Below are 113,229 nucleotides of genomic sequence, written 5' to 3' on the forward strand. Positions count from 1 at the left end.
TCTCTGTTAGTAATTCCCTCATTACAAATCATTTATTCAAGGAGGGATACGATCTTTTCTGTTACAGCTCCTCAAGTTTGGAACTTGCTTCCATCCAATATAAGAGAAGAAAAATTACTTAATAAGTTTAAAGGCCTACTAAAAGTTGGTTGTTTAAGGACGCCTATAACTGACCCCTTTAATATCATATGACTTCATTCTGGAATTTATCTGGACAAGGAACACTGTTAAGTAGAAATTAAGCAGGGAACATTCCCCAACCTTTTGTCTCCTTACCCACCCTTTTTCATTTGTTTTGGAATTGTATTTAATCCAAATTTTTTTTTAGCCGCCCCTCTCCATTGCATTTTTACGTCATAATTGTTTTAATGTTCTGTTTGTTGGATTTTTTATTTTTTCCACTTTTAATTTTTGTAAATTGCATTGGATTTGGATATTGCGATCATATCAAATATTTTAAATAAACTTGAAACTTGAAGAAACTGTCAAAAGCACACCAACAGTGAACACTCCTGTTTACATTCCCCTCCCTCAAAGGATTCCTCAACAGGACTCTCACCTTCCAAACAGGGATATGGAACAACATCCTAAGCGACCTAATCCTGAATTCACTAATATACCACATATTCAGAAAACACACTTATTCAACAAATTTGTCTGAACTTCCAAAATAGTTTAACACCTTCCTCTTCTTACACATTCCCCCTCCTACCTCCTATGCTGCCCAACCACATAACCACCATTTACCCCTTCCCAATTCCAACCGATGTTAACTCTATTATCAGCACCTCTTATTGTACACCGTCTTGAACTGAGAGGTATGATAGGATATAAATAAAGCTCTTATTATTAATAAAATAAGAACTTTATTTTTCTTTTCTATCTCATTTTTATATATTCTTAAGTAAAATACTGCAAACAAGTAGACCATTTTAATAGGAGGAAAAGACCTTAGATGCCCAGGGTCTTAATACTGTTTTATTTGACCACTTACAGACTGACTATAATCATTGTTCAAAAATCCTCCCTCCTACCTTGTTCGATTGTACTATTTATTTACCTTTTAAGTACTAAATCCTGAAAATAATAACTTATCTTAATGTAGTAGCATTGGCAAAATACAGGCATATCTCTGATGTCACTTCCAGGACCCATGTCTAGGAAGTGACATCAAAGGGTGAGCTGACACTGATGTGAGAATGCTGCAGAAGTTAAAAGGGTATGGGGAAAGGGAAGGGGGCGCGTGGGGCAGGGGGGACGATTAAGAGGGTGGGGGAGGGGCACCACCACCCCCTTACTGCTCCTAAATGCAAATTTTTGAGCTGCCTGTATTTGCCTACATTAAGGTAAGTGTTACTATTTTGTCAGGATTTAGTACTTAAAAAGATACATACAAGTAAATAGCACAATTGAACATGGTAGGAGGGAGGATTTTTGACCAATGATTATAGTCAGCCTGTAAATGGTTAAATGAAATAGTATTATGACCCTGGGTGTCTGAGGTCTTTTCCTCCTATTAAAGTAATCTACTTGTTTGCAGTATTGTATTTAAGAATTTATAAAAATGAGATAAAAAAGAAAAACAAACTTCTTGTTAGATGTGATTTTTTGGGGGGCGGGGCGGGGGAGGGGGGCCATTGTTGATGTGTTTTTGCCCCAAGATTACACAGATCTGGTGGCAGAGGAGGGCTCTCAGCTGAGACACAGGGGAGAGAATGTGGTTTCTCTCTTACACACACACGGGGAGGAAAACAAAGAAACCGAAATGGAGAAGGGAAACCTGAAAAGTCCAATAATACTGAGAAAGGAGATGAGCTACAAAGCACTGACGCCAAAGGTTCTGCCCCCCACGTCAAGGGAAGGTCCCTAGAAAGTGACTCTCAGTCTGGCTTCTCCTGATATGGAGGTTTTGCCGGAGCCTCACATCAGAGCAATCGTACATGATGTATGCCCTTTATTTGCATCAGTGGTCTGGGTGAGCTCAGGAGATCCAGCTCCTTCCTGCAGAGCCCTGGGGAATGTCAGTCGTGTACAAGTCACTACTACTGCTATTACTACTATTAATTATTTCTATAGTGCTACCAGATGTACACAGCACTGTACAATCACAAAGAAGAAAATAGTCTCTGCTTGAAAGAGCTTACAATCTAAACCAGCGTGTCGCAAATTTTCCGGTCTGTGGCACACTAAATCCAGTGCCCCTGCCAGAAGGCACCCAGAAGTTGACGTGATGACATCATGCGTGTGCATGACATCATCATGTCGATGTCCGCACATGCGTGGAGGCTCGTCTGGCCGCGACCCCGCCAGTGGAGGGATCCATGAGGTGCGGGAAGAGGAGAGATGCCGGCCAGGAGGAGAAGCATGTCCTGTAGGCAGGCAGCCGGCATGGGCAACTCTCCTCCTTGCCAGTGTGTCACGGCACACCAGAAATCTCAGGAGGTACACTGGTGTGCCGTGGCACACAGTTTGCCAAAGACAGATCTAAATAGACAAGACAGACAAACAGAATATCATGGATACAGTTAAGGGGAACAGTTAATCTGCTGACTGGCTTGGTGGACAGTACAGGACAATCAAGTCATTGTGACATTACTGTTGAGGTTGGCTCTTATTGGTGGAATTAGTCATTATGACATCACAATCTCAGCTCTGCTTTCTCAGAGATTGAAACTCTTCACATTACTACTACTGCTATTAATTATTTCTATAGCGCTACCAGATGTACACAGCACTGTACAGAGTCACAAAGAAGAAAACAGTCCCTACTCAAAGAGTTTACAATCTAAACAGACAACAAGGCTCAATTCTTTCTCCCCTTCTTTTTAATATATTTTTGACACCATTACTTACTTTGGTCCAATCTATAGGTTTCACTGTATTTACATATGCCGATGATATCCAACTTCTCCACCCCTTAAATCCCACATCACCTGATGAAATAACATAACAAACTTTCACTGAACATCCTTAAAACTACTAGTGCCTTTTCTCGCTCTCTCCAGATGAACATTTATGTTTACCTATCTGTATCGATTCCTCCTCAATTCAAATGGATAGTAAAGTCAAACTTCTCAGAGTCATTTTAGACAAGGACCTCACCTTTCATCAACAAACTAGTGCAATTATGCAGAAATGTTTTCATAAGCTTAGGCTCATCCACTCTATTTCTTCTTTTCTTGATCCCCTCTATCTCAATATTCTGATTTACTCTCTTGTAATTTCAACCATAGATTACTGCAATGCCCTTTATCAAGGTATAACCCAGAAAGAACTCCACCGTCTACAATTATTGCAAAACACAGCTGTTAAATTAATCTATCATGCAAACAAATTTGACCATATTACTCCCCTCGTCCGTAAAGCACATTGGCTACCTATCACTCATCGTCTCACCTATAAAATACTCCTCCTCACTTTTAAAACAAAAAACTCTAACCAACCAGCATTTATAAATAAACTTTTGATCTCATATTCATCATCCAGGGCCCTCCGATCTAACAATCAAAACCTACTTTCCATACCGTCAATACGCAAACTGTTTTACGATACTACTCGTAAATCAGTTTTTTCAGTTACTGCCCCCTCTCTGTGGAATGCCCTCCCATTAGATTTTCGATTAGAGAATTCTCTTGAAAATTTTAAAACCAAGCTCAAAACTTTTCTCTTTAAAGATGCCTTTACTCTTTAGTACCAGCTTCCGCTTCTCAAACCTCTAATTTCTGAGAAGCCCTGAAACATCAAATGCTTCTTCTGAAGCGATCCCCTTCCTAATGTTTTGCCACTCCCCTTTTACCTTCCTTTTTAAATTAATTTTACTTCAATGTATTTTAAACTTCTCCCTCCCCAACTTCCCTTTTGTTTCATGTACGTTAATGTGAATTTGTCTAGTATTTTTTAATATACGATAAAATATTGTTTTTATTTACCCATTTTAATTGTTTTCTACAATCTTTTTATATTGTACACCGTTTAGACCAGGAGTGTCCAACCTGCGGCCCGAGGGCCGCATGCGGCCCAGTGAAGTATTTTGTGCGGTCCCGGTCGAGGACGATGCAGTATTTTCCTCTGCTGCCCCCGGGTGTTTACCATTTTGCCAGCTCCCTCCTCTGTCTTGCTGCAGAGTTTGCACGTTTGTGTAGCCCCAGAAACATTTTTTCCGACCAATGCGGCCCAGTGAAGCCAAAAGGTTGGGCACCCCTGGTTTAGACACTTGTTTTGATAGACGATATATCAAAAATAAACAAACTTGAAATATAACTATATGGCTAGCCAGTGGAATATTGCTATTATCTATACAGGTGGCAGCACTGGCAGAGTAAAGGGGGAGTGCAGTCCACCATGGGTGCAGTCTTTGTAAAGGGCGCAGGCACCTGTCCTCCTCAACGCGCCCCCTCCTTCCCAAACCCCCGCCTGCTGTGCACGTGCGCCACTTCCCTTCCCTCCTACCTCTTTAAATTTTCCTGCGCAAGCAGCAATACGACCTTGCTGCCCACATTGGTGTTGCTTCTCTTGGATGACATTTCTGGGCCCCGCGCCTAGGGAAGTGACATCAGAGGGATAGCTGACACGACGCAGGCAGCAAATTCGTGCTTTTGCTCTCGCCTGGAAAATTAAAAAGGTACAGGGGAAGGGAAGAGGGGCATGTGCACGGTAGGGGGGTACTGCCCCGGGTGCCACTTACCCTTGCTATGCCACTGGATGGCAGCATGCCTATGCTTAGGGTTGCTAGATTTCCTCTTTAAAAAAAAAAGAGGACACCTGGCCTTGCCCCATTCAGCCTCCTGTTCTTTCCCAAACCCCGTCCACACTCAAACCTCCCCGAGCTTGGGGCCGTGTGTAGAGGGCCTCCGAGCATGCATGGGCATTGATGTGATGACATCATGTGCATGTGATGTCATCGTGTCAACATCCATGCATATGCAGAAGCCCTCTAGATGCGGACCCGAGCTCAGGTAATTCCAAATCCTGCACAAACTACTGGGTTTTGGAAATCCCTCTGGGTACCTGGACAATCCTCTGAAAAAACAGGACATGTCTGAGTTTTCCTGGATGTCTGGTAACCCTACCTAGGCTCCACCCCAGAGCTATCGAGTTAATGCATCTCCCCCAGAAGGCCTGCCTGCCCACCCCACCCCGAAGGACCGCTTGCTCCCCCCACCCACCCTGACATCCGGTTCTTCCCCTCTGGCCTCCCCGCACCATTTAGAATAGGGAAGCAGCCTGCAGCAAGATTGCGATGTCAGCGATCTTGAGCTGCTTGTGCTGTCCTCCACCGCGGACCCGCCCCCCTCCTCTGACGTCAGTGGAGGGGGTGGGACCGCGGCGGAGGACAACACGAAGTAGCGCAAGATCGCTGACATCGCAATCTTGCTGCAGGCTGCTTCCCTATTCTAAATGGTGTGGGGAGGCCAGAGGGGAAGAACCAGACGTGGAGGGGGGGGGGGGGGAATGGACGCCGGAGCACCCTCTCAGGGCTTGCAACTGGGGAGGACCTCCCCCCCTCTTTGTACGCCAGTGGTGCGTCTGAAAATTCCCAGCTAAAGGGGTTTTTTTATTTATTTTTTTTTATTTATTCATTTTCAAGATTACATTAAGTGTTAAAATATATTCAATCACATAAATAATGAATACATCACTTAGAAATAATCATTGGCATATCTCACATATTCTTATACCCAACCCAATCTCATCCCTCCCCTTCATAAATTTAATTCTCATAAAAACATGTGATAATAAAATACCCCCCTCCCTACACTTTAAATTAACAATTAATATAAGGGAACCAGTTTTTAAATTAATCTTTACAATATTTCATTAATGGTTTCCACACATCCTGAAACTTTTTAAGATAACCCCGCTGTACTGCAATAAACCTTTCCATTTTATATATATGGCATAAAGAGTTCCACCAGAAGTTGTAGTTCAATCTCTTCCAATCTTTCCAGTTAAATGTGATTTGTTGAATGGCAACTCCAGTCATTATAAGTAATAATTTGTTGTTATTTGCAGAAATCTGACTTTTGGCTCTCATTTCCATCCCAAATATCACAGTATCATAAGTCAATGCCACTGGGTTCTCTAATAAATTATTAATTTGGTCCCAAATTGATTTCCAGAAATTCATAATGTATGGGCAATGAAACAATAAATGATCTAAAGTTCCTGTTTCTAAATGACAATGCCAGCATTTATTAGGCAAAGAACTATCTAGTTTTTGCAACCTAACAGGGGTCCATAACGCTCTATGCAATAGAAAAAACCAAGTTTGTCTCATAGATGCTGAAACCGTACATTTCATCCTCCAAGACCAAATTCGTGGCCATTGAGATGCAGTAATTTCATGCTTAATCTCAATGCTCCAAATATCTTTTAATCCAGTTTTTAATTTCTTCTTAGTAAATCCATTTAATAATTTATACCACTGGGCGGCTTGGGTTATAGATTTAATGGTTCCCAGTAATCCTATAAGCCCTTCTTAATATCAGATCCTTAGTTTTTGCTTAATAGAATTCATAGTTACAGCTTCTATTTATTTTAGCATTCTAAATGAAGTTCTATGACGATGCTGTGCCCCAAAGAGTTTGAAGCTAAGTGGGCCCCTGGGAAGATAGGAAATAAAGTGAATTTTCTCAAAGTACAGTACAAGGGGATGTTGGAAAGTTCTCATCCCAACCACTCTTTTCTTGACACTTTTCATTTCATTTCATATCATTGAAACGAAAAGTGTCAAGAAAAGTGTGGAATAACTTGTAAGTTTCATGGCTCCACATCATTCTCTTCTTGGTTGGGCTGAGAATTTTTCAGCGGCCTCTCATACCTGTCAGTGGCAGAATTTGAACTCTAATCACTAAACTAAATGGGACTACTGCAACATACTCTATCTCCCCTGCCCCGCAACCATGATAAAACAACTACAAACAGTTCAAAACACAGCGCTAAGACTTATCTATTCACTGAGGAAACATGACCTTATCACGGCGGCATACCTTGGCTCCCAATACAAGCAAGAGTACAATTCAAATTCTACTGCCTACTATTTAAAACCATACACAGAGACAGCCCAGCCTACCTAAACAATCACCTAATCCAAACTACCTCAACCAGACATAGGAGAACCCACAAACCGTTCACGCATCCCCCAATCAGATATGTCAAATGAAAAAAACGATGGCCTTCTAGCCACACAAGCAGCAAAACTAGACTACCAACTCTCCAATTTACTGATAACAACCCCAGACTGCAGATCATTCAGAAAAGAAATAAAAACCCTGCTATTCAAGAAATCCTTGAAGACTAACTAACACCGCAAGACTCATCTCAATTCTCTTGAAGCAACTTGCTCTACTCTTCAATTCCTCTGGAAATGGCCAGATAACTCCTTTTGTAATCCGCTTTGAACTGCAAGGTAATGGTGGAATAGAAATCACTAATGCGGAGGAGTTAATCCGTAAAGCCATTTCTTGTGATTTGATTTATGTGTTAATTATTGAAGTCCTATAGCTTTAGACCAGTGGTCTCAAACTCGCGACCCGGGGGCCACAAGCGGCCCGCCAGGTACTCGATATGTTTATCATAATCACAAAAGTAAAATAAAACAGTTTCTTGATCATTTGTCTCTTTAGCTATAAATTACAATATTATTATTAATACTTTTCCAAAAGGAAAGAGTTTTTACCTCATGCAAAATTGTCATTTCTTTAATAAGACATTTTTTCTGAGGCCCTCCAAGTACCTATAAATCCAAAATGTGGCCCTGTAAAGGGTTTGAGTTGGAGACCACTGCTTTAGACCGTCACTCATTGGTTTCTGATCTTGGGGTCTAAGAAGATGTGTTATTATTAACACTTCTTTATGGGTGTACTGATAGATAGGACCCTGAAGCCGTCGGCGCAATGCGCGGCAGCGGCAAAGAAGGCAAATAGAATGTTGGGCATGATAAAGAAAGGAATCTCGAGTAGATCGGAGAAAGTTATAATGCCGCTTTATAGGGCAATGGTCAGACCACACTTGGAATACTGCATCCAACATTGGTCTCCCTACCTAAAGAAGGATATAAAACTGCTGGAGAGGGTGCAGAGACGAGCAACAAAACTGGTGAAGGGTATGGAGAAACTGGAATACGAGGACAGACTTATAACACTAGGATTGTTCTCCCTTGAGAAAAGGAGACTGCGTGGGGATATGATCGAGACCTTCAAAATACTGAAAGGAATCGACAAAATAGAGCAGAGAAGATTATTTACATTGTCCAATTTGACACGGACTAGAGGACATGTAATGAAGCTAAGGGGGGACAGGTTCAGGACTAATGTCAGGAAGTTCTGCTTCACTCAGAGAGTGGTTGACACCTGGAATGCCCTCCCAGAGGAGATTATGGCGGAATCAACCGTCCTAGGCTTCAAGAGCAAACTAGATGCATATCTCCTTAAGAGAGGCATATAAGGATATGGTGGACTATAAATTAAGCCAGGTGTACACCTGGCAGGGCCTCCGCGTGTGTGGATCGCCGGACTTGATGGACCGAAGGTCTGATCCGGAGAAGGCAGTTCTTATGTTCTTATGTAAATGATATTATTTTGTAATTTTTTTCATGTTTCCTAAACAAGTGTAAACTGCTTGATATTATTTTCTAAAATAAAGAAATGAGGAAAAAAAAAGAAATCACTAATGTAATGTGAGTTGCTGTACAGTTACTGCTCAAGATTCAGAAGAACTGAATCGCTTAGAATTTATTGTCCTCTATGTCTGTTACGATTGGTATATTACTAGATATAGCTTCTTTTAAATGGATTAGATTCAATGACTCCAGAGCCAAGAGATTTTATGTAAAAGGAACAAGGCTGTGAAACTTTTTTTCAGTGGGACTGTGATGCATGCAGAACTGTTCATAATTTTATAAATCACTACAAGCACATTCATTTCAAGAAGCCTTTTTATTTGGGGCTGCTCCACTATAATGTTTTAATTGCTGCTGGCAGCAGAGTGATTTATGGAGTAGATCTATGCACATTGTATTAATATTGTTATATTTTGCTTGATCTTGTTTTGTTATTACTCATATGTGCACTTATGAATGCTTCTTTGTAAATTGTTTGGTACGCAGGATAGAGCGGTATATAATCTGTGCAATAAATAAACACATTACAAGGATTCTTTCAATGTGCTCAGCTGCTACGAATGGGGATTTCACGTGGCCCCGAAGCAGCAAGTGATCCGGGAGGTCCAAAGCATTGAGAAGCACTGAAATGACAGGGGAATGTGCAGAACTTTGTATTGCTGTTTTTTTGGGTTTGTTGTTGTTTTTTTTTTTTCACATCATGCACCTCGCATTAGCAACAAAGGAATAGCAATGAAAACCACATTTAAAAAAACAGATTGAAGAAGTTTGATAATCAAGCAAGTCTGTGATCAGAAGATGCGACACATCTGCAGGAAGTGGATAGAAATCATAGAAAATAGTGAGCTGTGCTATAGGGTCTTGGGGAAGGCTGGGATCACCAGTGAAAGACATTGTTGGACTGGGAGTGACTTCTGGCTACTAAGGATCCCTTCTGCCTATACCAAACCACCGCTTACTACCTTTTATCATGTCTATAGTGCCACTAGACATATGCAGCGCTGTACATCAAAACACAGAAAAGAGAGTCCCTGCTCAAAAGAGCTTACAATCTAGTCAAGACAGGTACATCTGTCTGTGCTCAGCTGGGGGAACCATATATCTTGTACAGCTGCATTATGATATCAAGAATTTTGGGTATGACCCAGATGCATTGTGATGTCAATGAGTGTTCATTCAGCTTCTACTACTGCTACTATTAATCATTTCTATAGTGCAACTAGACATACACAGCACTGTACATCGGCAGTCCTTGCTCTGTCAGAGGAAGGGGGCGGGTCCGCGGCGTAGGACAGCACAAGCAGCGCAAGATCGCTGGCATCGCAATCTTGCTGCAGGCTGCTTCACTACTGTAAATGGTGCGGGGAGGCCAGAGGGGAAGAACTGGGCGTCGGGGGGGGACCAGATAAAGATAGGGTTACCAGTCTCGGGTCCAGATAAAGATAGGGTTACCAGTCTCGGGGTGGGGCGGGCAGGCAGGCCTTTAAGGGGGGGACAGGCCTTCAAGGGGGGACAGGCAGGCAGGCAGGCCTTCAAGGGGGGGACAGGCCTACAAGGGGGTGGGACAGAACTTCAAGGGGGGGACAGGCCTTCAAGGGGGTGCGGGCCTTTGGGGGGGGTGCAGGCCTTCAAGGGAGGGACAGGCCTTCAGGGGTGGGATGCAGACCTTTAAGGGTGGACAGGCCTTTAGGGGGGTACCTGGTGTAGAAGTACACGGAGGGTAGGGGGTGTTCAAAGAGACATGCATATGCCAGACTTTGGGGGGGAAGAAATAATGGGTCTGAAAATAAAGGAGAGGGAGAGAGATGATGGACCATGGGATTTAGGGAGCAAAGGAACAGAAAGGGAGAGAAATTGGACACAAGGGATGGTGTGGAGGAGGAATAGAGATACTGGATAGGAGGGTAGTTGGGAAAAGAAAGGGAGAGATGGTGGGGAAGGAGGGAGAGATGCCGGATGCCTGGGGTGGAGATGCCTGGGGTGGTGGGGAAGGAGGGAGAGATGCCGGATGAAAAGGTAGTTAAGAAAAGGTGGATCTTTAGAGGAAGATGAAAAAAAGAAAGATGCCAGACTTCCTGGGGAGGGGAGGGAAGGGAAATGGAAGGGGAGGACAGAGATGGCAGATGGATGGTTAGCATGCAGAAAGAAGAATGAAGGAGACCATTGCAAGCAAGTTATCAGAAAAATAAACCAGAGCCTTGTACCAACAAGATCTAAAAAATAACCAGACAACAAAAGGTGGAAAAATTAATTTTATTTTCTGTTTTGTGATTACAATATGTCAGATTTGAAATGTGTATTCTGCCAGAGCTGGAGTTAGACCGCAAACGTGAGCTAGGATTTAACAGAGAGAGGAAAAGTCCTTTTTGTTTCTTTTTTATTTACACCACAGCGCCAGTGTGGTTAGGAGAAGCCAAAGGGGGTGAAAAAGCTATAAAACCCACTAGGATTTTTGTAAAAAAACACCCAAATGGGCAGGAAAATCCAATCAAAAAACCAATTAAATAGGCTGAATCAAAATTTTTTTTCCTGAATAGGGCAGCACTACTGTCTCAGACTTTAGGACCTGGGATTGGGGAGAGATGGCATCCTCAGTACTTTATAATGCAAGTGAAACGAGGATTTGGTCAGACTTTTGAAGGGTCTGCAGAAGAAAAATATTGTATAGGCCGGGGACATGAGACAGCAGGAAACGGGAACTTTTCTTCCTTCTATTTTTGTGAATGGCAAGGCTGAGGATATCAGAGAGTTCAGTTAAAATATGTGCTTTATAAGAAAATATAATAATGTGTTTTATAAAGTTTATAAGCATTGCTGGCCTACCCGGTGAGGTGTTCCTAGTGGTGGTGGTGGTGGTGGCGGCAGTGTGTCAATGTGTCGAGAGGAAGAGGTGGTCTGGGAAATTCTCCTGAGCAAACTCCGGGCCCATTTCCACATCCCAGTTAGTCCACTCCACTCAACTGGTTCACACACTGAGTGGGTCTTTGGGTATTGTGCCTAGGTAGTTGTTTTGGGATCTCTTCCAGTGGTTTGTCAGTATCTCCTTGTGGTCCAAGGAAGGAAACTTTGTTAACCTTAGTATTGACCTTTTGTGCTGCTTGTGTGGCATTAGGCTATGTAGTGATCGAAAGACCTTTGCACATTTTTGCACTATATAGTGAGTGTATGAGGAGATTCACATTTCCTGAACAGCTAAGTCCGTGTGAAGTTCCCTTGTGCTGTATTTGACATCTAGCAAGGGCTCTGTTTGGAAGGAAAGATCTAAGCTTAAAAATGACATGGCCAGAAGTTATGGTAAAAGCAGATAGCTTAGCTGGTTTTAAGAAAGATTTGGACAAATTCCTGGAGGAAAAGTCCATAGTCTGTTATTAAGACATGGGGGAAGTGTCTGCTTGCCCTGGATCGGTAGCATGGAATGTTGCGACTCTTTGGGTTTTGACCAGGTGCTAGTGACCTGGATTGGCTACCATGAGAATGGGCTACTGGGCATGATGGACCATTGGTCTGACCCAGTTAGGCTATTCTTATGTTATGTTCTCATCTGTAGGGGCCTTTGTTTTCACTTCTTATTTCAATGGTTTTTTTTTTCTGGGAACTTATCAGTGTTTTTTAATAATGGGAACAAAAATGGAAGAGAATTAATGTCTGTGGAATTGTGTGGGGGGGGAGGAGTAACTAATTTCTTCAGCTAAATAATTCAATCCACCTCAATCAGACATAGGAGAACTCACACACCATTCACACACCCAACAACCAAAAACGTCAAAAGAAAAAAAACTGTTCGACAACCTCCTAGCCATTCGAGCTGCAACACCCGACCCCCAACTCTACAACCTATTGACCTCGACCACAAACTACAAAACCTCCAAAAAAAAAAAAATAAAATAAAAACCCTTCTATTCAAAAAACATATAAAACCGAACTAACACAATCAGAACTATCCCAAGCATCACTTTCAACTACTCCATATGTACTTATGATGTCATGACAATTCAGACATAATTTATGTTATGTTATGTTTGGAATAATGGTTACATTTATGAGGTTCAATAAAAGAAAATTTTCACTGCCTGTTTCTATTCTGACCATTTATACCGTTTCATGGTTATTACAAAAAATATTTTTTACATGGGGGGGTGTCAAAAAATGATGGGCCCCGGGTGCCACATACCCTAGGTACGCCACTGTGCACGGATGCCCTCTTGATGTGATCTGCTTTTCAAACCCAAAGTGCCAGGTTTTGAAAAGCCGTCCATATGCCCGGACATGCCCTTTAAAAAGAGGACATGCCCAGGTAAATGCGGATGACTGGTAACCCTATCTGTGGATGCAACTTTCACAGAAATGTACAAGAAAGTCGAGGATTTAATTTTGTCACACAGATGAATTAAGGTATCCTCAAATAGTTGAAGAAATGGGCATCTCAGCTGTTTGGAAAATAATTCATAAAAAGTTGGGCATGTCCAAGGTTAGTGGGAGATGGGTTCCAAGATTGCCAACACTATGTCAGAAAGTCACGAGGCTCCAATCCTGTTAGAAGAACTTGGAGATGCTCCATAAAGACCAAGTGAATTTTTTCTATCATTTGATGACTGATGATGAGACTTTGGTCTGTCACAGAGATCCTGAGTCCAAAATGGAGTCATGTTCAAGACAGAAAAATCTGCAGGTAAAGTCATGGGATGATTAAGAACTTTTACTTCTGGAGTTCATACCACACAAGACATAATGATCATTTTCTGAGAGTCAATCAAGGAGAAAAAACAAGGAAAACTCACAGCAGGTGTTCTGCTTCTTTACGACAATGTGCCAGTGCACATATCACCACAATCACAGGCTGTCATCTGAGAATGTGGGTTTCAGAAGCTGAACCATCCGACCTACAGTCCTGACCTGGCTCCCTCGGATTATTTCCTGTTGAGTTTGAAGATTCTCTCTGTGGACAGCAGTTTTCAAGTGATGAAGACAGTAAGGAAGCTGTGATGTCCTGGTTTGAAGGTCAAACAGAAGAGTTCTTTTCAAATGGGTTAAAGTCATTGGAGGAGCATCAGAGCATTTAGTGCTCTGGGCCACAATAGAAACCTCTACCATGGCCTAGTAAAAGAGGGCCTAAATTTATTATGTATGAAGCCATTTTAAAGGTACAGATGAAAGTAATTCTATCTCTCAAAGAATTAAATAAATTTGATAAAAAGTCACAAACATTTTTAGAGACTCCAAAGATTCTGAACATTTATGAGGCCCCTGCAGATTGTAAGGCCCTAAGCTGTAGCTTATTTAGCTTATAGGTAAATCTAGCACTGTTTATAAACCACACATTGCTTGTGTAAGATTATTTTAGGTTAACTTATAAGTTACTTCCCTCTTACCAGCACTAGTTAATTTTTCATATTCACTATGTCCTCACTGCGGTTAAAGGGCTCATTTTCAAAGCACTTAGTAGACACACGTGAAAGTGTTTCTATAGTACTTTGTGTGTTTAAGCCAGGAGTCCCCAAAGTCCCTCCTTGAGGGCTGAATCTAGTCGGGTTTTCAGGATTTCCCCAATGAATATGCATTGAAAGCAGTGCATGCACATAGATTTCATGCATATTCATTGGGGATTTCCTGAAAACCCGACTGGATTCGGCCCTCAAGGAGGGACTTTGGGGACCCCTGGTCTAAGTGCTTGATTTAAAGTCACACAGCAAGTGATGGAGGTAGGATTCAAACCTCAGTTTAAAGATGCACGATGTTATTATCATCAGTGCATTTTCACAGTAGGCTCACATGACTAGAAAACAGCTTCTATAGATTTTGATATTGACAGCACCCCCCCCCCCCCCCGCCTCACAAGAGCAAACAAGTTTGTACTATAATTTTAATGAACAGAATGGATATCGGTCAATTGCATACCTCTATAACCCTGAATATGATCAACTTAAACAAGGTACATAGTTAAAAATCCCTGTAAACATCAAATCAGCACATTTATTTACCTTGGGAAATTGAGATTGCAACTGGAACCCTAAGGCTCGAGATGTGGTGGGATGACTGTTTTGACTGTCACAAATGCTGCTTACATGACAAGATCACTAGGTGGCACCAAATCTTTAACAAATAGACTTCATAGCTTATCCTGCCTTCTGGCTGAAGAGCAGGTGCTAAGCTAGCTAGCCCTTTTAATTTCAAACACTTATTCACAATGATATAGAGAAATTAAAAGTTTTACAGACAGCACCTTCTAAGATTGTCATCTGAAATGCATGTGTTAAGAAGCTGTTCTTTTATAACTACAACTCAGAAGGATATGCACAAGACTCTGGGCAACCCAGCAAAGATAGCTGGGTTGAGAGCGGTTGTTGGGTTGTTTTTTGTTTTTTTTTTTTTGCTGGGCTAAGCTCAGCAGAAAAGTATACAAATCATATGCATGCTAATTGTGCAGAGTAGCCCAGTAAAAGAGAGCAGGAACTGTGCTTGGCGAATGTTCAGAAGAGCAAAGCATTAGACAGAGCTCCTCCAACCATCCTTATAAATCAAAGTTCTGGCTGCTTAACTGGAGAAAGAGATGTTTAGCTGGCAGGGCTTTGTTTATAAAATGGTAAAACCAGAGGACATAATTTGAGGTTGAGGGGTGGTAGATTCAAAGGCAATGTTAGGAAGTTCTACTTTACGGAGAGGGTGGTGGATGCCTGGAATGCGCTCCCGAGAGAAGTGGTGGAGAGTAAAACTGTGACTGAGTTCAAAGAAGCGTGGGATGAACACAGAGGATCTAGAATCAGAAAATAATATTAAATATTGAACTAAGGCCAGTACTGGGCAGACTTACACGATCTGTGTTTGTGTAGGGCCGTTTGGTGGGGGATGGGCTGGGGAGGGCTTCAGTGGCTGGGAGGGTGTAGATGGGCTGAAGTAGGTTTTAACGGAGATTTTGGCAGTTGGAACCCAAGCACAGTACCGGCTAGAGCTTTGGATTCTTGCCCAGAAATAGCTAAGAAAAAAATTAAAAAATTTAAATTGAATCAGGTTGGGCAGACTGGATGGACCATTCAGGTCTTTATCTGCTGTCATCTACTATGTTACTATGTTTTATCAACACAACTAATATACTACTTTATCCTAAAGCACAAAAAAATAAATAATTTTTTTTTCTACCTTTGTTGTCTGGTTTCTGCTTTCCTCATCTTCTCATTCAATTCCTTCCATCCACTCTCTCTTCTCTCTGCATTTTCCATTTGCTCTATTACTGTGCCTCTCCCTTTCTACCCCCCTCCAAATTGATCTGGCAACCATCTTCTTCCCTCCGCTCCCCCCATAGTCTGGCATCTCTGTCTTCTTCCCTGCCAGCATCTTCTCCCCACTCTCTCTTCCCCATGTTCCTTCAGCGCCTTCTCCCCACTCTGTCTTCCCCATGTCCTTTCAGCGTCCTCTCCCCACTCTGTCTTCCTCATGTCCTTTCAGCGTCTGTTCTTCTCCACCCCACCTTTCCTCCCTTTCTCCCTCCCTGCCCCTTACCTTTGTGATGCTTTCACCCCCCCTGCAGTGAGAACACCTCTTAGCCGCTTCCGCCATGCACCCGTGCCCCCCCTCCTCCTCGGACAACAGGTCCAGTCCGACAACTGTGCCAACAAACCTCCCTGCCAGCAGCTGGAGCATTAAAGTTGCATATGGTTGCCAGAAAGGTCGTCTCTGATGCAACTTCCGGTTGCTTCAATGCTCCGGCTGCTGTAAGAAGGCAGTTTAGAAATCGTGGCCATGAAGCTAAGGGGCAGGGAGGGAGTTGGGAGATGTTTAGACTTGGCAACAGTAAGGAGGGAGGGAGCGCGATAAATGACCGCGCATGTTCCCTCCCTTAACTGAGGGGACAAGGCCATTCACCGCTCCACAGGGTGGTGAATGGCCTTGTCCCCGTAGCAACGGTGAACATTTTTTTCCCCACCGTTTTGACGGGTTACCCGCAGGTAACAGCCACCGTGTCATTCTCTAGTAAGCATTCCCTGCTGAGCATGACAAGGAGTGCTCATTTAAATATTAATGAGCTCCTTGTAATGCAATTGCATAAGGTTCACAGTAGTTTCTACAGCTATCAGTAAAAGCTCTGGAGAACCCTTTTGAGAATTGGAAGTGGAGCTTCAATGCAAGTAAGAAGGGTTTTAACCACTCTTATTTGCAAGGAAAACTTTTAAGCATCACCCTCTCAGAGTCACTAGATACCTCTAATTCCCAGGGTGAATCACACCCTCATTTTAACTCAGAAAAACACAGTTAACTGTTTGCCTTATAAAAATCCTTCCACTTTAATGTTTCTGCAGTAGAAAGAAAGGCAGTTGAAGGGTATTTCTCCTTGTACAAGCTCAGAAGCTGCTCTCAAATAGATAGGGTTACCAGATGTCCAGGTTTCCCTGGACATGTCCTCTTTCTGAGGACTTTGTTAGGAGCTTGAGCGGCTTTTTTATCTTACAACTTTTCTTCAGGAAAACCGGACATCTAATAATCTTACAGTAGTAAGCGCACCAATCGGGAGTCCTGCCCCCCCCCCCAAACCCAAGGGATCCAGGTTGCCCTCCCCCACCCATGGGTGCTTGCTCACCTGGCACTGCTGTAACTCTTCAGGCCATCAACAGCGTGACTGAAGTAAACATGCTGCTTTTGGTGACCTGGAAGCTTTCTTTCTATTACTTTCCACCTATGCGGGGATAGGAAGCAGCAGCAGAAATGGAGCTTCCAGGTTGCCAAAGGCAGCGTGCTTACTTCAGTCACACTGCTGATGGCCCAAAGTTACAGCAGTGCCAAGTGAGCAAGCACCAGATCTCAGGGGGGGGGGGGGGAGAGGAAATAGCATGGGGAGGGTAAGAGAGATGCTGGACCGTGGGGATGGAGAGAAATGGGAAGGAACTTTAAGAAAGCAATATAAACATACCTTTTCACCAAACTCCCCTGCCCTTGACTGATGGATTACAAAGAAATGTACATTGGGACCAGATCCCGGTATGTTACGTAGGAAAACTTGTATTGAGAAATCTTGCACTATAACTAAGGCAAATCTAACCTGTAAACTGTCTGTGTGTCAAGTTAGGATAAAATTTGCACTGTAAGGATAATTAGAGTAAATTATAACCAGTAGACTGTATGCTATGTATATTAGTATTAGACCCCTAGTATGCGTCACATTAGGAAAAAACTTGTATCGTAAACGTGTATTGAAATTATGGCAAATCCAATGCAAATTGTAACCTGTTAACTGTTAATGTTCAACCTGTAACCCATTCTGAGCTCTTTGGGGACAAGGGGATAGAAAATTAAATAAATGTGTCAGATCTCCAGGGGAGGGAAGGGGCAGATAAAGATGCAAGACCACAGGAGGGGGGGGGGGGAAGGGAGGGAGAAAGGTGTCAGACCACTGGATGGGGAAGGGGGGAGGAGAAGAGAGAGAGATGTCAGACCAGGGAAAGGAAGGATTCCAGATTAAGGCAAGAAGAGGGGAAGGGAAAGACCACAAAGACCACGCCAGACCACAAAGTTTGTATGTGTGTATGGGGGTGGGGGGGGGGGAGGAAGGAGAGAGATGACATACTGTGGGAAGGAGATTGATAAATATCTAGACCATAGGAGGGGGGAATAGGGGGAAGACAGATGTCAGACTATAGGAGAAAGAGAGGGAGTTGATGGTAACCAGGAATAGAGATGGAGGACATAGTGCACAGGGATGGGGAAGGGAAGAGAGACGGAAGAAATGCTGTTTACGGATAGATGGAAATAGGGGAGAAGAGGAGAAGGCACACATGGATTGTGAGGAAGGGCAGAGAGAGGGAGGAGATAGTGCACATGGATAGAAGGGAAGACATGGAAAAGTAGATAAGATTTGAGAAGGAAGCAGTGAAATGGGAGAAAGTTGAATATTAAAAGTTAATGCCAAAGATGGATGTAGACTAAAGTCAAACATAGAAACATGACGACAGATAAAGGCCAAATGGCCCATCTAGTCTGCCCATCCGCAGTAACTATTAACTCTTTCTCGAGAGATCCCATGTGCCCATCCCAGGCCCTTTTGAATTCAGACAGCCTCTGTCTCCACCACCTCTTTTGAGAGACTGTGTCATGCATCTACCACCCTTTCTGTAAAAAAAGTATTTCCTTAGATTAGTCCGGAGCCTCTTAACTTCATCCTATGCCCTCTCATTGCAGTTTCCTTTCAAATTAAAGAGACTTAACTTTTGCGCATTACATTACGTAGGTATTTAAACATCTCTATCATGTTTCCCTTCTCCTGCCTTTCCTCCAAAGTATACAGATTGAGATCTTTAAGTCTGTCCCCATATTCCTTATGATGAAGACCACATACCATTTTATTAGCCTTCTTCTGGACTGACTCCATCCTTTTTTTAAATATCTTTTTGAAGGTGTGGCCTCCAGAATTATGCACAATATTCTACATGAGTGTTTAGGGAACCAACTTCAAAGATAAGGGAATATTATCCAATGGTTGCAAAATAAATAATCCCTATGTATTGCTCCAACCTTGTGTTGTTAATCAAATTCATACCCTTTAAACATTTATCAAGATAAGTGCTATTTTTGACAACTTTGGGTTATTAACGAGACACTTCATAAATACAAGTACAAGCATATTCTATGCGTGGTCATATTGAATGATTGGATGGCAAGCTCTTTAATGGGGACTTATGTCCCAGGAACTTTGTCTCTGAGCATATGATGAAGATAATAATAATAATTACGTATGAATTTGATTAACATGACAAAAAGTTGGAGTTACATAGGGATTATTTATTTATTTTGCAAAGGTGGATGTAGGGCAGAAAGTAAAGGAGAGAAAACAGCATATGGATAAGAAAGCCTTGGAAAAAAAGAGCACAGACATAAGGAAGTGCAACCAGAGACTGGGAAAAGATGAGTAGAAAAATAAAATCACCCAACAAAGGTAGGAAAAGTGATTTTATTTTCAATTTAGTGATTGAAGTGTGTCAGTTTTCAGAATTTACATCTGTTGTCTATATTTTGCACTGCTCAGGAAGAAATGTACTGTATTTCTGTTTTCTGTACTGCATACAGAGCCTAGCATCTTAGGGTTTCGTTTGTATATATTAGGACTTTTAGTTTGTGGTCCTGTATTTGCATAGGGTTACATAACATAACAAGCCATTTATACACCGCAAAACCTCTCAGTTCAATGTACAGGCACAGAGAATTACAAACTTAAATTGCAAAATACTTATCTATAAAATTTAGCAAATAAGTGAGTTTTCAGCATCCTAAAGGTTAGGTATGAGCAAAGCTTAGTCATCAAATTGCACATGTGACCAAAGCCATGTGTTCTGGTAGGAATAAATATCATGGCCCCAAGTAGGAAGATATTTGTCAGTAGTTTGTCTGGGTTTTGGAAGGCTCGGGGCCGCATCTGCATGTGTAGATGTCAACATGGTGACATTGATGTCCATGCATGCACAGAGGTCCTCTAGAGCTCGGGGAGAGACATGAGGTTCATATGGGGGCGAAGCTAGGGCACAATGGGGTGGGGCAGAGCCCCATGTCCTCTTTTTTTTTTTTAGATAAAATCTGGTAACCCTACACAAAGTCTCATCCAACTTTAGAAATATGTACATCATACACACTCTTTACAAGCTATAGTAAATGCATCCTGAGTAAATGTAATTTTGCCTATGATGTAACTGAGTATATCCAGGGTAGTATTGGCCCTGCACGAAGAAATCAAAAATGTGATTATACTCAACTAGAAGATTTACATACACCATCAGTGCTGAACAAGAATTATACTGGAAATTGCAGAGATGCCAAGGGTGAACCATCTCAGTGAGATTTACCACACCAAGGAATGAGATTTTTCAGATAAGACATCGAATGTTTTAAGTTTAGCAATGCTTTGCAAATGAATCAAGGCAGTATTGGTATTTACACTCTGAGGAAAAACCCCCCACCCCTTTCAAATGAGTGCGACACACACCTAAAGAGTGAGACTTGGCATCTCTGAAATTAAATTCTAAAATTAGATTAAACATTAGTACCATGTTTCCCCGAAAATAAGACACTGTCTTATATAAGTTTTGGGCCCAAAAAGGCACTAGGTCTTATTTTTGGGGAGGTATTATTTTATTTCATGTACAATGATCATCTCTCCCTTCCTCTCCTCCACCCCAATTCTTCCTATTTCCTTTCTCTCCCCACATGTGCAGACTCTTTCCTCCCCTCACTCATCTCCTTGTGCAGTATCTTTCTAGCCCTCTCTCCCATCCCTTGTGCAGAACAATTGAAGCTTCTATCCCTCCCTTTCTCCCATGCACCTGTGCAGCATCTTTCTAGCCCTCCCTCGTGCAGAACAATTGAAGCTTTTATCCCTCCCTTCCCTCCCATCCCCGTGTAGCATCTTTCTATCCCTCCTATCGCACCTGTTGACCCTTTCATCTCTCCCTCCCATCCGAACACTGACTGCGAGCTGAAATACCTGGAAACAAATGGCATCGGCAGCACAGGCTGCATCACGGTCTGCCCTTCTCCTGTCCAGGCATTCCTCTGCTGCCTCACTGATAATGTCATCAGCAACGTGGCATGGAAATGCCGTGTGGGAGAAGGGCAGGCCGCGATGCAGCCTGTGATGCTGACACTGCCATTTGTTACCAGGTATTTCGGTCTCGCAGTCAGGGTTTGGATGGGAGGGAGAGATGGAAGGGTCAGCGAGGGGGGGGGTAAGAAGACAGGGGAAGCCGGTGACTAGGGCTTATTTTCAGGGTAGGTCTTATTTTTGGGGAAACATGGTATAAGTGGAGTATATCGATTAATTTCAGGAGGGACTCAGGCAGACTGTATCAGTGCAACTTCAGTATAAAGTAATGAAGAGATTTTAAATGAACCCTGGGTGCACCCATGAGGCGTGGCTGCAGATATCAGCTTGCTGTCCAAAATGTGGAAGCAAAAATGGCATATTAGTTCATTGTCTTCGGAATTCTTATTGGAGAGCAATCCATGCTCAATGCTGAGCAGTGTTGGGCCAGTTAATATTAAAAGCATTAAAACTTTGTATTGTGGATTAAACTGATAAAGCACAGTTACTTACCATAACAGGTGTTATCCAGGGACAGCAGGCAGATATTCTCTACATGTGGGGTGACGTCACCGAAGGAGCCCCCTAGCAGATGTTTTCACAAGCAGACTTGCTCAAAGACCTTCAGGCTTGCGCTTGGTCCGCGCGTGCCATTCCCACCCTGCCTAGGGCATGCATCTCCTCAGTTCAGATAGCTAGCAAAGAAGCCAACCACGGGGAGGTGGGTGGGTTGCGAGAATATCTGCCTGCTGGCCCTGGATAACACCTGTTAGGGTAACTGTGCTTTATCCCAGGACAAGTAGGCAGCATATTCTCTAGATGTGGGAGACCTCCAAGCTAAACAGAATGGGATGGAGGGAGAGTTGGCAATTCAGGAGAACAGATTTCGCAACACTGACTGGCCAAAATGGCCATCATGCCTGGAGAAAGCATCCAGACAGTAATGCAAGGTGAACATATGAACCGAGGACCAAGTGGCAGCTTTACAGATTTCCTTGATGAGAGTCGAGCGGAGGAAAGCAACAGACATAAGAACATAAGAATTTGCCTCCGCTGGGTCAGACCAGAGGTCCATCGCGCCCAGCAGTCCGCACCCGCAGCGGCCCATCAGGTCCATGACCTGTCAGGTTATCTTGATTTAGCCCTAAAGCCCCCTTGTTTTTATTTATACTCTTATCTACCCCTATCTGTATCCCTCAATCCCCATATCCTTCAGGAATCCATCCAATCCCTCTTTGAATCCCCGTAGCGTACTCTGCCCGACCACTTCCTCCGGGAGCGTGTTCCATGTGTCCACAACCCTCTGTGTGAAGAAGAACCTCCTGGCATTGGTTCTAAACTTGTCCCCTTCCAGTTTCTCCGAGTGCCCTCTTGTGCTTGTGGTTCCCCGTAGTTTGAAGAATCTATCCTTGTCTACCTTCTCCATGCCCTTTATGATCTTGAAAGTTTCTATCATGTCTCCCCTAAGCCTCCTCTTTTAAAGGGAGAAGAGCCCCAGCTTGTCCAGCCTGTCAGTGTATGAACAGTCCTCCATACCATTTATCATTTTCGTAGCTCTTCTCCGGACCTTCTCAAGTATCACCATGTCTTTCTTGAGGTACGGCGACCAATATTGGACGCAGTACTCTAGATGCGGGCGCACCATTGCACGATACAGTGGCATGATGACTTCCTTCGTTCTGGTAGTTTTTGAGATAGAGTTAGCAAATGGGATGATGAGCGTAAAGTCATCTGCGTAACTGAATAGTTTTATCCCTAGCTGGGTCAATTGCATGCCCAGTGAGGACATGTAGACATTGAAAAGCAATGGGGATAGCGGTGACCCTTGTGGCACACCAGAAGAATTGCTCCAGGTATTGGAGAGATCGTAGTTGAAACGTACCTGATAGGTACGAGATGTAATGAAGCCACGAAACCAGTTTAACACCTCATCCCTGATGCCAATGGCATCCAGGCATTGAAAGAATTTCTCATGGTCTACCAGATCGAAAGCAGAGCTCATATCGAATTGCATGATCAGGGCATTGAGGCCCTTGCTAAACAATAGTCGCAGATAGTCTAAGATAGCCGTGATTACTGTCTCCGTACTGAATAAAGGTCTAAAACCGGATTGAGTTTCATGGAGGAGAGAGAACTGGTTGAGATATTCCATCAGTTGGGTGTGAATCAATCCCTCCATGATTTTTACAATAAGTGGGATGGATGTTATGGGTCTATAGTTGGTTATTAGCGCTGATGATTCCTTTCTATTTTTTAGGATTGGGGTTATTATTATGTGACCGTTGTTAGTGAGGAACTTCCCATTTTTTAGGTTATGGGCTAAGTAGTGTAGCAATAATTTAAATTCTAATGGCGCCGCTTTCATAATTTCCGGGGGGCATGAGTCCAGGGCGCAGTAAGATTTAGAGTATTTGTTGTATAGTTTGGTGTAGTTATTCCAATCTAAGTCTTGAAAGGAACTCCAGATCATGTCTGCTGGTATTTCGTTTCCTTGAGCGTTAGCTATTTGGTGGTCACTGGGGACGTTTTTTAAATAGTTGTTTCTTAGGTTTTTAATTTTTGAATCAAAATGCAGCGCTAGGTCATTTGCAGAGGGTAGTTTAGAGTTGTGCACGGGTATGGTGTAACGAGTGGTGTCAAATAGATTTGTGATCAGGTTGAACAGCTCTTTTGTATTGATTCCTTGCGAACTATTGCAAGATAAGTTGATTTTAGTAGAGTAGAATGCTTTACGTTTGTCTTTTATTAGTTGTTTGTAGGTTTTTATGGTGGCTCTCCATTTGTTACGGTCTGCCAATTCTCCTGTTTTTTTCCAGGTTCTTTCTAGTCGTCTAGCTAGTTGTTTTGATTTTAGGAGTTCGGTGTCAAACCATTTGTTATATTTATTTGCATTGCTTTTGCTATTACGTTTAGGGGCTATTTTATCTAAGATTGATGTGCTGGTTGTTGTCCAGTGGTCCCAGAAATCGACTCCTTCTACTATCTCTGTTTTCAGTTCGTATTGAGACCAGTATTCTTCTGGATTAATGTATCCTCTTGTGTGATGCTCTCTTTTTATCATCGGACGTGTTTTAGATTTTCGGTGAGACCAGATTAATTTGAAATAGTAAGTGAAATGGTCAGACCAGATGTCATGACACCAGGAGCCTACAGGTAGAGAGATGGCAGGGTCAAGGATTTGTGGACATGGCTACCACATCTAAATGATGACCTTTTACGTGTTTGTGTGGGTACAGGGAGGTTGTAGTTGAGTAGGGAAAGAAAGTTTTTAAACTCGTGTCTGCTTTGTTCTCTTCATCTAGGTGTATGTTTACTTCTCCTGCGATGATATTGTAGGAAGGCCCAATTGAATTGTGTAGGACAAATTCACAGAAGTCCTCTTTGGCTTTAGGCCAGCTTTTTGGTGGAACATAGAATAGTATGCAAGATAGGGATTCTTCTAGTTGATTGTTACTGATTTTACAGGCTAAGATCTCTAGTTTGTCGGTCGTTTTGGAATCCACTAGTTCGAATTCAAATCCCTCTTTAAGAATAATTGCTAATCCTCCACCTTTTTTATCTGCACGGTTTAGCGTAAGGATTTTAAAATTGTCAGGTAGGAGATCAATTATTATTGGATCATCTTCAGACAATAGCCATGTTTCGGTTAGGAAGAGGCTATTTGCTTGCTTATGATCCCATCTTTAATTAGGAAGGCCTTATTCCGGACAGATCTTAAATTAAGATATGCACAGGGAATAGATGTGGTTGTGATAGTTTCGGTGGAGATGGTGGTTCTGATGGGTTTTACTTCCCTTGTTCTTTTTTTAAAGGTTAATTGGTGTCTTTTTTATTTGAGATAACATTAATGTGATTTATTGTGTCTACCTGAGGGTTAATGATGTGCGTGTTTGATAGGTCGGGGTAGTAGACTGATTGTAGTTGTGGGTAGAGTGAGTTAACATTTTTGATGCTACCATTTATTAGAAAGATTAATAAGATTAGTGGGAGATTCATGATTATAGGATAGTGTGTTTCTTCCTGACGAAACAGTTTGGTATCCCTAAGATTTTTGGATTATAGTTTGTAAGGCTGTTGGGCGGATTGATGTGGTTCTTTAAGATGACCGAGGTGTATACCCGGGTGGATATAGTTCTTGTGAAGTCCTAATTACAAGCATCAATAATTGTACATCAATAAATAATTGTGCAATCATCTAACATTACACATGCAGACAGTTAATCATGCTTTTATCGCTTGCACAAGCTTCAATAATTGTACATTCGTCTAATAATTATACATGCAACTAACAGTTACACATGCATCTATCGATTGCGCATGCCCCTAAACAGTTATGCATGCATCTAACAGTTACGCATGCCTCTACATACCTCTAAACAGATATTCATGCCTCAAACAGTAACGCATGCCTGTATATTACTTAATGGTGTCTCTAGTGCGTGCACATATATCTAATAGTTACACTTGCATCTAATGATAGCGCATGTATCTAACCGTTACACATGCCTCTAATAATTAACTATGTCTACCGGTTGTCTAACGATTCCGCATGCATCTAATAATTACACATGCCTCTAGCAGTTATACATGCCTCTGACAGCTGCATGTGCCTCTAGTGGTTACACGTGCCTCTAGCTATTGCGCAAGCATCTAAAGAACTGGCTATTTTAGCGTGAGTGTCTGAGTTTGGCAGAGAACTTGATGGGTGAACCTTAGTGAAGAGTTTAGCTGGCTGTCGGTGTTGGAGGTAGAAGGGCTGTAGCAGGCGGTCAGTTTTAGCTGCTGTGGGAACGCTAAAAGAAGACAAAGCAATTGCCAACAAACTGAACACATTTTTTGCCTCTGTATTTACCGAAGATGTACACAGCATACCGGAACCCATCAGGCTATATGCTGGAAACGAAGACGGAAAGCTGACAGTCAGTCTAGAGGAGGTTTGTAGGCAGATTGATAGGCTTAAGAATGATAAATCCCCAGGACTGGATGGCATCCATCCGAGGGTCATCAAGGAACTGAAAGGGATCATACTTAAACTGCTTCAAGTAATAGCCAATCTGTCGATCAAATCGGGAAAGATTCCGGAAGACTGGAAGGTGACGAATGTTACGCTGATCTTCAAGAAAGGTTTGAGGGGAGATCCAGGAAACTACAGACCTGCTTGTCTGACCTCGATACCAGGAAAGATGGTAGTGTCACTGATAAAGGACAGCATCATTGATCACCTTGACGGACACGGACTGATGAGGACCAGTCAGCATGGTTTTAGCAAAGGCAGATCGTGTTGAGGAACTTGCTGCACTTCTTTGAGGGAGTAAACACACAGATAAGACAAGGGCAATCTGGTCAACATTGTATATCTGGATTTTCAGAAGGCGTTCGACAAGGTTCCGCATGAACGACTACTTCAGAAAATTGCTAGCCATGGAATCGAGGGTGAAGGATTAAAAACTGGCTGGAGCATAGGAAACAGAGAGTGGGGGTAAATGGACAGTACTCGGACTGGAAGAGCATTACCAGTGGGGTGCCACAGGGCTCGGTGCTTGGACCCGTGCTCTTTAACATCTTTATAAACAATCTGGACATAGATATGACGAGTGAGGTGATTAAATTTGCAAACGATACAAAGTTATTCAGAGTAGTGAAGACGCAGGGGGATTGCGAAAATCTGCAACGTGACATAATCAGGCTCGAGGAATGGGCATCGACATGGCAGATGAGGTTCAACGTGGATAAGTGTAAAGTGATGCATGTCGGTAACAAAAATCTCATGCACGAATACAGGATATCTGGGGCGGTACTTGGAGAGACCTCTCAGGAAAGGGACTTGGAAGTTCTGATCGATAAGTCAATGAAGCCGTCCACGCAATGTGCGGCGGCAGCCAAAAGGGCAAACAGAATGCTAGGAATGATAAAGAAGTGGATCCCGAACAGATCAGAGAAGGTTATCATGCCGCTGTACTGGGCCATGGTGCGCCCTCACCTGGAGTACTGCGTCTAGCACTGGTCACCGTACATGAAGGACATGGTACTACTCGAAAGGGTGGTTATGGAGGTTGGAGGAGCTTCCGTACAGCGAAAGATTAGAGAAACTAGGCCTCTTCTCCCTCGAAAAGAGGAGATTGAGAGGGGACCAGTGTTCCCGCTAAGCTGCGCTGGCGTGCGCTGGCGCACAAAATATTACATCGCAGCACACAAGTTTCTCGTTACAGCGCACACACGTGCTTGCAGGCAGGCGAGCTGGCAGTCCATGTAACGCGTCGCAAAGGTAAGGGGAGGCTGGGGGAGGAATCGGACGTCGGGGTGGGGGTGTTTTAATGTATTTATACTTTTGTGTAGAAGCTGGAATTGATAGATTGTCTAGAAATTGAAAGCATCAAACGTATTGTCTTCTGGACTGTTTTTAATTTACAGTTTACACATATGGATGTAACAGACATAACTACATTTGTTGTAAAACATTTATTAAGATATCATTTCATCCCTACAATTTCTGTAGACTGTTTTAAAATAAATTTGAGTTTTTCTGGTAAAAAAAAAAAAAAAAATAAAGAATTTTGTACTTTCAAGAATTAATGCGTTGTTTTGTGTTCTTAAAAATATTATTTAACGTTATTTAATTTAGCGTGTAGGCCTAAAATTCCTTTGAATACCTCGTCCTCATGTATCAGCAACTTTGACAACATATTTATTTGGCTCATAACTTGCTGGCGCCCGATATTTTTAGCTCACAGTGAAAAAAGTTTGCTCACAACACCCGCCCGCTTAGAGGGAATACTGGAGGGGACATGATCGAAACATTCAAGATACTGAAGGGGATAGACTTAGTAGATAAGGACAGGTTGTTCACCCTCTCCAAGGTAGGGAGAACGAGAAGGCACTCTCAAAAGTTGAAAGGGGATAGATTCCGTACAAACATAAGGAAGTTCTTTTTCACCCAGAGAGTGGTAGAAAGCTGGAACGCTCTTCCGGAGGCTGTTATAGGGGAAAACACCTTCCAGGGATTCAAGACAAAGTTAGACAAGTTCCTGCTGAACAGGAACGTGCGCTGTTAGGGCTAGTCTCGGTTAGGGTGCTGGTCTTTGACTAGAGGGCTGCCGTGTGAGAAGACTGCTGGGCATGATGGACCCAGCAGCGGCAATTCTTATGTTCTTGTTCACAGTTTTCTCAGTGGCCCACCCACTGGTTATACATCTCATAAAGCCTGTAAAGTGGAAGCTTCTAATGTGCCAGCTGCTACCCTCAAAATAAGGCTAGAAGTGGGAAGGGAAGCAGTACTTCCAGAAAGCAGAACCAAGAGAAGCAAAATAAAAATGTGACTACTATGAGTAGTATTACAGAGTGGTGGCAGCATCTGAAGTTTAATCATTCCACCAGGTTGAAGCATTATGGGCCATTTAGGTCAGCACTAGAAACCTCACACAGCTCAGATCTACCTAGTAAGCAATTTCCCATAACAGCATCAACTTCACCTTCCCCACTGTTAAAAAGAAAGCTCTAACAATGAAGTCATTCAGACAAATATCCTTGAAGACCAATGTTAGTATTCACAGCAGTGGTAGAGTCACTTTGGGTTTAGGCTCAACCAGTAGCGGTGTACTTCTTTGGTATTGCTAGTAGAGGTTCCCCAAGCCCTACGTACTCAAACACCTGGACAAACCTCTCGGGAGTACCACAAGGTTCACCACTATCACCTACTTTATTCAACATCTACATATCATCCCTAGGACACTTCCTAAAAAAGCTAAACCTAAACTACTACATATATGCAGATGACATCTCCATTTTAATCCCAATGAACAGCATAACAAACAAGACCTCAGAATTCATTTCTCATATTATAACCGAAATAGAACAGTGGACGATAAATTTCAAGCTGAAGCTAAACACAGAAAAAAAAAAAAAGTCTTCCTTGCAAGCCCAACAGACAAAATTACCGAAACAACGTTACATGTAAAAGATCTTGACTACCCGATTACTAAAACAATAAAAATATTGGGAGTCACATTAGACACACATTTGACAATGGTTGAACACACGAACATAGTGGTAAAAAAGTGTTTCCTGACACTATGGAAGTTAAGGACCATCAAAAAATACTTCGACTCATTATCATTTAGATTACTAGTGCAATCGCTAGTGCTTTCTACACTGGACTACTGCAATATTGTTTGAGGAAACTTAGAATTGTCCAAAACACAGCGGTCCGCTTGATATTTGGACTGAAAAAGAACGACCATATTAGCCCCTACTACAGACTGCTTCACTGACTGCCAATGGAGGCGCGAATAATATTCAAGTTCTCTTGCATATGTTTCAAGCTAGTTTGGGAACTAGCTCCTATCTACCTGTTACCTCAATTCATACTATACAACCCTACAAGACTAACCAGAAACTGCAATCTATTTGCATACCAAGCATTACTGGCTGCAAATACAAAACCTTTCTGGATAGAAGTTTTATGTACCAAACAAACAAACTGTTGTTAGATAACTATATCAATGGAGCAAGACTGACCTATGACGCCTTTAGAAAAGCCATAAAAACAGCCTTATTCGACAGAAATATCACCTAAAAAGTACCTACCGTATTTTCGCGGATATAACGCGCACCATTGTAAAACGCGCACAGGGGTATAGCGCGCAGAAATCACGATGATATGTACAAAAACTTTTCTATACCGCGCTCAGGCATATAACGCGCATGCTGCCCGACTCTCCTCTGGCCACCCCGACTCTCCTTTCGCTCTCCCCGACTCTCATCTGGTTGCCCCGACTCACCCTGACTTTCGGTGCACTGCCCCGACTCTCCTCTGGTTGCCCCGACTCACCCTGACTTTCGGTGCACTGCCCCGACTCTCCTCTGGTTGCCCCGACTCACCGTTCACCCGCCCTGACTTTCGGTGCACTGCCCCGCCTCTCCGTGCCTGTCCCCCTTGAAGTCCTGTCCCCCCTTGAAGGTCTGCCTGTCCCCCCTTGAAGGTCTGCCTGTCCCCCCTTGAAGTCCTGTCCCCATCCTGAAAGCCTGATGCCCCCCCTCGACGTTCGATTCTTCTCCCCCCTCGGCAGGACCACTCGCACCCCCACCCCGAAGGACCGCCGACTCCCCGACAATATTGGGCCCGGAGGGAGCCCAAATCCTCCTGGCCACGGCGACCCCCTAACCCCACCCCGCACTACATTACGGGCAGGAGGGATCCCAGGCCCTCCTGCCCTCGACGCAAACCCCCTCCCCCCAACGACCGCCCCCCCCCAAGAACCTCCGCCCGTCCCCCAGCCGACCCGCGACCCCCCTGGCCGACCCCCACGACACCCCCACCCGCCTTCCCCGTACTTTGTGTAGTTGGGCCAGAAGGGAGCCCAAACCCTCCTGGCCACGGCGACCCCCTAACCCCACCCCGCACTACATTACGGGCAGGAGGGATCCCAGGCCCTCCTGCCCTCGACGCAAACCCCCCTCCCTCCAACGACCGCCCCCCCCCCAAGAACCTCCGACCGACCCGCGACCCCCCTGGCCGACCCCCCCACCCCCCTTCCCCGTACCTTTGGAAGTTGGCCGGACAGACGGGAGCCAAACCCGCCTGTCCGGCAGGCAGCCAACGAAGGAATGAGGCCGGATTGGCCCATCCGTCCTAAAGCTCCGCCTACTGGTGGGGCCTAAGGCGCGTGGGCCAATCAGAATAGGCCCTGGAGCCTTAGGTCCCACCTGGGGGCGCGGCCTGAGACACATGGTCGGGTTTGGCCCATGTGCCTCAGGCCGCGCCCCCAGGTGGGACCTAAGGCTCCAGGGCCTATTCTGATTGGCCCACGCGCCTTAGGCCCCACCAGTAGGCGGAGCTTTAGGACGGATGGGCCAATCCGGCCTCATTCCTTCGTTGGCTGCCTGCCGGACAGGCGGGTTTGGCTCCCGTCTGTCCGGCCAACTTCCAAAGGTACGGGGAAGGGGGGTGGGGGGGTCGGCCAGGGGGGTCGCGGGTCGGTCGGAGGTTCTTGGGGGGGGGGGGCGGTCGTTGGGGGGAGGGGGGTTTGCGTCGGGGGCAGGAGGGCCTGGGATCCCTCCTGCCCGTAATGTAGTGCGGGGTGGGGTTAGGGGGTCGCCGTGGCCAGGAGGGTTTGGGCTCCCTTCTGGCCCAACTACACAAAGTACGGGGAAGGCGGGTGGGGGTGTCGTGGGGGTCGGCCAGGGGGGTCGCGGGTCGGCTGGGGGACGGGCGGAGGTTCTTGGGGGGGGCGGTCGTTGGGGGGAGGGGGTTTGCGTCGAGGGCAGGAGGGCCTGGGATCCCTCCTGCCCGTAATGTAGTGCGGGGTGGGGTTAGGGGGTCGCCGTGGCCAGGAGGGTTTGGGCTCCCTCCTGGCCCGATATTGTTGGGGAGTCGGCGGTCCTTCGGGGTGAGGGTGCGAGTGGTCCTGCCGGGGGGGGGATGTATCGGACGTCGGGGAGTCGGCCGGGCAAGAGGGATTGGGCTCCCTCTTGCTCCGATCGTGGATGCGGGTGCGGGTGGGAGCGCGTGCGAGCGGTCGTTCGGGGTGGGGGTGCGAGCGGTCCTGCTGGGGGGGTGAATCGGGCGTCGGGCGGGGTGGGAACTATGTTTAAAAACTTTTGTATACCGCGCTCAGGCATATAACGCGCGAGGGGTATGCGCGGTACGTAAAATCACGTATAACGCGCGCGTTATATCCGCGAAAATACGGTACACCAAACACTAAATATGTCCTCTCCTGCATATAAATATGAAACATCTGAAACTTCTAACATTTGCTAACAATCTATATATTGTATTTCGCTGCCTTCTAAGCTTCTGTATGCTGTATATATTGTATTTCAACTGCCTATTTTAAGATTCTGTATGCTGTAATTCTCTGACTTCTGCATATTGTAACTCGCTGACTGTCCAGCTCTCTTCAATGTGAACCGCCTAGAAGTCTCACGACTATGGCGGTATAGAAGAATAAAGTTATTATTATTATTACTACCAGCTGAAGATGTCCTTGCTGGAGCCCCTCCCCCAACAGCTTTTGACCCTGGCACTCCCAGTGCATTTGCCAGGGGGCTGGAATTTGCCAGCATCAGCAGCTGGAAGCATATTGCTGACTTCCCCTGCTATTCAGACCGGTAGGGAGGTGGGGGGGGGGGGCCCCAAAGAGAACATCTTCAGCTGGTGTGGCTTGGGGATTACTGCTAGTCAAGTTTTAACAATCCAGGGGTGTGGAAGGGAAGATATGCATAGACCTACCAATCAAGAAAAACACTTCTAACTATGCTACTGGATCACAGTGAAAATACTAACTTTTTAATGTAATTTTATTTTTAAGTCTTGTTCTCTCATTTAAAAATGAGCTTATTACCCATGCTGAAGTAAGAAATTCCAACATATCTCCACTGTAAATTGAGAGCTTGTCATACAATACACATTTTTAGCATTTTCCAAGAAGATCTGCATAACCTTTTACCAAGGCCCCTTGTGGTATTCTGCAAACCACAGCTAGAGGAAGAAGAACTAGTTAAAAAAAAACAGAACAAAAAAATCCCACCAGCATCTTGTCTTGATTAACCTGGTAGTGGTTTGGCCCTAAATGATGTGTTCAGCCTCAATGTCCGGGACAGAATCTAGCACAAAGTTTGAGATTTAATAACAAAATTTATTTGCCTACAGATATCGAAAAAAAGCATCTGGGCCTCAACATGACAACTTAAAGACAAATCCTGACCTGACACACAGCACAGTAGGGAATTTTTTTGGGTGGGAAGAGTGTTTTTATTGCTATCAACATTAAAACAGCTTTTAAAATCTCTTGAAAAATAGCAGTGACATATTTAGAGAAAACCCTGCTGTAACAATTCTCCCTAGCACCAATTAATGATTCACATTGTGGCGAAACACAGAGTACAATTGTAAATGTTGTTATAACAGCAGCAGGAATATCTTTAATGCCATATATCCTCCTTGGACAAAACAGAAACTTGTCAACACTTATTTTAAACCCTGAACCCCCCATGGAATGGCTGAACCTATTCTTTTTTCTCAGTGTCCTCAGTGGTGGGCTCCGTTGGCAGCTCTTCTGCTGTTGCGCTGTTACTCTCTGAACTAGTGCTGCTATCACTTGTTCCTTCCTCCACAGTGCTGTCCACAGCCTCCTGACCACTTTCTTTATCTTCTGGGGTGGATGTGCCTTCCTCACCATTCTGTCGGCTTTCTGTTGCTTCCTCTTCAAGGGGTGGAGGAGGAAGATTGGGGGGTGGTGGTGGCGGCCGGGGTGGCTCTTCTGGAATAAAGGAACATGAGGAAAAGGGAATAAATTTACCAATCCACTAAAGATTATGAACAGAATGGTTTATTTATCTAAAGGTCAGATGCCCAGATCAAATATGAATCACACATGCACTCTATGTTAAAACACAGAACTTGGAAATATATGAAGGCCTGCAGCACAGACAGTTTTACAAATTTGTTTTATTTAGATTTAGCTCATTCAAGTTACACTCAGATACAATAGGCATTTATTTCTCTGTTCTGAGAAAGATCAGAAGCTGAGGTTGTACCTGAGGTAAGGAGAAATTAGGTTCTTACCTGCTAATTTTCTATCTGTTAGCCTGTAGACCGGTATAGTTCTTTACTGATGAGTTATATCTCACTGTGACCAGCAGGTGGAGACAGAGACCAAAAATTTATATATTAGCTGAGGCTCCCCCCTCCCCATTCAGTCTGCCGAGTAGCCAAGCAGAACCTAGTAAAACTAATTGAGAAAAGTAAAAACACTCCGAACAGGAAGGTAAAACAAACAACACACATTGTAACAACTGTTGGAACATGTATAGAAATGACATCTTGCAGAGAAAATGTCCCCACAGCTCACGGAGGGAGAAGTGTATAGTTCTTTACTGATGAGATGTACCAAAGCAATACCCATCAAGGGTGGGACCCCCGAAGGGCCGACACCAGAACACGCTCACCGAATACCGCATCCCAACGTGCTTGAACATCCACACGATAGTGTCTTACAAAAGAATACAGAGAAGACCAAACTGCAGCCTTACAAATATGCACTGGAGGCACTAGAGAAGATTCTGCCCAAGAAACTGCCTGACCCCGAGTGGAATGAGCCTTGATGAATTCTGGAACCACCTTTTTCTGAAGAAGATAAGCAGAAGCAATAGTCTCCTTGATCCAGCATGCAATAGAAGCCTTGGAAACGCCCTCCCCCCTTACGAGGGCCCGCTAGAAGAACAAAGAGATAATCAGATTTCCTGAACCCCTGGGTCTGCACATATGAGTGAAGGACCCGACTGACATCCAACTTGCGCAACTGTTTCTGCTTAGAAGATCTCTCCCGACTACCCAACACCGGGAGGACCACTGCCTGATTTACATGAAAAGGAGAAACTACCTTTGGAAGAAAGGAACTGGCCGCAACACAACCCGCTCCCTAGAGAACTCTGGGAAGGGAGACTTACAAGAGAAAGCCTGCAGCTCAGAAACACGCCAAGCAGAAGTAATTGCCACCAAGAAGACCGCTTTAAGGGTAAGGTCCTTCAACGAGCAGGCACCCAAAAGCTCAAAAGGTAAGCACCCCAGCATGGACTAGACCAGATTAAGATCCCAAGATGGAACAGACGGTGGTACGGGAGGCTTGAGCAATTTAGCTGCTCGCAAGAAGCGAACAACATCAGAAATGACAAACGCTGACCTCGTAACAACCTAAGAAAGGCTGACAAGGCCGCAAGCTGAACCAGAGAGAAGACCAAGCTAGGCCATCCTGCAAATGGTAGGCAGGGAAGCGGGGAAAAAAAGAGACCATTCCACGCACAGCACACCAATCCTCAAATATACGCCAAACCTGCACATAAGCTTGCGAAGTGGAAAGTCTCTGGGACCCCAAAAGGGTTGGGATCACCTTATCTGAGTACCCCTTCTTACCAAGGCAGTTCCTTTCAAGAGCCAAGCCATAAGACAAAAGGGACCCGGATCGAACATGGGAATGGGGCCCTGAGACAGAAGGTCAGTCGAGAGAGGCAAAGGAAAAGGATCTGCTACCAGATGCCTCACCAGGTCTGCATACCACGGACGCCTGGGCCAATCCGGAGACACCAGAATCAAGAGGCATGGATGTCGAACAATGCGGAGAACTCTACCCACTAATGGCCACGGAGAGAACACATACAACAGACCCTCCATTGGCCACGGTTGAACCAGAGCATCCAGCCCCTTGGCCTGACCGTCCCTGCGACAACTGAAGAAGTGGGGTGCTTTGGCGTTGACACTCGTACTGCACTATTAGCTGGAAAGCTTCGTGGCTGAGACTCCACTCTCCAGGGTCTAGGGCATGATGACTCAAAAAGTCTGCCTGTACATTCTCCACGCCCGCTATGTGAGAGGCCGAGATGTCCTGAAGATAAAACTCTGCCCAAACCATAAGCAGAGCCGCCTCCTACGCCACCACAAGTGCTCTTGGTGCCCCCCCCCCCCACCGTGGCATTGTCTGAAAGAACTCCGACAGACTTGCCCATCAGAAAGGACCAGAAAGCTAACTGCGCTAGACAGATAGCTCTGGTATCTAGAACATTGATCGATCAGGACGCCTCCTCCATGGACCAGGTGCCCTGAGCTGAGTGACCTAGACACTATGCTCCCCAACCAAGGAGACTGGCATCCGTGAGCAGCACCGTCCACTGTGGCTGATCCAGATTCACCCCCTGCACTAGATGGGAGGTCTGGAGTTACCAACGAAGACTGCAGCGAGCCAAGCCCCAAAGAGGAACAGGATGATCCAAACTGTGTCTCTGAGGCAACCACCTCTGAAGAGCATACTGAAGAGGACACATGTGGGTATGAGGCCACCTCACCACATCTAGGGAAGCCGCCATTGACCCCAGGATTTGGAGGAAATCCTGCGTCCGAGGTCACCGGGATGCCATATGCAGGCGAATCTGAGATTGCAATTTGTTTACCCGGGCCTCTGGGAGGAAGACCTTTCCCAAGGAAGTGTTGAACAGAACTCCATGGTACTCCAGGCGCTGAGATGGTTCCAACCGACTCTTGGATAGGATAGCAACTGTAAGGACTCCACCACCTGAGCCGTGACCTGGGTGCTCTCCTGCAATGACTTTGCTTGAATCAACCAGTCATCCAGGTAGGGATGAACTAGAATGCTCTCTTTGCCTAATGCCGCCGCTATGACCACCATAATCTTGGTGAACATCCCCTGAGCCGTGGCCAGACCAAAGGGAAGCGCACAGAACTGAAAGTGCTGACCCAAAAATCGCAAAGTGAAGGAAGCGCTGATGGGAGGCCCGAATTGAAACATGCAGAGTTTCCATGCGAAAGGAAGGAATTTTGAGAGCCCTGTTGACCCTCTTCAGATCTAAGATGGGCCAAAAACTCCCCTCTTTGTTGGGCACCACAAAGTAAATCAAGTACCAGCTGGTGCAACACTCCTGAGGGGGCACAGAAACCATCACTTTGAGAGCTAGCAATCATTGGAGGGTCTGGCGAAAGGCATTCTTCATCCACGCCACCTGTGAAGGAGAAGCGAGAAAATGATCTGGCAATGAACGAGCAAACTCCAGAGCATAAATATCCTGAATCACCTCCAGGACGCACTGATCGGATGTGATCTCTGTCCACTTTGGATAAAAGTCACCCAGCTGGGCGCCCACCGGAACCAGAGCAGGCGCCGGCAAGGAATCATTGGGTAGGATGGGCAGCGGGGAAACCGGCGGGGGAATTTCCAGCTCCCCAGCAGGCCCCTTAAAAGGATTGCATACGCTGAAAGAAGTAGCCTCGGGGAAACCCAGAGGCCTGAAAAGAAGGGGCCCCTCGATCAGGGTGGAGCCAGCGGAAATCACGCCCGCGCCCACAAGCAGTGCCATCCCGTGCCAGCGGCCTAGCCCTATCTTCAGGCAAACGAGGCACTTAAGAATCAGATCTGAACCAACTTGTCCAACTCCTCACTAAATAAGAAAGACCCCCTAAAGGGGAATTTCGTCAGCTTAGCCTTGAATGCAGCATCTGCCAACCATGCTCGAAGCCACAAGGTATGACGTACTGCCACTCCAAAAGCCATAGACTTGGCAGAAGCTCGCAAAAGGTCATATATGGCATCTGAGAAATAAGCAGCACCCATCTCAATTTTGGCAACTTCCTGCTCCACTAAGTCCCAATTGTCAGACTCACAGTCAAGAACACGCTCATCCCAGTAAAAACACGTCCGAGCAACCAACCTGCTACACATCGCCACCTGTACCGCCAGAGCTGTCACATCAAAACCTCCTTAAGCAGAGGACTCAAACTTGCGTTACTCAGTGTCCTTTAAGGCAGAACTGCCCTCCATAGGGACGGTATGCTGCTTCTAGATGGCTGAGACCACCGCGTCCTCCACTGGCGACTTCAGAGTGCCCTAATCCCCTTCCGGAATGGGATAAAGGCGGGCCATGGAACGCGTAAAATGAAAGGGAGTCTCTGGTATCTGCCACTGTTCAAACATAATTTCCGGATTATCCTGAGCAAGGGGTCCATTTTACGCGGGGGATCCGACATGGTGTACTCAAAATTTAAAGCAGAGATATGAAGAATTAGCTCATGAAGCTCGTCCTGCTGAAAAATGTGCACCACGGATGCATCTTCACCAGGTACTCAAACCCACCCCAAAGGTCCAGATCCTCCTCAAAAAAATCCTCATCCCAAGAGACACGAGGCCACTTGGCGAGAGAGGAGCAAATCCGACGCTGTCTGGAGCTGAACAGATGAGGAACCCCCCCCCCCCCCCCCCCCCAGATTGGAAACAAGACCTCCAGCCACCAGCACATAAGCCTTGCAAAGTGTCAATAAAAATTCAGGGGGAAAACCCCCCGGCAGCCCTCAAGGGACGCCCTGTCACACAGTAGGGGACCCAGAACTACCATGCCCCTGCTTCTCCAAAACAGGGGGACGGTCACCTGAGGCTACAGAAATGGAGGTGTTTCCCGCCAAAATCAGGGCTGAAACGTCACAATCAGAGCTCCATAGGCCTGTAGCATCTGAAAAGCCTGGGCTTTTCCTGACACTAAGGCTGATGAGCCTGCCGCCGCGGTAGTCGCTCAATGGTAAGGGAATCCTTTGCACCCTGATTGTTGGCAGCTGGGGAACCCCCCGCGTGGGAGTCGGGGGAAGCCCAGTCATCCTAGGGATCCAAGGGCGACTCGCAGCAGGGTTCCCTGGCTGCTGACACCCAATGCCGACGAGGATTCCCCACCGCCCCGGTCTATGCACCGCTTGCACAGGCCGGCCACGAATATCTCACATCTGGAGCACAACGAGCATTTTTTCCCTTTCAAAGTGCTCATTGTGCTGAAAACTGCCCTAGCTGCCAAAAAGTAACGGTTAGATAAGAAAACAGCAATTTAAAGGGAAAGGAGCCCTTTAGACTAGCACAGCCTCAAGTTAAATTTTTTTTTTTTCCCCCAGAACAGACTCCATTGGCTCTCAAAGCCAAAGGCCTGACCAACCACGGGGGTCACGCTGCCAGCTGAGGCACCTCTACAAAAATGCGGGGAGGTGGAGGAAGATGGGGGGGAGGAACCTAGCATGCGACCCGCCAGGTTTAACACCCTCGAGGTTGGACGGATCCCCAAACAGGACCCGTCCAAGCTCCGTCCATCAGTAAATGGGACCCAGGAGTCCTAAAACAAATTTCAACAGCCCTAAGAGGGGGAGCCAAATTAGTCTTACAACACTGCTTGGAAACTGAGAACTGGATGGAGAGGGGGAGCCTCAGCTAATATACAAGCTTTTGGTCTCAGTCTCCACCTGCTGGTCACAGTGAGATATAACTCATCAGTAAAGAACTATACCGGTCTATCAGGCGACACAGAATGGAGAGTTAAGTGACTTGCTCTAGGTCACAAGGAGTTTCAGTAGAATTTGAACCCTTGTTTCTCTGGTTCTCAGCCCACTGTTCTAACCATTAGTGCCTCCTCCATGACAGTTAAGCTGGTGCTTTCTTAAGTATTGTCCCTGAAATTGTGTTCTATCAAAAACTGCAGGACCTGAATAGCTTTATTAAACTATACACGCCAAAGGAAAGCTTCTTTATCAGACCAAAAAAACTCATGAGTTCTTTATATAGCTAGATGTTCATCTATCATCCTAAATTATAGTGGAAGAGAAACAAAACAGCTATCAAATTCAAAGATGAAGATTACCCTATATTCTAGGTCTTTGAATGGTGGTTTTATTTCTGGTAGAAGCAGATGCTTCAGGCAGGGCTAGTAATAGCTAAGAGCCTTGGACCTTCTGATGACATGTTCACACTGTAGGGATGTGCCATTCTATTAGGCACATTTGGATTGCTGATGTTTTAAATATGCATTATCTATGAACCAATGTGTTAAAGGATTTCTATTGGAATGAATCTTGTGAATCAAGTCAAAATACACACTGAAAAACTGGGGGAGGGAAAAACCACCACCACCTCATGATGACAAAAGGCCTGTCTCAAATCTACTTTGGTTTTGCCAAGGCTTGAAGACATTTCAACCTGCACCTGGCTCTATAGGAGTGCTTTCCTCTTCACTCTTTTCCTCAGTCTTGCAGGCCACCTGCTCCTCTTCAACAGCTGCTGCTGTATTCTGACTCCGCTCAACTTGTTCAGTTGCTTCTTTTTCCCTTTCCTCTTGTCGCTTGCGAGCTTGTTCCTCAGCCTGGGCGATCTCAGATGCTATCTTCTCCATGTCCACCTCCACTTTCAAGCTGCAGAGCTGCCGAGTATGAGAAAAGGTCAGATAGGAACTTACTATGTAGTTTCCTTTTATCAGCGAAAAAAAAAGAAGAAAACTACAACTCTCAAATTGCAACTAGCCTCAAAACAATTGCTTCTTGGTTTTCAGCTAAGATCCAAGCATAGAATCTGAGTTAAGGATAAATCTTCTCTTAGTAAGATTCAGAACTTGTAAAATACTTGGGATGGGGTGGGGGGTGGGGAGGGGTTGGTGTTATTGCCCTACTGTTCGATCCCACTGGGGACAAGATTACATATGATTGCTGCTGAAACAGGAAGGACTAAACCTCCTATAATAAAGAGGAAAATAATAATACCAGTTATACAGCACAATGCGTGGGGCATCAGTACTTACCCGTTTCAATTCATTGTTAAATGATTCAGTGCTCTCTAAGAACTTTCGCTTCTTCTCCTGGTGACGCTCTTCTATCTGCAAAAGCTCAGCTTCTAACTTTCGCTGGTAAAAAAACCAAGCAGCACACACCAAGTTTTTATAAAAATTTTGAAAAGTAGTTTGTATTTATCAACACAGAAACTATTTTAGCTTGGCTAGATATACGTATGCTAACACTGTATAAATAACAGGGATTTTGTACAACATCCTTGTTCCTACACTATTCTCTAGACCTACCGGCAGGCCGGGTTTTCAGGAATATGCATGAGAGAGATTTGCCTGCACTGCCTTCTTGATATGCAAATCTCTCATATGCATGTTCATTGTGGATATCCTGAAAACCTGGCCTGCCAGTAGATCTCAAAGACTGGACTTGGCCAGCCCTGCTCTTGATCAAGAAAAAAAAAAAAAAGATTATGTTCTTACCTTGCTAATAACTTTTCTAATAGTTAAGTGTGTTATTCTGGACAGGTTATTCTCCCCACATTTGTGAGCCAATCAGAATGAATCCATTCCATGTTTTCAACTCCTCTTCCTTCTCCAGAGGGCTCTGCTGCACCCTTCAGTTTGTACCAAAGCAGGCAATAGCCCTATATGGGAACATATAAGAAGGAGGGGTATTGGGAGACTCCCTGGATTATAAATCTGTTCTGAAAGTATAACAAACCATGTTAAACATTTTAACTGAATAATTGAACACTAAAATAACCATACAAATCAAAAACATTTATGGAGCTCAAACATTCACCCATTGCAATGGCCTCTTCACAGGCTGACATCTGTTGTGAGAATCACCCACAAAGTTATTATGAGGGACTTGCCCTGTAATATTGACCGAGGATGGAGCCACCAACTCATACTGTGGTGGGATTCCAGGGTCCATGGGAGAGTCATTTGAAGAGAGTCTGTTTGTGGGGACCACTGAGATAGTAGTGGATTCTGAAGGATTCATGCGAGCCTTCACCCAGGGGACCATGTCTATAGTGGCTGCCATGGAGCCTAGTACTTGGAGATAGAGACAGAGTTGGCTTGTCCATTATCTGAGTGCAGAGCTTCTGTCAGCATGCCTCTGGAAGACTGACCCAGCCTTTGCCGTGTTGAATAGTACTCCCAGGTATTTCCAGGATTGGGTCAGAACCAGTTGGAGCTTACGAAAATTCATTATCCAGCTCAGGATCTGCAAGACCTGGACCACATGAGCCCCTTCCAATAACGACAGAGCTCTGATCAGTTAGTCATCCTGAAATGAAAGCAATTGCAATCCTGCCCTGCGGAGATGCGTTGCTACTACCACCATCACCTTGGTGAATGTGTAGGGTGTTGTTGCCAACCCAAAGGGAAGTGTCGAGAACTGAAAATGTCTCTGCAGCAGATAGAATCTAAGGAATCTCCTGTGTTCCGGAAATATGGGAATGTGCAGGTAGTTTCTGTCAAATCTAAGGAAGCTAGAAACTCCCCTAGAACCACTGTTGCAATGACCAACCACACGATTTCCAGGTGAAAGCATGGAACCTTTAGAGCCTTGTTGACATGTGTAAGATCCAAAATGGGTCTCCAGTCCTCCAAGTCTCTTAGGCACTATGAAGTATCTGCCCAAGCCCGATTCTTCTGGCGGCACTGGCTCTATGGCCTGAATTTCTACAAGTCTCTGTACTGTTGCTAAGACTCTGCATGACTTTTCTGGGTGCCCCCACTGCCTGATCCAAAGCGTGGCTCACCATAGCGGTGAAGGAAGCGATCAGAGACAAGAAGATTTTATTTAAGGAGTGGAAAAGGTAAAAAAGGGACGAAAAATGGAAAAAGCACAAACACCACCAAAGCAGGTGCCATAAGGTGGTAAGAAGGGCCAAAAGAGACTACGAGGAAAAAATAGCCAAGGAGGCGAAAAACTTCAAGCCGGTCTTTCGATATATTAAGGGGAATAAAGGGAGGGCTAAAAGGAAGACAAAGCCATCACCGACAAACTGAACACATTTTTGGCGTCTGTATTTACAAAAGAGGATATACACAACATACCGGAAGCTGACCGGCTATACGCAGGAAACGAAGACGGGAAAGCTGAATGGGTTGACGGTCAGTCTAGAAGAGGTATGCAGGCAGATTGATAGGCTTAAAAATGATAAATCCCCAGGACCGGATGTCATCCATCAGAGGGTTATCAAGGAACTGAAAGGGGCTATAGTTGAACTGCTTCAATAGCCATTGCAAACCGCATAGAACTTCACGGTCCTGCAGTATTTAAAAAATTGTTATTATTATTATTATTAATCTATCGATCAAATCGAGAAGTATTCCGGAAGACTGGAAAGTGGCGAATGTTATGCCGATCTTCAAGAAAGGTTCGCGGGGATATCCGGGAAACTACAGACCAGTGAGTCTGACCTCGCTACCGGGAAAGATGGTAGAGGCGCTGATAAAGGACCGCATCATTGATCACCTTGACGGACATGATCTGATGAGGACCAGCCAGCATGGCTTCAGCAAAGGAAGATCTTGCTTGACGAACTTGCTGTACTTCTTCGAGGGAGTAAACAGGCAGATAGACAAGGGTGGCCTGGTCGACGTTGTATATCTGGATTTTCAGAAGGCGTTCAACAAGGTTCCCATTGTATATCTGGATTTTCAGAAGGCGTTCAAACAAGGTTCCGCATGAACGACTACTTCGTTTTTTGTTTTTTAATTTCTTTATTCATTTTTAAACTTACATCAAACTTACTACTTTGAAAAATTGTGAGTCATGGAATCGAGGGTGAAATACTCCTGTGGATTAAAAACTGGCTGGCGGATAGGAAACAGAGTGGGGTTAAATGGACAATACTCGGACTGGAAAAGTGTCACGAATGGAGTGCCGCAAGGTTTGGTGCTTGGACCTATGCTCTTCAACATATTTATAAAAGACCTGGAAATTGGTACGATGAGTGAGGTGAAGTTATTCAGAGTAGTGAAGACTCACGAGGATTGCGAAGACCTGCAACGTGACAAACATGCTGGAGAAATGGGTTACGACATGGCAAATGAGGTTTAACGTGGATAAGTGTAAGGTGTTGCATGTCGGGAACAAAAATCTTATACATGAATACAGGATGTCCGGTGCAGTACTTGAAGAGACCCCCCAAGAAAGAGACTTGGGAGTACTGGTCGACAAGTCGATGAAGCTGTCCACGCAATGCGTGGCGGGGGCGAAAAGGGCAAACAGAATACAAGGAATGATTAAGAAGGGGATCACGAACAGATCGGAGAAGCTTATCATGCTGCTGTACCGGGCCATGGTACGCCCTCACCTGGAATACTGCGTAGGACACGGTATTACTCGAAAGGGTCCAGAGAAGCGCGACTAAAATGGTTAAGGAGTTGGCGTACACTGAGAGATTAGAGAAACTAGGCCTCTTCTCCTTTGAAAAGAGGAGACAGAGGGGACATGATCGAAACATTCATGATAATGAAGGGAATAGACTTAGTAGATAGAGACAGGTTGTTCACTCTCTCCAAGGTAGAGAGAACGAGAGGGCACTCTCTAAAATTAAAAGGGAATACAGTGGTACCTCGGTTTATGAGTGCACCAGTTTGCGAGTGTTTTGCAAGACGAGCAAAACATTTGCAAAATCGGTGCCTCGGAAACCGAGCATGGCTCGATTTACGAGCACCCCCTCCCCCCGCAATCCGGCACCCCCTCCTGCGATCCGTCACCCCCCCTGCCTAGAACCGGCACCCCCCCGCCACGATCCGACTCCCCCCGACACAATTGGGCACCCCCCCGCCACGAACCGACCCCCCCGCCACGATTGGGCACCCCTCCCCGACACAACTGGGCATCCCCCGCCGCTTCTTACCCTCATCTGGGCACTCTTGAAGATTGGCCCTCGTCTGCTGGGCCTTGAACATCTGAGCATGCTCAAGGCCTGCGAGTTCACGTTCTGAACGTGAACGTGATCTCGCAGGCTTTGAGCATGCTCAGATGCTCAAGGCCCAGCAGACAAGGAGTCCGATCTTCTAGAGTGCCCAGATGAGGGTAAGAAGCGGCCGGGGAGGGGGGTGCCCAATTGTGTCAGGGGGGATGTCGAATTGGGTCGGGGGGGGGGTTCCCAATCGTGTCGGGGGGGGGGGGGCAATCATGTCGAGGAGGGTGTCGGATCGTGGCGGGGGGGGGGGGTGCCGGTTCGAGGCAGGGGGGGTGCCTGATCGCAGGGGGGGGGGCCCTTCGAGGGGAGCAATACCGGTTCTCGGGGGGGGGGGGGGGGGAACGCATCAAAGCAAGTTTCCATTATTTCCTATGGGGAAACTCGCTTTGATAAACAAGCATTTTGGATTACGAGCATGCTCCTGGAACGGATTATACTCGTAATCCAAGGTACTACTGTAGATTCCGTACAAATGTAAGGAAGTTCTTCTTCACCCAGAAAATGGCAGAAAAAGAATGCTCTTCCGGAGGCTGTTTTAGGGGAAAACATCCTCCAGGGATTCAAGAAAGTTAGACAAGTTCCTGCTAAACCAGAATGTACGCAGGTAAGGCTAGTCTCAGTTAGGGCATTGATCTTTGACCTAAGGGCCCTGCGTGAGCGGACTGCTGGGCACGATGGACCACTGGTCTGACCCAGTAGCAGCAACTGTTATGTTTTTATGTTCTGCAGGCTGAAATGGAATAAGCCGACACTTTGCTCATGACTCTGATGATGTCGTAGAAAGCACTGGCTACATACACCCCTGATAACATAAGCTGAGGCAAAGACTCATTTTCTGAAAGGGTGAACCCATGCTTCTTGGTATGACAAGCATATGCCAGAAATGAAGCAGCTGCTTTGATTCCTAAGACCAAAGCTTCAAACTGCCTTTTTAGGACCACATGCATTCTGCAATCCTTTAATATTACACCTCCCTCACTTGGCAGGCAGGGAAGTGTGTTTGGTTACCTGAGTAACCAAGGAATCCACTTTAGGATGAACAAACATTTATTAACACTCCTGCACCACAGGATACAACCTAGGCACAACCCCTGGCTTTCTGCCAGACCTCATATGAGGATCCCGGCTATTTAAATCAGCTCTCCACCTCAAATTAACGAATTCAGGAGAAAAGGCTTTATTAGGCATCACCGAGTTTCCTTTAAGTAACTCCTCCTTATGCCTCTTGGGCTCCATGGCTTCCATGATCTTACACTTAGGTACGTTGTTGTTTCAGGGCACCATGAAGAATTTTCTCTTGGTAGACAGGCCCCCCTCAGAGATTCCTCAGCCCTAGAGATCAAAGGGAAGGCTAAGCCCAATGCTCCTGCCTCCCCTTCATGTGCTGTGCAGCACTTGGTGCTAGCTCACTCTTCTGGTGTCCATCCAGTGAAAAACTGGTATGAATTAGGGGTAAAAGAGCCTGAGGACTCCATCCCTGCCAGTTTTGAGGCAAAATAAGATGATTTGAAGGCTCTGGAGTACTTTGAAAGATTGGGAAATCCAAGATGGTCATGGTGGCATTGTTTTGGCACCAGAAAAACAGCTAAAAATGCATTAAAGTAAAAAAAACTATGAAAACAGGATTTTAGAGGTGGGGAAGCCTAGAGGATATGGCATAAACCTTTAAAATAGTTTTTTCACCCTCCCCCCACCAATTTTGCCCAGACACTGAAAAAGCCTTACTCACTGTGACATATGTACAGCCTGCCTCAGCCCTAAGAAGTAGCTAGATCTGGGAGAAGAATCCCTGCCTCGATGAACCAGTCCTCCAAACACTGAGATCTTTGGGTTGCTAGTCAGACCGAAGTCGAATTGATCCTCAACATCCACAGAAGCACGCACGTGAAGGGGGGTGAGAGGCAGATGCCTAACAGCCTGCAATCAAGCCCTTGTGATTCAGTAGATGAGCTAAGCTACTAGGGATACAGATCCTGAGCTCCACAAAGTTTTCTACAGGCTGGCCAAATAGATCCTCAAGGGATTAACCTGCCAGCTGCAGATTCAAGTCTGATTCTTCTCCACATAGGAATAACCTTCCCCTGCACTGGGGAGCTCTGTTGTACCAACAATCACAAAAGACAAGAAAAATACTGAAAATAATAAAGAAATATACAGAGCAGATCAGAAAGACACCTTCTGGTTCGCAATCAAAAGGAAAAACTGAAGGGGGCAGTGAAACTCTCTGGAGGAGTTGAAAACATGGGGAGAATACTCTACTGTCCAGAATGACACACAGTAAAAATAATATAAAACACTGGAAAAAAAAAGTAAAATAAATCAATCCAGCAGCAACCAAAACAAATTTTGAGGGGGGAGGGGGGGGAACAATTAGCAATGTATAGAATATCACAATGTATAGAATATATATAAAAAAGCAAAACATATACCCATTTGATTTTCTCAATACACTTGCAATAAAAAGCAACTTAATGAGAAGCTGGTGGAGTTAACAGGTTGTCTATTACAGTGCAAGCCTATTTACAGCAGTGTTTAAAGTGCACAGGGAATACAGATATGTATGAAGGGAAAATGAAATGGATGTCACAACTCAGCAGAAATGAAGGCAAGCATGATTGTCTAGGCCAATGTCCTGCAAGCTTTTTTACTCGGTGTAAACTCCGGACTGCGGATGGAGGGCACCTGGAAATGCACAGACTCCATATGGGGCACTGAGTCGCCAGTGGGGTGTGCTGAGTAGGAGAGGCACATCCTGTAGGCAGTCAGCTGGCACCTCTCCTCCTTGCAGACGTCTCGCAGCACACCCAGAATCTCATCATGGCACACAGTTTGCGATATACTGATGTAGGCTCTGGACCTTTATAATTTAGAAAAGTTTTGTGGATATTCCATTCAATAAGGGAAAGATGATGTCAAGCCATATCAAAGATGTGTGCATTTTATCCCTCATACCCTCCATGTGGAACATTTCAGTTAAATTGATGACAATAATTGAACATAAAGAAAAAAATGTATTTATATACCGCAAAATCCTGAAGTTCTATGCGGTTAACAAGAGAAACTGAACAATCTCAGCGAAATACAGAGCATTGTGCTTCTAAAAATTTAACAAATAAGTAAGCTTTCAACAATTTTCTAAAATGCTGATAAGAGGAGGACGAAACTATCAAGTGACTAGAATCTTTATCCCAGGTCGCAGCCTGAAATGACAATAGCCAATGGAAATGTCTTTGTGATCAACCTTTGGCAGATGGAAAAAAATTAATGACACCATCAAGTGCAGTCAAGTTTTATATTCTTATTTCCTACCCCCATGCATCTAGTCCCTACTCTCATTTTCACAGCACAAACTGTATGCCTATCCAAACCACTTGCTGCCATTCCTCTAACTTTATTGTCAGTGTCTTATCTATTATTTTTTGAAGAAGTAGTTTTACGCAGTTCTGGTTAAATACCACCATTGAATTGTAATATGCTACAGGAAATCAACAAAGCACAGCCACAGTGGCAGTACAAATTTCTGTTCTGGTGAATACATAACTTTATCTAATCTTAAAACAAGGCTACCAACTCCTCAGCAAAGCTTCAGGATTCAGAACAGCACCCTGCCCAACAGCCTCTCCCAAATGCTGGGGTGAGGTTAGTTTCAGTGTGGAGAACAAAAAAAACACGTTTCTACAAGCACATGTGTTTAATTGTTTCATGACAATCTTCAGCTTAGCCCATTTAGGGCTCCTTTAACAGTCATAGTGGCGATTCCCCTATGGCAAATGCACCCAAGCTCATTCGGTTTCTATGGGCTTCAGAGTCTTTGCTACGAGAGAATTGCTACCACAACTTTGTAAAAGGGGCACTTAGTGCTGAAGACAATCTAGCAGAATTTACCTGGTGCACCATTAGAGACTGAACCTGGCGTTTAAGGACCTGCATTCTGGCAGTTGTGACAACCGAGCGGACATCTGGTACCACGCTTTCGCTCAGTATCTCGCTGATTAGTCGGTGATTTCTGTGGAAACGGGCAGTAGCCGTGTGTTTCATCGAAAACCCATCATCATAATCTGTGGCAAAAACAAAAAGGCCAACCACAGAACATGAAGCATGAGTTGCAAACAGGACTAAGTTGGCATAAGTCTAAAATTAAATCAAAGCCTCAATGCTTAATTCATTCCCTGCAAACTGATCGTCCCATTAGAATGGGCGCACACTTACAGTGATATGAAAAGCTATCTACTTTCTGCTGCTTGCTCCATATTATTGAATGTGTGTCACATGAATGGTTTCTGATCTTTAAACAAAATGTAGTATTCAAGGGAACCCAAGTAAATGGTTTTTAATTTATTATTTCATTAAAAGAAAAAAAGGGGTCCTTTTGCTAAAGCCACGGCAAAAGTGGCCTTAGCATGCTGCTTATGCGTGTCTTTCCCACACGCTAAGGCCACTTGTGCCACAGCTGGAAAATGGCTTATTTGCCCATTTTCTGAATTAATGGCCACAAGCTAATTTTTTTTAAAATTCTTTATTCATTTTTAGAACTTATAATAAGTGTATAAGCAAATAAAAACATTTTTAACTTAAATACAACACTTAATAATCTGCAACAAATCAATTTAGAACTTATCTCCCCCTTTCCCCCCTAATCAATAATAATCTTTGAACACATAAAAACATATTATAGTCCCCATTCTTACATTTATACAAAGTCCAAAATCTACCTTCCGTCCCCCAACCTTAGACATGCATAATTCTGCCATTGGCATGTGGCCATTAAAAAAAAAAAAAAAAAAGTTACCTTGTCAGCCCTATTCTGTAGGTGGTAAGAGCCCATGCGCTAATGCCATACTAATCAATTAGCGCATGACAATGCCTCATGTGCTGATTAGTGCTATCACGCCAAGAAGCCCCCTTAATGAAAATATTTTTAGCACATGGTGTACACACACAAACGGGCAAATTTATCACAGGATGCCAGCACTCATCCCGCAGTAAGCCCTTTTAATATGTGGTAATGCAGTTTAGTAAAATGACGCCAAAGTTATCCAACACCCACGTAAAAAGTAACTGCCCCTTTAGTTACTTAACCTAATGACAAAATTTAATTGATAATTACTGTAGATTCAGCTGACTGAAAACAGCTAGGCTTGATTGCAGTCAGCCATACAACCTCACTATACTGAATCTTACTGTGAAATTAAAGTACTTACCACAAAATTTCTACAAGAATGTTGTGTCATCATCAAAGGAAATTCCAGAAGAGGTGAGTAAAAGTTGTTGAAATGTATATCAGTCTGAAAAGGGTTAAACACTGTAGAGAATGACATGGGGACAAATTTGTCTACATCCCCACGGAATCCGTCTCCATTCCTGCCAATCCCCCAAGAGCTGTCCCTGTGAGCTCTGTCCTCATCTGCACAAGGCTTGAACACTTATGATTTTAAAGGGTTCGAGGCTTGTGCAGATGAGAACGGAGCTTGTGGGGATGGGGGAGGGAACAGGGACAGAGCTCGTAGGGACAGGACTGGGATGGAGACAGACCCCACGGGAATCAATTTGTCATTCTCTATTATAAAGTCACCTATAAAGCTCTGGAACTCCACCATACCAGTGACAGCCATTATCTCCAAACAGATAAGACTTGGCACATTGGGGAATCTTCTCAGGAGTGGATGGCTTACCAAATTTACTCTTAAGGGTGCAGTGACAACTTATCCAAGAAGTCACAAAACATCTCAGCATCTAAAGAACTGCAAGTCTTTCTGGCCTCAGCTATAATAAGGAAGACTGGGCAAAAAATTAGATTCTTGAAGAGAAGCAAGATTGAAATGCTACTATCCAAGAATAGCATTAATGCTCATCTCACTGATGAGAATATAAACCTGGATGATCCCCAAGACCTTTGAGATAATGTTCTATGGACAGATGAGGCAAAGGTAAGGTTCCATGTATGTTGTAGACAAATACAGCATTCCACAGTGGGATCATATCAATAGTGAAACAAAGGAGGTGGTAGAGTGAGGGCTATGGATGCTTTGCTGTCTCAGGACCTGGAAAACTTGCCATTATTTAAGGAACCATGAATTCTGCACTGTATCAAAAAATTCTTGAGAAGAATGTCTAATCATCCGTCCATGAGCTGAAGTTGAAGTGTAATTGGAATATGCAGCAAGACAGTGATCTAAAACACAAAACCAAATCTACATCTGAATGGCTGAGGAGAAACAAAAAAGGTTTTGGATTAGCTTAGTCAAGGTCCTGACTTGTACCTAATAAGAGATGCTGTGGCAGGACCTGAAACGAGCAGCTCATGAACAAAAAACTCTACAAATGTATCTGAATTGAGCAGTTTGCCAACCAAGAGTGGGCTAAGATTCCTCAACAGCAGGGATATCAAAGTCCCTCCTTGAGGGCCTTAATCCAGTTGGGTTTTAAGGATTTCCCCAATGAATATGCATTGAAAGCAGTGCATGCACATAGATCTCATGTATATTCATTGGGGAAATCCTGAAAACCCAACTGGATTGTGGCCCTCAAGGAGGGACTTTGAGCCCCCTGCTCAACAGTGATATGAAAAACTGATATCAAATTATAGGAAGTATCTGGTTGCAACAAAAGGTGCTGCAACCAGTTAAGTAAGTTAGTTTTTCATATGGGCGAGATGGATATTTGATACCTTTGTTCCTTAAATAAATGGAAGTAACATTAAAAAAAAAAGTTGAAAAACAAAAACTGTATTATGGTTCACTCAGGTTTCCCTTGTTTAATACTACATTTTTTTTTAAAGATCATTCTTTGTGACTTAAGTGCAATAATAGAGAGCAATCTAGACGGGGCAAATACTTTTTCACATCACTGTACATTAGATATTTCTGTAGCTATGCACGAGAATGGCGATGTTAAATGTAGCCTCAGAAAGCAGTGGCATTCATCCTCAGTATCTTGCTTTTCCCTTGCTGAAGAATGGGATTCCAAGTTAGTTGCTCACCACACACTAACTCTCCAAATACTAACTCTATGGTCTTTTTAGCCGCACCCTACCATCCCCACATATGACAGCAGTCTGCTGAGCTCTCAGATAGAACATTATGGCACATCCCTACTGCACTGTTTCTCTTCGGTAAGAGACTTAACTCACTGCTTCTGAAGGAGAGCAAAGGAAATATAAGAAACATATATAAAAGCACTGTTATTGTAAGAAATTATGCTAGTTTATACCATCATATTCATGTCTGTAGAAATCAGAAATGCTGAACATGAATAAAAGCCTCACTACTTATTTTTTTTAAAAATGTCACTTGTATAATTTGCTATGCTGCTGTACCCAAAATCAAAGAAGGTATAGATACACTTCATAAATGCAGTTCTACCTAAATATGTTCTGGAACATTAAGACTGATCATATCTTTCAAAAGACATTCCTTTACTATGTTCCAAGAGCATAAGGAATCTGACTGATTTCAAGCCAATTCTCTAAGCCTTAATTAAACCCACTCTTTGATGTAATTTTTTTCTATCCTGTATTTTTTTTATTTCAAAGACAGGATAAACCTTGCAGTCTGCAACCGAGTACTGTTAAATGTTGGAATAAAATGCTTGAAGGTTTGTCGTGCATGTCAGGACAAGCTGTGGGCTACAAGTCTATTACAGACACTTATCTTCATTTTGCTTGTGAAAATTTACCCTAAAGGAAAGGGATTGGCAGATTAAACAAATTCTCTTAATTGGGGTCAGATTTCAACTGGCAGAGTACAACTCCCTAACCTAGGCCCAGATTCACTAAGGGCATGGATCGGATTGGATGCAAATGAGGGCAATTGGAATCACGCCCCCAACCGAGTGCCCGGATCGCTCTATAGCAATCCTGATGCATGCACAAACCATCTGTAGATGCTTAATGAGCAGCAATTTTTTTTTTTTTTTTTACCTTTTTAAACTTTTGCGAGCCTGTGGTTTTAACTCGCTTTAAACCCACAGGTTAAAACCACGGGCTCACACTGCAGGGGAAGGCTGGGACATAAGCAGGACAGCGCACAGGGCAGAAAGTGCAGGAGAGTCACGGCAGAAGCAGAGCAGCGCTCGGGGCAGAGAAAAGTTTCAAGTTTATTTAAAATTTCTTATACCGCCCAATCAACCTTCTAGGTGGTGTACAAATTTGTAAAAACAGAGGACAAACTTAATTAAAATACACGTTTGAGGTGACCATACGTCACCAAACTATAACTATAAAAACTTTTAAAAACTATTAAAAACAAAGACAAACGAGAACAAAAGGTAAAAGGCAAGAACTACATTAGGCAAAGTAAAAGAGAACAATTAAGGAAAAAACAAGAGGGAGGGCTACTGATTTAACTCAATACAATTTACTCTCGATTGCCATTAAAAGAACAATTAGGCATCAAGGAAGAGAAATGTCTTTAGCTTCGTCTTAAAGTTATTAAGGTTTGATTCTTCGCGTAAATAGTTTGGAATCCTATTCCAAAGAGAGGGGGCAGTGACAGAGAAGATAGTAGACCTCATTGTATATATAAACTTCAGTGACTGTATAGAGAAAAAGTTATTAGCTGTTGATCTTAGGGACCTAGAAGGACTATATGGCACCTCATCCTCCCCCTGGAAACCGAATTGTGGAGTCCCGCAAGGCTCTCCACTATCCCCTATCCTTTTCAACATCTATATGTCCTCCCTAAAACTCCTCCACCTATCCCCCCTTGAAACAATTTACACTTATGCAGACGACATCCTCGTCCTCCTCGAGACCGATTCGAACCTCACCAACCTGTCCAAGAACATATCCTCTTGTATAATGAACCTACAATCCTGGGCCCACACTGTGCAAATGAAATTGAATGAGTCCAAAACAAGACTTCTTTGGCTCGGTCCAAAACTAGATCACCTACCCACCTCCATCCCACTACCCTCTGGCTCCTCTCTGCAGCTTGAGTTCTCGAGCAAGGTCTTGGGCATCATCATTGATTCCACATTGTCCTTCAATGACCACCTCCAATCCTTGGTAAAAAAAAGCTTTTTCAGCCTTCACATGCTGAGGAAAATTAGATCCTGCTTCCATCAAAAACATTTTACCCTCCTTGTCCAATCCATCATCCTCTCCAGATTGGACTATTGCAACTCTATCTACTTAAGCCTAACTAAGAAAAACCTCCACAGACTCCAATGGATTCAGAATGCTGCGGCCAAGCTCATCTTCGCTAAAAGTAAATTTGACCATGTCTCCCCGCTCCTGGCCAAGCTCCACTGGCTTCCGATAATCGCCAGGGTCCACTATAAATGCGCCTGTTTAACTTTCAAAATCCTATATGGTATCCTCCCTCCCTTTATCCCTTTCTTGGAATTCCTCAAACCCTAATACCACCAGATCCTCCCACAAATTAAAACTATCCTTCCCCTCGCTAAAAGGCATTTCCCACACAGGAAAGCTAGGGACCTCCCTTCACTTCAAAATCACTGAGCTCTGGAACAACCTTACCTCCCTTCTTCGGAACTTGAGCTCTCTCCAAGTTTTCCGCAAACATCTGAAAACCTGGCTTTTCTCAAAAAATGTAAGTCTCCCTCCAACTTAGGAATCAAGGAAACTCTTATATCTTGGCATCCCAAGTCCTCTAAATTTTCTTCACACTTCTACCTCTAACCCTCTGTTGTAGTTCCTTCCTATTTCTTCTACTGCAAACCGCGTTACTACTACTTTAAGCAGCTTACAGCAGTATTTAAAAAGGTGGACTAAAAATTCAAAAATTAAAGCTATTCTCTCTCCTCTCCCATAATCTTGCATGAACTTTTGAAAATAATCTCATCTGTGGTTGGGCTATTTTGGGAGAAGATGCTACTCCCTTCCATAATGTTCATCATAATCGGCCCTCTTTCTGTATCTTTTCCCAGCCTTAGTTTTGATATAAGAAGCATAGCGGCTATGATACAGAGCCCAATTTGGGTAGTAATCAGACATCCAGTCCTGAAATTGTTCTGCCTGGTTCCATGTACTCCGAGACCGCTTTGCCAATTATTTTGGAAAGGAGTGGTCAGTGGTTAGAGCAGCAGCCTGAGAAACAGGAAAAGCAAGGCTCAAATCTTGCTTCTCTTACCATCAAATCATGATCTCCTGTAGTCTCAGGTACCCACCTAGATTATAAACTCTTTAATGAGATAGGATTTACTATATCTGAGTTACTACTACTTTAAGCAGCTTACAGCAGTATTTAAAAAGGTGGACTAAAAATTCAAAAATTAAAGCTATTCTCTCTCCTCTCCCATAATCTTGCATGAACTTTTGAAAATAATCTCATCTGTGGTTGGGCTATTTTGGGAGAAGATGCTACTCCCTTCCATAATGTTTTGGCAAATGAGCCTCTGGATAATGATACATCCACATAGAAAGGAAGTACCATATATACTCTAATATAAACCAAGATTTTGGGGCCAAACAAAATGGTCCAAAAATGGGGGTCTCAGTTTATATTCGAGTCAGTGCTGACCCACCCCCTCCTGAACCTGTTGCAGGCCTCTGACGGGCTTATCGTAAGACCTGGTGGTCCAGTGGTGGGCCGGGATAATAGGGATCCCTCCTGCCTCCTTGTCCCAGCCAACTCTTAAGATGTTTCACCTCCCTCCTTCGCGTACCTTTCAAATCCCTGTGATCCAGCGGTGAACCTCGAAAAGAGCGACCTTCCTTCGCTCCTGCTTGTTCAGAGCCGCTAGTCGATTGTTTTTTTCTGCTTCCCCTTTCTAAGGTGGAGACATCCCCCCCCCACACAATATTTTTCTTCCCCAACACCCTATCAAGACTTTGCAGTTCTCGCTCCCTGGGCATACATTTCCTCATTGTTCTATTAACCCCCCTCCCTAGAGACACACCCATAGCTCTTCTCACACCTTCCCCATCCCATATATTCCACTGCTTTTTCAATAATCCTTCTTGCCACCCCCCAACGTGTACACACACCCTAGCTATATTTCTGAAATCCTACTTGCATGCCACCCTAGGTCTGAGTCCATTCCATCCTCCTACCTCACTGTAGCTAGTTCTCATTAAATTCTTACCCTTCCCCCACCAGACGTATATCCTGCCTTAGCTCTTTCTCAAACCACACCCCATACACTCACCCCATAGCTTTCTGTAAATCCTCCAAATACACCACTTCAGCTCCCCCCCTGGTATCTTCAGGGCATGCATTCACAACTCACCTACAGCACCCACCCTTCAGTTTCTCGGACCTCTTCTTCCCCTTCCCTGTGGTACTCCCCCAGCAAACACATTCACAAACATGTAGTTCACCCCTACCCCCAAACATGGTACCCCCAGCTGACCCTCCATCTTTCATCTGTTTCCTGTGCTGTACATTTCAGCACAAACAAGAGACTGGCTGCATGCTGGGCCCCATCCTTCTCTGCTACACCAGCAGACTGCAGAATTTGAACCATGTGGGACACTGTAGTACAGCCTCAGAGCCTAAATTCCTCAGTCAGAGCTGGCATAACAGAGGAAGATGTTGCCTGATATGCAGCTGCTCTTCTCCTGTTTGTAAGGGTGAAAGGATGTGGATTTCATATACAGACATTCTGTGGTACAATCAAAGTGGTTAAATTTATATATATGAAGGTACTTTTTTGTGCCTTGGGCAATGGATGGTTAAGCGACTTGTCCAGGACCACAAGGAGCTGCATGGGAATCAAACCCATTTCCCCAAGTGTACATTCTGTAGAATGGATATTTTTCTGTCTCCTGAGGGCTCACAATCTGATTTTGTACCTGAAATAGTTAGTGGAGGGTAAAATGAGTTGGCAAAGGTTAGCAGGATCTGCAGTGGGTTTTGAACCCTGGTTTCCTTGGTTCTTAGCCTGATGCCCTAACCATCGGGGGAGAGAGGAAAGTGAAGCTGGAAGATGTTACAAGAGTGGGTGTGCTCGGGGGGGGGGGGGGGGGAGGAGAGAAAACTGCTTGTATGTTGTTTGTAGGGGGTGGGGATAACATGTAAGAGTACTAGTCACCACTGCCTGCTTTTGTTTCTTGTGCACAGGATGGGAATACTGCACAATTCTACATTGGACAGTTGTTCAGAATTCTTCCAGGTAGTCACAACACACTGTGGCACTGTTTTCCACATACAAAGCATATAATTTTGCCCTTTAATTTGTCTTGCTACAAACATATAACATATATGTTTGTAGCAAGACAGATTGAGGGGCATAATTATCAACATGGGCTAGAGTTAAAACATGTTAGTTTACCTCTATTTTGTGCTATTTTAGTCAATGAAACCTAACTACTAATAAATGGGGTTAACAGTAAAAATAACACATCTTAACCGTAACCCACATTGATAACTTCCCCCTTAATTTACTAGATAACGTTTCTCTTTATACTAACCATCAGGATCTTCTGCTGGCTGTATGCTCATGTATGGCTCTCCCTTCTCCATGCGGGACTGTCTCTGCCGGCTTTCTTCCTCTAGCGCAGCCTCTGCTCTGCTTTTAGCATTGATGTAGGCGAGGTAGGCAGGAGAGTTGTGGTAGGCTTTCATGGATTCATTATACTCTATCTGAAAATGCACATGTTAAAGACACCTTCACGTGATCCACTTGTTAGAAATCTATGCAACTATTCCTCATATTTACTGTTCAAATGGAATTTAATCATGTCTATGTTGCCTTTACTCCAGTTTTGAGTAAGCATTCTCCATTAAAATATTCAAACAAATCTTTCATTATACCTTTTCAGCTTCATATTCATTCAAATACTCCTGTTTCTCCTCATCAGTGAGGTCTCTCCACATCCCACCAATAATCTTGCCAATTTCCCACAACTTTAGGTCAGGGTTGGAGGCCTTCACTTGGTCCCAGACCTGAAAAGAAACGACTTGATCTTTAGTTTTGCTACTGTGAAATTTAATCCCGTATTTGTATTTAACAAATGTTTCAATCTGATGTCCCAAGACTGTAAGAGCAGTCCCCATGTTGATACATCAGGCTGATACTATCGAGCTGTGACCTCAACAAGTGGTCTTGGCATGATCCATAAACATAGGATGGGAGTCAAGCACATTTCTCTTCATTTTCCACAGAAAAAAAGTGAAGTAGCCTTAGTGGCTCATTTTAGGCTGTGCTAATAACTAGTTAGACAACAATGTAATCCACATTCCATTCTTCTGAAGAGACAATTTTGTCTAAAACAAAATGCTACAATGTTGTTCAGTGTTAAAAGCTGTGGCTCCATGTGCTATCCTGGGGCAATTTTACACGAGAATTTGTTTCATTGATGTTAAGATTTCTGATTTAGAAACAAAGGGCCAGATTCTGTAACCGGCGCTGATATCAGCAGCTGCTGATCGCGTGTCAATCACGTATTGGCATCGGTTTCAGAATCGTGCCTACGGGAAAGATAGGTGCCTTAAATAAAGGCCTGGGTTTTCCGGGCCTACATTTTCAGCACCTATCTTTGCATGAATCGTGCCTACGTAGGCAATTTAAGCCACCTAATACCACGTCCGATGTTGGCCACGCCTACTCTGGCATTAGGCGATTAAGTCGCCAACGCAGATGCAATTCCAGTGTCAGTGGGTGCTTCAATCTCACCATTTTTTGCCGTTTCTAACAATGTTCTTCAATTAACTGAGGTACTGGTAGGGTGCCTAAGTTTAGGCACTGGTTTTAGAATTTCCCCAAAAATGTATTAACATGCTAACAGTAGAAACTGTGTAGCCTCACAAGAAATGAAATAGTGTAGAGAAAGAAAGTCAGCATTTATTTACTTTCTTTAGCTTTCCCTAAAATGCAGTTACGGGGTTGATATTCAAGACTAGCCGGAAACAGCTCCTGGCTGATTACATCGCCACCTAACCAGCGAGTGCTGCTGAATATCCGGCTATTTTGTGAGTGGTCCAGGGATGGAGTTGGCACTTCTGCAGTGAAATGCCAATATTCAACACTTAATCAACGTAAATTAAACAGCCAAATCAGACCACATAAAACTCAGTCCTATCTTTATGTGGTTAAGTACTGAATATCGCACTTAACTGCATAAGAGATAGCTAGCCACATAAACCTGGATAATTGATGCCGGTGCCCGGATATGGCCCAGCATTGACTAGCTAGGAAAATGCAACCAGCAGCTGAACACATGTTCATTGTTGCTGGTTGAATACCTATCCCTATATTTTTATTCCTGGTGCACAGAATTTCTAGTGTGAACAGAAGTTTTTTCCAGTAAAAATAAAACCACTGTACCTTCCTGCTGTACCTCATGTAGGGCATCAGAGGCTTATCTGGAGGCTTGGGTGGCTTTGGAATTGTGATGCCGGAAGAAGCCTGTAAAGGAAGCAGAGAGATGGTCCAGTGCTAGTGACCAGTGACAAAGTGCCTGTTTGCACCACCATGGCAGTGATTATTGGAATTTGTGTGCATTTGTCATGCGATTCAGTTTATTGCACATTTGATGGAGCCTACTGAAAACTGGCATTTCATTTAGGCATTACAGATCTCTGCTTATGACGAGTAGGCTAAAGACCTTTGGCAAAACCTTACAGGTCTTCATGCCACTGATCTCGAGCATAGAGGGACAAAGGAGATTTGAAACTAGCTTTTAAACCAGAACACTAATATGTACTTAATAAAAGCTTGCCACCTAAGTAGATCACTGTGTGGGTCATTCTCTTTCCCATGTGGGCTTCTCTCAGACAAGTGTGCTCAAGAGCCTGAGCCAGGCTATTTTAAAGTCTATGATGTACCTTTTTCTTTCAGATATACAACACTTTAAAAGATGGCTTTAAAAGGCTGTTGGGAGATGATCAGGACACCACCACCAACAAAGATATACTACATCCCCCCCCCTCAAAAAATGTCTCATTTCCTTTCCAGTCTTTTTTTTTTTTTTAAGTATATTTATTTTAAATAGCTTGGGTTATAGAACAAAACCAAAAATTGCATTCAAATGATTTGGCCTTTTATTAGTAACACCAAAAATATACCAGATACAACAGCCAGTCTTAGCTTGGCCTTTACGCTCACATTATGTTACAACATACAGATGAGACAATGCATGCATACTTGTGTGAATATGTAATATGCTGTACATATAGTCTGTATGTATTATAGAACATACGTTGTTATATGCACACAGACTTGGAACATAGTGACTAATGCACTGCTGGATGGATCATGTCAGTGATTTGTATAAGTGCATATAAAAGGTACTCTGTATGTGTGTGCATCTGGCTGCTTGAAGAGTACAACTCCTAAATAATGTTCTTTTAGCAGCACAGTAGCCATCATGTTTGTGTACTTCAGATGTAAATCTAAACTCTTATGTCTTCATGCTTTCATTTCAGCATTTAAAATCAACCATTATACACAACTAATGTATTTTGGGGAGGGGAATCTGTGGGGTAATTTGCTCCCAATCTGATCTAAAATAACCCCACCTGCTCTCAACACAAACTTAAAGAAAGAAATTCTAAGGCTCGTATATATCTGGCGACACAAGGTCAGAGAGAATATTTCTCTCTCAAACTGGCAAAAAAATAAAATAAAATAAAGGGCTGAAAATACAACAGTTTCGCACAGAAATGCAAGAATATAAGTGCACGATTCATTACACCAAATAATGGAGTGCTCTCTTTGATAGCAACATTAAAAAAAAAAGAGAGTGCGCACCATGGTGAATCATGCTACTAGTCAATTTTGGTTTTCTTTGCAGGTCTGGGAGTGAGATTTCCAATCTTCAGTGTAATATACTGTATACACTCCATGAAACTGAACAAATATAACAGGCCTGCTACTCAAATAAAAAATATCTTATATGCATGGCTTGTTAGGCGATGGAGGAAATCTATGCTTTGCCCAAACACTTTTTTAGCAACAAGATCCCATAGCAGAAGGGCTCACCTAAGATTTTTTTTTTGACAAATGTGAAAGTAACTAATATGAAGGAAACCTATAACCTGCTTCAGCCAGGTAATGCCTGATGATGTAATTAGTTGATTTGCCTACCGTGACCCGGCTGTTGCTGCCTGAGTTCCCTCCCAGCCTGTAGTTGTTGTAGGCCAGATGGCTGTATGGATTGTATCCCACAAACCCTGGGGTGCTGGGCATTTGCTGATGGAAACAAATGAGACAAAAACACAAATGAGAAATGAACTCAAACGAGGAAAAGAAATGAAAAATGGTTTGCATATGTGGCATGCGGAAGCAGCGAGGATACACATGAGTAGCTGTGGATCGTAGCGTATAATCCCTCGCAATGAGCCCTTTGAGCCATTCAGCTTTCCCATGTATGTAATAACCACCTCACGTCAAATGCAGAATGCACATGTTGGGTTCTTTAACCATCAAACATGGCTACGTGACGCTATGCAAGTGTGGCTGAAAGACATTTTAGGACAGAAGAAAATGAGAATGTATATACTGTATAGAGAAAACAAAGGTTGCTTTCTATCTTGGCTTCCCCATAGCTATTGCTTTGCTGCCCCCCATTTTATCAGTTTGGGGCTAGTTTTGGCACTTCAACTTGTGATAACCTCCAGTACCAGTAAACAATAAGCACAGTTCTTTGTAGGCGTATGTTTATGACATTTTCTGCCATCAGCTGGCTATATTACTAAAGTCTCCTGACATGTGTGGGCAAAATGCAAACATCTTAAGATTAAAAATGTTAACAGTAGTTAAATTATAGTAACGGAGAATAAACAATTCTGTGCAATCTGCAAGATACAGCAATTTTTGCAAGGAGAAATTAGGTTCTTACCTGCTAATTTTCTTTCTGATAGCTTGTAGACTGGTATAATCCTATGTGGGCTGCTGAGATCTCTTGAAAGTGCGACTCCGCCCAGACCATGAGCAGAGTCACCTCCTGTGCCACCAAAGTGCTCCTGGTGCCCCCTTGATGATTTGACATAGGCCACCGCCGTGGCATTGTCCAACAGAACCCCGACTGACTTGCTCATCAGAAAGGACTGGAAGGCTAGCAACGCCAGACGGATGGCTCTGGTCTCCAAAACAGTGATCGACCAAGAAGCCTCCTCCGTGGAACAGATGCCCTGAGCTGAGTGACCTAGACACTGAGCCCCCCAACCGAGAAGACTGGCATCCGTGAGCTGATCCAGATTTGCCCCTTGTACAAGATTGGGGGTCTGAAGCCACCAGCGAAGACTGCCTTGAGCTAAGCCCGGAAGCGGAACAGGGTGATCCAGACTGTGCCTCTGAGGCGACCACCTCCGAAGAAGAGCATACTGAAGAGGACGCATGTAGGCCCGCGACCACCTCACTACATCGAGGAAAGGCTGCCATCGACCCTAGGAGGAAATCCTATGCCTGAGGACGCCATAAGCAAGTAAATTTGAGATTGCAATTTGCTCACCTGGGCCTCCGGAAGGAAGACCTTCCTCAAGGAGGTGTCTAACAGGACCCCAAGATATTCCAGGCACTGAGATGGAGACAACCAGCTTTTTGCTAAGTTGACTACCCATCCCAGCGACTGCAGAAACTCCACCATCCGAGCCATGACCCAAATGCTCTCCTGGAACAACTTGGCTCGAATCAACCAATCGTCCAGATAAGGATGAACAAGAATGCCCTCTTTGCGCAATGCCGCCACGATGACCACCATCACCTTGTTTAATGTCTGCGGAGCCGTGGCCAGACCAAAGGGAAATGCACAGAACTGAAAGTGTTGCCCCAAGATCGCAAAGCGCAGGAAGCGATGATGGGAGGCCCAAATAGGAATGTGTAAGTAGGCCTTGGTCAGATCGAGAGAGGTCAGAAACTCTCCAGGTTGAACTGCCAGAATCACAGACTGCAAAGTTTCCATATGGAAGGAAGGCACGTGAAGAGCCCTGTTGACCCCCTTCAAATCCAGGATGGGTTGAAACGTCCTTCTTTCTTTGGCACCACAAAGTAAATCGAGTACCAACCTGTGCGGGGGAACTGGAACCACCGCGTGAAGATCCAACAATCTCTGAAGGGTCCGGCGAAAAGCCTGCTGCTTCCACGCCACCTGCGAGGGAGAAGCAAGAAAACAGTCTGGCAAGGACCAGGCAAACTCCAGAGCATAGTCTTCCTGGATCACTTCTAGAATCCACTGATCGGACATGATCAGCATACCTCAGGATTAAAATTTTTTTTTTTTTTTTTTTTTAAACTTAGTCAGAACAGACTACACGGCTCTCAAAGCTGAAGGGCTGACCAATCAGGGGGCCAGGCCAGCTGCTGAGGCCCACTACAAAAATTTTGGGAGGTGAAGGAAGGTTTAACACCCCTAAGGTCAGACGGATCCCCAAACAGAACCCACCCAAGCTCTATCTGGCACAAAAAGGGGAACCAGGAGTCCACAAAGTTCCAACAGTGCTAAGAGGGGAGCTGAAAAGCCTTACCACCTGCTACCAGAGACTGAGGAAAACTGGAATAGCAAGAAGCGTGCTATACTGATATACAAGCTTGATCTCAGTCTCTACCTGCTGGTAGCAGTGAGGCACATTACCCATTAGTAAGGACTATACCAGTCTACCAAGTGATATAGAATCTGAGTTCACATTAATTTTAATTCAGTGTTAAAAATATTTCAAGAAAGAGGACAAAAATTCTACCTCGGACTGAACTGAAATTGATGAACTAGGAAAAAATAATGAAGTGACTCAAGACCTGAGGGGGCATAATGGTGGCTTTCAAGGGAACTACAGCAACTGGTTAAACGTGCTGGAAAGCTGAGAGATAACAAAAAGAATCCACTAGACTCAATATGTCAGCAGATCGCTCAGCTGCTCTTCTGGCCTTCCTCCCCACTTGAACTACCAAACTATTTCCCGACAATAGTTTACTCCTATTATAGCCAGAGTACCTTATACATAGCACTGCACAGCAAAGGCTAAGATATAAAAGATAAAACAGTCAATGCCAACAAATGGCAGGTGCATAAAATCTTCTCCCCCCCAAATCAAGGCATTCTTACCTCTAAACGGGTTACAGTCACACAGTTTTAGCAAGGAGATTTCCAGACCTTTCTTTAACGGTTAGAAGTGAACCAGGGTCATTATAAGGATACATGCAATTAGAATAGTCAAACACGAAGATGGGGTCTTTCTTTGGTGAAAGGTTTCTAAATTTTTTTAACCAATGTAATGAGGTTCCAATCTCTGTATCTTTGTTACATAAGTGGTGGTGGATTTTAATTCCAAATAGAACATATAATAGTATTATACAAAAATGGAGTGATGAGTTGGGAACTCAAATTTCACTTCAAGATTTTAGTCAAGCTATTCATCGATTGCCTAAAATTATTAAGGATTTTGTTTGGAGGGAAAGTACGTATAGAATTTTACTTAGGGCATATTTCTCACAAGTGCAAGCATTCCATGCAGGCTTAGTTAATTCTTCCATTTGTATTAAATGTGAGAAAGCTCAGAATACGTTATCTCATGCGTTGTGGCAATGTCCTCTTATTGTCATTCTGATCTGCCATCCTATTATTTCTAGGTTCATTGTGGGAGAGTCAATTAATGGAATCCCCAAGGGGGATGTTATTTGGTAAAGCTGCTGTTTGTGGGGTATATGGACAAGGTTGATGCATTTTATTTCAAATGCATGATTGGTCACAAATGTATTTTGCAATATTGGTTACAGGAAAGAAAGATCCTCCTAGTTTTTGGCATTGAAGAACCAACTCCATCGTTTAATTTTATTTGAAGTTAGGGATGTTTGTAAGTTTCCAAGACGTACACGTTTCTTTTTGAAAATTTGGGATCCATATTCAAAATCTTTCCTCTAGAGCACGAAGTTTGATTATCAATATTTTACACTGAAGCTTTGGAAACATTTGTAACATTGCAATACCAGGTAATATGTGTCATCTTCCATTTGGGGGGGGGGGGGAAATTAGGGGTGCAGGGGTTGGATAATAATAGGTCATATAGAAAGGTATATTGAAGGAATGATAAATTTCATATTTTATTTAATTTGATTAAGAACATAAGAAGTTGCCTCCGCTGGGTCAGACCAGAGGTCCATCCTGCCCAGCGGTCCGCTCCCGCGGCGGTCCATCAGGCCTAATTGCCTGAACAGTGTCCCTGACTAATTTTGTAACTGCCTCTAATCCTCTAATCCTATCCCTATTACCTACCTCTACTCCTATCTGTACCCCTCAATCCCTTTGTCCTCCAGGTATCTGTCCAGACCCTCTTTGAAGCCCTGTAGCGTGCTCCTGCTTATCACATCCTCCGGTAGCGCGTTCCATGTATCCACCACCCTCTGAGTGAAAAAAAAAACTTCCTGGCGTTTGTTCTAAACCTTTCCCCTTTCAATTTCTCTGAGTGCCCCCTTGTACTTGTGGTTCAATACAATGTGAATAGGAGGGGGGAAGGGTAGGGGTTGAGGGGGGAAGTAGGGGATGGGGAAAGAGAGGTGGGGTAGTAGAGGGGTTGATATGGGTTATATGGAAATATATTTTGGAGGAATGTTAGAAATATGTATGAAAATATAATTGAATCTATTTGAAATTAAAATCTATTTGTATTATATTATGTTTACTTATTTCCTTCAATAAAATGTTAAAGTAAAAAAACTGCTTAGGCAACACAAAAACGCTTCTTATGATCCATTTTGCACACTTAATTTTCTGAAAAGAAAAATACATCACTTCATGAATTTCAGGGCAGTGTCATTCAATTCTTTCCACACGAACACAGGTTGCCAAGATGTGTTTTAAGAAGCTGGTGTAGGGCCCATTTACTATCTGTTCCTTAATGCAGAGCAGTACTCGCTTTACTTTCACAGATCACAAGCAAATAAACTGCCTCAAGTCTCCATCTTTTGCATATAGAATTTGGAACATTGTAGATGATAGTGTGAAGGCAATATAAGTTTTTATAGTAAGGCAAGATGAAGTCAAATTTATGTATTCTTTTATTTTTGCCTCTACTTCTGGTTGGTGAAGGAGGTCAATATCTGTAGAGAGAATAGTTGGAGGCATTGATCCTTGCAGAAAGAGGTGGCCTTCTGTTTGCAGAATGGTTAGAACATGAAGGTCTCCTCTTGGGGGCAGATGAGAGTCTGGTGAAAATCCAGAAAGATCAGCATGGGGGGTTCTACAGAGTATGCTTTTATAAATTCTTGTTGGGCTTCTTCTTTAGCTGCCATTGACTTGTGCTCGAGTCCTTGCGACTTGATGAATTACAGATCTAAACTTAAACTGGTTTTGTGCTAGTCCGATAAGGTCCTCCAGCGTCATCCCCTTGGTTGTTTTCAACGTGTCCAGCCATCTGATTGCAGGTCGCCCTCTTCATCTGGTTCCTTCGATCTTTCCAAACATGATGTCCTCCTTCGGTGATCTTTCTCTTCTGACAGTATGACCAAAATAAGACAATTCATAACTTCATCATTTGGGCTTCTAGTGTGTGGGGAGTGTGTGGCACAGTGGTTAAAAGCTATAGCCTCAGCACCCCAAGGATGTGGGTTCAAAACTCATGCTGCTCCTTCTGACTCTGGGCAAGTCACTTAATCCCCCATTGCCCCAGGTACATTAGATAAGAGTGTGAGCCCACTGGGACTGATGGGGAAAAAAGCTCGAGTATCTGAATATTCATAACTTATACCCTAAGTGAAATAAACAGTATTTTTCGTACTATAAGACACACCTGACCATGAGATGCACCTAGGTTTAGAGGAGGAAAACAAGAAAAAAAAATATATTCTGAACCAAATGGTGTGCTAATATATTTAATAAAATATAGCAGAATACTTCAACCATGTAAAGTCAACAGCAGTATTAAGAACCATCATCACCGTCATTAACAAATGAGAAGAGACTTTAAGGTTCAAGCATTCTTCTAGTTTTCTAGGCTCTGCACCCTGTCCCCCCCACCTCCCTGCTAGGCTCTGTACCTGTCCCCACTCTGGTGGTCTAGTAGTAGGCCGGAACAGGAGGGAGCTGTCCTAGCTGACTAACAATTCCCCCCACCCCCCCCGGGTATCTTTTTTCACCTTTTAAAATCCTGGTGGTCCAGTGGTGTATTGGCAGGAGTGAGCTCCCTTACTGGACAGCTGCCTCAGATCTCGCGGCCGGCGGTGCACAAGGCAGAAGTGAACTTTTCGTGCTCCAGCCTGGGCCTGCACCGCTCCCTGAATGGCTGGGACTTTTCTTGTGTTGCAAACAAAAACAGAGTTATGTGGTCCTGGCTCGATATTCAGCCAGGGCCACATAATTCATGTAGCCTTGGCTCAATATTTGCCAGGCCCACAAAAGCCCTGGAAAGTCAGGGCACACTTATGTCTTAATATTCAGTGCCGGTGCTTGGTCATGGCCTGGCAATGAATATTAGGGCATATGTAAGCTGGTGACCATCAGTGTTAAAAAAAAAATACTGTAACTAGCTGAATATCTGAGAGAGGGAAAGGGATGTTTTTGCAAGCCATTTGTACAATTAATAACCTTATATATTCATCATATATATTACATTTGCATTTCTTTGTGTCATGCAATTTCAATTAATGCCATGAGTTTTGGCTTTTGACTCTGGCTATGATCTTGCATAGTAATTTATGTGGCACAGAGTGTTCTATTTTGATGAACACTTTAGCAGGAACTTGCATCTGTAAATTCAGAATAAGCTCCTTAGGATTTAGCGCTTCTGTGGAGATATGGCACCAGTTGTCACTTCAAATGTGGTGCAGTCCGCCATTGTAAAAACACTTGTGGCTTTTAGTTTCGGTTTTCATTAACCAAGGTCCATGTGTGCAGAGGCTATTTTACTTGGAGGTAAAATATGGCCCTTCATTATTTACATTTAATATATAGACTGCATTTTTTTGTGTGTTTTTAATACGTTAATCACTTTAAGAATGTCACTCAATCCCACCCCTAGGCACTTGCATGAACAGGAGGCGGCCCAGCGCACTATCACTGAACAGGTACGAATTACACGGGTGTTGCTTGGTGGTGAGCACCCATACCTATCTCTCCAAGTCCCAAATCTCAACTACTTACCAGCAAGCTACAATCACTGATCTGCTTATCCAACTTGGAGTGCAGATTCTTCCTGCTGAGTGAATCAGTTATGGTCTTAAGAGATTCCAACATTTCACTAAGGCAAAAGATGCAACAAGCACTTACTGGAAATGGGCTTCCCAGTAAATGCATTGTATAACAGCGTCATCTCTGGGGAGGAAGTCCCCAGAAGTGTGAAGACTCCAGTAAAGGTAGCTATGCTTGCGAGTACGACAGGGCTAGTACATGTGAAAGGAATTTTGGTGCAGTTTGAAAGGCCTCAACCAGAAATTTTCCAGGAGACTCAATCTTAACCAAGTCTACCTATTTGTTTCCAGACAAATAATGTTCTCTTTTACTGAATGGCTTCCTTAACAGGGAGTAATAAAAATAAAAATGGTGCAGAAGGCTGCACAGCCAAGCATTAAAATCTCAATTGCTTTAGAGAAAAGTATCTCTCAAACTGTGTGCCATGGCACAAATGGTGTACCCTGAACAGATTCCAGGTGTGCAATGAGAGATTCCAGAATTTTATTTTTAAAAATTCCTTTCTTAAGTATACACTAGATGGCATGCACATTCCATATGCAAGATCCTCAATGTTATGAGCATTTGTGTGTGTAAGAATACTACTGCCCAGACAAGCATGCAAGTAATTTTTTTTTAAAATTCTTTATTCATTTTATAACTCTCAAACAAGTGCGCAGTAAATATCAAACAATTAGCATACAATGTCACTTGAAAATCCACCATATCTTACAACAAAAAGATATAACCCCCACCCCCTCCCATTTCCATATACAACAACAAAAAATATATCACATGAATATAATATCTTTTCATATATATTATTACTATTATAAATCCAACCCCCCCCCCATCCACATGTAAGAATTAAAATTGGGAAAAGTATAAATTATTCATTATAATAATCTAAAAATGGCCCCCACTCCTGGCCAAGCTTCACTGGCTCCCAGGGATTTCCAGAATCCAATTCAAATGCTCTTGCCTGGCTTTTATTATTCACGGCATCCTTCCTTCCCTAATCCCACTTTCCTTTAACTCCTCGCGCCCTGACTCCGCCAGGACCGCCCAAAGATTAAAACTATCCTTCCCCTCCCTACATGGTATTCTTCACGCAGGTAAACTGGGAAAATCACTTCTACTCAAAATCACAGGTCTCTGGAACGACCTTACTATCCCTCTGCGGAACCTGAGCGCCCTCCATTTATTCCACAAACAACTAAAAACCTGGCTCTTCTCTAACATGTACTTTCTTTTCCCTTACTTTCCACTCTATTTATAAACTTATGTAAACCTTTTCCCTTCCTTTCTCATTTTTTAAGTTCTTGTAAACCGTGCTGAGCTCTACTTCCGTGGAGATGCGGTATATAAACTTAAGGTTTAGTTTAGTTTATTATAATACCCTTTTTGAACTGCCAACGCTCTTTCCATTCTAAACACTTGACACACTGAATTCCACCAAAAACAGTAATTCAGCCTTGTACAATCCTTCCAGTTATATGTTATTTGTTGAATGGCAACCCCTGTCAATATCATCAAAAGTTTATTATTTTTAGCAGATATTTGAGGCTTAGCTCTCTCTCATTAGCATGCCAAATAAGATTGTGTCGTATGATAATGCTATATAATTTTCCATTAACTGATTTATTTGATCTCATATAGAAGTCCAAAAGCTTTTAATAAATGGACAATAAAATAACAAATGATCTAAAGTTCCAGCCTCAAGGTTACAATGCCAACTTCTATTAGACCTAGAGCAATCCAATTTTTGTAAACGAACAGGGGTCCAGAGTGCTCTATGCAACAGGAAGAACCATGTTTGCCTCATAGAAGCAGACATTGTACACTTCAACCTCCAGGACCAAATACGTGGCCACTGAGATGCATTAATTTGATGCTTAATCTCAATGCTCCAAATATCTCCGAGTCCAGTTTTTGGTTTCTTATTTACAAATCCAGATAATTTATACCACTGCGCAGCTTGGTGACCCAAAAAAAGTCTGCCTGAAAGCATAGGAAATCTAAACTAAATTGATTATTAAGAGATTTCCATTCAGGGAACCCTGCCTGAATAGCCTGCTTCAGTTGCAACCATTTATAGTTTTGTTTTTTATCAAGACCAAATTTTAATTGCAACTGTGTAAAATCCAGCAGTTTACCATCAGATATAACATCATTTAAGGTACATATACCTACTTTAATCCAATCCTTCCAGACAATCTTAAAACCGCCAATTTGAATCCTAGAGTTTAGCCAGATATTTTGATATGTAGATTTTTGAATTGGAATAGGTGTTAAATTATTAACATATCTTAAAGTTTTCCATGTGTCCATTAATATCTTATTGTTTTTCCGCAATCTAGGAATTTTAATACTGAGAAGATGACGAAGCCTAATAGGAAACATGAGTTGTCATTCTAACCACAACCAATCGGGTAGCTTTTCCATGAGTTCTGGAAGGACCTAATATATACCTTGGCGCAAGATATAGGACTGATGATACTTATAGAAATTTGGAAAATTTACCCCACCCTCCGCAATTGGCTTTTGTAAAGTTACTAAAGCAATTCTTACTTTTTTACCCAGCCAAACAAATTTAGACACAATACTATTTAACTTTTTATAAAAAGACCCCTGAAAAAAAACTGGTATCATACCCATTTGGTAACAAACAACAGGCAATATCATCATCTTTACCGTTTGGACTCTTCCCCACCAAGACAGATGCAACGGATTCCATTGTTCACACAATTCTGTAACTTTTTGTAATAAAGTTTTTTCATTCACTCTCATTGTCTCTTCAAATGTGTTTTTTATCCATATACCTAAATATTTTATTCCTTTCTCCTTCCAAATAAAAGGAAAAGTGTCAAATAAACCTTTTATGCAATGCACATTTAAAGGAAGAATTTCTGACTTATTCCAATTTATTTTATATCCTGAGAATTTCCCAAACTTCTCTATCAGATCAAGCAAATATGGAATGGTTGTTTCAGGATTCCTCAAATGAAGCAGATACCTTATATTCTTTTCCAGAATATGGAATACCCTGTATCTCCCCTGCCTGCTGAATAGCTAATAACAAGGGTTCAAATACTATATCAAAAATCAAAGGAGACAGAGGGCAACCTTGTCTAACCCCCCTTTGCAACTTAAAAGATTCTGAAAAATTATTATTAATATATAATCTAGCAACAGGGGAGCTATACAATCATTTGTATAAATCCTGAACCCATACCAAACCACTCCATAGCTTGATACATAAAGACCCATTCTACTCGATCAAAAGCCTTCTCTGCATCTAAAGTCACAGAGAAGGCCGGATCTTTTAGGTCCTTTGTTAAATAAAGCATCTGAAGAGCCAGTCTGGTATTATTCGAGGAGTGTCTCTGAGCAACAAAACCCGTTTGGTGCATTCCAATTATGTAAAGAAGAGCCTTTTTCAAACGTAAGGCTAAAAGCTTAGCCAATAATTTCCCATCAACATTAATTAAAGAAATAGGCCTGTAATTTGAAACCAATGTAGGATCTTTATTTGGCTTCGGCAAAACAATAGTTAATGATTCTGCCATAGTACCTGTAATGCAATCTTTATTCAGTTGGGTCAAATATAAATTTAATAAATGGGGCAACAAGGTAATTTGAAAATACTTATAGAACTCTACAGTATATCCATCACCACCTGGAGGGGTCCCAACTCTAAGAGACTTCAATGCTGCTTGTAATTCTGTTAGTGATATAGGTTCTTCTAAACTTCTTTTTATATGATCAGGAACTTTTGGACCCTCAATTAAATTTAAAAATTCCAAACCATCTTTTTCTCTATCCAAATAAGGCTCAGAAGAGTACAGGGCTTTATAGAAATTTAAAAATTGCTTTAAAATAGGACCAATTTGAGAATGAGTAACCCCTTTTTCATCTTTAATTATACTAATTTTTGTTCTCCTTTTTTCATTTTAAGATAATTAGCCAATAATCTTTCCGCCTTATTAGAGCTTCCATAATACAGAGCTTGCTGCGAGAAAATATCATTTCTTATTAACTTAGAAGAAATCTCATTGTACTTACATTTATTTTTTAAAAGAGCTTACAATGTGAAATGTTCCCATTTCTCCACCAATTTTGATTCTAAAAGTTTTATTTCTTGTTCTAAGCTAAAAAATTGTTTTTTTATTTGTTTCTTTACATATGCTGAATATAAAATGATTTGCCCTCTCATCGTTCCCTTAAAAGCATCCCATAAAGTTTCCAATGAGACTTCCTCTGTATTATTAATTTGAAAATACTTTTCCATCCTTAATTGAAATTCCTCACAAAACTTTTGATCTGCAAGCAAAGCATTATCAAATCTCCATATTGGTCTACTATTATCTTGATCAATACCATTAAATTCCACCCACACCTCCCCATGATCAGACAAAATGATAGGATCAATGGAGGCTTGTGTTACTTGATGCACTAAATTATCTGAAATAAAAACATAATCAATTCTTGAAAATGATTTATGAACATGGGAACAAAAAGAAAATTCTCGATCATTAAAATGAAGAATACGCCATATATCTTTTAAATTAGAAGATTGCACAAAATTATCCAAACCTAATGTCTTTATAATTTTGCTAGGTTTTTTATCCATTAAAGGATCCATAACAGCATTAAAATCTTCCGCCACTACTAAATTAGAAGCGGCCAGTGGCAGGACCAACTGTTGTAGAGACTTTAAAAATTCTATTTGATTCGAATTAGGGGCATATATGTTAAAAAACGCCCTGGTAATATTACCCAGACTCATGTCAACATGCAACCATCTTCCTAAAGGATCTGAAGCTACTTTATTGAATACTGCATTACATTTTCTGCTAACCAGAATAGCAACTCCAGCTTTTTTCCCCACAGCAGGGGCAAAAAACAATGTTTTACCCAATTACCCATCAGTTTTTTAGACTCCTCAGCAGACAGATGAGTCTTTTGGATAAAACAAATATCCGCATTCTAATTTTTTAAAAATAAGAGCGTTTTTTTCCTCTTAATCGGATGGTTTAGCCATTTACATTTAGGGAAAATATTTTAAGATTCATTGTAAAATTGTATAAATTACATTTCCATAAATCTTCCAAGAAATATAATTATACTGAAAACATTCTAAATTATTACCTTTCCCAAAATCAGATTTTAGAGAAACAATATCCCTCCCCCCATAACCCACTTCCCCTCTCCCCACCCAACCCCCCCTAAATAAAGTGAAAAATTGGAAACACACATGTGGTATCGGGTGACAACAAACTCCTGCAGGTTAACATTTATATCATATATTCCAAATATAATAAGCTATCTAAAATAATCAGCCCAAATTATAACTAATTAATCTGATATATCCAAATATTAAATTTTTGATAAATTAATTCATTTACCCCATGAAACTCAAATTATCCTATGTAAATACTTTTCTCCCATATTAAACCAAAAACAAAAACATTCTCAGATAGACCTATTTGAAATTCCCAAGTTAATCCAAAATTATTTAATTAACCATACCCATTCATTACTTTCCATTACCCTTATATTATAGAACTTTTCAGATACTAATATTTATTTATTTTATTATTTTATTTCTTATATACCGCTATACCGTGAGGTTCAAAGCGGTTTACAATGAAGATAGATTAAAAATACATTAAAATAAAATAAATAAAAATGGTACCATTAACCTTGTTTACCGAGAATAAATTTCCCCTAATTTCATAGTTATACTCAAATTTATAAAGAATACACATCACTTTCTAGTATCTATGACAATAAAATAGCATCAGTTCATATTCATCCTCTTATCTACTAATAAAATATGAACATAAATAGCTATAAGATTAACTAAATTACATTCATTTATATATTTGATAAACCAAAAAATCATAATGTGCCCTAGTAAAATAAAATTTATAACATTAATAAAATGCATATCAGTTTCTTATTAAAAATCTTTAAAATAAAATTTTTTTAAAAAAAACAAAAAACCTATATGAAGTAATTCATGAAAATTAAAACAAAATAAAATTAAGAATCTCATAGGAAGCAATCAGTACATATTGTAAAAGTTTTTCCATCATATTAAGATTTGATCGTGGAAATCTTAATATTTAATAGTCTATCCATCCTTCTATTTCCATCTCGATGTCACCATTCTTTAATGTTTACTGCATGAGATAATATGTCACTTTCATTTCCAAACTAACCCTGTCAGTCTCAATCCATATTCAAATTATACTAATCATTGCACAAAAATGATTTGGCCCAAAAATATGCTTAGTATAATTTTATAATAATGACATATGCAAATTCTCATTGCTACATATTCTTTTCCAGCCACTTCAGAATAGGCCAGAAGCATTAGAATGATGCCAGTTATCTAATATAATAAAATGCTAGGCCGCGCATGTGCACTCTAAAGTCGTGTTCCCTGATCTGTCGTGGACATGAGAGTGCGCATGCGCGCTTAGTACGTCACCACAGCCTCCCTGCTCTCCACCTCACGCCGCTGCAGGCCCCACACTCACAACTTGCCTTCGTTCAGGAGCCGTAAAAGAAGAGCGGCGGCCTTCCTTTCCTGCCTCTCCAACGGTGTGGCCCAGCGCTCGTGCAACCCCGGCTTCCCCACCTGGGGAAGCCGCAAGGCTGCGGCGGCCTTCCTCACCCGGCTCTCACGGTGCGGCTGAGCGATGGCGGCTGGTGATCCCCTTAACGACTCCCCACCCTCAACTAAAAAAATGAAGTTACACAGCTGGGGGGAAGCCGCGAGGCTGAGGCGGCCTTCCTCACCCGGCTCTCACGGTAAGCGCCGCCACGGCTCCTCTCTTGAACCGCACCAGGCGGGGATAGAGAGGAGCTGCTGCGGCGGCTTTCAACTAAAACATGAAATTACACAGCTGGGGCAAGCCCGAGGCTGCGGCGGCCTTCCTCACCCGGCTCTCACGAGTGCGCAGGCGCTAGGGAGAGCGAAGGAAGCCTCACTGACCCGCGAGGGAGAAGGGGGAGCAGCGGAGAGGGGGGCCGGCCAAATTGCTGCTACCGCTACTGGGAAGCAAGTTAACCTGCCAACCAACACACACAAACACACACAGAAAACAAACACACATACAGCAGGCAAAGAGACAAATACCAAAACAAACACAGACAGAGAGACCACAGGGAAGTGTGTGTGTGTGGGGGGGGGGAGGAAAATGCTGCACAGGGTGGGAGGGAAATGCTGCAGCACAGGGAAATGAAGAGGGAAGGAATGCTGATGTAGCTACTGCACAGGGAAGTGGAGGGGGGAGAGAAATGCTGCTACATATGGGGCAGGGAGAGAGACAGATAGTGGGAGGGAGGGAAACAGAAAGAAAAGAAGGAGACTGGGGCAGGGAGAGAGACAGAAATAAAGAAAGACAGACAAATATATATTTCTAGCACCCGTTAATGTAAGGGAGAAGGGCTGGACAGTCAAGGAAAGAGACACAGAAAGAAAGACAGAGCAGGAGGAAGAGAGACAGAAAGAAAGAAAGATACACAGAAAGCAGCCAAGGAGAGAAAATGAAAAAAATAAACACAAAGACACACATCTATTCTAGCACCCGTTAATGTAACGGGCCTAAAGACTAGTATAAAATAAAAATCCAAGAGCACCATACTATGCTTAATCATTTCAGTCAAACCTTCAAGATCATAAGAAATCCAACAACATTCATAAATATGATCCGCTTATATCTCCACGCAGTATCTCAACCAAACAGGAAAGCAGAGATCAGTCTAAAGAAGGATTTTGTGACCATTGTTTCAGTCAAGAAAGAAACATTCTCTCATAGCAATTCCATAAATGTCTTCATAACCATCCCTCCAATTTATACATCAGCAACTCCTTCACATCTATTGCAGTATACTCTTTGCATGATGTGCATAATTATCCACGAAGCAATCTTTATAAGTTATGCATAAACCAAACAGGCAAATAAAAGAGAATGCTGACATCTGCAGCTAATATCCATGACCGTTTAGATTGTTAGTTTGAAAAGATTCCATCCATCCAAACCTTTATATTTCCATTAATAAAAGTAATTTATGAAGACATGGGACATTCACAATTATCCAAAAATTCCTGTAATTTGCAGGGTCCTCAAAACTGAAAGTTTTATTATCATGAGTGACTCATTATGGCTGGATATATCAGCCCATACCTAGCCCCAATACTTTTCAATTTTGGCCTCAGCTCCAGCAATTTTTTCCTTTTTTGTGCAGTAGTCTTTGCAAAGTCAGGCACAATAAAGATTTTTGAATCCTGACACTTTAAATTTCGGTTTTCTTTTGCCAATCTGAGGATTTCAATCACTTGCTGGTGTCTCAATAACCTGAAAATTAAAGGACGCGGTCTCAGCTGCTTGTTTAACCTCCGAGTCGGTATTCTATGAGCTCTTTCAAACTCCATTGGGTATTCAAATTTAAGCGGCAAGATCTTGGGTAAAAACTTCTCTAAAAATGCCACCGGATCGTTTTTTTCCACTCCTTCCGGGATCCCTATTACTCTCAAGTTATTTCTTTTCCCCCGGTTAATGCAGTCTTCAAGATCTTTTGACAAGTTTTCAATTGTTTTTTTTCCTGCCTTTAACTGCTGAATTTCAAATTCGTTCGCCTCAGTCCTTCGCTCTACCTGATCCACTTTCACTTCCATAGCTGCCATTCTTCGTGTGAGGCTAGCCACTTCATCAATCGCTTCTTGTATCTTTAGCGAATTACCCAATACTATTTTTTAAATTTGTCTCAGCTCAGCGCCGATGTCAATGCCGTCATCCTTTGGCAGCGGTACTTTTGAAGGAGTCACCGGCTCAATTTTTAATCTTTTCGCTGAACCAGCACTCGTACCGGCTATTTCCCCCTTCATTTGTTTACTCGATGCCATAATATCAAAAGGCAAACGCAGGAAAAGTTCAAAAACTTAAAATGAACAGCTTATATTTTTATATCTTTAACCTGTTGTAGAGGAGCTGCACTATCACCCGTCCATCTTACTGCGGCTCAAAGCCACGCCCCCCATAAATGCAAGTAATTTAAGTTTTATTTTTTTATGCAGTAGTTATCCTAACTTGAGCAACAAAGCAATCAAGGCTTTATTACCGTTTACATCTTAATACCTTTGGATTTTTATCTCTAACAGAAATTAAATTTAAAAAAAAAAAAAAGACTACAGATGGTGGATGATGAAATGAAGGAAAAATTATGTTCTTACCTGTTAATTTTCTTTCCCTTAGACGCAGCAGATGAATCCAGAGACCAAAAGGACCCTCAGCGGCAATCCGGAAGAATGATCTGAAGCTCCAGAAAGGTAGCCTGACCCTGCTCAAGAGTAGAAGAATGAACAAGTACTGAGTCGCCTCTGAAGACCAGACTCCTGGAGCTGAGGATGGAAGCCACCAAGCCCCCCAACCCGACAGCCCGGGATGGTCGGTGGTCATGAGCTAGTCCAGCAAAGACCGAGGCATGCCTTGAAAAAAGAAATCGCGCTGAGCCACCAAATCATACAGAGCGATGCAGGAGGAGCATACCAAAAAATTGGAGCCCTGAGATACCGGGAACCACCAGAACAAAAGCGACTGCTGTAGCGTAAGAAGGGAAAAGCAAGCCGAAGTTCCTAGTGGAGTCAGCAATATGGATCCCAGAAACTGTACAGAATCCCATACTCTTGGTCATGGTAAGCGAAGAAGAATACCAATCTGAGACCGAGACCCCATGCCCAAGTCTCCGGAAAGAAACACATGTCTCTCCTATATGAATAAAAACATCACCCCGATAAACCTATAAATAGTACAAGAGAAAAGAGCTCTGTGCAAATTCAAAGATGCACGTGTAAAGAACTGAGGAAAAGATACCACCCTTTTGGTGTCAATCAAATAGCCCGACTGGAAGTCGTCTGAATCAAGCAGGCAGTCAAAAAGAAATTAGATGAATCGCCTGGTAGCGCCAAAACGGTACCACTGCCCACATCACCTAAAACGTTCGTGAAGCCTTGGGTAGACGAAATGGCATGTGCCAAAACCGAAAGCGCTGCTCCAAGAGAGGCAGGCAAACCAAGTGCCGATTCGGAGTCCATAGAGAAAATATAAATATACTCCCAGGTTGTCTGCAGAAATGTGTAAGCCCGAGAAACTAATTCAGCAGAATGGGATCCAGCCTGCCCAATGCCCCCGTCTCGGGCACCATGCAGTAAGTGGAACAACGTCCCTTAGTTCCCGAAGAACTACAAGAACTGTTCTGAGGACCAGTAACACTGAAAAGGGAAACACAAAACACAGAGACTCCAAGAACGAACTGGAAACCTGAGGAGGATGCAAAGATGCAAGCATCCTGAAAAATCTTCACAGTCCCCTGCCCTGACATTATAGCGTCTTCTCCCTCATGAGAAAGCCTGAAGAGTCATTGGAAGAAGTCAAGATCCCCTCAGAATGAAGTGCAGAAGGTCAGGGAATGGCAGGATGAGACTATAGGATCTGCAAGAAGATTCTCCTAGGAAAAATCAAGTTTCACAATGTAAAGAGGAATATACTGGAACCATGAAAACAGTACTAACCCCATGCAACATGAGCGAAATACGTATGTCCTTAAAAGTGAATACGTACTAGACTCAATCAAGATGCTGCATCTACCGCCCCGTGGAAAACAACAGCATCCTTACAGGTATCAGACAAAGCTCACATCACTAATGAGAGCTTCAGGGATGAGGCTAATAGCCACATAGCACGTGATCCTCCGCGGGTTTGATAGAATAGGTAACTGGCTCCTGGTTAGTAAGGGAAAAGATGGCCTGCGCAGGGATGTTTTCGTAAAGGTAGGATGGGAAGGGATCTAGGATGCACTTGCAGGATTTAAGTTTGAGGCAAAGTTTAGAGACCTGGGTCTCGGATACAAGTTCGAATGTAGTCCATGATCTGTCAGCGGGGATAGGGTCGGAGTCTTTCGGGGGAAGAGAGTTGTAGGAGATGGTTGGGAGGAACGAACTCTTTATGGTGGTGTTCTTCTCGTTGAAGAATTTGGCTAGGTCATTTGGAGATGGGAGAGGGGAAGGGGCGGAGTCGTTTTTAGAAGTTAGGTTCCGCCAGATGTGGAACAGTGTACTGTTTTGTTTTTTTGACCTGGAGATTTTATCTCCATAGTAATTCTTTCTAGCTTTTTTTAGTACGGAGTTGTAGAATTTGATGTTTTCTCTCCAGGATTGCCTATCTAGGGGGGATTTTGATTTTTTCCATTTCCGTTCTAGGGCCCGACATTTCTGTTTTAATTCCCTGTGGTATGGGAGATACCAGGGAGCCTTATGAGAGTAGGAGATGGGTTTAGTGGCTAGAGGGGCAAGGGTATGGTACGTGGTTTCAGAAAGAGTCACCCAGTTGTGCCAGGTTGAGTCTGGGTCCGTGTGATTGGGAAGAGGAGGGAGTTTGTTGAGAAACTGGGACCAGAATAATTCACTTGAGATTTTTTTGCGGTAGGTGATAGAGTTTGTGGCACGGGTTGGGGTATCAAGGGCTGACATGAAGACAGGGAGGCAAAAAGAGCCTAGGAGGTGGTCAGACCAGGGGATAGGTTCCCAACGGGTCATATCTGTGGAAGTTTTGTGCTCAGTCAGGTCAAGAAAGCTAATGATATCAATGGAGTGCCCCTTTTTGTGGGTAGGGGGGGCGGGGGAGCAGTGAAGCCTAAGGAAATGAGGAAGTTTTTGAACTCAGTTGTGTCCTTGTTGGTGTTGTCGTCTAGGTGAAGGTTTATGACACCAATGATCAGTAATCTTTGGAATTTTACATAGGCCTTTGTTATGGTCTCAAGAAAAAAGTCAGAGGATTTATTCCAGGGAGTGGGTGGGCGGTAAAGTAGTAGGATGCCTAATGGGTGGGGGCGAAGTTCGTCGTTTACTGAGGCTAACATGAATTCCAAGGAAGGATGACTACCCTTTTCGAGGAGCTCAACATTAAAGAATGATTTGTAGAGAAGGGCTAGACCTCCTCCTTTCCGGTTTATTCTAGGAGAGAAAAGACCATGGTAGCCTGGAGGACAGAGTTCATTTTGAGTGAGTAAGTCATCTTTTTCTATCCATGATTCAGTGATGCACAAAAAACCCGGGTCAAAATCCTCGAGTAAATTTTTTACTATTTGGGTCTTATTTCTGACAGATCTGGCATTACAATAGAGAGTAGGGACTGGGGTGAGAGAGTCTGAGGTAAGGTTGGGCAGGTTTGCTGGAGGGACAGGTTTTAAGGAGGTGAGGTTAGCACCTCGGTGCTTTTTGAAATGGTGGGGTCTGGTGGGTACTAGTGTGGGGATTCTGAGGCCAGGACGCTTACAGATAATACAAAATACATCCATTAAACTCATCTTTAAAGCAAAAAAATTTGATCACGTAACGCCACTCCTTAAGGAAGCCCATTGGCTTCCGGTGGGTCATCGAATAATATATAAACTCAGTTTGATCACCTTTAAATCACTCCTTCATAAAACTCCAGCTTTCATTCATAAACTGCTAATCCCTTACACAACTAATAGAACTTTAAGATCTGCCGAACAACATCTTCTAACGATTCCATCGCTAAAAATAATTAATACACGTCGTCAGTTTATTTTTTCCGTCACTGCACCCCAAACTTGGAATTCTCTACCGAGCTTTCTAAGGGAAGAAACTAATTTAGTAAAATTCAAATGTAAACTAAAAACATTCCTGTTCAGTGACGCATTCATAAACTAACTAGCTCCTAATGTCTTTTTAATAATCATGAGAATCTCATAAATTTAATCTTTCGAGTCTCATTTCCGATTTTTACTTTCCTATCAAATTTTATCTTTTTAAAATTATTATCATTATCCCTCCCATATGTGCCTTCCCTTTATGTATATTCTACTATATTTAAAATGTAACTTCATCCCCTTATTTTCCTTTTGTCTCCAGTTTTGTCAAATTTGTTTTTTTAACCTTGTTAGTAGTATCTTCTATGATTTTGTTTTTACATTGTAATTTTATTATATTGTACATCGCTTCGAATTTAGAAGAAGCGATTCATCAAAAACGTATTAAACTTGAAACTTGACAGATGTTGTTGGGGAATGTAGCATCGGGAGAGTTTGGGGGAAGAGGTTTTTGGGAATGGGAAGTGTTTGTGAGGGAGCAGAGAAGGAGGATAAGAGGCCAGAGTGATGGCTTCATGGTTGGAGTCAGGTGGGCCAGTGAGTGGGGGTTGGTCAGAGAATTTGCCAGGGGGGAGGGGAGGGGAAGAGAGAAGATTCAGAGGGCTGATAGCGAATGGGAGAGGAACAGAGACTGAAAAGGAATTTGTCACGCAGATTCTGGTGTGATAACGGACAGGATTGGAACTAATCGTGAAACAATTTGGAGTGGGTCTTTGCTAGATATGCAATATAAAGAAACAAGCAATGCAGTTGGCTAAATATGCAGTTAAGAGAAACAAGCAATGCAGTTGGCTAAAATATGTAGTTTAAATCAAAACAGGCAGTGCAGTTGACTAAATATGCAGTTAAGAGAAACAAGCTGAGCAGTTGGCTAAATATGCTGATTAAAGAGAACACACAGTGCAGTTGAATAAATAAGTCAAGGAGTGTATCCTGGGGGCCTGGGAACATTTTTTTTTTTTTGTGGGTTTCGCCGACCTGGGTTGGACCAGATAAAAGATTCATGTGGCCGGTTAAGAGTTTGAAACAAGGCAATACAAAGGGCATTCAATAATCTACCTAATTTTGGTTTATTATTCAATATAGTCCCTCAATAGCTCCATACACAATCTACTTTTCCTGCAATGACTTTAACCCCTTTGAAAATAATTCTTCTTTTTGACCTTCAAACCAGAATATCACAGCTTCCTTGACGTCTTCATCACTTGAAAACCGCTGTCCATGGAGAGATTTATTCAAAACTCGGAACAGAAAATAATCCGAGGGAGTCAGGTCAGGACTATAGCTGCTGAAACCCACGTTCTTGGATGGCAACCTATGATTGTCATGACATATGCACCGGAACACTGTCATGAAGAAGCAGCATGCCTGTTGCAAGTTGTCCTCATCTTTTCTTCTTGATTGATTCCCGCAAAGTGATCATTGCATTGGCGTAACTCTTCCCGGTTATGGTTGTCTTGTGTGGCATGAACTGTAGAAGCAAAAGTCCTTCATCATCCCAGAAGACAGTTTTAACTTTTCCTGCAGATTTTTCTGTCTTGGGAACATTTTGGGAGTGGGGGATGACTTGTGCTTACACCACATTGACTCCATTTTGGACTCAGGATCTCTGTGATCGACCCAAGTCTCATCTTCAGTCACCAAATGATGAAAAAAATTCATTTGGTCTTCATGAAGCATCTCCAAGTTCTCCTGACAGCACCGGAGCCTCATAGCCTTCTGACATGGCATCAGAATTCTTGGAACCCATCCTGCACTAATCTTGGACATGCTCAACTTTTTATGAATTATTTTCCAAACTTTACCTGCCGAGATGCCCATTTCTTCAGCTATTCTGGAAACCTTAATTCGTCTGTCTAACAAAATTAAATTATTGACTTTCGGGCACATTTCTGTGGAAGCTGCTTCCACAGGCCAACCAGTGTGAGGGTCATCTTCAATGGACTCTCTACCCCACTTAAACTGCTTGCTCCAGAATTTACTCTGTAGGATGATGGAGCAGACTCACCATAAACTGCAGTCATGTGTTCACGGATCTTCTTTGGCTTTTTCCCCTTTTGTGAGAAATTTTATCACTGAATGGTACTACAAATCTAGCAGTTTCTTACTTGATTCACACAAGGTCTCTCCTGACATGTCTCTTGGAATGTTAGACTTGCACTGAGCCACAACTGTTATGAGTAACCTTGAGTAATGTCACAACATGCTTATTACTTTTTTTTTTTTCATACTCAGGGAGATAAATTATTGAATGCCCCTCACATACCCTAATGCTGTTACATACTTCATAAAATATAAGAATCAAAAAATGTTAACAAAAACCATAACAGCTGTCCAGTGTGTATAGTCAGCAAATGTTATGTGACCTTTTTCAATTAATAAACCCCACAAAAAAGCTACTCCTGCAAAGTAAATAAGGTTTAAACTCAGTAAATAATGTGCTCAAAATGTCCTCCCTGAACAAATATGTAAGTGTAAAGGTATTGGATATACACTACCATCTAATTGCAGCATCAGTCATGCATTGATCAAGTTCTCCCATGCACTCAGTACACTTTTCTGGCATTCTGCTGTTTATCACCTTGCAGATTTTAGTTTTCTGCAGAGAGGCAAATCTTACCAGATGGCCCTTCCACAATATTGCTTAAAAAAATGGTTTAGTTCTTTTTAACAAAAACAAATCTTTGCAGCATATCACTTGTAATGTCCCTTTCCTCAGAGTGAATTCCATTTACCCCTACTCTTTGTTGCTTTCCACTCAACCAGATAAAGCAACCTGCTCACTGTGGCTCGCACCTTGCTGGCCCTGTCCGGAATTCCCACAAGAAGGGACAGGAAGAATTCTGGCGAAGGCCAGAAAAACTTTAGTCAAAGGCCTTCCCCGAGCATGTCGAGGACTCACTGGTCCAAGATTACCATTTGCCATTCCGGAAGGAAGGTCGAAAGCTGCCTCCCGAACCGGGGGAGCCCCGACAGAGACCTGGCATCATAATTTTCTCTAAGGAGGGGCAGAAGGCCAGGAGTAGGAAAACTGTTGGCGCGCTGCACCTCCAAAGTGAAGACTGGAGGGAGCTCCGAAACACTGTCCTGCCGCTGGGGGTCCAGCATACTGAGAACTGCGCCGGAAGGGATGAAAACCTGGCTGTCCCACACCCCTGGTCGGATGAGGTCTAGAGCCAGGGAGCATCTCAGGCTTACGGTCCTGAATACTGGCCATAAGATCATCCAAACCCTGGCCAAACAGGATCGAACCTTTAAAAGGGAACCTGCTCAGCGCAGCCTTTAACTGAAGGAGCACCCGACCACTGGTGAATCCAAGTCATTCGCCAAGCGGACACTGAAGAAGCTCCCAGCTTAGTTTAAGATGCCATAGAGTGCATCTGTCAAAAAAATTCAGACATGCCCAGGCCACAAGGAAGTGGCTGCCGCAGCTCGCACTCCCGGCAAAGCGGAAACAGAAAGACGTTTGAGAACAAAATGTCCGGTACCTGGACTCCCATTTTGGAGGGAATTCGCGGGATAGCATAAGGAGTCTCCAGATTCCGGAAGAAAGTCTGCTGCAAGACCGGATTCAAGGGGAGGCAAAGGGATTCCTTAGGACGATAAGGAAGCTCCATCTCCTCCAAATATTCCCGTGTGTACCTGGAATCAGACTGGAGGTCCAATTGCAGCGCTTTGCCCATGTCCAACATGGACGGCGAGGAGGCCCCACTGAAGGAACGAGGGGGTGTCGACGACTGCTTGTGTCGAGGAATCCGGGAAGGCGAAGACCCGGGGGTCCGAGGAATGGAGAACTGGGCAGCACGCTCCGGTGAGCCCCGGAGAGAAGAAATCCGGCGACCCTGGAGGGAGGCGGGAGTCCTCGACCTTGGCGCCCCGTGGTCCGGAGACCGGGGCGGAAGAAGAGAGGGGTCAGATAAGACGAGGTCCGACAGCTTAATGGACCTCGTAATATGGGGGCCCGGAGACCGACCTCGCCTCGGGGGAGAATCCCTGGGCCGCTTTGCAGCTCTCCGCCTCGAGGACGAGGCACGTCTCGACCGGTGCTTCGCACAAGGCTGGGCAGCGGGAGAAGTCCACCTCGACAGAACCGGCGAGGAATCACTCGAGGACAAGCGTCGAGATAGACGTAACTTGCCTCGAGAGTCCCCAGTGCGATGCTCAGGCTGGTCCGCAATGAGCGAGGTCGAGGCCGGGGCAAGTTGGGCCAAAGCCGAGGAGATCTGCGAGGTTAAAATAGCCTTAAGCATAGCCTCGAACATCGACACGGAGACCATAGGGTTCGGACGAACCGGTGCCCCACTGCACTCCAACGAGGGCAACCTCGAGGTAGAGTATTCCCTTAAAGTGGAGGCATGCTTGGGAGTAGGTCTCTTTGAGGCCAGCAGGACTACGCTCGCTGCCTGGGTGGCCAGAGACTCCGAGGAACGCTTCTTCAGTAGCTGAGCTGTACCTGAAAGAGGAAGAGGAGACTTATCCGAAGCAGAGGTCTTCGAAGCCGGGGTCCCAGAGGCCAAGGCAGATTTGCCCAGGACCGAGGCCCTCGAGGCTGACGTCACCGAGGTCAAGGATCTTCGCCCAACGCAAAGAGCCCGAGGCTGAAGGGTGGCACAATGAGGACAGGAGTCCGAAGGGTGATCGACACAGAGCCAAAGGATACACCAACGGTGCGGGTCCCTGATAGAGATAACCCGACCGCACCGCATGCACTTTTTAAACCCGGTGAGAGGCCGGGACATAAGGCAAGAGAGGGGGCCGCGGCGCAGACGAGGCCGAGCGGCCACAAAAAGACCAGGGCACCCCGGTCACGGAGAACCGAAAACAAAAAAAGATTTTTTTTTTTTTTAGTGGTTAAACGAAAGCAAAAAGAAAACAATAAAGCGCAGAGCACAGCGACTTCCGATTCGAAAACAAGAAAGAAGCCGTGGTGCAAGAAAGGCACAGGAATGCAGAGAAGAGAGACAGGGCTTTCTGGCTCCACGGAAAACTAAGAACTGATGACCACGTTAAGGAGACGTGCCCTTTAGCTGAGTGGGAAGGCACATGCATGCATGGTGAAGCACTAGCAAACTTGAGATCTTCAATCAAGTTTGCTTGAAAAGCTGTTTGCGACGGGGCTCCGTGGATGAAGTCACCCACATGTCGAGAATATGCTGCCTGCTTGTCCTGCGATAAGACTAGGAATTGAGAAATAAAATCATGAGCAGAAGAAACTAGAAGTTCTCTACAAGGCTGCAGAAACAAACTGAGCTTCAAGGGGGAGTGTCCGCACAGGTGACCTCACAGAGGGGAGCAGTTTTATTTCTAAGTTCTGCAGCCAAGGCTGGAATAGATGCACAACCCACGAGTTCAGCCTCCAGAGGGATTGTACAAGAACTATTACTCTCCTTCAATCCAATTAAAAAAAAAAAGGATCAGACTTGCTGGCAAGACCTATCTCTAGTAGAACCATGCTGCCCCAGGTCTTGCAATCTACTGGATTCCAGAAACCTCAGAATCCTCTATTTTAGCAGCGGTGCCATTAAAATTACTTACCACAAAATATTTGTTTTCCACTCTGAACTTATGGTACGAACAAACTATAAATACTATTATTATTATACTGTTATTAAAAAGGTCAGACAAAAGAGCCACCAGAACATTAAATTCCTATAAAATCCACATACTATTATTATTATATTGTTATTAAAAAGGTCAGACAAAAGAGCCACCAGAACATTAAATTCCTATAAAATCCTTGGATATATGCCATCACGCCTCATCGCTTTGTCCATCTTTAGTTTAGCTAGCTCTTCAAAAACATAATCCTCTGAAAATTGTTCAAGGTCTACCACCCTTCTAATTCATGTTGATAACTATGTTTTTTAATTAGCACCATTTTCACAATTGTATATAGAGAATGACACGGGGACAAATTTTTCCCCATCCCCGCAGAAACTCATTTTCCTGTCCCTGCAAACTGTGTCCTCATCTGCACAAGTCTCAAACACTTTAAAATCATAAGTGTTTGAGGCTTGTGCGGTTACGGCAGAGCTTACAAGAATGGGACAGAGATAAAACTTACTGGGATAGAACGGAGAAATTGAGGTCCTGTGGGGACGGGGACAAATTTGTTCCCGTGTCATTCTCTAATTGTATACACAATTGCATCATATGGATATTATTTTTGCAAGGTAGAAAAGTAAGCAAGCAGTGAGTTCAGGTGGTCAGTTATGTAAAGTGTTCTTGAGATTTATTCTGATACAAAATTACCCTAATCTGCTTACTAAACAAAATAAAGATAAAGATAATAATGCATTATGTTAGTCCAAGAAAAAAAAAAAAGGTATCAATTTCTGTTCTTGTTTTGTTTTATTTCTATTTATTACCTTTAAAAGTGGTTGAACACTGCTACGACACCACATTAGTCAAATTTGCTTAAAATCGTTAGGCTCCTTTCATCAAGCTGCACTAGAGGTTTTTTGCATGAGCTGGAAGGTAAATGCTTCAACGCTCATAGAATTCCTATGAGCGCTGGAGCACTTACCTCGCCAGCCTGTTCTAGTTTCAAGTTTCAAGTTTTATTTATATTTGATTAATCGCTTAATTAAAATTATATCTAAGCGAAGTACAATGTATGAATAAACATAATACTAAAGTAATAGGTAACATGAAATATTATAAAATTAACAAATTTATACTAAAATTTACTAACATAGTAAATAACATAAAATATTATAAAAATTAACAATTTATACATTAAGTAATAATATATATAAAAAAAAAAAAGAGATAAAAGTTATAAAGTAAACGTTCAATTGAAAATTTTTCTTAATTATTATATAATAGGCTAAAAGTTTATAAATGATGTAAAAAAATAGTTACATGTAAGAGGAGCTCGTAATTAATTCTAAAGCTAAACGTTAAAAGCATCCTTGAATAAAAAGCATTTTAGATTCTTTTTAAAATCGTTTAAGTTATTTATTTCTCTTAAATGTAAAGGTAAAGAGTTCCAAAGTTGAGGCGCTGATAATGAGAACATATCCTGACGGCGGGTTCTAAAAATCTCTAGCACAGCTTGATAAAAGGGGGAGGATTTTTTTTTTATTTATTCTACAGCATAATCTAAGGGTTCCCCACCCCAACATTCTTACAGAAGGTTAATGACTAATACAGAATCTAAAAACTAAGACAGACGAAAACTTTGTATGATGAATAGCAATGTGTTCAGCAAGGATAGTTCTCTACATTAACCCAAGTTTCTAAACTAAAAGTCATGTTAATCCGTCCTTGTATATACAATACATCCCCCCTTAAAAATAAACCAGACAGAGTGTGGTGTAGTGGTTAGAGCCTCAGACCCTGGGGTTGTGGGTTCAAATCCCATGCTGCTCCTTGTGACCCTGGGCAAGTCACTTAATCCTCCACTGCCCCAGGTACACAGATTGTGAGCCCACCAGGACAGATAGGGAAAATGCTTGAACCACCTGAATATAAACCACTTAGGCTATAAGTGGCATATAAATACAAAATTAAATAATATAGGACGTGTACTAGAGAATGACGTGGGGACAGGGACCCATGGTAACCCACAGTAAACCCATAGTAAGGGTAATAATTTTAAACAGAACTTGCAGAGATGGGGTGAGATGATGGAGTCAAACTCTGTCCTTGTGTCACTCTCTAATGAGAAGTTTCCAACTAAGTAATATTATATGTGTCTGGAATAGGCTTCAAATAGGGTTTTCCCAAACACCTAACTCAGTGATTCCTAAACCTGTCCCAAGAGAACCCCAGCCAGTCAAGTGCATGATGGGCTTTTCTTTCTAATTTTGTGTCTATGGTTATGCTAATGCAGAAAGCTACTATGGGCAGATACATATGGTAAATGAGAGCTCAATTCACACATTAGCAATTGAATGATGCAGATGGGGATTCAGCATCTGAATTAACTCGCGCAGTAGACAGTAGTACATTTTTAACAAGCCTATTGTATATTTTGTCCATAGGATGTTCAAATTGGAGCCCAACATGAGAAATTACCACCACGCCTGAGGCAGCATAGAATGATTGATAAGAACTTAAGCATTGCCTCTGCCGGGTCAGACCAGGGGTCCATCATGCCCAGCAGTCCGCTCCCGCGGCGGCCCCCCAGGTACATGACCTGTAAATTCTCCACCACCTAAATTGTTTATGCCCTAATCCTGAAGTACCCTCTGTAATCCCTTTCTCCTTCAGGAAGTCATCCAGGCCCTTTTTGAAACCCAATATTGTACTCTGTCCTATCACCTCTCCTGGAAGTGCATTCCAGGTGTCCACCACCCTCTGAGTGAAGAAGAACTTCCTAATATTTATCTTGAATCTGTCTCCTTTCAGTTTTTCTGAATGCCCTCTTGTTTTTGATGTTCCCGCTAGCCTGAAGAATCTGTCCCTCTCCATCTTCTCTATGCCTTTCTTTCTTTCTTTTTTTTTTTAAATTCTTTATTCATTTTTAATCAATCAACAAGTGTACAGAGTAAAACCATACAGTGTCTCATAAACAACACTTGGAAGATCTATCAATATAAACAATTATATATATATATATAAACCTATAACCCACCCTCCCTCTCCAATCTTATTATTAATATAGAGAAATATTAACATAAACCCATCCCCCTCTTCATCATTATCATGGTGTATATATCAAGAGGAAAAACTGGTGTTTAATCATCACAAAAAGTTGTCAATGGCCCCCATATTTTAATATGCCTTTCATGATTTTATAAGTCTCTATCATGTCCCCTCTAAGTCTCCGCTTTTCCAGGGTAAAGAGCCCCAGCTTCTCTAGCCTTTCAGTATATGCCCTTAATCATCTTTGTTGCTCTTCTCTGGACCCTTTTGAGTATCGCCATATCCTTCTTAAGGTGCGGCGACCAGTTTTGGACGCAGTACTCCAGATGCGGGCACACCATCTCTCGATACAGCGGCAGGATAACTTTCTTCGTTCTGGTAGTGATATCTTTTTTGATAATGCCCAACATTCTGTTCGCCTTCTTTGAGGCCGCTGCACATTGTGCCGCTGGCTTCATCGTTGTATCCACCAATACTCCCAAGTCTTTTTCTAGGTTGCCTTCCCCCAGTACCCTCCCTCTCATCGTATAGTTGTACATCGGGTTCCCTTTCCCTATGTGCAAGACTTTACATTTCTCTACATTGAAGCTCATCTGCCATCTTTTTGTCCTGGTATTCTAGCAGCCCTCCTCCAAAGAAAATGGATGCAAGTTGTTTTCTGAGAAACACTTATAGAAAAAAATGTTCTCCAAAGGCTGTTAATGAATGGCAAAGACACCAAGGGTGGCTCATCCCAAAGCTGGATCTTTACTATTGCTATGCAGAAGATTGAAGGCCAATGAGTGAGTGTTTTCTCATGGTCCCCAGGCAGGCCTATCACCAGTTCTGGCATATGCACATTACAAAAACTAACAGTTTAATCAATAAATAGAAAATAAGATTCTATTTTCTAATTGTGTTGGGCCCAGTCTCTGGTTTCCACTTTCCTCTGTCTTTCTTAAATCTGCCAGAATCTCTTGGTCCATCTGGCATTTCTTCTCTGTCAATGTCCATCATTCAACTCCCCTCTGTGTTCCTGCCTCTATCTTCTTGCCATGTTGAAAATCTTCCCCCCTGAATCTTTATTCTTGCGCTGTCCAGCAGCACCTCTGTGACCTCTTCCCCCTCCAGCATTGCATCTTTATGTCCCTATCCCTCATGTTCAGCTTCTCCTATCCCCCCTTTCCATATGGCTTCTGCCCTCCTTCCTCTGCCCCACCCTTTTCATATGGCCTCTGCACTCCTTCCTCCCCCCACCCTAGAGAATGACACGGGGACAAATTTTTCCCCATCCCAGCAGGAACTCAATTTCCCTATCCCATCTCTGTGGATTACCATGGACCTCCCTGCTTTAACTGCACAAGCCTTGAACACCTATGATTTTAAAGTGTTTGAGGTTTGTGCAGATGAGGACAGAGCTTGCAGGAACGGGTAAAAATAAAGAGTCCTTGTGGGGACGGGGAAAATTAAAGAGTCGCCATGTCATTCTCTACCCACCCTTTCCATCTGGCCTCTGACCCTCCCCCTTCCCTCACCTCTCTCCTTCCATCCCCCCTCCCTCCTTCCATCTCATTTCCATTCAGCATCTGCTTCTGCCCCCTCTGTTTCCCCCAATCCAGCATCTGCTTTTTCTCTGTTAACAAAGAATACTCAGCACAAGAGAAAAAAAAATAAACCCAGCCAAATGATTCAGAAAGCTGATCAAGAGAGCTTAAGATATTGCTGAAGAAATTAAAAGATAGAAAAATACAGAACAGTGTGCACCTGAATAAGTAATATGCTTCTTGTTACCTAATCTGCTTTGTCTATAATCTTTGGAAGACAATTAAGCAGAATTCAGGAGTTTGCCTCTTGAAAGAACTAGATAAATGTTTTCTCAGTCACTTGCTTTTCCATCTTGCACAATCTTCCATCTCCATCTTGCCTGGCCTTGCACAATTTCCATCTTGTAGAAGTGATAATTTTGATAACCAGGTAGGAAAATCAATATACTCACTGTTGTGGGAGCTGGGATTGGAGACGGGGCATAAGATGGTCTTTCTGTTTAAAAAAATAAAGTAAAGTAAATACACTCGATCTAAACAATTCCAAAATAACATTAAGATGTGAAGAAGATGCCAATTAGAGAATGACACGGTGAAAAAATTGGTCCCCGTCACCGCCCCGTCCCCGTCTCACCATCCCCGTCACCGCCCCGTCCCCGTCTCACCATCCTCTTCACCGCCCCGTCACCGCCACTGCCACCCCATTCACCGCCCCGTCACCGCCACTGCAATCCCATTCACTTTTCTTTATTTACGTATAAAGGAAACATTCTTTAAAACTTTAAAACTTAGTTAAATATTAGTTAATAACTATACAAAAACAAAACACGCAGAGAAAAAATTAATTAATATAAATTCCCTGACTTCCCTGCACTGTCCCCCCTTGAAGGTCTGTCCCCATCCTGAAAGCCTGATGCCCCCCCCCCCGACGTCCGATACATCCCTCCCCCCGAAGGACCGCCGACTCCCCAACAATATCGGGCCAGGAGGGAGCCCAAATCCTCCTGGCCACGGCGACCCCCTAACCCCACCCCGCACTACATTACGGGCAGGAGGGATCCCAGGCCCTCCTGCCCTCGACGCAAACCCCCCTCCCCCCAACGACCGCCCCCCCCAGCCGACCCGCGACCCCCCTGGCGACCCCCACGACCCCCCACCCCCCTTCCCCGTACCTTTGGTAGTTGGCCGGACAGACGGGAGCCAAACCCGCCTGTCCGGCAGGCAGCCAACGAAGGAATGAGGCCGGATTGGCCCATCCATCCTAAAGCTCCGCCTACTGGTGGGGCCTAAGGCGCGTGGGCCAATCAGAATAGGCCCTGGAGCCTTAGGTCCCACCTGGGGGCGCGGCCTGAGGCACATGGTCGGGTTGGGCCCATGTGCCTCAGGCCGCGCCCCCAGGTGGGACCTAAGGCTCCAGGGCCTATTCTGATTGGCCCACGCGCCTTAGGCCCCACCAGTAGGCGGAGCTTTAGGATGGATGGGCCAATCCGGCCTCATTCCTTCGTTGGCTGCCTGCCGGACAGGCGGGTTTGGCTCCGGTCTGTCCGGCCAACTACCAAAGGTACGGGGAAGGGGGGTGGGGGGGTCGTGGGGGTCGCCAGGGGGATCGCGGGTCGGCTGGGGGGGCGGTCGGAGGTTCTTGGGGGGGCGGTCGTTGGGGGGAGGGGGGTTTGCGTCGAGGGCAGGAGGGCCTGGGATCCCTCCTGCCCGTAATGTAGTGCGGGGTGGGGTTAGGGGGTCGCCGTGGCCAGGAGGGTTTGGGCTCCCTTCTGGCCCGATATTGTCGGGAAGTCGGCGGTCCTTCGGGGTGGGGGTGCGAGTGGTCCTGCCGGGGGGGGGGATGTATCGGACGTCGGGGAGTCGGCCGGGCAAGAGGGCTTGGGCTCCCTCTTGCTCCGATCGCGGGTGCGGGTGGGAGCGCGTGCGAGCGGTCGTTCGGGGTGGGGGTGCGAGCGGTCCTGCTGGGGGGGTGAATCGGTAAATAGCGGTTCCTAGAAGGGGGTACATTGGCCCGCGGGGACAAACCTGTTCACCGTTTCCGCGGTCGGTGAATGGCCTTGTCCCCGTCACCGCAGCGACTGCTAGTTTTCTTCCCCGTTTTCGGCGGTGACCCGCGGCTTAAATGCGGTGGCCGCGGGTAAACCGTCACCGTGTCATTCTCTAATGCCAATCTTCCTAACTTGCTTATTTAAACCTAGTTGAATGCGTTTGCTATCGCTAAGTACCTATGAATATGTAGCATTATTAAAGAACACATAGCTTACGTCGAGTGTCCAGCTTTGGCAGCAAATTTTGAGTTAACAGTGGATACTTTGGGGGGGGGGGCTGGTTTATTCCTAATGTGGAAACATAAGGGGTTGGTGTATGTAGGGCAGTTTGTGGGTGTGGGAAAGCAAACGATTAGATCTTTTGGAGACCCTCAGGACCCCATTCCAGTAGTTTTCTTGGCAAAAATCCGAATTTTAAAGAAGCAGGGAGAAGTTGGGAAAAAAAAAAAAAAAGATCATCGCTGAAAATCCAAGATGGCCGACGGACCTGAATTTGAACCAAAAATGCGCTAAAAAACCAGCACTTTCCAAAAATAAAAAATTACTAATAGTATTTTCAGGTGGGGAAGCACTCAAAACCCCTCAAAACTAAGTTTTAGAAATCGTTGTTGGAGCCTGTCAGTTCCTTTAATCACAAACGCTGGTCACAGAAACTGCAACTGCTCTCTAGCCCCGATTAAGAGCTAGATTGAGAATTCACTGCCACACTGCTGGAAAAGATGTCAAGCTGATCTTTGGGCTGCCAGTCAGACTCCACTGTCGACAATGCCTCCACCCCTGTGGAGCACCGACTGCGCACAGAGATTGGCGGAGGCGTGAAAATGCAGCCTGCACGCTGCGGAACACTGCTGAGCCTTCTAAGCGTGCTGAACTCGACCCCCCACTTAACAGGGAGTGAGATAAGGTCAGGGATGGACCTGACATTCAAAGAAAACTAACAGACTGGCTGACAGGTACACTGAAGGGATCAAGGATCACTGTCAGCTATAGACCGAAGTCTATGAATTCTCAAGCAGGAAGTACATCAAATGTTCGTAGAAATGCGAAAGAACCGGGAAAGGGAACAAAAATGTCAGATTAAAAATAATAAATTGGGGACTTCCGGTGACGTCATCTGCGTGATGGCAGTGTGAGAGTCGTGCTCCTCTTCACCCAGCGTTTATTTGCTTATCCTACGCATTCTGGTGGCTCTTTTTTGGTGGTGTTTGCTAACCCGCTTCTGCTATTGGGCTTTGGTATGTCTGTGGCGTCGAAAAAATTGCAGACTGATCTGCGCTCCTTTGCTTTTCAAGCGATGGCACCCAGGGAAGCGTCCTGTTCGTCGAGGCCTTGCAGCGAAACATCCTGTGCGCCTGGCGAGCTGGGTTTACAATCAGCTACAGGGACCCCTATGGTGGAAGCGCCTGTGTCCCGTTTGGAGTTATAAGGTTGGTTCGCTGACCTTAAAAACACTATGATGGTAATGCAGAAGGAATTACATTCCGATGTGGCTGCTTTACGGAAGACTTTGGTGGACATGGGCCAGAAATTAAACAACTTTGAGGAGCGTGTTATCGATCATGATGGTGATATTTTACATCTACAACAGCGATGTAAGGGAATGGAGGAAAAGTACGAGGAGCTTCTGTTAAAGACTGAGGATATGGAAAATAGGGCCCGTCGTAATAACATATGGGCCCGTGGAGTCCCAGAGCAAGTTGGTTCGCAATCAATGGAGGATATTATGCGTGCCATTTGTGTCAAATTTTTACATCTTGCTGATCCTACTGTAGTTCCACCTACTATGGAGTTTGAGAGGGTCCATCTGGCAGTAGGTGGTACTTTTCTGAACCGCCCACGAGATATTATAGCATGCTTTCATCGTTTTCCCTTCAAAGAAAAAGTACTAGCGGCGGCGAGGCAAGTGGGCCATATTGGCGCGAAAGTGGAGTTGTATGCTGATATGTCTGCTCTCACTCTATGAAAGCGGAGGGAGTTTCGAGATATTACTGTGTTTGATGTCTCATCAGATTCGTTATAAATGGACTTATTTTTACGGGAGTGTTGGCTCATCGTTTACAGCGTTATTTGGGAGTATTGGTACAGGACGATCAGGCGGGCTTTATTCAAGGTCGACAGACTTTTGATAATCTGCGCAGGGTGTTTCATGTTATTAGACCCTGCATTGATTCTAGGGATAAACGCTGAGAAGGCTTTTGATAGAGTCTCCTGGCCTTTTCTGTTTCGGACGTTATCTAGTATGGGAATTTCGGGTCAATTTTTGGAATAGATTCAATCTTTGTATGTTAAACCTTTAGCCTCCCTTAAGGTGAATGGTGCTTATTGTGCGGAATTTGAGCTTGATAGAGGTACTCGACAGGGGTGTGCTTTATCTCCACTCCTCTTTGCTTTAGCTATGGAGCCCTTTGCGCAGAGGGTGAGAGAATGTCCTCATATTGAGGGTATTTTTAGTGGAGGACAGGAACAGAAGATACTTCTCTTTGCGGATGATATTCTTCTTACGCTTCAAAATCCGGGGGAGTCCTTACAGGGGATTGTAACAGTTTTAGCTGAGTATGGACGGGTTTCTGAGTTAATATGGCTAAGTCAGAGATTCTTAATCTTACGATCAGGGGGCAGGATTGTTTGGATTTGCAACAGCGTTTTCCTTTTCGATGGACGACTCATACGTTGAAGTATTTGGGTATATATCTTACGGGGAATTTGTCTTCTTTATATGATGCTAATTATCCCCGCTTATTACAACAGGTGAGGGATGATTTGGATAGGTGGGAGAGACTTTCTGTTTCCTGGTTAGGTAGGGTTCATGTGATCAAAATGATGGTTTTACCTCGTCTTCTTTATTTTTTTGCTGCCTTGCCAATTTTTTTGCCTAGGGCATTTTTTAATCACTTGCATCGTCTGATATTTTCCTATATTTGGAGACGGAGGCCTCCGCGAGTTAGCCGTAAAATGCTGTTTCAACCAAGGGATAGGGGAGGTATGGCGGTTCCCAATTTTTATTACTATTTTATGGCAGCTCAGTTGCGTTATTTATTAGCCTGGCAGCAGGAGTCTCATAGGACTTCGGTACAAATGGATGCTTGTTTTTTGGGCGATATAGAGTTGCGTTATGTTCGGTGGTATGCTTTGGGTAAACTTAGAATCCTTGTTAGAAAGGCCAACCCGGTGGTGGGGGTTATTTTGCGTGTGTGGATGTTGTTTCGGGAGAAATTGTTTTCGGGTCGGATGTATTTTTCTCAAACCCCAGTGCAGGTGGCTGAGGGGTTTCTGCCGGGACATTCTGATTCTCATTTTAAGATCTGGGAAGCAGGGGGGTTGGTTACTTTGGGTCAGTTTGTGGTGGACGGGGCTTTGATCCCGACCTCTCAAATGCAAGAGGAATATGGATTACAGGGGGCGGATTTATTACAATATAATCAGGTGGTGGATTTTCTTCGACAGAAGGCTCTCCCAGATCTTCTTTTAGATTCTACTACTTGGGATAAGGTGTGGGAGGGTTTGTATTTCTCGATTATATAGGTTGCTTCTTTTACATAGTAACATAGTAGATGACGGCAGATAAAGACCTGAATGGTCCATCCAGTCTGCCCAACCTGATTCAATTTAAATTTTTTTTAATTTTTTCTTCTTTTGCATGATATACCCCCTGTGCAATATTTTGCTTATTGGGAGACACTTCTAGGTCAAACTTTCACAGCGGAAGTTTATCTTATGTTCTCTCCTTAAGCCTTCTATAGCTAATAAGCCTTCTATAGCTAGTAATATGGTGGAAAATGGGTACAAAATTTTGTATCGCTGGTATTATACTCCTGAAAGACTACATAGAATTAACCCTGCTATCCCAGATGATTGTTGGCGTCGCTGTGGGGCTTCCGGCTCATTTGCACATATTTGGTGGGCTTGTCCAAAGGTGGTCCCTTTTGGGATATGGTGTTTTCAGTTTTATCAGCTATTTGTGGGGTGCTTATGGTTAAAGATTTGGGGTGTGCCCTTTTAGATTTGACGCCACAGAGAGTACCTTCTAAATTTTTCCATATTATTGCAACTATGGTTACAGCGGCGCGTTTAGCATTAGGACACGTTTCCATCCAAACTACAATTGGTTAATAAATTAGATTATGTATTTCGTATGTCCCAATTGACTGCTATGAAACATCATAAGTTGGGGGTGTTCCTGCATCGGTGGAAGCCATATATTGATTGGAAGGTTAGGAGGGATGGTTGAATAATTTATATTTTTTAGAAAACAGTATTAATTTTTTTTTCTCTTTTGCTTCCTATAACACTATTCTTGTTTTGTTTCCAAGTCCTTGGGGGGGGGGGGGGGAGTGGGAGGGTTATGGGAGTGGGTGAGCGTCTGGTAATGTTCTCATTGTCGCCATATGTTGGCCTTGTTACTAAGAGTCATGTTACAACTGTTTGCTTTGTACTGGACTTTTTGGTGTGCTATATATTTTGTATGTTTCTGTTTTTTCAATGAATAAACAAATTTAAAAAGAAAATAATAATAATAAATTGGAGAAAGCAGAACTAACACACTGCAACCACATGCAGAAGAGAAAGACTGATGGGTGGAGCTAAGCTAGCCTGTGATGTACCCTAGAGGTGGAGTGAAAAACTTATAACTCTCTTCTGCAACCTATGCAAGTAAGGGGAAATAACCCTATTGTCTAGAACACAGGTATTAAACTCGGGGCCCGCTTGGTCATTTTATGCAGCCCTCGGACCGATGCCCCCAATGTTATCTTGTGGCCGGCTCCCTCCTCCTCACAGCTGCAGTGTGCACGAAGCCGCATGCAGCGGCTCCTCGTGCATACCACGCCTCATCCAGAAGCATTCCCTCTGATGTTGCGATGTCAGAGAGAAGGCTTCCGGCTCAGGGTTTCTTTTTTATATATTAGTACTTTTAGTTTTTGGTCCCATATTTGCATAGGGGTTATCTGTGGTCCGGTAGGAATGGAGGCAAATTAAACTGGTCAGTTTGTCATATTTCTGAAATAGAAAAATCTGCAACGAGCACTATTTTGAATAAACAGTGTAAAAAGTTAAATCATGATTGCAACAAAAGAGAGATCAATCCAAGACTAACTGAACAATTTCCACATCGTGGGCCACTGAGGAAGACCCTACAGATTAAGAAATCACATGCTAAAGATTTAGGCCCTGATTCTGTATAGGACGCCCAGGAGAGGTGTCCTATACAGAATCGGTCCTACACTAAACCCCGATTCTGTAACCGGCGTCCACGGTACAGACGCCGGTTAGAGAATCGGGTTAAATTAGACGCGGACGCTATACTTATGGCAGCAAGGGATCTCCCTGCTGCAATAAGTATAGCGGCTGCGGCCACCTGTCCCATCGCCGGCAGGAGGATGCCCAATCCTCCTGCCGGAAAGCCCGACGACCCACCTAGGCACCTGGACAAATCAGGCCTTAGGATTAATGGGGATGGGCGGCCTGCTATGCCTAAGGCCTGATTGGTCCAGGCTTCTAGAGCCTGGGCCAAGCAGGCCTTAGATTTAGCGCGAATGGGCCGGGAAGGGGCGGGCCCATCTCATTTCCATGAGGCGGGCCTGTCGGCAGCAAGACCCGTCCAGCCGACCAACATTTAAAGGTTGGTTGGGGGAGGGAGGTTAGTTTGGGGGGGGTCGTCGGGCTTTCCGGCAGGAGGATTGGGCATCCTCCTGCCGGCGATGGGACAGGCGGCCGTGGCCGCTATACTTATTGCAGCAGGGAGATCCCTTGCTGCCATAAGTATAGCGGCCGCATCTACTTACAATGTAGACCAGCATTTTGCTGACCTACATTTTAAGCGTCTCTTCCTCTACTAGGGAGACGCGTAGGGCCACCTAGGTTCGCCTAAGGCTCGCCTAAGACCCTTAGGCGAGCTTAGGCGTCTTGCGGGCTTCCCTAGGCTCCCGGAGGCGCCTTCAATATAGGCGGCCTGCCTGGGGAGCATTTTTTTTTTTAAAACGTGCATCTCGATTGGCTGATTAGACAGCTGTAGGATGCCTACAGCTGCCTAAAATCGGGACGCACTTTGTAGAATCAGGGCCTTACTGTTTAAAATGTTTACTTTGTTTGACATTACTCGCTTAATGCTGCTTTCTAAGTAAAAAAACAAGTTAAAATAAATAAATTGTAATAAAATAAAGAACAATTGTTTCTTAAATTTACTAGTGGACACAACAAACCAGAGTCAACTTACTAAAAACGACTAGCAAATGGCATTTGGATTTTTTTCAAGTTACACCTCAGATTTTAGTAAGCTTCTCCTAATAACCTGTAACACTAATGGGCAACTGGCTTACTGTGAAAAGGGAAGCACAGAACTAGCTTTGCTTCTATTTTATTAGGAGAAAGATAAAGAGGTCCTTTTACTAAGGCACATTAGCCGATTTAGCTAACATGTCTATTATATTCTATGGACGCATTAGCAGTCAGCGCGCTCTAAATCGGCTAGCGTGCCTTAGTAAAAGAGGGGGGAAATTTGTTGGAGGCCTTCTGACTTTGCAGACAAAGAACAGCTGCCTTCCTTGGGAAGTATTTTACCCACTTTCATCACTGTAAAGTCCGAATTTAACCTCCATCTTTAATAAAAATGTTTATATTACTTACTTGACATTTTGAAATCTTAATGTTCAGATTGATGACCTGGGATCCGAAATGCTAAAAAAAAACAAACAGAACCATGAGTGACAGCTGGAAGAATTACATTAAAGAGATGAACGCAAGAACATAAGAAATGTCATGCTGAGCCAGACCGAGGTTCATGATGCTCAGCATCCTGACTCCAACAGGTGCCCGAAGATCTCAAAAAGGAGATCCAAATTCTCAGAGCTCATTTCAAGGGACAGCAAAAGACTTTCCCCAAGTTTCTCTGGCCAATTATTATTAAGGACTTCCCCCACATGTCCAATCTCTTTTGAGCCCCACTGTGTTAGTCGTCTTAACCATATCCTCTGAGAACAGACGATTCCGCAGCTTAATTATGTTCTGCATGAAAAAAAATACTTTCTATACTTGCTTTCAATCTGCCAATTAGTTTCTTATGGAGGGTTTTCTTGACTTAGGCCTCCTTTTACGAAGGTGTGGTAGCCTTTTTAACGCACGCACCAGATTAGCGCACGCTAGCTGAAAAACTACCACCTGCTCAAGAGGAGGCGGTGGCGGCTAGCGCGCGCTATTCCGCGCGTTAAGGCCCTAAAGCGCCTTCGTAAAAGGAGCCCTTAGTGTTGTCTGAAAGGTTTTACAACCATTTCCTCATCTTTCCATCCCACATATGATTGCATAAGATGTCCTCTCCCTTTCTTTTCCAAGAGAGAGAGAGCCTAAACCTGTTTAGCCTTTCTTCATATGGATGGATTAAAATGCTTGTTGAGACACCCAAAGAAGGGACCTATCAGACCCTGAAAGCAAATCTACAGTAAACTTCAGGTGTAATGATTTTATTGGTCCAATAGCAGATATTACATCCTTCAAAGTATCCCATTAGATGATTTGTTTGGACATGTCTAACTAGAAAATTTATGCTATGTAAAAAATAAAAAAAAAAACCTTCAGTCAGTCATAGCCATAAAAGTAAACAGACTTTCATTCTCTATCTCAGTGTTTTTCAATCTTTTGACACCTATGGACCGGTGGAAATAAAATAATTATTTTGTGGACCGGCACCAGTCTGCAGCCCGACAGTTAAAGAACACTGGGCTAAGTCGTGCCCATATCCACCCAATCTCCACCCCAGACCCTGCTCCCATAATAATAGTAATTGTAACACCATTTTTTCCATTCATTTTTCATATACACACACACAATATAATCGTATTAACAACACATAATGGTTAACCACAAAATTAAAATACAGTGGTGCCTCACACAACGAACTTAATTTGTTCCAGGAGCAAGTTTGTTATGCGAAAAGTTTGTTATGTGAAACGCGTTAAGCGCAGTGACTAACGACTGCCTGCAGTGCCTGCGCGGAAGGATGCAATACATCGGCAGCGATCGTGGAAGCTCGGGCGACTTCGTTGTGTGAAACGAAATTCGTTGTATGAATCATGACATGAAGTTCGTTGTGTGCAGCGTTCGCTGTGCGAGGCGTTCTTTATGCGAGGCACCACTGTACACAAAGCAATTGTATGCTTTTTAACATTTATTCCTATCAGAAAACAGATAACCCTATGCAAATGCAAGACCAAAAACTAAAAGTACTAATGTTTACAAACAAACCCTAAGATGCAACTCTGCAAGCAGTACAAGCCCAGAGGAAAAGAAACAAACGCATTTCTTCCTCAACAGACAAATCAATCACTAAAAAAATTTAAAAAAAAAAGACAAATCAATCACTAAATAAAAAAATAAAAGCCTTTCCCCTACCGTTGTTGTCTCTCTCCCTCTATGTGCCTTGCCTTCTGGCCTGTCCCCCGGTGTTATCTTTGGGCCGGTCCACTGTGCGATCAACGCAGCGGCTTCGGACCACCTCCCCGACTGCTGCATTGCACAAAGCTGTGGGCAGCGGCTCCTCGCACGCGTCCCGCACCTCATCTTGAAGCCTTCCCTCTGACGTTGCGACGTCAGAGAGAAGGCTTCCGGTTCAGGCGCAAGCCACGCGTAGTAGCCTTTTCCCACGGCTTTGTGCACTGCAGCACTCAGGGAGCCGGGCTGAAGACGCCGTGTTGATCGCACCATGGACCATCGGCTGAAGAACGCTGTCTTGGGCCCGATGGACATGCCGTCCCTGTGGACCATCAGAAAACTTCTGTGGACTGGCACTGGTCCACGGACCGGCGGTTGAATAACACTGCTCTATCTTACCTAATTCTTAATGTTCCTTTTCACGCAAAAACACACTTTAAGGCTACTACCACATATGCTGTACAAATTCTTTAACTTCAACACATTCATGAGATGTTGAATGAGTTTCAAGTTTCCTTAATTGTTTCGTTCATTATGGAATTTCTAAAACATCCTTTCTCCTAAAGAAATTTCTATAAAAAGTTCTTTCTTTCTTTAACCCCCCCCTATTTCTAATGTATCAGTATTGTAAATTGCTTAATACTCACATACAAGCGGTATATCAAATGTAATAAATCCAATCTACTTAATTGTACAATAAGAATGCATAATAGAGCTTACAATCTAGTCAAAAATGATAAAAATTAAAGCTCTGATCATAATTTAAAACAAACCTCAAAGATACCAGGCGGAATATAGCTGGAGCATAATGTAGCAATCCAAATTGACACTTAGAAGTCCTTTTACTAAGTGCAAGTATGCACTTACCACAGCTTAAAATGGCTTACCATGGGATATGCTCAAAAGTTCTGTGGTAAGTTCCTAATTGATGCACACTACTTAGATATTAATTAAAAAAAAAAACTTTTGTTGGGGGGGACAGAGTAGGCATTCTTGCACTTATCAGTTAGTGCACACACTAACTGGTTAGTTCAGAGCTACTCCGAAAGCCCTTAATACTTACAAAATAGGTATTGGTAAGTGTCCCTCAGTAATTCTTTTTTTAATGGTTGCAAAAAAACTACTGGTGAGATGAAAATAAGAGGAAATTCTTTTCAAATAAAGACAAGAGACCTCAAGTGTTCACATCCAATTGACAATGGAATACATCCCCACAGATGGACTCCTGGATATAAGCTAAGTATTCTAGGCTTTATATGTTTTTAAGCCTGCTTATCCAGGGACATTTCTCTAGGTGCTATATTTGATATGCTGCTTTATTTCTTGGCACACAAAAAATTAGCCACTCAATTGCAAAATAGTTACTCTAAATATTATTAGAGAGGCAAAAGAAAAAAACGACATTCGAGACTAGTGATAGTTCACATAAAGTCCATCTGTGGGGATGTATTCCATTGTCAGTTGGATGTGAACACTTGAGGTCTCTGTCTTTATTTGAAAATAATTTCCTCTTATTTTCATCTCACCAGTAGGTTTTTTGTTCTTAGGACTTTATATTTTGAGGATTTGCTGCATGCTAATGATAACACAAGCATGTGGCCATTCATAGAACCCCCCCCCTAAAATTGGCCCTTTTCTGGTTGCAGTAAAATGGCTTTAGCACATGGGGAAACCCCACATAAGGGTGTGGACTAAGGCCCTAATAACCAGTCTTTAATTTTTATTTAGCCTTTGGGGAAAGGGGTGGATAGAGAAGGAAAGGAAGAGGTTGACAACATTTTTAACAAATCATGCAGAAACCCAAAATCTGTTTTATATATGATGTCTAAATATTTGTGAATAGTCATAAGAACATGCTCATTACTTCAAGGTAGTCGCTCACTGCAACTTCTAGTAAAACGACTCCCCCAAACCCCCACCCCCCAAAAAAAACCATCAAACCCACCCCATATAGCTCCAGATCCAATAAATTGATGCATCAGACCCTTGTTTGGTTGAAATCTAAGCTCTGCGTCAAGTGTGGTCCTTACTCTGTTGAATTGTCCTGTGCAATACTCATGGGTGGATATCACAAAGATGCTCCCCACCCTTCTAAAAACGAGAGGATTATGCGTCCTTTTACTTATTTAATTACTTATATTTAAACTTGATTCCACGCCTTTCCCAAAAATGCCCAAAGCAATTTTGCAACAAAAGACAATGCAATAACATTACAATATAGACACAATCCCAATCCTTTAAATCCCACTCATTTTATACTTAACCATTGAAAGGTAACTCCCAGCAACCTAGCCCAGAAACCACCAGACCCTCCAGATGATTAACAGGCGTTTTTCATAACAAAGAGGGGGGGGGGACCGAAGGCCGCAGCCCGGCGTTGGAACTGCTCCCAAGCAGGGAGCGGACGGGAGGAGCCGTCTCGGGCTGGAGGGCGCTGGGAGACCCGGCGCCGGGGAGTAGGATAGGGAAGATGCGAGAGAAGCTGTTACCCCCAGCCACACTCACCAACCACTGCCGCCGCTCGAGCCCCTTTTGTGCTCACGGCCAAAAAGATCACAGAGCTGAACGTTCGTCTCCGCACATTCCACCTGGGCCCCCACAGCTGCTACCCTCGGCCTCGCCTAAAAAAATTAGAACATATATAATCTTTTCCCAAACCTGATTTTTTTTTTTTTTTTTTTAATAGTACCTTTACATCTCCCTACCTGGACTTTTTTTTTTTTTTTTTTAATGTTGTTTAGAAACGTAATAAGCGACAATACAGTTTTTTTAGCAACTGCTTAAACGTTTTCAGAATTTTTTGTTCCTAGAACAAACTTTATAAATACCAGAAATCACTTTCTAGCTCTCGGTAAGAAGCTGGGCGCGCAGTGACGAATCCGCTTGTTATGAATGCGCGTGTGCTAGGATACAATCACGTGATGCAGCGGTGGTTCAATTGCTCACGTTTTATGATGGTCACCGGTGTAGGGTTACGCTCGTTCTACGGTTTATTTATCCTATACTATAGAGAGAGCAATAATTGTATGTTTGTTGGACATTTTATCTTAAAAACGACTCTGAAGATTTTGGATTTAATATGGAGAGGATACATTTTAGGGTACCAGAAAGCGATCTAGTTAGGTGTCAAATTTGTGAAAATTCATTAGGAGGATCTTTTGGGGGTTTGAAAAAAGCGTTTGGAGCAGCACCAGAATGAGGCTTGCAATACACTGAGAAAGGCTACTGGAACACCAGAATGAGGCTTGGAATGCATAGGCTGCTGGAACACCACAGTGCAATTTGAAAGGCTATTAGAGCACCAGAATGAGGTGGGTTTTTTTTAGAACATACTGAGAAAGATTTTAACACAAAACCTGAGGAAAAAGAAAGGAGGGAAGTTTGGCAGATTAAAACCATGACAATTGGGCACTTCACACAAAACACACAGGATGAAAGTTAGGCTGCTAAAAAAAGAGAGGAGGGACATTTGGTTGATAAAACCATTTAGGGTTAACAGCCATCCAGGAAAACCCAGACTTGTCCTCATTTTCAAGGATTGTCCAGGTGCCAGGACGGTTTTTGATAAATGGGGGAATCTATCTGGATTTAACTGGCTCTCCTGACTCCCCCAACTGCTTTTCAGCCCTTCTCCTTCCATGCTGTTTCTCCAGTCCCCTACCCTTTCTCCTCCGACCACCGATACTGCTTTCCCTCACAATCTGTTACTCAAGCCCTTAATGCGCGGTTAGTGTGGGCAAACAGGCTACTGCAAAATGTGTTTTGCCTATTTGCATGCGATAATCCATGCAGCAATGATTTGAAGGGGTGTGTAGGGTGGATATTCCTGCATTATCTGGCTTGCGCTTACCAGATAGCACAGGATTAATACTGCTTCCTAAATAGGTATTGGTTAAATGCTGCCAAGTTTAATTTTATGCAGGCATAATCTGGGCTTAATTTGTGAGAAAGTCTTGCATTAGAACATGCTAAAACCAGATTTTACTACACTAGTAAAAGGGCTCCTGAATGAGTATTATTGAATGCACATCTGTAATTATATTGCTCCCTGATCTAAACATGCTGCTAAGACCACCACCTAATGTTAATACTGTGTGCATTGTGGAACTCCATATGTGCTGTTAGCTAGGCTCTAAGGGTTAGAAAATTTCAGGCAGCTTTTTACCTGGGCAAATGGCTTTTGAAGATTGTCTTGATAAGGACTGGCAGACCAGCTATCCCAAAGTCAACTGTAGTAACTGAGTGGGAGGGTTGTGTATCAGAGGACCACTCATTCATCAAACCAAATCTAAAGGTCATAATGTCACAAGCCAATAGGTCTCAATCTAATGATGGTTGGAATAGACCAGGAAGTTTTACAAAAGCCTTAGGGAGTTTGAGGATCAGTGAAATTGTAACTTACTCTTATTTTACAGTTGCCAAGGAAGCAATCCAGAAAGTTCCTCCATCACTCCCTTTTTCTTTCTCACCTCCATGAGGGGTGCCGAAGGTAGCTGCCATTGTCTTCCCGGCACTTATAGTGGAGCAAGTCAAGCAGGATATTGTCCAAGAACTGGGTGAAGCCGATGAGTGCCGGCAGCTGGGTGAGCAGGAGCAGGCACCGCTGCCAGGTCCCGTCGAGCCCCTCCCCCCCAGCGCAGGTAGCACGCGGCCGTCATAGTCAAGCGGGGGAAGGTGGGGGGCAGCGGGCAGCACCGAGCCGTTCTCCTTTGGCGGCGTATCCTGGTGCCTGTGGTCTATGGCCATCCTGAGCCGGGTCTGCTGCGGCTTCACCCCCTCCCCTCCTGCTATGGCTTAATCGGTGGCAGACGGCATGAAGGAGGTATGGCAGATTCCCCCCTCTCGTACCCGAATGAGAGTGAGCACCTGACGTGCACTCTCAGAGCACGACACTGCAGAGGAAAAGCTGCAGCAGGAGCATAGTCAGGCGTGCGTCCTCAGCTCGGAAAAGTCACGTTTGACGAGTTCGGTTGCTTGTAGGAGTTTCTTGAGAGAGAGGGGAAAAGTTTTTGGGATTATCCGGCTTTGCCTGGGCTTTTTCTCTCTCTATCCTCTGCATGTGCATGCCTCTCGGAAGCAGAAGGAGACCTGCAGAGCTGGCTCCCAGACCCACACCTCCCTCTCCGGCAGGCCAGGTAGCTCGTTGATCGAATCAGTGCTCTGTTTATGAATTAAAGCTTGCTCAAGTGTTTTGCTTGTCTTGCAAAACACTCACAAACCACGTTACTCGCAAACCGAGGTTTGACTGTATATGACACCTTGTTGAGGCCCTGCTGTTCAGGGGCCACAATAATGAGAGACCTCACACTCAATATACTGCTTTTGAATAATAGATATTTTATTAGTAAATCAGTAACAGCTTACAAGAATAAATCTTTCAGCATATAGAGTAACAGAGCATATGATCTTCAGGCCTGAGATCTCGTGTCTGTCCTACTTACATGATAAGAAAAGCTGTCTTTATACAATTCTTGGTAGCCAAAGGCCACGTTGGTACAAGTCATATGATTAATTTTATTGGTTACTTACACATCATTGCACTCATTAATTGATTTACAATATTACATTTCATTACATTACATTAGTGATTTCTATTCCGCCTGTGCCTTGCGGTTCTAGGCGGATTACAATTAGAAGAGATCTGGACATTACCGAGAGAATTACATAACAACGGAACAAGTAGTTTACATATTGTGGTAGAGAATTACAAATTAGAGGATATCTGGAGTTTTTTCGATAGAATTACTTAGCAAGATTCAGTAATTACAGGATACAGTGGAGAATAACAATATATTCGGGTAGCAGAAGAAAGTTAACTTACTTTGAAGGGATAGGATTGTTGGATATCGATGGGTGATGCTTATTTGGGAATCTAATATTTTTGGTAGGTGAGGTTTGAGGAGTTGACTGATGTGTTATTCACGGGGGAGAGATCGTGTGCGATTAGGGAGGGGATTAGTAAGTAAGGACGTATTTTTTGAATAGGAAAGTTTTGATTTCTTTTCGAAATGCTTTGATGTCTGTTGTATTGATCATCAGATTGGTGATGGTGGGGTCAATTTTCGCTGCCTGTGTCATACAATATCTGTGTCATACTATACGTATGTCCTGTTTACTGGTAAATCACTACCTTTTCCCATCAAATGCCATTTTAAACATCAGGTCAGCAATTTCAAGCCAAAAGTCCAGTAAAGGTCCGCCCATTACAGGATATTTCTTGCAAATAATATATTTTTATATTCTTGTTCAGGACATATCCTAATCCTTTTATGACACCATGGCAGATGTGGCGCCAGTTGCTATGTGGGAAAATAAGTTTCGCTTGACTTAGCATAAGTTTTGCTTCACTTACTGTTCTCAGCAAATTATTTTCCAGCAAGCATAGATTGTACAAAAGCTGACAGCTATAGTCAAGGGTATTTTTCAATCATTTTTAGGCCTTCAATAATATGGCCTATTATATTCAGATATTTCAGAAGTTCTTCACCTTTAGTTACATAAAGGACTTGAGATCTTCACCTATATCTATAAAAGGCCTTGCTCTCTTCCTCCTCTATCATGTGCATTGGCCGGGAACGTAAACTCTTTAGACGGTGTGCATCTTAGGAGCCAGGCTTTGGGTCTTGGCTCTGGTCTGGCTTTGTGTCTAGTATATGGATTACATCACTTTGCTAATGAGAGGAAGAATGGGCACGCAGGGAAGCCCTGTCAAGAGCTACGATTATCTGGTCAAATTCTTGCTAGTTGGAGACAGCGATATTAGGAAAGGCGAGGTCCTGGAGAGCCTTCAGGACAGCGCATCGGAGTCTCCCTATGCTTACAGTAATGGGATTGATTATAAAACCACTACGATCCTTTTGGATGGCAGACGAGTTAAGCTGGAGCTGTGGGACACATCAGGCCAAGGGAGGTTCTGCACTATCTTCCGTTCCTATTCAAGGGGTGCTCATGGAATCCTTTTGGTATATGACATCACTAACCACTGGTCATTTGATGGCATAGATCGCTGGATCAAAGAAATAGATGAGCATGCCCCAGGGGTACCATGGATCTTGGTTGGGAACCGGCTGCACCTGACCTTCAAGTGACAAGTGCCAACGGAGCAGGCACGTGCCTATGCAGAGAAAAATGGCATGACATTCTTTGAAGTCAGCCCACTGTGCAACTTTAATGTGATTGAGTCTTTCACAGAGCTGTCACGCATTGTGCTGATGAGGCATGGCATGGAAAAGATCTTGGGACCCAACAAAGTTTTCAGCTTACAGGACCTCTGCTGCAGTGCTATCGTCTCCTGCACATCTGTCCACCTCATTGACAAGCTTCCCTTGCCTGTTGCCATCAAGAGTCATCTGAAATCCTTCTCCATGGCCAATGGTATGAATGCTGTCATGATGCACGGCCGCTCCTACTCAGTGGCAAGTGGCAGTGGAAGTGGTGGCAGCAGTAAGGGTAACAGCCTGAAACGTTCCAAGTCCATCCGCCCTTCTCAGAGCCCACCTCAGAACTGCTCCCGAAGCAACTGCAAAATTTCTTAGCTACTGAATTACCCTCCCCATGCCAGTACAGCATCTGACTTGGACGTTATTTCAAAATGTCTTTCTTTGTGCTTTTAAAAACCAGCAGATGCATACATTTGTACCTGCTCCAAAGCTGATGTAGATGTGTAAACCATTATCCTTTGTGTGTACCCGCATATTTTATAAAATACAAGTATACATATAAAAATTTCCATTTCTAATGTCTCAGAAATAGACACCATAGGAAGATCACTTATAGTGAAACCTGATACCAGAGAATTTTGGTAGGGTCTTTGACTCCTTCTTAGAATCCTTTTCTTCACTGCTATTGGAAACACAGGTTATAACCTGGCATTCCATATTATGTGAGATCAATCACACTCAGGCCCCTCTGAAGAACAGAAACCTTGTCTCCAAATCTGAATTCCAGACCTCTTTATTATCGCTTTTATCAGATACTAATTCACACCTCTTAAGAGATCGCACATCTTTTCAATCACAAGATCAGGCATCCTTCACACCAGATCATACAGGTAAGGAATTATCCTTATACAGTACATTCTCTTCATTTAATCTGTCCTCTTTGACCATCTTTTATGAAATGTTGCACTCCAACTGGCTTACATCTTCACCTCATAACCCACTTCCTTCTAAATTTATAAAATCATTTGTGCTTTCATTTATCTTATAAATGGCCTGTTCCAGCCTCTATTTTGGAGAAGAATTACATCATCAGTCTTTGATTCAAGGATAACTCAATAGATAATTCTATTGAGTTAGGCCCAAAAAGAAATCAGAAGACTACAGATTATACAAAATACATCTATTAAATTAATTATGGGGGCCAAAAAGTTTGATCATGTCACTCCTCTACTACAAAAGGCTCATTGGCTCCCAGTTGCGCACCGAATATTGTATAAATTAGCTTTACTCACCTTTAAATCATTGTTATATAAAACTCCATCATTTATTTATAAAGACTTAATTCCTTACGCTTCTCAAAAAACTTTACGATCTAATGAACAACTGTTATTGGTTATTCCTTCTCTAAAATTCATAAATACTCGAAGACAATATATCTTCACCGTTACTGCACCACAAACATGGAATTCTCTCCCACTATATTTAAGGGTAGAGAAAAATCTTGAAAAATTCAAAAGCCAACTTAAGAGCTTTCTTTTTAAAGACGCTTTCAATACTTAATTGAAATGCTAATTGCTCTTTATTACTTCCATTCATTCCAGTCACTTGAAGATTTCTTTTATAAATTTATTTTGTTTTTCCCCATCCTTTTGTAATTTACCCTCAATGTTCTCTCCTTTCCTATTATAAATTGTATTTCTTTCCCCTCTATCCTAGTGTTTCCTGTAGTAATTTGTCTAGTATTTTAATGATTTTTATGTTTTTATTTATATTATTGTTATGGTTTTATCCTGTATTTTTCTGTATATGTAAATCGCTTAGTAATTATGATAGGCGATCAATCAAATATTGAATAAACTTGAAACTTGATAATTACAAACTATTGTTCAGTAGTTAACTTGCCATTTGTCTCCAAGCTAAAAATTGGTATCAAACTAATTGGGGGGAGGGATTCTGTAGTTAAAACTATAGCCTCAATGCCCTGTGGTTATGGGTTCAAATCCACACTACTTGTGACTCTGGGCAAGTCACTTAGGGCCTCTTCTATCAAACTTCACTAGCAGTTTGTAATCCGGTGAGCCGCGCTGCTCCTGATGCTCAAGAGTTCCTATGAGCGTCAGGAGCAGCGCGGTCCATTCAGCGCTAAAAACTGCTAGCGCAGTTTGATAGAAGAGGCCCTTAGTCCCTCCATTGCCCCAAGTGCATTAGATAATGAGCCCACTGGGACAGACAGGGAAAAATGCTTGAGTACCTAGATAAATTCATGTAAACCATTCTGAGCTCCCCTGGGAGAATGGTATAGAAAATTGAATGAATGAATAAATAAATATAATAAACAATGATATTCTGGACAAGACTAATTTATAATCAATCTGGTTTTCATAGTACAGAAAAAGCCCTCTTAGGACTAACATTCATAGATCAGGATAAGGCTGTCATCTTTTTGTTGCTTGATCTCTTTGCAGCCTTTGATTTAGCAGGCTAGATTTCCTGATCTCCGAGCTCTCCATGATTGGAATTTCAGAAAATGTCCTGATGGCGTTTACTTCCTACCTTCATTGTAAGACATATTCCATATTGTGGGATGATTCATTTTCTGTTCCTTATAGTTTCACCTGTGAAGTTCCACAGGGCTCCTTATTAGCTCTAGTTTTGTTTAATATCTTTATGGCCCCAGTTCATACACTAATTCATGCCCTGGAGCTGACAGGTTTCACTTATGCAGACAACTTTCAGATCTTAACCATTCTTGATCGCTTGTTGTATGCAGGTATTAATTCTTTCAATATAAACTTGCCAGAATTGCTAATTGGCTAAAGGGGCACAAAATGGAATTAAACCCTGAAAAAAAACAAAGGGAGTGATCTTCGATGTCATGGTGTGCAATCACTTGAGTTTCCTCCTTGAAGATCTTAGGGGTATACTTAGATGAGGATCTACTTTTTAAATCGCATATTTCATATATTACAAGAAATGTTATTACAAACTACCCATCATCTGATCAGTAAAATCCCCTTTTACCACTGATGCTCTAAAATTAATAGTAATCTGTACAATGTTTAGTAATATTGATGTAACTCTCTTTTGAAAGGTACTCATGCTACTGAAATTTGGTGTCTTGTGTTATTACAAAACATTGCTTTTAATGTCATTAAAGAGGCAAAGAAATGGGATCACATTACCCAATCTTAAAAGAGGAACACTGGCTACCAGTCTCAAGTAGGATAACCTTCAAGATCATTTCTTTGGTATATAAAGTCTTTCACTCTCATATACCATTTTCTCTATCATGGTATCTTACCCCTTACACATCAAAGACTATTGAGATCCTTACAATACAGCTTATTAGTAGCATCATTGTTTTGCCACATTCACCCAGACCAGGGGTAGGCAATTGCGGTCCTTGAGAGCCGGAGCCAGGTCGGGTTTTCAGGTTATCCACAATGAATATATATGAGATAGATTTGCATGCACTGCCTCCTTTAGATGCAAATCTATCTCATGCATATTTATTATGGATATCCTGAAAACCTGACCTGGCTCTGGCTCTCACGGACCGCAATTGCCTACCCTTAACCTAGACTCAGTCAGAAACTATTTTCAGCATCACAAGCTCCTCCCTCTAGAATTATCTCCCAAACCATCTATGGATAGAATATACAAACTTTAGGAAATAGCTGAAAGCATTTCTTTTTAATGATGCCTTTGAAAACTGATGTAATAGGAAGTGGTAAATGGAACCTGTTGACATGATTGGAACATGGGCTTTAACAGAATAATCTTCTTTTCCTCTCTACTATATTTTTGGATGTAATTTTCCTCTACTTTCTTTATTTTACACTGCTTCTTTGTATATTACTTTTGTGAACTTCTGTGTTGGGACTTCCTAACATCAGTACCGTATATCAAGCTAAATAACTATCTATATCTATATAAACTAATAAACTTACTAATAAACTACAGTGCCTACACTGCACCTTTATCTCTACTCTGTCCAAACTGTGCCCCTAGGAATACCTTATGTAGATATGCATACATATGAATGTACATTTCTCCCAGGACAAGCAAGCAACATATTCTCATGTGGGTGACATCATCCACGGAATTCAGTACAGACACATACCTAGTGCACCATCACTTTAAATCCTTAGGCAGTGCTCATAACACGCACATGCCAGTGCCTTCCCACCCGAAGTGGGCTCACAGGGCCATCAGTTCTTAGTTTTTCTCAGAGCTGAGAAGCTGTGTCCTCGGTTTCTCCTCAGCTCATCAAACTTAGAAGTAATTTTTGTGCCTTCACGATATTAGTATTTTGTCATTTTCTTCATATTTCATCATTTTTTTTGTTTTTTCACATTTCTCTTGAGTTTGGTTTAATTTGGTCAATTTTTGGCCTTTGGGCTACTTAATGGCAATTTTTTGACCCAGGGAATATTGACTTTATTTGCTATACTTTTCATTCTACCTCCCTGGACCATCAAGGCTTTTGAATTCACGTCAGCTGTTTTTCCTTCCATGTCAAAGAGGGGGCCGAGCAGTTTCAAAAAATATACTTGATCTAATTGGACCATTTCAGGCTCTGATCACCATAATTGGTTTGTTTAGTGTCTATAATTGGTGTGTTTAGTGTCTTGGTCCTGACCTTTGGGACATTCATTATGAACATTGCATATGCAAAGAGGTCACTAAAAGCCCACTAAATCCAGTGTGATAAACGTTTTGGTTTGGCATTGACATCCAGCATGGCAGGAGATTCAGGATCTGATGCTCACCCTTCCAGGGGAATGGACCCTAAGTTAAGAAGATGGCACACAGTAGGCTGGCTTCACAGAGCCACTGAAGTTTCTCGGTGAAACAGCAGTCCAGTTCCACGGGACTGCATCCTTTCCTCTGACAGGGGACCACCGGAAAGGGGTCTCAAGGCACTGAAGCCACAAAAAAGGTGAACTTTAAGTGAAAAAATAAGAAAAAGCAGAGCAATTCAAAAGACTTCTGCACAGATTGTTTACAGAAATTAAAACTGAATCTAACGCTGTCTGTAAGGGGGAGGAGCATGTGCTCAGAAAAGTGTGTGGCTTTCTGCAACTCCTGGATTGCGGGTTGGGATTGAACACATTGTGTACTGAATCTGGAAGGTACATAACAGAATTCATTTTCACTCTGCATCTATTGAAGAAATCTGCAAAGAGGCTACTTGGGTCTCACTGCTGTTTAGAACAACTTCAGAAGAGACAACCAGCTTGCGCAAGAAGTTCTGTAGAATCAATTCTCTACTTAAAGCCAACTTTCCTCTAACCTTGTAGGCTTTCACGAGGCTTCTGTATATTCAATGTTTAACCTCTTCCAGAGACATGATCCTGGTAGCTTGGGAATTCCACTTGTGAGAATATTATGCTCACTTGTCCTTGGAGAAAGAAAAGATACTTACAATTCTTTTCAGAGGACAACAGGCATATATTCTCACAACTCACCTCCTCTCCTAATTGGCATCTTAGATTTGTTTCTGAACTGATGGCCCGCAAACTGACTCAGGTGGGAAGGAACCTGCATGCATGTAGTATGGGTATTGTCTACAGCAGTGTATCGCAAA

At 43.3% G+C, this 113,229-nt stretch overlaps 1 protein-coding gene and 1 pseudogene across 7 annotated transcripts; one reads left to right on the forward strand and one right to left on the reverse strand.

The window, feature by feature from the left end:
* Nucleotides 1-32,788: 32,788 nt before the first annotated feature.
* On the reverse strand, nt 32,789-103,403 carry SMARCE1 (SWI/SNF related, matrix associated, actin dependent regulator of chromatin, subfamily e, member 1). 7 transcript variants are annotated; one of them, XM_033918716.1, is made up of 12 exons: nt 103,308-103,346; nt 102,985-103,100; nt 98,683-98,733; nt 90,466-90,509; nt 60,206-60,310; nt 58,445-58,525; nt 56,932-57,063; nt 56,589-56,760; nt 48,101-48,273; nt 40,278-40,379; nt 39,689-39,902; nt 32,789-33,433 (listed from the first exon to the last, which is right to left on the reverse strand). In XM_033918716.1, the coding sequence occupies exons 3-12, from the start codon at nt 98,687-98,689 to the stop codon at nt 33,180-33,182; spliced, it is 1,284 nt and encodes a 427-aa protein (XP_033774607.1). In that variant the 5' UTR covers nt 98,690-98,733; nt 102,985-103,100; nt 103,308-103,346; the 3' UTR covers nt 32,789-33,179. The 7 variants fall into 7 exon arrangements, with proteins under 7 accessions (XP_033774607.1, XP_033774608.1, XP_033774609.1 ...); XM_033918717.1 differs by lacking the exon at nt 103,308-103,346 and adding an exon at nt 103,185-103,199; XM_033918718.1 differs by lacking the exon at nt 102,985-103,100 and having other exon boundaries at nt 103,308-103,403.
* Nucleotides 103,404-107,165: 3,762 nt separating this feature from the next.
* On the forward strand, nt 107,166-108,014 carry LOC117347820 (annotated as a pseudogene).
* Nucleotides 108,015-113,229: the final 5,215 nt, after the last annotated feature.

This window comes from Geotrypetes seraphini, chromosome 13, assembly GCF_902459505.1.
Source record: "Geotrypetes seraphini chromosome 13, aGeoSer1.1, whole genome shotgun sequence".
NCBI lineage: Eukaryota > Metazoa > Chordata > Amphibia > Gymnophiona > Dermophiidae > Geotrypetes > Geotrypetes seraphini.

Coding starts and splice junctions, on each gene's coding strand:
- SMARCE1 (XM_033918718.1), bottom strand. Junction 56,761..56,931: donor ATGAATATGAAGCTGAAAAG/GTATAATGAAAG, acceptor GTGCATTTTCAG/ATAGAGTATAATGAATCCAT. Junction 39,903..40,277: donor TTAACAATGAATTGAAACGG/GTAAGTACTGAT, acceptor CATACTCGGCAG/CTCTGCAGCTTGAAAGTGGA.